The sequence below is a fragment of the Crinia signifera genome, chromosome 5, assembly GCF_055691185.1.
Source record: "Crinia signifera chromosome 5, ASM5569118v1, whole genome shotgun sequence".
Lineage (NCBI taxonomy): Eukaryota > Metazoa > Chordata > Amphibia > Anura > Myobatrachidae > Crinia > Crinia signifera.
Genome location: NC_139221.1, coordinates 256,677,080 through 256,821,258, shown reverse-complemented (window position 1 = coordinate 256,821,258; position 144,179 = coordinate 256,677,080). Strand labels below are relative to the sequence as shown.

General features: G+C 43.8%; 3 protein-coding genes, 1 long non-coding RNA gene and 1 pseudogene across 6 annotated transcripts; 2 read left to right on the top strand and 3 right to left on the bottom strand.

Moving 5' to 3' along the window:
* The first annotated feature begins 3,018 nt into the window (after positions 1-3,018).
* On the top strand, positions 3,019-3,155 carry LOC146006121 (U2 spliceosomal RNA; annotated as a pseudogene).
* A 3,509-nt stretch (positions 3,156-6,664) lies between these two features.
* Positions 6,665-21,092, bottom strand: LOC146079682 (speriolin-like). 2 transcript variants are annotated; one of them, XM_083186350.1, is made up of 4 exons: positions 20,758-21,089; positions 18,372-18,407; positions 7,414-7,556; positions 6,665-7,089 (listed from the first exon to the last, which is right to left on the bottom strand). In XM_083186350.1, the coding sequence occupies exons 1-4, from the start codon at positions 20,936-20,938 to the stop codon at positions 6,772-6,774; spliced, it is 678 nt and encodes a 225-aa protein (XP_083042476.1). In that variant the 5' UTR covers positions 20,939-21,089; the 3' UTR covers positions 6,665-6,771. The 2 variants fall into 2 exon arrangements, with proteins under 2 accessions (XP_083042476.1, XP_083042477.1); XM_083186351.1 differs by lacking the exon at positions 18,372-18,407 and having other exon boundaries at positions 20,758-21,092.
* Positions 21,093-29,082: 7,990 nt separating this feature from the next.
* On the bottom strand, positions 29,083-35,694 carry LOC146081008 (speriolin-like). Its single transcript, XM_083188872.1, has 4 exons — positions 35,399-35,694; positions 32,646-32,678; positions 30,558-30,700; positions 29,083-29,531 (listed from the first exon to the last, which is right to left on the bottom strand). Exons 1-4 carry the CDS (start codon positions 35,562-35,564, stop codon positions 29,217-29,219), a joined length of 657 nt encoding a protein of 218 aa, XP_083044998.1. The 5' UTR covers positions 35,565-35,694; the 3' UTR covers positions 29,083-29,216.
* LOC146081011 (uncharacterized) lies at positions 35,680-74,103 on the top strand. The gene is made up of 4 exons (XR_014475047.1): positions 35,680-35,723; positions 41,693-41,797; positions 72,994-73,211; positions 73,800-74,103. It is a non-coding gene; the product is annotated as an uncharacterized LOC146081011 (long non-coding RNA).
* Positions 64,470-135,936, bottom strand: ARHGAP12 (Rho GTPase activating protein 12). Of its 2 annotated transcripts, XM_083188873.1 has the most exons (17): positions 135,292-135,936; positions 97,468-97,725; positions 91,028-91,168; positions 89,719-89,799; positions 85,914-86,042; positions 83,449-83,523; positions 81,283-81,348; positions 80,716-80,784; positions 78,917-79,018; positions 77,986-78,084; positions 75,477-75,588; positions 73,965-74,084; positions 71,329-71,427; positions 71,080-71,157; positions 67,877-68,011; positions 67,260-67,362; positions 64,470-65,948 (listed from the first exon to the last, which is right to left on the bottom strand). In XM_083188873.1, the coding sequence occupies exons 1-17, from the start codon at positions 135,928-135,930 to the stop codon at positions 65,774-65,776; spliced, it is 2,481 nt and encodes an 826-aa protein (XP_083044999.1). In that variant the 5' UTR covers positions 135,931-135,936; the 3' UTR covers positions 64,470-65,773. The 2 variants fall into 2 exon arrangements, with proteins under 2 accessions (XP_083044999.1, XP_083045000.1); XM_083188874.1 differs by lacking the exon at positions 91,028-91,168.
* Positions 135,937-144,179: the final 8,243 nt, after the last annotated feature.

Genomic DNA, 144,179 nt, shown 5'->3' with positions numbered 1-144,179 from the left:
CACAAATCACAGCCATCATGGTTTTTGTGTATGGATAAATAAAAGGCTGTGCCTGTTATGGCCTCTAGCTGGGGTTGTTCAACTGTGCCTCTAACTAAAGTGTTGGACCCAATTTAAATAACTAAAATGTTTTCCAAGACCTATTTTTATTAATATGAATAAATATAAATGGTATGTCAATAGCAAAGGCTAAAATATGCAAGGATATAGAACCGTTCTTCATTTGTATCCCAAGGACACGTCTTGGTAATTCTCTTAACATGCTCTATTTAATTAACATGACTTGTAAAAAGGTGACAATTCCCCTTTAGGGTTACTGCAAATAAGCATTGCACGTTTAATCCAAAGATTACCTGCATTTGTCCTCTGCTGGAAGGAAGCGGAGGCTGAGATAAGCATAATGGAAGCTAGACTGCCAATTAATTAATAAGGACCAAAGGACACAACAAAAAATATCTGAAGTGTTGAAAAATGATGTGGAAGCAGTTTTATATTTTGAGAAATGTAATACTGGATGAACGGAGCTAAAACTCATTTTCTAGAAGACAGAGAAGAGTCTTCAAATTGTTGCTCATTTGCAAATTAGATTTACATTTAATACAATTAGCTTAATGGAATGAAGTTGCAAAATGACAGTCGTGTCTGAACCTCGCTGCCTAAGGAGCCACCTGCTTTGGAAAGCTCTGTAAAGATCCATTAACATATTTAGTCACTTATTTTGGAAAACAAATTTAGACGCTGGTTGTGAAGAGCAAGATATTATGTGGAAATATTATGGCAATGCCTCAGTACGTATTCTTTAAGGTCTGTTTCCATCTCCAACATGCATGTATAGTAGGAGAGGAGTGTGCCCCAACAGCAGGGATGTAACTGGGTGTGCAAGCTGTACCGTCACAGTTGAGCAATGCCGGCAGCACCGCCACACAACCATAGAACCTGCATCTGGGACGTGGGTAAGTGCACATAGCAGCTCTTACAGGCCGGAGGATGCTAAGTGCAACGGTATAATTCCTGGCGTTGGTGGCTCTGCCTCCCTTCCATGTCATCATGATGTCATGCCCACAGGGGGTGTGGCTGGCACAGTGTGCAGTAAAGTCCTGCTATGGCGCTGCCCAACAGTTTCCACTGCTAATGAGATTTATCTAGCCTAGGTGGAGGACCCGGGGTAAGTGTGTGGTGTGGAAAGGATTTGTTCTTTGTGTTGACCTGGGGGGGGGGGGGGGCAGATAGAGCGGGGCGAAGTAAGGCAGAGCAGGAACTTTGAGCAGAACGTCTAAAAGATCCTACTGTACTGTATATGTTTTTTCACATTTCAGGCCTAGCATGAGAGCACACATCCGCTCGCAACCGCCCGAACGGGAAAGAAATCATTCTATGGTCACCCACCATGAAATGTTTGCAACGATAAGTCGATAAGTCAGCCTGGATGGATTTTTCCAGCATACACTTCCCAACGAATATGGGGTGGTCACTAATGTCATGTGATGTCAGATGCCTGCCCCAAGCAGGTATGGGCACATTTGAATTTGCAGGGGTACATCCAACGTTTCTATGGGCGCGCCCATAAAATGCTGAGCATTCCCCTGCTTCCGCCCCATGACTGCCATCCCGGGCCCAACACCCCAGCGAGTGAGAAACTCCCAAGGGTGTTCGCCCCGGGGGTCTGAATCACCCACTAAGGGAGTTCGTTAGTGTTAGGTTGTGGGGAGGTAAGGTTAGGCTTTGGGGTAACCCCCCCCCCCCCAGTGCCTACTACACCCCCCCCCCCCCCCCCCCCCCCAGGATTAGGTGGAAGGAGATTAGGGTTGGACTGAGGGTTAGGTGGGAGGAGAGTCTGCATACTTACAGTTCTTCTAATCCAATATGGACAACGCCACCTGCAATTTACATATAAATAGATTCAAGAATCACAGCAGGAAATTTCTCTCAAAACACACATGTGAAAGGATTGATACAATCAGCAATAAGCCAGACGTAGAGCATCTGATTGCTGTTCCTATCCGGAACCCATAGGATTAAGTGAAGGGTGAATGAAGACCTTGCGTCTCACCAAGGATAAAGGCAGCACTGGGCAGAATATATATATATATATATATATATATATATATATATGACGTGCTCACACTACATTGAATCGCCCCCAACAACTGGACTGCACCTATGCACAGTTGTTGTTGGATGCCCTAGAGACTGACATTAAAGACTCTGTGCCCAGGAACTGTCTTTCATACCTTTCGTTACTGTATGGACTATTCCCAGGCACCCAGGAAGTCTGGCGCCTTATACACTGTGTTAAGGACGCTTTGTGGTTTGCCCGAACTCATCTCATTCTGCGGAGGGAGAGAATGTCCGTTCAGGACTGCCGCAGGCTGGTTCACAGCCTGCTCAGAAACTGTTCCATTTGGGATAGCCCTGAGGAAGAAGAGGACTAAACCCCCCTTCTTCTGGTCCTTTCCCCTTGTATGAACTGTTTTATAAGACTTTGGGACTGTGGCCCCTCCCCCTCACTTTACAATGTCTGTTGTTTTGTTGATGTCTTTTTTTTATTGTCCTCCCCTTATATGTGTCTGTCTGATAAATAAAGCTTTGGGCTTGTGATTCCCCCTCCCTCACCCCCTACCCTCCACACCCATAGTCTTGTATACTGTTTTGTAATGTTACCGTTAGAATGCATAGTGCATAGTATAGCCTATAGCATAATTTTATGTTGTATGTTGTAATATGTACTATACTGTTTGCATGTGTACTGTGTTTTGGCTGTGCTGCGACACAGTATATATGTTTCAATGTTATCGTCTGTTTTTTGCGTTCTTTATGTACTATAAAGATTTGCATTTTCTTTTTTCACATGTTTTTCTTTATTAAATTTCCATTTACATACATCCCTATTAAAGGGAAAGAAAAAAAAATTACATAATATGGGGGTACAGAAAAAAAAGGGGTACATTCCAGGGGTATACAATACAATATTCATTACACCTCAGTACAGCATTTTCAATCAAAAAACTTTATAACTATATCGCTTCTCGGCCTTTTGGCTAAGATCAAGTGTAGTATATCTGTTCTTATCAGTGGGTGTGGATTGACCCATGGCAGAAGAATAGAAAGGCTGGACTGAATAACTGATCTAATGAGCGGAGGGTGTGGGACCCCTCATGCCTGGGAGCAGGGAAAGGTCTAGCTGAGCACCTTTGCTCTGCCGGGTGGGAGCAGGAAGAGGGAACTAAGTTACTCTTCCTCTGTCCCCCCAATGGTAAGGGAGGGGAGAAACACCGGGCCCAGTCGGTGGCTCTCTTGAAGGGGTTTGTGGCCCCTGAAAGATGAGACAGAGAAAAGCCTGGTCTAGTATCCATTCTCAAGGAGTGGGGAAATGCTGGGACTGAGTGGATTGCTCCCATTCCGGAGGTTCATAGCCTCTGATCGGGAGACAGCAAAAAGCCCAGCTTAGTACCTTAATCTTGGGATACGAGAAACACTGGGAATGAGTAGATTGCTTTTCTAAGGGGGCCTCAACCCCTAAGGGAGTCAGTGGAAAAGCCCGGTGGAGTATCCATTTCCATGCCAGGGGTGGGAAAACACCATACGTAGGAGAAGAGAAATACTTGGTCGGAAGCTGACTGGCCAGCTGCTTAAAGCCCGAGGTGTAGTGTGCCTCCGGGGAAACTCGGAGGTGCCATAAACGTTCACTAGTGATCCTCACACCACAACATTTGGCACGAGCACTGCACACTTCCATTTAAGTAATCATTGCATGTCCTTGCCCTCTGCCTTTTGGCTTGGGCAGGATAATTTTTCACACCCCCACCCTGGCCTTTTGGCTGGGGTATTTTTATTTATTTATTTCTCTTCACCCCTTTTACATTTGTCTGTTTGTTTTTTTTCCACATTTTCCATTTTTTAGTTTGGTCACATTTTTGGGCTATGTGTACGACTGTTATGGACTACCCACTCCCCAAGTACCAAAGCTCTCTCCTTCGGGGGAGAGCTGCGGTCCCCGAGGGAAACCCCGAGCCGCAAGGTGGAGGGAGGCCTACAGAGGGGCTCTCCAAGCTTTGTCAAGGAGAACCCACCCGCCCTAACCCTTCCGGGAATTGAGGGAAGAGGGTAACTGTGAGCTTCAGAGAAGAGGACCCACCGATCTCTATTTTCCCCTCTTGGGCCTTTTGGCCGAGAGGGGTTAGGGGATTAATAGGGCCTTTCCCTTTTGAGAGAGTGTCCATATGTACGTACGCCCCTATGCATGATTTAGGTCACTGCACTGCACTGCACCACCTCCAAGTAAAAAAAACAAAAACAAAAAAACCTGATGTATTGATATAATATATGATTTATGCACCCTAGTCCTCGGTTATGGGAGCTGCAGATAAGTTATTGTGGGAGATCCTGGACCTTTTTTAATAGTATTTGCCAAATAAGTTAAATGTCTCTATTTTATTTGCCATAATAGCACCAGAATAAGAAGTTTTTTTTTGGTCTTTTATATATTACAGCGCAACCTTGTGAGTAGGCTTAGTTTATGTACTACAATGATTAGTCCTGCTGCAGAAGATGGTCTTCTTTATACACTATGTGTTTTATTTTAATCATAATTCATCTTTCCTTTTCTATTTGCCACTAACCCACTGTGATGTCTGTTGCTAGCAGTGCAGTTAGGCACAAGAGAAGAGATTGCACGGAAGGAGTAGCGTCGGGCATTGTGTGAGTCGACAGTGGCGGCTGCTCCAGCAGATCCTTCTAATCTGACAGGCTGCTGCAGCTGGATTGGATATAGAAGGAGTCCTCCTTTTGCTATACCCGACCTGGCTGTAGCAGCTGCCTGTCAGCCCTGAAGGTGCTTCAGGCACAGCCACCACTGTCCCCTTGCTGCTGCTGCTGCTACTATGTAGCATATTAATATATATGGAGCAATTTTGTGTGTGGAATAATGCATATGGGGCAATACTGTGTGTGGCATATTGTATAAGGGGCAATATTGTGGGATGTAATGTGAATAATGAGCTCTACTGTATGATACAACCAACCTGAATAAGGTTGCGCTGGTGTGTGGCATAATTTGAATCCTGTTATCACACCCCTTCCCTCGAGACTGGGCATGGTCTTGTGGGAAGGGGTGTGGACACACAATAGTAATAAGACTGTTTTTTGAGGCATGCGCTGTGCCTACTTCAAATGTTGGGATGAAGCACTGATGCTATTTTTGGCACAGGGCACCAAAATGCAAAAGGTCTAGTAACGGCTCTGAAGCAGCCTCTTATGTTGGTTGAAGGTAAAGTTTTGCAACCAGCAAAATGTTGCCAAGCAACAGGACTGGGCGCTGTTTACGGGTGCGTGTGCGAAGCAGCTACTAAAAGGTTTGAGTAATCCCTTAAGAAGAAGATAAAAAGGAAAAGAAAAGTAGCGCTAGTACACCAATGCACATTCACAATATTTAATAATAAATAAAAACATGTAAAACACTTAGAGTAAGACAACAGGATCCGTTCCTATAATTGCCACCAATACTCCCATATAGCTCCAATAATGTCCAAAGGAGAATCAAACCCACATGGTAGGTACCAATTGATGGTATGAAAGTAGGTAAAGTTTGATAGTTACAAAGCTGCACCTAGTTGCAGGGAAAAGCGGGACATTGCCCCCAGCACTTTTATTTCCCTCTGGATCCGGACCAGCCATCCCCAGCCTCATTTACCACGCACTCCATTTATCCATTACCACTGGACACTTGGTACCTCCACCCATCTTGGAGAGATGTCATGCATTCCGAATGGATTCCTCCTGGTGATTCAATTATGGTAACTATCAAACTTTACCCACTTTCATCATACCATCAATTGGTACCTACCATGTGGGTTTGATTCTCCTTTGGACATTATTGGAGCTATATGGGAGTATTGGTGGCAATTATAGGAACGGATCCTGTTGTCTTACTCTAAGTGTTTTACATGTTTTTATTTATTATTAAATATTGTGAATGTTCATTTTGGTACTAGCGCTACTTTTCTTTTCCTTTTTAAAGTTTTGCAATCACCAAATTACTTTAGACCACAGATCTTACATTTTCATATAGGAAAACGGAGAATGGTGGGAGGTTTAGACACACCCCTGGCAAGTGGATGCTGCCTATCCTCCCATCTTGTTGCTTCCGCCTTCTCCCAACTCTTAAGATTTTGCCTGTACCGCTAACTACTCCTGAAATGTTCTCCCTTTCAGACTCTGCAGCTCTCTCCACCAAAATTCAAAAAGGATTCAAGACCCATTTCTACATAGCATACCAGCTCTAATCATAGCCCACTGCTTTTTACTCCATGCTTGCCATTGTCCCCATCTCTGTCACCCCTGTCTGACTGCCTCTCACCTTTAGAATGTAAGCTCTCACTAGCAAGGTCCTTGTCTCTCATTTGCATTTCCTTCCTTTGCTTGTACTATACTCTACTCCCTATTGCCTACTGCAGCACCGAACCCTTGATTTAGCAATGTTTACAAACCATGTCCTGCAATATCAGTCCCTTTTTCTTGTTTTGTTTATTAATTTTTCGGTCTATGTACCTTGTAGGATGCTGCACACACCCTGTGCCGACATGTAAAGGATAATAATAGTACTGTATAATGTTGCTACAGCATGCTTACATAATTATAAACCCCAAAAAACAAATCAATAACAACATTTTGTTTGGTTTTTAAATGCTTTAGTTTTGCAATGAACCGATGTTAATGGCTATGATGATGACGATGTTTGTCTCTGAGAGATGGGGACAACGCCATGGTCACTGCCTAGTAGATGAGAGGTTTTCCGTCCTCTATGGAAAAATATTGGAGACAGTTGAAAATGATCTCCACATGTTCCACTATATTTTTCGGGGTGCACGCTCTCAGAATTGTAATTATGGTCTCTCTGTTACTGCGACATGCAAGTTCCTTGGTGTCTTCGCTCATTAATCCATACATGTTCACCAGGCGCTCCAATAAGAATGGGTGGACGTGCTTATCATAGCCTATCTTTTTCAGACGACTCATTGTTTCATAATACCGCAGAGTCAGATCAGCTCTTAGTTTTTCATCCACTTGGCCGGTTAAAGGGTCGGTAGTCACCTGTGTGGAAGGGGTAAGGAGAGCAATAACAGCATTGCAACTCATAATGACGTCTGTGTATTCTAAAGCACAGTATAAAACTGGTTACACTTACAAAATATGTCACATTGATTTTAGTTGGAGGTGGTGGTGGTGGTGGTGGGGGGGGGGGAATGTATTGCATTATTCACATTTTGGAAAAAATTATCACACACAAACATCGAAGGCCAGATTTAAGGCCTTCCAAGAAGGAAAATAAAATCATCCACTGGGGATGGGTGCAGACTTCTACAGACTTATACCAGATGCTATTTTTTGTCTTCCTATTTAAAACGCTTCCTTTACCTGGATAATTTTTTCTTCTATGTTGGAAACCAAGAAACCATACGGTTTATACCTCTTCTGGAAAATGCCCGATAGGATCCTGCGAACCAGTTGGAAAGCCATCTCCCCAATTAGTGATTGCCAGCATTGGGTATCCTTTGCATCTGAATGTGATAAAAGATCAAATTATGTAAAGAGTCATCCATTCCCCATCCACCTATCCATCCATCTACCCATCATTTCTCTGAGGAATCACTTCAGTTATAATCACCAACATGTAATAGGACTTCAATTCAAATGAAAGTATATCTAAGGACAGGGGCGTAACTTGTGTAAGGCAGCCCCCGCTGCCGCTTGGGGGAGCGAGCGGCAGCGAGGACTGTGTGGGCGCCAGGAACTGGCACCCGCCCGGCGTGCTGACAGTCTGACTGACAATCATGCTACCACAGTGCCGCCTGCCACTACCCCCACGCTGGCTGAGCACGGGAGGCAGGCGGCCGCAGGCAGTCATGTCAGACAACCAAATCCCTGCCTCACTTCTGGCTCTGCGCGCGGCTGCTGCAGGGAGGCAGAGCGGCACTGAACTGCCGCCGGGTCCCTGCTGCTAGGATTGAAAGCTGCCGGCTGAGCACTCCCTGCTCTGCCGACCCTGCTGCAGTGCTGTCAGCTACTAATACTTGCTGCGCTGCGCTGACAGGCGCAGCGCAGGAGACAGCGGCTCCCCTCATGTTAACAATGAGGGGAGCCGCTGACAGCGCAGCGCAGGAGACAGCGGCTGACAGCGCAGCGCAGGAGATAGCGGCTCCCCTCATGTTAAAAACGGCGCCACCAGTGCTCTCTCCCTGTGTGCTGTAAGCCCACCATCCAGCACCAGGGAACATCAGCCTCACTCCCCCCCCACTTCCTGCACACAGGGACCCAGCTCTCCCCTATGATAGCAGGCTTCCAGGGACTGCAACCTGTGTATGCATACACTCGGCAAATACACCTGCTGCTGCTTGCCCTCAGCCTGAGTGGACACAGGTCAGTCTTCTTACTTTATTTTATTATTTACAAAAACTGTACTTATATAACTTTTTTCATTTTAACATATATATATATATATATACATATATATATATATATATATATATATATATATATATATATGTGTGTGTGTGTAATATATATATATATATATATATATATACTCAATCCAAAAGAAGTCACTCCACGCAGTTTTCATGCAAATAAACAAGCTGTATTCAATGCTCCATAATGCCAAGTACTTTCGGAGCCTTCCGCTCCTTCATCAGGGCTTTGGGCAACAGCGATAACAACACTTCACCAACAGCAATGTGTCCCCAACACCCCCCCACATAAAACAAACTTTTATACTATACCAGCGTCTCCTCGCCCTGCCCGGCATCGATGTCAGCGTTCCGGAAGTCCTGGACCCGAACTTCCGGTCTCCGAATGCGGAAGTCCTGGACACGCAAACTCATGCGTTCCAGCAACTAAATTCCGCGTTCCACCTTACTTCCGGGTCTCTGACACTCCCCGGTTCAGCCAGACTTCTAATACCGCTGCAGCGGACTGTGAGAATGCTGTGTAATATAGCACATCTGTAATACACAAGCAAATGGACATGTGTTAGACATCAATACTAAAACAGAACAATAAATACAAAACTAAGAAGTAAATAAATGAAAAATTAAACATTAAAAATAAAAGTATATGCAAGTGAGATTAATAGCCTGATGACAAATAACCTTTATACTAAACTGTTCCAGTTTATTTTATCATTAAGACCGTTTGGTCTAATTGTTTTGAGACGCAGTATCCACTGTGTCTCTCTTACTAAAAGGGCCCTTGCCCTATCCCCTCCTCTTGGGCTAGCAGGAATGTGATCGATGATAAAATATTTTAAAGATTCTAGAGAATGGCATTTCTCCAGAAAATGCCTGGCGACAGGTTGATCCACCAATTTCCCTTTTAATGTGTTGCCGATTGCCGACCTGTGTGCGGCCATTCTTTCCTTAAATTTCCTTGTGGTCTGTCCCACATAGAACAGACCACAAGGACACACAATAATATAAATTACGAATGAAGAATTGCACGTCAACACAGATCTGATATCATACATTTTCTCATAATGTGGATGTTTGAAAGACTTGCAAGGTATCAAAAATGTACAAGTCGCACAATCTGCACAGCTATAGCAACCTGGGGGTTTATGGTACACATTAGGGAGTTTAGGTGGATTCCTGTCCGTTATATCAGCTTTTACTAATCTATCTCGAAGATTACGGCCACGGGTATACGCCAATAAAGGCCTTTTATTGGCCAAGGCAGGAAGGTCCCTATCCGTTGCCACTATGGGCCAGAGTGCTTTTGTAGCACGTCTGATAATTGGGCTAGTGAGTGTAAATTCATTCACCCAAGGGATTACCTCCTTTTTCTCTTTCTTTTTGGGTTTCAAAAGCTCCTCTCTTTCTATTTTAAGAACCCGTTCCTTCTGCGACAATAGATTATCCATCTCATAACCACGATCCGAAAACTTTTTTACCATTTTATCTAGCTCACTAGGTACCATCTCTGAGTCACTTGTGATGCGGGCCACCCGCATCATTTGTGACAGTGGCAAGCTTTTTTTAAGTGATGGGGGATGATGGCTTGATGCCCTCAATAAGGTATTTCTGTCTGTTGCTTTTGTATATATCCCCGTAGAGATTTTACCATCTTTCACTGACACTAGTACGTCCAGGAAATTGGCCTGTGTCAGGCTATAACTGAATGTGAATTTAATGAACTGACTTGTTGCATTAATGTGATTCATACAATTAATGAAGGACTCCTCCCCCCCCGTCCACACCAGGAACACATCATCAATGTACCGTGTGTACATGGCGATGTGCTCCCTGATGTGGGCGGGTGCAAAGAAGAGATCCTCCTCCACCTCAAACATGTATACGTTCGCGTAAGAGGGCGCCACGGACGACCCCATGGCACACCCTCTCCGCTGAACGTAGAACATGCCATCGAACAAGAAATAATTGCGACACAAAGTAAGTTCTAATAACTTGAGAAACAAGGCATGATCAAACAATACAGGATCCAGGTGTTTTTCTAAAAAATTTTTCATGGCCCTGAGGCCCCCCTCATGCGGAATGGACGTGTATAAACTGGACACGTCCAGACAGCACAGGAGGGCCCCAGGGGGGACCTCAACCAATTCCCTCAATTTTAGCAGGAAAGTGGTTGTGTCTTTCAAAAACGTTTTCTGCAATGGTAACAACGGCTGCAAAATACTGTCCAGTAACTGTGAAGCTGGCTGAAGCAAAGAGTTACAAGCGGAGATAATAGGTCTCCCAGGTGGCTTTTCAGGGTTCTTATGCAGCTTTGGCAGCGTATAAATAACTGGTACCACAGGGTGCTGCACCTGTAAAGCTGTCATGACCTTTTTTGGAATCAACTTCTCTTTGCATGCTGTCTCTAGGATGTTAAATAATTCCTTCTGATACATAGATGTTGGATCACGCATCATCCGAGAATACACCTCAGCATCCGATAGTTGATTAAGAATCTCCGATTTGTAATCCGATTTGTTAAGGACCACAATTGCCCCGCCTTTGTCCGCGGGGCGAATTACAATGGAGCTGTCCTTTTGAAGATCAGATAATGCTCCAAGTTCTTCCTTGGTCATGTTAGGTCGAATTCTGTATGGAGTGGCAAGAAACCTGTCCACAGAGTTGTCCATTAGCCTTATAAAGGTTTTCAAAGAGCCATTTAATGATGGTGGATCAAATTTAGAATGTGAGGCTCTTGAGAGGAAAGGGTCAAAAATCGAGTCAGTCACCATCGATGTTTTATCCTGGAAAAATTCTTTCCGACGTAATTGTCTTGAGAATTTATGCAGTGATGCTTTCCAGTTATATTCATTGTGTGAGTTTGTTGGAATAAAACTTAACCCTTGATTTAAGACCCGAGTCTCTGCTGGTGACAAAACTCTGTTTGATAAATTAAAAATCATATTTTCAGCTTCGTTGAAGCTACCACGGCTGCTTTGCGCACTTCTCTTACTCTGGCCCCCCCGACGGGTGGGAGCGAATCTGTGGGGGCCCCTCTGGCCCCTCTCCCTAAAGGGACCCTCCGAGTAATGGGGTTTTCACTCTCAGAGATCATGAAGTCACTGTCACTGCTTGACCTCTCTTGATCTGTTTTTGCACCCCTCTTTTGCCATGGCCTCCGCTTTCTGAAGCTTGACCGATCAGGACGGGCTCTCTCTCCTCCAGACAACCATAAGTAAACTTTATGGTCCTCGTAATCGGTATCCACTGCCAGTTTCTTACTTTTTTTTAACTTGATCAGTTCTTTTTTATATTGGTCACACTGGACTTCCAGTTTCTGCAGCCATGCCCCACTGCTCTCCTGGTCCAATAAATTTTTGTATTCGGTTTGTAATGCCGCAATCTTCTGTCTGGAGTTTGTCAGCTCTCTGTTCGCTTCCTCTACCACGAGGACCATGAGGTCAAATGCACATTTGTTTAAAATGGCTATCCACCTCCGTACGAACTCGGGGCTACTTCGGCCAATGGTGGGCACATTGCGGACCCTGAAGCCTCGTGGTATCTTCCTCTCTTTATAATAATTTGACAGAGAGACACTATGCAAGAGGTAATCTGTCTCCCTGCGGCGTAACTTTAAGAGCTGATGATATATATCCTCCATATAGTGTCTCTCTGTCAAATTATTATAAAGAGAGGAAGATACCACGAGGCTTCAGGGTCCGCAATGTGCCCACCATTGGCCGAAGTAGCCCCGAGTTCGTACGGAGGTGGATAGCCATTTTAAACAAATGTGCGTTTGACCTCATGGTCCTCGTGGTAGAGGAAGCGAACAGAGAGCTGACAAACTCCAGACAGAAGATTGCGGCATTACAAACCGAATACAAAAATTTATTGGACCAGGAGAGCAGTGGGGCATGGCTGCAGAAACTGGAAGTCCAGTGTGACCAATATAAAAAAGAACTGATCAAGTTAAAAAAAAGTAAGAAACTGGCAGTGGATACCGATTACGAGGACCATAAAGTTTACTTATGGTTGTCTGGAGGAGAGAGAGCCCGTCCTGATCGGTCAAGCTTCAGAAAGCGGAGGCCATGGCAAAAGAGGGGTGCAAAAACAGATCAAGAGAGGTCAAGCAGTGACAGTGACTTCATGATCTCTGAGAGTGAAAACCCCATTACTCGGAGGGTCCCTTTAGGGAGAGGGGCCAGAGGGGCCCCCACAGATTCGCTCCCACCCGTCGGGGGGGCCAGAGTAAGAGAAGTGCGCAAAGCAGCCGTGGTAGCTTCAACGAAGCTGAAAATATGATTTTTAATTTATCAAACAGAGTTTTGTCACCAGCAGAGACTCGGGTCTTAAATCAAGGGTTAAGTTTTATTCCAACAAACTCACACAATGAATATAACTGGAAAGCATCACTGCATAAATTCTCAAGACAATTACGTCGGAAAGAATTTTTCCAGGATAAAACATCGATGGTGACTGACTCGATTTTTGACCCTTTCCTCTCAAGAGCCTCACATTCTAAATTTGATCCACCATCATTAAATGGCTCTTTGAAAACCTTTATAAGGCTAATGGACAACTCTGTGGACAGGTTTCTTGCCACTCCATACAGAATTCGACCTAACATGACCAAGGAAGAACTTGGAGCATTATCTGATCTTCAAAAGGACAGCTCCATTGTAATTCGCCCCGCGGACAAAGGCGGGGCAATTGTGGTCCTTAACAAATCGGATTACAAATCGGAGATTCTTAATCAACTATCGGATGCTGAGGTGTATTCTCGGATGATGCGTGATCCAACATCTATGTATCAGAAGGAATTATTTAACATCCTAGAGACAGCATGCAAAGAGAAGTTGATTCCAAAAAAGGTCATGACAGCTTTACAGGTGCAGCACCCTGTGGTACCAGTTATTTATACGCTGCCAAAGCTGCATAAGAACCCTGAAAAGCCACCTGGGAGACCTATTATCTCCGCTTGTAACTCTTTGCTTCAGCCAGCTTCACAGTTACTGGACAGTATTTTGCAGCCGTTGTTACCATTGCAGAAAACGTTTTTGAAAGACACAACCACTTTCCTGCTAAAATTGAGGGAATTGGTTGAGGTCCCCCCTGGGGCCCTCCTGTGCTGTCTGGACGTGTCCAGTTTATACACGTCCATTCCGCATGAGGGGGGCCTCAGGGCCATGAAAAATTTTTTAGAAAAACACCTGGATCCTGTATTGTTTGATCATGCCTTGTTTCTCAAGTTATTAGAACTTACTTTGTATCGCAATTATTTCTTGTTCGATGGCATGTTCTACGTTCAGCGGAGAGGGTGTGCCATGGGGTCGTCCGTGGCGCCCTCTTACGCGAACGTATACATGTTTGAGGTGGAGGAGGATCTCTTCTTTGCACCCGCCCACATCAGGGAGCACATCGCCATGTACACACGGTACATTGATGATGTGTTCCTGGTGTGGACGGGGGGGGAGGAGTCCTTCATTAATTGTATGAATCACATTAATGCAACAAGTCAGTTCATTAAATTCACATTCAGTTATAGCCTGACACAGGCCAATTTCCTGGACGTACTAGTGTCAGTGAAAGATGGTAAAATCTCTACGGGGATATATACAAAAGCAACAGACAGAAATACCTTATTGAGGGCATCAAGCCATCATCCCCCATCACTTAAAAAAAGCTTGCCACTGTCACAAATGATGCGGGTGGCCCGCATCACAAGTGACTCAGAGATGGTACCTAGTGAGCTAGATAAAATGGTAAAAAAGTTTTCGGATCGTGGTTATGAGATGGATAATCTATTGTCGCAGAAGGAACGGGTTCTTAAAATAGAAAGAGAGGAGCTTTTGAAACCCAAAAAGAAAGAGAAAAAGGAGGTAATCCCTTGGGTGAATGAATTTACACTCACTAGCCCAATTATCAGACGTGCTACAAAAGCACTCTGGCCCATAGTGGCAACGGATAGGGACCTTCCTGCCTTGGCCAATAAAAGGCCTTTATTGGCGTATACCCGTGGCCGTAATCTTCGAGATAGATTAGTAAAAGCTGATATAACGGACAGGAATCCACCTAAACTCCCTAATGTGTACCATAAACCCCCAGGTTGCTATAGCTGTGCAGATTGTGCGACTTGTAAATTTTTGATACCTTGCAAGTCTTTCAAACATCCACATTATGAGAAAATGTATGATATCAGATCTGTGTTGACGTGCAATTCTTCATTCGTAATTTATATTATTGTGTGTCCTTGTGGTCTGTTCTATGTGGGACAGACCACAAGGAAATTTAAGGAAAGAATGGCCGCACACAGGTCGGCAATCGGCAACACATTAAAAGGGAAATTGGTGGATCAACCTGTCGCCAGGCATTTTCTGGAGAAATGCCATTCTCTAGAATCTTTAAAATATTTTATCATCGATCACATTCCTGCTAGCCCAAGAGGAGGGGATAGGGCAAGGGCCCTTTTAGTAAGAGAGACACAGTGGATACTGCGTCTCAAAACAATTAGACCAAACGGTCTTAATGATAAAATAAACTGGAACAGTTTAGTATAAAGGTTATTTGTCATCAGGCTATTAATCTCACTTGCATATACTTTTATTTTTAATGTTTAATTTTTCATTTATTTACTTCTTAGTTTTGTATTTATTGTTCTGTTTTAGTATTGATGTCTAACACATGTCCATTTGCTTGTGTATTACAGATGTGCTATATTACACAGCATTCTCACAGTCCGCTGCAGCGGTATTAGAAGTCTGGCTGAACCGGGGAGTGTCAGAGACCCGGAAGTAAGGTGGAACGCGGAATTTAGTTGCTGGAACGCATGAGTTTGCGTGTCCAGGACTTCCGCATTCGGAGACCGGAAGTTCGGGTCCAGGACTTCCGGAACGCTGACATCGATGCCGGGCAGGGCGAGGAGACGCTGGTATAGTATAAAAGTTTGTTTTATGTGGGGGGGTGTTGGGGACACATTGCTGTTGGTGAAGTGTTGTTATCGCTGTTGCCCAAAGCCCTGATGAAGGAGCGGAAGGCTCCGAAAGTACTTGGCATTATGGAGCATTGAATACAGCTTGTTTATTTGCATGAAAACTGCGTGGAGTGCCTTCTTTTGGATTGAGTGCATGGAAGTTATAAGCGCACCCACCTTGCTGAAAACTACTTCATGGAGTGCCGGCATATTGAAAGCATATATATATATATATATATTTTTAAATATATAAATTATGCAACCTGTTTGTGTGGCATTCAGAGGTGGCTCAAAAATCATAAATGCTTCAATGTCTCAATCTATTTATTTTGCATATTATATATGTGGGTGTACTTGTCCAATGACCACTTGAGGGGTAAGCCTCTGCATATTCACACTAAGGTGCTAAGATGGCACTCTAGAGACTTTGAGTGATGAAAATGAAAAGTGTTCCATTTTCATCACTGGAAGGTCTCCAGAGTGCCATCTTAAAACCTTGTGGATATGTGTATATATATATATAATTATTATTTATGCAGCAGGCACATAAAGCACTGTTTTTTTTTCTCAGTTCCCCTTTTCACCAGTACGGCGGCTGTGCCCATTACTGTATATCGCTCTCCCGCTGGCTGGGGCTCCCCCTTTCAGGAGCGATCTGGGCTGACCAGTGTTCTCTGGTGAGAACCCTGGCAATGTAACTAGATTATACTGCACAATGTATCTAACTAGTCAGGCGATGGTGACGCATGGGGCCGCACATCGCCGTTGCTCAGGGGTATACACACAGAGCAATCCGTGCTTTATTTCTAAGCAAACTACTCATTGCTTAGAAATAGCCCTTGAATTGCTTCTTGAGTATGCCCATTAGACACAGTGTGATCACTGTGATTGTAAATTTAGATTTTACTATCGGCGCCAATGTTTTGATTATTTTCCAGTGCTGATGTGTTTTATTATTTTCCTGTTGGGGCCTATGTGCTTTTCTGGTGGCGTATGTGCGTTATTATTTTTCAATCTGTACCAATATGTGTGTTTTACCTACAATATGGTTAGTGATGTAGTGTTGGGTGTGGAGGGGTCAACTGTCCGATGTGTGGCGTAATGCGTAAGGGGCATTACAGTGTGTGACGTAATGTGTAAGTGGCGTAATTTTGTGTGGTGTAATAGGCATTATGGTGTGTGGCATAATGTATAAGGGGTTTGGGGGGGGGGGGGGGGGGCGCCAGAATCTATTTTTGCAGGGGGGAGCAAAATTTGTAGCTACGCCACTGCTAAGTCACAGGTTCTCAAAGTCGGTCCTCGGGACCCCTCACAGTGCATGTTTTGTAGGTCTCCTTGCAGAACCAAGTGAAATAATTAGCTCCACCTGTGGATCTTTCAAAATGTGTCATTAATGAGTGCACCTGTCAGGTGACCTAGAAAACGTGAACTGTGTGGGGTCCTGAGGACTGAGTTTGAGAACCACTGAATCTAAGTTCTGGTCATGGAAAACTGAACACAGGAGAACTACAGGGAGGCTGATGAGGCATGAAGGGGATAGGATTTATCAGCTCAGTGAAGTGATTTTGGCCCTTATTCTGATCTGTGCGGAAATTCCCGCATTCTTACGGAGCGGTCCGCACGCCACGGCGTTTTGCCGCATGCGGCCATCGTCCGTCGAAACGCCCACGTGTCCTCCGCATTCGGACGGACTCACTCTTTAAGAACAGGGCGTGTTTACGGACGACATACAAAGCATGCGTGTGCGGGAGAAACACTCCGATTCGGCACGGTATTACAGAGTATTAAAGGTATGCTCGGGAATACCGCATCCGAACGGGAGCCAAGCGGTGCTACCGCACGTAAGCGGAGTATTTACGCCAAACAACCCACTATGAAGTATCTTCTGCAATACATCACATGACCCACTTATTCAATTACCTATCCTCATAAAAAACTGCTTATTTGGAACATGTCGAATACACATGTGTATTGCTAGTATTAATATTCTGTCATGTCCATTGTTAGCAGTTTTAAAGTGTCTGACAAGTACAGCATATGTGGGGGACTAGTAAGGTTTCCTTGAAGCAGCAATGGTTTCAATTAAAGCACTGACAAGCGTCCTATTAGTGAGTAATGAGTAAAGGAGTAGATTCTATTGGGTTCAGGTGTTAATGGTTGTAGTCATTAGGCGTACGTTCGCCTAGCGCATGAACGAGTGGTGTCCGCAAAGCAATAGTACACTTGTGGACACCGCACATTTCTGCCCTTTTTGATCGCGTGCATTCGGAGTGGTTTCCGAATGTACGCCCCCCAACATAAGTGTACTCCCCCGTGTCCGCCCATGTTTCCGCCCCGTTTTGCCCACTTTGAAACTACGCCCATGTGTCATTCCGCATGACGCCCATAATACGCCCCTATTTCCCGACAGATAGCGGTGAACAGTTTTGGACGGGATTTGGCCGAACTGGTACCGAGTCAAGGCGTGGCACATGCGCGTAGCGTTCTCCACGCATGCGCAGACGCCATAAAGACGCGATCCGTAAGTACGCGGTAAAGTCCGCGTCAATCAGAATATTTGTCAAAGTGTCTGGTTTTTATCACCGGCCAATCAGCTCCTACGTGTCATTTTTCAAACCAAGCCTGTAACTTCACAGTTAGGAGATGATTGGCCGGTGATAGAAAGCAGACACTTTATCCCTTCACCGAGCTTCATAAATCTACCCCACAGTGAGGTAGATTGAGGTGTAGAACAGATAAAGGGCTGTAGCAGCTGCCTGGATATCAGCATCAAATAAGGAAAAGAAGAGACATAAGTCCAACTGGTGAAAATGGAAGATAATACTATGGAATATGAGTCAAATGGGTATCCCGCATTCATGAGCTGTGGGAGTTGTGTTCACAAACAAGATACGGGAATCCCTCATACTGGTAGTGTCTTAGTTTGAAGTAACAGAAAATTATAGGAATATGTTTCTCACCTTTGCATGATGGTGGCTGCTGAAAGTCTCCACTAGCTTTAATTGATATGCCATAGAATAATGAAAAAAGGAATTAGACTGTTTCATGCAATACTGTACTCTGTTTTCTATATTATAATGCATTTTATTACAGTATTCATCTTTATAGACAGTCTAGTCACATTATTATGACCACCTCCTACATTTGATGATAGCAGCACGTAGCCCATGAAATACGTCACATGTCATGTGCTGGCTTGGTAGGCAGACAAGGTGTGTAATAGGCTGCCTGCACACATATAACTTATTGCTGTCATGGATAATAGGAGCTGTAAAAAGGGATGGTTATCGGCTTTCGGGCCAAGGGTGGCAGTATTTCTTAGCTGTTTGCGCCCAGCTGTGGGGAAGGTGTATTATGACTGGACAAATGGCAACTTTGCGAACAACCAACATGGAAATGACGGAACACCGCGTCCCATTGATGTGAGAGCTCACGCTCACATCAATGGGACACGCTACAGTGGAGCAGCTCTCCGTTAAAATGCACCTGGGGTCTACCTGATGTGGGTTTAAAATGACAGTTCAGCAAAACCTGCCGCGCATAGGGCTTCAAAGCAAACAGACAGTCATTGCACCAATGCTAATGAAGGTGTGTTGGCGGAAAAGGCTTAGACGGTGTTATGGTTAGCATTATTGCTTCACAGCACTGAGGTCATGGGTTCAATTCCCACCGTGGCCCTAACTGTGTATATTTTCCCCATGCTTGCATGGGTTTCCTGCGGGTACTCCACAATACAAATATACTGGCTCACAGCAAAATAAACCATAGAATGTATGCGCGTGTACATGTGGTATGGAACATAGATTGTAAGCTCCACTGGGGCAGGGACTGATTTGAATGTTCAAATATTCTCTGTAAAATATGTGGAATATGTGTGCACTAAATAAAAAACTGTGAACTTGGAATATTTTGCACGGCAACATCAGAATTGGACCTCCGCTGATTGGCGAAGGGTTGCCTTCTCCAATGAGTCACACAAGCTGGTGGTGATAGGGTTATGGTCTGGGGAATATTTTTGTGGCATTCTCTAGGCCTAGGCCCACTCATCCATGTGTAAGGTGCTTTCGTCCAATTTGGTTATGAAGCCTTGCAGTTCACTTACACCCATACATGCTGATTGTCTTCCCTTGGGCGAAGTGGATCTTCAAGCAAGACATTTCACATGGCAAGAAATGTCGGACAGTGGTTGAATGAGCATGACCAAAACTTCCAAGTACTTGATCATCATGTTTTCTCTATGTATATTCTGCCACACACCCTCCAGCAGCTGTGGAAATCACTGCAGTCATCATGGCTCCAAATACCTGTACCAACCTACCACCTCATTGAGGCACTCTGGGCCTGTCTAACTGCTTCCTGAGCTGCACACAGCTTCACACAGTGGTTATCAGCTGGTGGTCATAATGTCAATCAACTGTGTATATCCCCACTTTATAATGACACATTCCCTTAGTCTCTTCATTAAAGCTAATGTTAAATTTATTTTCATTATGTTATACAATGTCCTTATTATTACATAATCTTTGCTATACTGTAATTCCATTTCTGAGATGCTTTCTAAGCAAAGTATTCATCACCCTCTTCTTTTTGTGCTTCTGTGTTCTAACATGTAATATAAAGGGTGGCCAGTATTTAACGTATCACTGATGATCCTATATCGTATTACTACTCAGATACAGACAGTATATTGTTCCCAGTTAAACTCATAAAGTTTCTTATGTTTATGCAAATCTGGGTTCATTATGGCCGTTTCTGGATAACTCGCAAAAGCAAATGAATTCTCTAATGGACAAAACCATGTGCACTGCAGGTGGGGCAGATGTAACATGTGCAGAGACAGTTAGAGTTGGGTGTTATTTTGTTTCTGTGCAGGGTTAATACTGGCTGCTTTATTATTACACTGCAATATAGATATCAGTTTGAAGTACAAACCCCACCCAAATCTATCTCTCTCTGCACATGTTACATCTGCCCCACCTGCAGTGCACATGGTTTTGTTCATTAGTGAGAGAATTTGCTTTTGCGAGTGAACCAGAATCAGGGCCAATATCCACACAATTAGCTTCTCCCCAAAGCCTGCTATGATTGTGTTTAGTGAATAGTAAATGATGTAGAACATTATTTGGGGCCCATTTATTTAATAATATTTGTGGCTAACGGGTGTTTTCGGGGGTTAGCCACAAATATTAAGTATCACCAGAGTATCACTACTTTCAGAGCCCCTGTCCCTGAAATAGGTTAATAGATTCCAACGAAAGGATTGGATATTGCAATGTGATCCTGGGCAGTAAATGCCAACCAGATCGCATTGGATATGCAGTCCAATAATAAATGGGCCCCTCTTACCAGTATCATTGCTGTCAGTTGGACTGTCCGGTTTTCCTTCAGGGGACAAGCTGTGTACAGAGTTTTCGTGTTTCTTTAGAGTGTTTCGAAGGTCTACATTCTCCTGCAGCAGTCCAGCCAATTTTCGGAGCTCTGCGTTCTCTGTCAGCAGACGCAAATTTTTGCCCTTCAAAGCCTCCATGTTTTGATTACGTTTTCTCTCCAACTTGTCACTCCACTGGGAAATGTTGTTGTTTCTTCTGCTGAAACCTAGAAACTGCCACCACTAGCAACCAACTGCCTACAGGTGGCCAGACTTGTGAGTGAACATCCTGTGCTGTGACATAAGAGTGATGTCACAAACAAGCAGAGGATTGATCTATAGTGGAATTCAACCATAACATTATAAATAATTGTTAACACTTAATATTTTTTTTAGAAAAACATCCAGAAAAGTTGTTGACTATTTTTACTTATTAAGAGTTTTTTTAAAATGTATTTAACTATTTTTTTTATACGTTTATTTGGTACTTATGTAATATCTGGACTCCCGTTTTTCTTATGAGACCACGTCCCCTCGCGGGGCTCGCTGCGCTCACCACGCTTCGGGCACGTTGGCTCGCTGCGCTCGCCACACTATATAAAATCAACTCCATGCGTAGTTGGATAGTAGGGGTATGAAAAAATGGGGTGCATTTAACATGGGAGTCCAGATAATACATAAGTACCGTTTATTTAAAAACTCAGGCAATACAATAAAAAAACACTTCAGTAAAGATCTTATAATAAGGTTAGAAACATTAACGACTATTAAAAGCAAATAGTTTATCATTTTTATGCTAATCAGCAATATTAAAATACAATGAAAAGCATGTAGAAACTATATAAACAATAAAGAAAATGTAAAGGAAATGCCCCCCTTGAGACACAATGGTACCTCAGCTTACATCAGTAAACAATTTACAATGCGTTTGATATAAGAGCCCATGTGGGGTTCCGTGCACATTGGATTGTAGTCGGAAATCAGGCATGCTGCACGTCCAACCGGATTCGGACAACCTACCAGCACAAGACATCTGTATGTATCTATATTTATGACTCTGTAACCATGGACCTAATTCAGACCTGATGACTAGGCTGCAAATCTTTGGCACCCCGCCAGATTCTCACTAATGTGTTCACAGCCGTGTTCACAGGGTGATATCCATTGGCAATTACTTGCATCCGATGGATTTCCCCCTGTTCGCAGCCACCGAGTTAGTCTAGACTCACTTGGTGGCTGTGTTGGCAATGGGGAGATGGAGGCCGCTGACCTCCCAATGGCCTGGTGTCACCTGCCTTTTTTTCCGGGGCACGCCAAACGTCGGCCGGCTGTCAGTCACCTAGGGAAGGGGTCACTGGGGGACCCAGCGCATGCACATTGCATTTGATAATCGCTCTGGCAGCAAATTCTTGGCCCTATCTGTTGGGCTGAAATTTCTCGGCCCTACCTGTCGAAGTCGGGTGAAAGGGGCCCTGAATCAGGCACAATATGTGATGTATGTATATATGTGTAACATTGTAGTGGCAGTATGTGAATCAGGGGCGTAACTATAGCACCGCAGCCCCCACCACCACGGGGGGGCGCTGTGCATGTGGGGGCGCCGGGGGCTGCGGTGCTATAGTTACCTACCCCCCAATCCCCCGCAGACTTACGTATCTTGCGGTCCCGGCGGCTCCGTTCTTCTGATGAGGACCACAACAAAATGGCCGCCCCCATATAGCAAACAGTTCTCTGAAACTGTCTGCTGTACGGAGGCGGCCATTTTGTGGTGGTCCTCAGCAAATGAACGGACGGAGCCGCCGGGACCAGCGCGACAGGTAAGATTGCGGGGGAGGGGGTTAGCATAGGCGGCGGGGCGACGAGGCGGCCGGGGGTGCTCGACGGGGCGGCGGCGGGGGGTGGGTATGGGCGCCCCCCCCCCTAACGGCGGGGGGGGCGCCCAAAACGTAGCTACGCCACTGATGTGAATATGTGACAGTGCAGTATGTATATATGTGCATAAGTTTGAATGTGTGTGGTTGTGTATATCTGTATGTTTATGACTATATGTGACCATATGCATAGTGTTTATATATGTGTATAAATGTGTTACAGTATTCATATAAGTGTGTGACAGTATGTATATATATATCTCTGTGGGAATGTTTGTGTGTGACTGTATGTACAGTATGTGAATATGAAACTGTATGTATACGTGTGTAAGTGTATGGCTGTATGTGTGACATTATTTGTATGTGATTCACTGTACATATGTATGTGACTATGGGCCTAATTCAGACCTGATTGCTGGACAACTTTGTTCTCAGATTGGGCAAAAGCATGCTGCACTGCAGTTGGGGCAGATGTAACATATGCAGAGAGAGTTAGATTTGGGTGGGGTGTGTTCAAACTGAAATCTAAATTGCAATTTAAAAATAAAGCAGCCAGTATTTACCCTGCACAGAAACTAAGTACCTTACCTCAATGTTTGCTTGGCAATTTTCAGAATTTTTTTACAAATTCACTTGGCACTCAAAGGGTTAATATGTATTTGATGCACTTGCAGACAGCTTGCCGACACCAAGAGCATTCCATTCAATGGGAGATCCTCCACTGTGCTGATTCCTTAAATCTGAACTAATATTGTATCTAAACCCTGCACACACTACTGTACCCCACCTCCCTAACCTTACACATACTACTGTACCGTTACCTCCTTAGCCGAGAACACACTACTGTACCGTTACCTCCCTAACCCTGCACACACTACTGTACCCTTACCTCCCGGACCCTAACCTTACACATACTACTGTACCATTACCTCCCTAACCCTGCACACACTACTGTACTGTTACCTCCCTAAGGGCGAGATGTACTAAAGGGAAAATGCGGTAAAACCCCCGTTTTACCGCATTTTCCTATGTACTAAAACCCGTTCGCAGCGGTTTCGCAGGGCAGGGTATCGCCACCTTTGGGTGGCGATACCCTATAGAAGCCTATGGGCTTCTTTTCGCCGCCCGCCGCGTCGCCGCAACCCGCCGCCTCGCCGACCCCCCCTTTCCCCCCTCCCTTGGGCTTACCTTCTTGCAGGTCCTCCTGGACCCCGGAAGGTAAGCCCTTCCTCCCCCTAGCAACGCAGCCGGACGTCCTTCCAGCTGCAGGGGGAGGAGGAAGCGCCGGGGACAGCTTGCTTAGCTGTCCCCGGCGTGGATGCTGCAGAAGCCGGCTGGGAGGTGACGGAGACCCCCCGCACACCACAGTACAGGTATCGCGGGGGGCCTCCGTCACCGCATCGCGATGCCAGCCGCATATGTTAGTACATATGCGGCGGCATCGCGGCGGGGGGGGCGCGAAGGGCGGCGATGTATTTTAATACATCCCGCCCTAACCCTGCACACACTACTGTACCCTTACCTCCCTAACCTTACACATACTACTGTACCATTACCTCCCTAACCCTGAACACACTACTGTACCATTACCTCCCTAACCCTGTACTCTTACCTCCCTAAACCTGCACACACTACTGAACCCTTACCTCCCTAACCCTGCACACACTACTGTACCATTACCTCCCTAACCCTGCACACACTACTGTACTGTTACCTCCCTAACCCTGAACACACTACTGTACCATTACCTCCCTAACCCTGCACACACTACTGTACTGTTACCTCCCTAACCCTGCACACACTACTCTACCTTTACCTCCCTAACCTTACACGTACTACTGTACCATTACCTCCCTAACCCTGAACACACTACTGTACTGTTACCTCCCTAACCCTGCACACACTACTCTACCTTTACCTCCCTAACCTTACACGTACTACTGTACCATTACCTCCCTAACCCTGAACACACTACTGTACCCTTACCTCCCTAACCCTGTACTCTTACCTCCCTAAACCTGCACACACTACTCTACCCTCACCTCCCTAACCTTACACGTACTACTGTACCATTACCTCCCTAACCGTGAACACACTACTGAACCCTTACCTCCCTAACCCTGCACACACTACTGAACCCTTACCTCCCTAACCCTGCACACACTACAGTACCGTTACCTCCCTATCCCTGAACTCTGCTCGCCCAGAGGATGCATGGGCACATCTACAATTGCTGGGTGGTCCCCTGCATCCACCTCCTGTCCGCCTGTCAGTGAGGAAGCGCCCCTGCAAACATATAACTTGCCGAAGGCGTTCGCTCCGGGGGTTTGCACATGCGTATATTCGCGAATCGCTCCCATAGTACAGACATGTCAAGAGGATATATTTGCATATATAAGAGTAAATAGGTGAAACAGTTCCTACAGTATGCACACGCTCCACTAGTAAGATGGGACAGAATTTTTAGCAAATGGTGTCTTGCAAGTCCACAATAGAACAGATATGTTATGGTACTTGTGGAGGTGCTCCCCGGAGAGTCAAATAAAATCTAGCACAGGGGAGAAGAAAGTACACTCATCTGTTTGGGGGCACACTTATGATTAGTTAAAACTTTACATTCAGTATATGTAATGCTAAAAGATTGGTATGAATAGGCCAATACACACAAATATCCAGATACAAAATATGTGCAGACAATTAATAAAAAAGATCTTTTTGGGGGAAGAATTCCATCTCGAAGTGTATATGTAAAGCACAGGTGAAGCAAGGTTGCGAAGTGGCCGTTTGATGTACATGCTGCTAGCGTCAGTAACCTGCCCGCTGCCAACAGCGCCATTAGAAGCAGCACCCCTCCGGTTTGCCCAACACTGTGGACCCAGCAGGAAACTCAAATACACTCACAGCACCACTTCCAGGTGTGCTACGGCACACAGCCTGGTACCCCGTAATATCCTTTTCGGGCAACTTAGGTTTGTCTCCACCCTGTGTGGTTTACTATGGTCGATATGCAAACCTGCCTTTCACTATATAGCTTATTCCAGGTGATCTCCTGAAATTGTACCACTCAACTCCTACCATTGCTTAAGGCAAATAGGAGACAGCAGCATACTCATTTGCATCTTTAAAGTGGGTACAGTGATTTACACTACATGGGAGCGCACATTGGGACCGAATCTGCATCGAATGTGGATAAACCATTCAATGCCCACTCGATTTTAATAGTGCATATCTCACCGTGTGTACCCTCTATAAGGGCACTGTCTCTTTTCTGTTGGCACACTAAGGGCCTGATTCAGTACTGCTCACTAAGCAGCGGTTGTTTGCTGCTTAGCAAGCGGCTTAACGCCGCCCAGCCGAATGCCCGCCCCCCCTGCTGTCGAATCCCCTCGGTAACATGCAGGGGGTGTACACGAACACATCCCCTCGCATGCGGCTGAAGGAGAAAGAAATCAGTCAGAGTCCACCAAAGAGGTGGCAGGTGGTGACGTTATGTGACGTCTGCTGCCCACCCCCGGCAGCCCAGGGGAATGTCGAGTGTTTTCATGGGGACCCCCATAAATTCCTGGGTGTTCCCCTGCCCATCCCCATCCCTCCTCTACCTGTGCGAACGAATGTGGGCGACTGTGAAAATCGCCTAAGACTTTTGCACAGTGGCCCTGCACATGCATATAATCGGCCATACGCATGCACAGAGTAGCACCATCGGTCCCCGGCGTGAATACGCCAGGGGCCGATCACTCCTGAATCACCCCCTAATGGCACTCTCATCCCTGTTCCCCAAGGACCTGCACTTTGCACTGACACGAGTGCTAGTCAGAGGGCGACCTTTCTAAGGCTTGGAAAGCAGACACCCTATTATTCTTTCACCCCATTACTGGGAATGACCTAAGTTACCTCGCTCACCTGTATGACAATATACACAACAAGCAGCAGCAGTTCCTCCGGTGACAAAGGTTTGCAGGGGTCTGGTGCAACCCTGGTACATTCCCATATCACCTCACCCAGGTTGTGTCTATTCACTCATAACAAAGACCTGACTTGAGACGCCTGCCTTTATTTGTGAAAGGGGTAGAAATGTGCTTATAATTAATGAGAACACAGACTGCACTTAGGGGGTTATTCTGGTTCATGCGCTCACATGCAAATATGCATGTGAGCGTGATGTTTTTCATTTGCACATGGGCAAGTGCATTTCTGCACATGTGCATGCATCGGGTGTGAGCGGCCACGGCAAACAGAGTGTTTGCAGGGCTCTTGCACCCAACACTGTGGTGGGGGGCATGGGGCAGTGGCGGGTGGTTGCATCCATGGGAACACCCAGCGTTTCATGAGCATTCCCATAAAAATGCTGGGCGTTCCCATGGTGATCACCCAGTGACTTGGGTGCCGGGCCGTACAGCTGACGTCACCTGATGTCAGCTGCCCGCCATTTTCCCCTTAGGAATACACGCGAAACTAAGACACCTCAGAGTGTTTTAGTTTAGCGTGTACCTTCCACACCATTCGATGGTCGTGACCATCGAATGAAGTGGATGTTTCCCCATAGGCTGCGGATGGATGTTTATGCTAAACATCCATTAGCAGCCGTGGGGGGGGGGGGGGGGAATTCTCTCTGCAATCTCTGTACAGAGCGATTTAAATAAACTGGAGGATTAGGCGGGAAAATGGAAGCTGTGGTTTGATATAGAGAAATGTAAGTTCATGCATTTTGGGACCAGAAACAAGTGTGTATTTTATAAATTAAATGAAGAAAATGTAGGGGAATAGTAAATGGGGAAGGATTTGGGGGTACTCATTGACAGCAGACTTAGCTATAGTGCCCAATGTCAAGCAGCAGCAAAGGATAATAAGGTATTAGCATGCATGAAAGGGGTACAGAGGCTAAGGAAGACAGTGTGATGTTGTTAGTGTATAAATCATTGGTGTAGCCTCACCTAGAATACAGTGTTCAGTTTTGGGCCCCATCCCATGAAAAATACATCTTAGAACTCGAAAAGGTTCAGAGAAGGGCAACAAAATTGATTAAGGGTTTAGAGCAGGCATTCCCAACCACGGTCCTCAAGGCACACCAACAGTGCAGGTTTTGTAGATATCCAGGCTTGAGCACAGGTGACTTAATTAGTATCTGAGGGATTCTGATGAAACCATCTGTGCTGAAGCCTGGATATCACTAAAACCTGCACTATTGGTGTGCCTTGAGGACCGTGGTTGGGAATGCCTGGTTTAGAGTCATCCCATTATAAGAAAAGGTTAGCGTGGTTAGGTAGTTTACGTCCATCTAGGTCACTTATAAACATAGGCTGTGCACAGCAGGAGATCAAATACAGGTTGAACTTGATGGATTGGCAGCAGGAGCCCTTGGCAGATGCCTCTATTGCCTCCCAGAGTTACGCATCTGCTCAAGACCCACGTCTTGATATCATAGCCTTCCAGCTCTAATACTCCCTCACTCTTTCATGCTGACTGTTCTCCCCATCTGTCTGCCGATTCCCTTTACAATGGGAGCTATGACAATCAAGGTCCTTTTATGTCATGTGCTTTTCCTTTCCTAACTTATACCATCATCAACTCCCTACGGCTACAGTGCTACCTAACCCTTGGGTTCTACTGCTTACCTGAGTAGTAAGGGGGGGATGCGGTCATTTGGTCTACAGCATGATGGTAGACAGTCATTAGGTTGACACCATTAGGTCGACATGGGAAAATGTCGACATGGGTCTAGGTCAACTGGGAAAAAACCCATGTTGACCTTTTCACTGTCGACCTAGACATTATCGAACTAATGACCTGTCGAACTAACGACCTGTCGAACTAATGACCTTTTGACCTAGGACCATGTCAACCTTTTCCCATGTCGACCTAGACCCATGTCGACCTTTTCCCATGTCGAACTAATGATGTAGACTATCATGCTGTAGACCAAATGAACCCAACCGACGCAAGGGGGATATGCAATTTGGGATTCTGACTGTCTCAACGTCCTGACAGTCGTAATCCCATCCGTCCAACACTAACTCTACAGCTCTAATTCGGAAAGTCAGTGGATCAGCGAAAACGGACGCAGATTGTTAAAAAATGGGCGCATATTCAACAATCCACTGCCGTTTCCAACAAAACAGTTTCGTCTTTAAAAAAAGATGAAACTGACAGCCTTTAATGCTGTTGGAAACGGCAGCATTGCATAGTCGAGTGCCGCAATTTCCCCCAGTGGGAAATATAGGCACAGATTGATTACTGCTCTAAGTCCGCTGATGCAGCAATGTTCTGTATTGTGAATCACTTTTATCCTTGTTTTATACATTCTGTTTATATATCTTGTAAGGCGATTCAGACACCTTGTGGCACCATATAAATAATAATGATAATAATATAATATTGCTACATCATCCTTATGAAGTTATGTGATAATACAAAAAACAAAATACAAATCAATAACATTTTTGGTTTTATAAATGCTTTAATGTTGCAATGAACTTGTGTTATCATAGATGGTATGTTGAGGTTTCTGTGATGATGACAATGTTTGGGCATTGTGTCAGTGGTGGGGACAATGCCAGGTTCACTGTCTAAATGAAGAGAGGTTTTTTATCCTCTATGGACATATAGTAGAAACAGTTGAAAATGATCTCCACATCATCCGCTATATTTTGGGGGATACACTCTCTCAGCATCTTTAGTATGGTCTCTCTGTTACTAAACTCAAATTCCTTGGTGTCTTCGCTCATTAATCCATACTTGTTCACCAGGTGCTCTGTTAGGTTGGGGTGGACGTGCTTATCATAGCCTATCTTTTTCAGACGACTCATTGTTTCATGATACCGCTGAGTCAGATCAGCTCTTAGTTTTTCATTCACTTTGCCGGTTAAAGGGCAGGTAGTCACCTGTGTGGAAGGGGTAAGGAGAGCAATATCAGCATTATAATTAACTATAACATGTCTGTATATTCCAAAGCACAGTAAAAAAAACTGGTTCCACTTACAAAAATATTATGTCACATATTGTTACTGTGCTAAGGGGTTGGGATCGTTTTGTCTACAGCATGTTGGTCGACACTGCTAGGTCGACATGGGGAAAGGTCGACATGGTTCTAGGTCGACATGGGACAAGGTCGACAGGTCATTCGGTCGACACAAGCATTAGGTGAACAGTGTCTAGGTCGACAGTCAAAAGGTCCACATGGGTTTTTCACTGTTTTTTTTTACCTGAATGTTGACACAGTCGACATGGACACAGTTTCAAGAGCACCGCATCCCCTCGCTGTGCTCGGCACACTATTTTATTCTCCCACCACACCCTAGTGGATGGTAGGGCACATGTCAGCTCAAAAAACAGTCAACCTTTTGACTGTTGACCTAGACACTGTCGACATAATGCTTGTGTCGACCTAATGACCCGTCGACCTAAACCCATGTCGATCAAGAACCATGTCAACCTAGAACCATGTCGACCTATCCCAATGTCAACCTAATGGTGTCGACCCAATGCTTGTCGACCAACATGCTGTAGACCAAATGACTGTATCCTGTGCTAAAAGAGGGGGTGATTCTTAGTAGGAGAGGATTCCTTTAATATTGAACATTTAAGGACAGATTTACAGGTATTTCTTTTGAGGACACCTAGAGTTAACCGATATGATCAAAGCTTATCTCTGAAAGCTGAGGGTTGACAGTGCTAAACAATACAAACAAGGGGTTTTACTGTGTCATTTTAAGCAGTTTAATTAAATTTTAATTACATTTTAATGGTTTTGCTCTTTGGAAACATATAAGAGTCTAGTTTTCCTTTGGGCTTAGATGAGCCTCCCTTTGTAGCCTTTTGTATCATCCACTAGGGATGGGTGTCTTACTGCAGACTTCTACCTGACGCTCCTTTTCCCTTTCTGCCAACATTTAAAACTCATACTTTACCTGGAGAATTTTTTCTCCGATGTTGGAAACCAAGAAACCATACTGTTTATACCGCTCCTGGAAAATGGTCACTAGGATCCTGCGCTCCAGTTGGAAAGCTATTTCCCCAAATATTTTTTGCCAGTATTGGATTTCCTTTGCATCTGAAAGATCAAATTAATAAAGAGTCATCCTTTCCACCTATCCATCCATCTATCCATCCATCCATCCATTCATTCATCCAACCAATTAATCATAATTTCTCTGAGAAATCACTTCAGTTACGATCACCAACATGTTGTAGTGTATTGCCAATATATTGCACAGCACTCACATAAGTAGCCGGTCAGGAATAAATTCAGGGTGAAAGAGGAATCTAAGTTCTGTTCATGGAAGACTGCACACAGAAGAGCTATAAGCTTAGCTCACTAAGGGGGAGATTCTCTAAGCTAAAAATGTGGTAAAAACCCCGTTATCGGGGTTTTTACCACATTTTGGGATGCTGTAAGCATCCCCCGCTGGGTTACCAAAATCTGGCGATGCCCCATAGAAGCCAATGGGCTTCTAACGCAAACCCACCGCCGCCCCGCATGGACCCCTGCCGTCCCGCATCGCCCCCTCACCTGTGTCCGGGCAGCACAGAGCTGTGCTGCCCGGACCTGTGACCTCCTCCCTGCACTGATCCTCTTCCGGGTGCAGGGAGGAGGAGAGCCCGGCGCAGCAGCAGCGCCGGGTGTGGGAGGGAGGGGGGAGCCGCCGGGACCTGCTGAGACCCGGCGACTCTCACCGCAAAGGACAGCTCTTTACGCAAGAGCTGTCCATTGCTATAATTATCGCATATGTTAGAACATATGCAATAATTATAAATGCGATGGGTGGCAAAGGGGGGTGGAGATTCTTAGAGAATCTCTAAGCTAAAAATGCGGTAAAAACCCTGTTATCGTAGTTTTTACCGCATTTTGGGATGCTGTAAGCATCCCCCACCGGGTTACCGTGGCGGGGGGCATCGCCAGAAAAATCTGGCGATGCCCCATAGAAGCCAATGGGCTTCTACCGCATCCCACCGCCGCCCCACACGGACCCCCCGCCACCCCGCACGGACCCCCACCGCCCCGCATCGTCCCCTCACCTGTGTCCGGGCAGCACAGAGCTGTGCTGCCCGGACCTGTGACCTCCTCCCTGCACTGATCCTCTTCTGGGTGCAGGGAGGAGGAGAGCCCGGCGCAGCAGCAGCAGCGCCGGGTGTGGGAGGGAGCCGCGGGGACCTGCTGGGACCCGGCGACTCTCACTGCAAAGGACAGCTCTTAACGCAAGAGCTGTCCTTTGCCCTAATTATCGCATATGTTAGAACATATGCGATAATTATAATTGCGAAGAGAGGCGAAGGGGGCGGAGATTCTTAGAGAATCTCCCACTAAGCATTGGTATTTCGTTGCTTAGTGAGCCTTCTAACAACGCCCGCCGGGTGTGTGAATGCCCACCCCCCGCCACCTAGCGATTATCCCTGCCGCTTTGCGAATGGATGTTTAAGGGCCAAAATCATTCGGTGGTCGGTGGCCATCGAATAATTTCTACCCTGCTTGCAAATCTAAATCAGTCTGGTCTTGCGGTGCCCAGGTCCTGTGATGTCAGCTGCACGCCCCCGGCAGGCAGGTACCCGCCTGCATTCGCATGTGGACGCCCATCGGTTTCCTGGGCACACCCAGTGTTTTCATAAGTATGCCCAGGAAACGCAGGGAGTTTGCATGTGAACGCCCCCTGCCCGCCTCCATCCCACCCCCCCCCCCATGTGCGAGCGCCACACCTACTATGCAAGTTGGCAAAGGCGCCTGCACAGAAGCCCTGCACATGCGCATATGACAATATGCGCATGCGCAGGACATACACAATGGTCCCCCGTGTGAACACGCTGGGTACCGCGCCGATTAGACACATGGCCTAAAAGACAGTCTAACTGGGGAAGATAATAGTTTGGAATATGATTCAAATGGGTATCCAGCATCTATGTGGGATACACATATTGTATTCACAAACAGAATAACATAATCCCTCATACTGGTTGTTTCACTGTAAATAAGTAACAGAAACTGATAGAAATATGTTTCTCACCTTTGCATGATGGTGGAAGCTGATCTCTGATGTCTTGAATTCACATCACATAGAATAATGGAAAAATGAATTAGACTGATTCCTGCACTACTCTGCTTCCTGTATTATAATGCACATCACAGTATTCATCTTTATATACCCTCTCTTTATAATTACACACGCTCTTAACATCAGATTCACCTCTTAACAAAAGCGCTTATAAATTTGAACAAAGTTGACTTACGGTGCCCAGACATGGTGCGATGTGTGGTAGGTGCAATTTGGGCCTATACAATGTGTACTATGCGATTTGGACTGTACACACTGTGGGATTTGAACTACATGAGATTTGATAGTATGTATTATATATATAGGGGGAAATTTACTAAGTTGTGAATTCTACTTCACATGTGATGTTGCTATGGGTAACCAATCAGAATGTACTTCTTATTTATTTAGCACCCTCTAGAACAAGGCTGGGTAATTGCGGCCCTCCAGATGTTGATGAACTACACATCCCAGGATGCTTTGCATTAGTTTTGCTATGTGGCCATGCTGAAACTGATGCAAGGCATGCTGGGATGTGTAGTTCATCAACATCTGGAGGGCCGCAATTGCCCAGCCCTGCTCTAGAAGATAGTAGACAGGATCTGATTGGTTGCCCATAGCAACATCACATGTGAAGTAGAATTCACATCTTAGTAAATTTCCCCCATAGTGTATCATACCCTCCAACATGTGAGGGTCAGAAATCGGTGCAAATGGAGAAAAAAATGTATCAGAGAGGAGCGTGGCTATGGGAAAGGGGGCGTGGCCATATATTCAATACCTGTGTGTGCGAGAGTGGAGACTGGAGAATAATCACTTTGCCTGCCCTGCTCCACATCCCCCGCCCAGCGCTGGCCCTCTCCTGCTGTGCTTTATTGAACCTGCTGCCCTGCACAGTGCACACTCCAGACACAGCACGTTCTCCAGAGTCTACCCCGAGCAGGAGGCGGGCCGGCCGTGTCCCCCTTGGTGCACCTTGGGAGTTGTAGTTTTATTTGACAGCTCCCCCTCAAGCTCCCTGGGGAATAGCCGGCAGTCGGAAACTACAGCTCCCAGAGTCCCCGCGGCTGAGACTGAGAGGTGCTGCGGCTGAAGCTTAAAAGTCGTTACAATCGGTACAGGGGAATTTATCCGGTACAGGCCGTTAAAAAAGTTACAGTTGGAGGGTATGGTGTATGGCAGGGGTTCCCAAACTGAGAATTTCAGGGGAAAAAAATATTACATTAAATAAGTTGTGCTTTTATGTCATGCTGGGGTCCAGTTATGTGTTAAGAAACTTTCTTAAGATTCCCTTCTATTTATGCACATATTTTATAATTGGAAGCCAGAAGCACTGATTTTACCTATTACATTGATCGTACATTATTTAAATTGGTTCTGGACCACCAACCGAGGCACCCTCCAAGTACTCCGAGGCACCCCAGTGTGCCAGGTTACACAGTTTGGAAACCAGTGGTATATGGTAAAGTTCGCACTCACATTCCTATGATAGGAAAAGTGAGGTGCTCCATAAAGAGGGTCCAAGCGGGAACTCCAATAACACCAGGTATAGTCGGTATCAAAACAAACGCTGTAGAGGTTGCAAAGATCATCATTTAAGGGTCTTTCTCAACACATGTCCAGTGGTAGATCTGTGCAGCATACTCGTGACTTGCTTGCTGTACATATGTATTGCTGGACCTGTCTTGAGAAAGACCCTTAGGGGTTGAAACGTCAACTTATGTTTCTTTTCCATTAAATCATGGGTCTTCAACCTGTGGCCCTCCAGATGTTGTGAAACTACATGTTCCAACATGCATTGCCACATTTTTTCCTATAAGAGCATGCAAAAAAACCTCAGGGCATGCTGGGACATGCTGTATATGCTAACATATATTTATACTACTAACTAGTACTTCATGGAGCCACTTAGGCAGGCATGTCCAAACTATGGCCCTCCAGCTGCTGTGAAACTACACATCCCAGTATGCCTTGCAATAGCTTTAGCATTCCCTAATAGCAAAACTGTGGCAATGCATTATGGGACTTGTAACAGCTGGAGGGCCATAGTTTGAGTATGCTATGTGGCAAAGATGAACATCACATCACATCACAATATTTTTAAGCCACTAATGATTTTGTTTTGATGGTAGTACTTCGATGGTGGCATTCTGATGTTTTCCACCATCGAATGGTGAACATTTGATGGTGATTAGATGGCCCTGTCCCCCGCCTGGCATGTTGCAGTGCTTCTGCACACGCTTAGCTGTGCTGATGATATTTGCGCATGCACAAATCATATATATATTTTTTTAATCTAATTCTTTCGGTGCGATGGTCAATTAACATTGCATCAAAAGATTAGATGGCGGAAATCCAGCCATCATATGACTGTGGGCTTCTGATGTCCATCCCTATGGCACAGGGAGGCGTTCCACTGGGCCGCCATCATAGTTTTTATCTCTATGCTGATGGCAGCATGCAATCCACAGGTATTGCAGCCAGGGGAGGGGGCTGTATTGAAGCTGCAGGGGGCGGGGCCTAGGATGCTGCAGTCTGCAGGGGAAGGAAAAAATGTTTTCCTTACTTCTGCAGCACAGAGGCCTAGTTACAGTCTGGGCCTGGAGCTGCAGCTCCATCAGCCCCATTGTTAATCTGTCCCTGTCTAATAAATATATATAACTGCAGTGACTAGTCTGGCTCTCTGTTCTATAAATAGAGATATACTTGCTGGATTTGTCTCTTACCATCATCAATGTTGTGTTTTCGGTCAGGTGATAAGTTGCGTGCATAGTTTTCATGTTTCATCAAGGTTTCCTGGAGTTCGACATTCTCCTGCATCAGTCCAACCATTTTCCTCAGCTCGGCGTTCTCTGTCAGCAGATGGAAAGTTTTGCCCTTCAAAGCCTCCATGTTTTAATACTTGTTGTTGCTTGGGCTTTTTCTCCAAATTGTCCCTCCACTGGGAAATATTGCTGCTGCTTCCTCCACTGCGCTGTAGCCTGGAAACTGCCACCAACAGCAACCAACTGCCTGCAGGCGTGCGCATGTGACCATCCTGTGCTGTGTCATGTAAGTTGGGAGCTGAGCACTGGTGGCATCCAGAGTGTCTCCCATCTGCAGATCAGTCCACAGAGCAGCAGGGGATTGAGCTATAGTGGAATTTAATCATCTTGAATAATTGTTAACCATTTCATACTTTTCATAAAAACAACCTGAGATATTAATAACCATTATTTATTATTTATTCAGTCAAGAGAACAAAGTTTTTAGCTATTTTAATTATATATCTATCTATATATCTATCTATATATATCTATATCTATCTATCTATCTAGATAGATAGATATATCGTGGGAGGAGGGTCGCTGGGGTTCCGCGAATCGCGCGGGGGGGTGTTGCGGGGGTCCCGCGAATCGCGGGAGGGGGGGTCACGGGGGTCCCACGAATCACGGGAGAGGGGGGTCACGGGGGTCACGCGAATCGCGAGAGGGGTCGCGGGGGGGGGGGGGTGTGCTGTCAGGGGGGGGGGGGGGGTGCGGGAGTAATTGTGGATGGTAGCTGTGGAGTAATGGTGGATGGTGGGCATGTACTGTAGCCCTGGCTGGGGGAGGTGATGTCAAGGGGGTGGGGTGTGTAGAACGTTATACACATAGAACACTTTTCCCTGGGGGGGGGGGGGGGCGGATTTGTGTATCCTGCTGGGCGGGAACATTAGATACACAGGGGATGAGTGACAGATCTGGCTAAATATATAAGAGATATAGATATATATATTAGAAATGTGCACCGGCCACTTTTCGGGTTTTGGGTTTTGGGTTCTGATTACCTTGAGGTTTTGGGTTCTAATGGGTTTTGCCAAAACACCTCCTAAGTGTTTTGTGTTTGGATTTCTTGGGTTTTGGGTTCTGATTTTTTTGTTAAAAAAGCATAAAAACTGCTAAAATCGCATAATTTTTTATTTGTTTTGCTCCTACGCTATATTAACCTCAATAACATTAATTTCCACTCATTTACAGTCTATTCTGAACAGCTCACACCTTACAATATTGTTTTGAGGGCAAAAGGTTGCACTGAGGTAGCTGGATAACTATGATAAGCCACACAAGTGTGCGGCACAAACACTAGACTGATATGGCACACTTAGCATACCCTCTAGGCTGATACTGCACATCTAGAATTACCCCTGGACTGATATGGCACAGGTAGCATCACCCCTGGACTGATACAGCACATTTAGCATCACCCTTGGACTGATATGGCACACTTAATAGCACCCCTGGACTGATACGGCACACAGCATCACCCCTGGACTGATATGGCACACAGCATCACCCCTGGACTGATACAGCACATTTAGCATCACCCCTGGACTGATATGGCACACTTAGCATCCCCCCTAGTCTGATACGGCACACCTAGCATCACCCCTTGACTGATACGGCACACCTAGCATCTCCCCTGGACTGATATGGTACGCTTAGCATCACCCCTGGACTAATACAGCACACTTGGCAGCACCCCATGAATTATATGGCAGACTTGGCTTACCCCAGGAATTATACGGCACAGATGGTGGCACCCCTGACCTGATACAGCACACATGGAATTATACGGCACAGATGGCGGCACCCCTGGACTGTTACGGCACACATGGCGGCAGGCATGGAATTATACGGCAGACAAATTCCTGCAGTAAAAATAAAAATGTGTATTCTTTTAATTATAAAAAAGAGCAGCACACCTTACTTAGCAACACCCCATGAATTATACAGCACTCTTGGCTCACCCCTGGACTACAGCACATTTAACAGCCCTTGCAGTAAAAAAAAAAAGGTACTTGTTTCCTAGTACGGCCACACCGATTTACATCGGGGTGGTCGTGTCGGAAAAATCGGGTCGATCGCATCGCATGCGATTTGGTCGCATGCGATGCGATCGTCGCGACCGACCGATTTTGGACCCGATTTTTTTTTTGGGAATTAAATGTAAATCGGGTCCCTGGGACCCGATTTTACATTGGATTCAATGTAAAATATTCCCAACCCCCCCAAATGTCACGGCGTACACCCCACCCCATGATAGACGCCAACCCGAAGCGTGGCGAGCGCAGCGAGCCCGCGAGGGGCGGCGGTGCGCGTCCTCCGACCTTTTCATTCCCCTACTATCCACGTCGGCGTGGAGTTGAGAATAGAATAGTGTGGCGAGCGCAGCGAGCCACCGAGCCCGAAGCGTGGCGAGGGGACGCGGATACCTTCACAGGTAAACGCGTCCCTTCGCGGACTTCACAGGTGTCCGCGTCGCCACGGACACCTGTGAAGCCCGCGAGGGGACGCGTATAACTGTGAAGGTATCCGCGTCCCCTCGCGGGGCTCGCTGCGCTCGCCATGCTTCGGGCTCGGTGGCTCGCTGCGCTCGCCACACTATTCTATTCTCAACTCCACGCCGACGTGGATAGTAGGGGAATGAAAAGGTCGGAGGACGCGCACTGCCGCCCCTCGCGGGCTCGCTGCGCTCGCCACGCTTCGGGTTGGCGTCTATCGTGGGGTGACGACGGGGACATCTAAAATGTGAAATGGGTCATATTGGCCCATTTCACATTTTTCACATTTTTTAAGGATTTCAATGTTAAAAAATCTTTTAACATTGAAGCCTATGTAAAAATCGGGGGCATCGCGTCGGGACCTATGTTAATGGTCCCGACCGACGCGATGCCCCCGATATTTTACCTTTCCCGACACGATTTCAATGTTAAAATATTTTTTAACATTGAAGCCTATGGGGAAATCGCGGGCATCGCGTCGGTCGCGTCGGGACCATTGTTAACGGTCCCGACCGACGCGATGCCCCCGATATTTTGTCCTAGCCGGCCAAATGGACCTGATTTCAAAGGAAATCGGGTCCATCTTATGGATCGTGTACCTTAACTAAAGGTACACGATCCATAAGATATGTGGCCGTGCTAGGAAACAAGTACCAAAAAAAAACCACCTTAAATTTATTTTCATTAAAAAAAAGGGCAGCTCCCCTGGTCTGATATGGGACACATGGGGCACCGCTGGAATTATACGGCACACATGCGGGCACCCCAGGACTGATACAGGACACATGGGGGCACCCCTGGACAAATACAGCACACATGTGGGCACCCCTGGATGGATACAGCACACATGTGGGCACCCCTGGACTGATAGTACTGGTAGCCAGTGGAAACAGCAGATTGGAATTAAATACTGCAATAAATACTGGTAGCCAGTGGCAACAGACTGGAATTATATACTGCGATAAATACTGGTAGCCAGTGGCAACAGCAGACTAGAATTATATACTGCAATAAATAAAATATTGGTAGCCACTGCCAGTGGCAACAGCAAACTGGAATTATATACTGTGATAGGTACTGGTAGCCAAGGGCAACAGCACACTGGAATTATATACTGCAATAGGTACTGGTAGGCACTAGCCAGTGGCAACAGCAGAGAGCAGACTGTAGCAGACACTAGGCAGTGCAGGGCAGGCAGTGGCACTAGCAGCACCAGTGGACTATCACACTGTGACTGACTATACAGGAGCAGACTCAGCAGAGGCAGGCCCCAGCACAAAGGAGAGACAGAACACAGCACCAGTCATCCTTGCAATGGTGATGTCTTGATCACTGAGCAGAGACACAGTACACAGCAGCACAGGCCCCAGCAGAGACCACACACAGCAGCAGCACACCCTTCCCTACCCTTCTCCGAGATTGGAGTGAAGATGGCGGCGCGTGGTTGCGGAATTTAAGGGTTCCATGATCTCGTGAGAATCCGACGCCGGGCGATGACGTTTTGCCCGTGCGCCCGGATTCCAGTCAGGCGGGAAGCGCCGAGCACTGCTCATATCCGGGCCCGGATTGATGAAGTCCGTGCTGGCTCTGATCTGGGGAATCCGAGCCCGCACATCTCTAATATATATATAGATATCTATCTATCTGTCTGTCTGTCTGTCTGTCTGTCTGTCTATCTATCTATATATATCAGCAAATCTATCTAGTGGCACTCCCAGGACTTTTGTACAGCACCCTTTATCTTGTCATGTTTCATTTGTTTACATAAATTTCATCAGGACAATCTAAAGCTGTGTAACATGTTGCAATTTCGACTATATAGTCAAAATCGATAGTAAGTTGGTGCAAAGCGCACTGTGTTTTGGCACATCCGATCACATATGGGTCCCGATGCACTGCCCCGCAGCATCGGAATCAAAAGTAGAAATAAACTGTGCAGAACAGTATTTTTCTACAATATCGGAACGAGGGCCATGCTGCTAACCTCATTTCCATTCATACACCCTCCCGCCCTCTACGGTCGGCTGACGACTGTCGTCTCTCCTCCACCCTGATCACTGCTTCCCATGCTAGAGTACAGGACTTTGCCCGTGCTGCACCCCTTCAGTGGAACGCACTCCCTTGCTCCATTAGACTCTCCCCGACCTTGCAAAGCTTCAAACGGGCACTGAAAACTCACCTATTCATCAAAGCGTACCCTTCCACTGCATAAACCAGCTGGTTCTCCGACCCCTTGCCTGTTTATATCCTGCTATCTAACCACCACCCACTCGCTTGCACCTCTTGTAATCTGTCTGTCTCCCCTTCCTACTAGATTGTAAGCTCCTCCGAACTGGGCCTTCTTCCCTCCTGTTGTCAAAGCCCACTTCTCTTCACATTTCACTCACAGCTCTCCTATACGCCAACACTCAGTGACCATTTTTGTTCGCATACTCGTCTCCATCATTGGCATCAAGCCTCTAGTTGTATGTTGATTGAGTCCTCACTACTTACATTTAAGCTGTAATGTGCATTGAACTGTGGCGCTCTTTATTTGTACTGTATTTTTGTTATTTATTCAATGTTATGCCAAGCTTTGTCTCCCTCTATTGTTCCTTTGTACGGCGCTGCGAAACACTTGTGGCGCCTTATAAATAAAATTATAATAATAATAATAATAATAATGGTTCCTGCCCCCAACTCCCCCCCCCCCCCCCCCAAGTCCCTTGTCCCATGTGTACACACTATAACAATACAAACATTATATTTTACAGGATATTTGTACAATGTAATAAAATTAAATAAACCTGACATAAATAGACATTCATTTATTTTTTTCACTTTTGTTACTATTAGCGCCCTCATGCTCTCCAGTCAGCTAGTTATGTTGGTACTTGTAGTGCCTCAGGTTGACTATCATTGGAGTAACAGGGCAGGATGTTCTAACATACGCCGCCCAACATCACCCCCCCTCGCCAGGTACCACATTCTTAATAATCACAGATGCTCTAACACTGGGGTAGCCAACCCTAGTCCTCGAGAGCTACCAAGAGTGCATGTTTTGCAGGTCTCCTCACAGAATCACAAGTGAGCTAATTAGCTCCATCTGTGTATCTTTTAAAATGTGTCAGTGATTAATTAGTGCAGCTGTGCAGCAGCTAGGTTGTCTGGAAAATGTGAACTGTTGGTAGCTCTCGAGGGCTAGGGTTGGTCTAACATATGCGATTATTAACGCAAGGGCATCTCTTCAGATAAGAGCTGTCCTTTGCGATGCGGCTCCAGGGCTATACAGGGAGGGATCCGTGACGGATCCTTCACACAGCACTGCGGTAAGAAGCCCATAGGCTCCTATAAGGAATCACCAGCAAAAGCTGGCAATTCCCTCCTCAGCACTGACCCGGCAAAGGGGCAATAGAACATATGGAAATGCAATTAAAATCCTTGATAATGGGGTTTTTACCGCATCTCTGTTTAGAGCATCCCACCCACAATATTTATGTAAGTGCATAAGAGAAACAATAGTCTATTTCTAGCAAGTGTGTGTGTGTGTGTGCGCACGCTCGGGGGGATGAGCTATTGTCGCGTAATGAATTATTGATAATCTCTTTATCATCCGAAAGCAGGTACTGTAGTGGCTTATGTAAGGGACGCATTTGCTTGGCTTTAAAGGTGCGGTTTGGCCTAACAAAACTCCCAGCTCCATCCTGTTACCTGATTACTATCCTGTTCTGTTAGACAGGTCTCCGATCATTCCTGGCTGTAGGAGGAAACAGTCGCAGACTTACATCAGGACAAACATCCTTCCTGAGCCCAAGCACCATTGTTAGCAGAGGTGAATGTCACGGTAAGTAAAGGTTGGACTATTATTCCATGTCTACCACGCGCAACAAAATGCCTTATCTGCAGAACCGCTTCCTGACCTGCACTTCATCCACCCTGGATGTATTAAGCAATTTCCTGTTGTTTTTTTTTTTTTCTTTCTGTTTCTAATTTTACATTTTGTACGAGTAGTGACTGCTGGAGAACTGGGTCGCATTCCTACAATGTTTATCTGTTAAAGTTTGTAGTTTTATCTCATCACTAATTTCACATTCCAAGATATGGCCTTTGCTATGACCATGATGCTAGCCAGCTTTATAAAGTGAATGGAGGTGCTCATGTCAGCACCTTCTCCTAACACCATGTATAGGTTAGTGAAGCGTTGCGGCACAGGCAGGGCTGCAGCACTGTACCCAACAATGCTAATATAATTTGCATGTTTTGCTTAGATCGTTGTATTGCTACAAGTGGTGTAAGAGGTCTGTACTCTGTTCGCTTTGCACAGCATTATTTCCATTTCATAAACACTTATACATGAGTGGAATTGAGTTTAATGGGTATCATTTACTTATTCTATACGGCGGCGGAACTCCCAAAGGCAAAGGAGGAATCAGCCTCCGGGCTCCAAGCCCTGAAGGGGCACCTGCATGTACAGCAGCACTTATACTACTCACACTGTGCTGCAGCAAGCAATGGTGCACCTGCCATTTCTGCTGTACTGTGGGCTGTGACGCATCTTCATATTCCATATTCAATATTCCCATATATATGTGCAGATCGATGTTTTTCACTATTCCTATGGACTATTATTGTTGTTCTTTAACCTGCCTTTGGGCAGCTATGACTGCATTCTGCAGAATAGAAGCTTGCCCCAGACATTCAGGCCAGATTTAGCGTTTCAGTTGTTCAAGAGGCTCCAGCTGTTCTTCCCCTGCCTAGCACAGTATGTGCCTTATTTCCCACTAATTGCTTTTATGGTTACTGCACAAGTACAGCAGAAATTCTTATGTATCCATAGCAATAGCAACACAGATGCATTTATACCACCTTGTGATAAAATGGACAGATATGGCTAAGTACAGTGTGGTGCGTATTTACCTACAGTAAGGTGCCCCTTGTGTACTTACCTCATTTCCTTCTTTCTACACAAAGAGCATTCCCACAGGGGAAATGCAGGTGGCCACTGGCATCACACAGAGGTGTACAGCAATGATTCCCCTGGATGGAGGTGGACTGCTATTGAATCTCCCATGAACAACGTGACCCTAACCACACACATCTGCCATACACTGTTAATAATACAATTTACTACACTCATAGAAATAGGACACTGAAGTTACTCAAGATTACCTGACCACTGGGCATGATCATGATACAATTATATAACACTCTATGCAGGCATTCACATACCCAAAGTGACCCAGCTGGTAAACATGGTGATGAACCAATTACATTTGTCTTGATGTACTACAATATTGAAAACCTAGGACCAATGGCAAATTTTACCTAATGTAACTTTACCTCCTAAATTTTAAACCACACTTCCTGTGAAAGTAACCAGTGTGTTTCTACACTGTGTTTCTTCCCTGGCAGACGCATTGGCTTCCCATTGTGCAAGAGCTACCGCTAATCATACACTGAAGAGGTAGTCCCAAGGGGTGTTTTCTACCGCTGAACCTGCCAGTCTGGACCTTGATTAGCTGAGATAGTGATTCTAATAGGAAGCCATCCCCTGCCTTTCCTTCAGCTCTACATGGCTTCTAGGGGCTGCAGCTGATGCAGACTTTAGAAGTCATTGTTTGTGCACATGAACCAGTTGCAGCGCCTGCCAGGTCTGTTGCGCATGAGCAGTTCCTGGGTGGCGTTGCAAGTTTAACAGTACGAACCTCACCTCAACAAGACTGCAGACAGCCCCCCTCATGGAATGAGGTAGGAGGCACCACTGCCTGCATTCATATACTGGGACTCTGTGACCGCTAGCAATCATGTAGTTTTTTGACACATTGTTTATCTCTTCACATGGAATACAGATGTGTCCAGCTACATTACTGTATGGCATGCCACGCTCATTCACATCACTGCCATGTCCCATTGAACTGAATAGTAGATAAGAGCATGCACACGCCCACTCCTATTCACTTCAATGGCATAGCGGGAGTGGGAATAGGAGGCGGAGATGGGGGCAAGGGCAGGCCACTTGTGTTATTAAGCCCTGTTCTCTTATGGTAAAATGCAGTGATTTGTTAATATTTACATAGGGTGTGTGGCTAAACTACAGCAATTAGCATAGTACTTCTTCATTAGGCCACTCCTCACCAACCACAGTATTTATCTCCCCAGTATCTATCTACTTCAATAGGAAGTAGGCAGAAGGGGTGCCCATCCCTGCAGGGTCTACCGCATACTTGCCTACTTTTGAAAACTAGTTTCAGGGAGATTTTAGCTGCTAGTACAATGTGCCACGCCGCTGAGAGGGCGGACCATGCTCCGCCCAGAGGGCGTGTCTAACTCCTCCTATGGGCGTAACACATTTTTCTGCCTCTTGCTGTCTTTCCTAAGATGAGAGAAGACGAGAGAGAGAATGCATGTGTAAGAGACAGAGAGGGGTGAGAGAGACACAAAGGTGGGAGAGAAAGAGAGGGAATGTGCGTTAGAGGGAGAGTGTGAGGGATGAAAAGAGAGAGTCTGTGAGTGAGAAACAGACAGACAGGGAGAGAGTGTGAGGAAGAAAGGAGAGAGAGTGTGAGTGTGTGAAAGGGAGGGAGAGAGGGCGTAATGTACTAATCCTGAAAAGTGATAAAATGGAGAGTGATAAACAACCAACCAATTAGTTCCTACCTGTCATCTTTCAAACACAGTCTGTAACATGGCAGTTACGAGCTTATTGGTTGGTAGTTTATCACTCTCCATTTTATCACTTTTCAGTATTAGTACATCTCGGCCAGAGTGAGAGAAAGAGAGAGGGGTGAGCGTGAGAGAGAAAGAGAGAGGGGTGAGAGTGAGAGGGGGGGTCAGTGTGAGAGAGGGAGAGAAGAGAGAGCTTTAGGGCTGTTTCACACAGTACGGTTCCTGCCGCACGGTGAAATCCCGTACGGTCAGGGAGCCGCGCCGCACTCAGAATTTTATAATGGCAGGGATGGCCACAGCCCGGCAGCCGTCCCTTCCAGTGGGGGGATCCGGCTGCAGCCGTGCGGCCGGGCCGTGGCCGTCCCGTGTGAATGGACACAATAGTGTCCATTCACAACTGCTGAGTGCGGCACGGCTCCCTGGCCGTACGGGATTTCACCGTGCGGCAGGAACCGTACTGTGTGAAACAGCCTTTAGTGCAGGAGAGCAGCATTCATATCCATATTACTCTCTCTGTCAAAAATGGGAGTGCTCATGAGGAGGGAAGGTGCCCAATATCCTGCAGCTGTGTCTTGGTTCCCGATGTGAGTCCCGCCCCCCTCAAAGGTGGCATGCAGGTCGATATGGGAGGTGGTATGGGGATTGGCTGTTTATATTGATGTCTATAAGTGCACACTGCAGCTCCTCATAAAATCAGCTTGTGGATTCCAGGAGGCTCCCTCCCGACTCTAGTCTGTGACGGTGACGTGGGCAGCGGCTCCTCTGTGTCACGCCCATGACCAGTCACTAGCTCTAACAGTGTTGGTGACAGAGCGGGAATCACACTAAACGTGCGCTCCGTGACCTACAATCACTGTTAAACAATAGCACTGCAGCACATGGAGCCAGACTGGAGACAGCCTCTTTTGGGACAGGAACCCAGCCGCAGGCAACTCCATTCCCTCTGGCAGTTCAGCCCCCGTGCACCATAATATTACATTACACCCCCACCATATTAGCACACACACTACTTTATTACACTACACCTATGGTATTTGCTAAATCCAAGTGGGCTAAAGGACCTTTCATGCCCAGGGGGAGGAGCAAGGCCAGGGGCTGTGCAGCTCCACCATCCACGCTACCACTGGTTAACTTTAGTAACCAGGTGGAGAGAGAAGACACTGCGCCGAAGCGTGGCGAGCGAAGAGAGTCCATAAGGGTCCGTTTGTGTCCCTTCCCCGGACCTTACTCCTCCCCCTCTCCTCCCCTGTCAGGTCCTTTTTCCCACTTGGATTTAGACCTAACCCTGCACCTGCCCCATAATACAGCCAGTAAATGCACCATTAAATTACATTACAGTCCCGCACCCCATATTTCATCCAATACATACACCATTATATTACATTATGTGCACATCAGCCACCCCATATTACAGCCAGTACACACACTTCACGTACATTACACAGAGCCCCCTTTCCCCCATTACTTACTCACTTGGCAGTGTTGCTGCTCCAGGGAGACACCTGGCAGTGTGGTGGAGGAGGCAGCTGACCGGAGGCAGATTAACACGAAGAGCTGGCCTGATGCACGGACTGAGCCTGCTGCTGCTGTGTGTGTGGTGGGCGGGGCCAGGCTCCGGGAAGCAGAGGCTCAGAGCTGCCAGCTCTGGTCTCTGCTCCTCCTGATCAGTCACACAGACAGAGTGACTTGCTTCCTCTCAGCGCCGCACAGCAGCTCGGCCACAGCGAACCACAACCCTGCGGTGGCCGGCTGCAATGTTCTCTCTGCAGGCCCCGCCCACCACCATTGCGCCGTCCAGATTTTAATAGAGGTGTCCCGGAAACCGGGAGGAAAGAGGGGGTTTGCGGGGGAGCGGGAGGCTCCTGTGAAAGTCGGGAGTCTCCCGCTGAATGCGGGAGGGTAGGCAAGCACTCTACCGGGAAAATCGGGTGCCTCCAACTTCTCCAGTTCTAGGAGATTTAGGTAAGTATAAATTAACGTTTATCACCCTATCATTATCAAGTTTTACTATGATTTATCCTGCAAGAAACCCTCTTGTTGATGCCTCCATATAAGCCTATAATTCATTGACTTTTCTGTATGAAACTACACAAAAATAAGTGCATGATTTGCTGTACAGTTTTTCACCTTTGTAAATGACACTGATTTTGTATTAGTGTAAGGACAGGACTGTGTTCCACTGGCTGGTACTTCAGCAGATGAGGCACTCAGCTTTTGTTAGACAGTGCCACCTAGTGGAGAGGGTGAAGGAAAACAGGCTGTGGTATCAACTCTATATTATCAGGGAGGTTATTTTAGTTTGTATGCTGACTCTAAAGGTGCGTACACACTATACCAGTGGTAGCCAACTCCAGTCCTTGAGAGCTACTAACAGTTCACATTTTCCAGGCAACCTAGCTGCTGCAAAGGTGTAATCATTACTTGCTCACACATTTTAAATGATCCACAGGTGGAGCCAGGGGCTGGCTGGCAACTTTTAGCCTGGGGGGCAAGTCCAGAGCACCGGCCCATAAGTAACAGCGTATCGTTAAATGGAGGTTTTTCGTATATGTATTAATAAAAAAAAAAACAATAATAGGACACCACAGGCTGCTCCCCTGTATAATATCAGGAGCCCCACAGGATGCTCTCCCTGGCTAGTTATGCCAGAACCAGTAGCATTACTAGCCACTTTGGTACCCTGTGCCAGAAAGGAAATTGGTGCTTGCCCCACCACTACACTAAAAATAGGAGAGTGCGCGCCGAAGGCGCGCGGCAAAATGTAGGAGCGATACTTCATGGGGAAGAGGCGTGGCCCTATAAAAGTACTAATAACATCGTAATGCCCATAACACATTATACCACACACAGTAATGCCCATTATGTATTATGCCACACAGCGTAATGCCCCTTACACAATATTCTGCACACCATTATGCCCATATGATATTACGACACACATTATGCTCCACGCAATGCCCCGAGTACACCTGCATATGACTACATAATGGCCCAGGGTTACCGACAGTAGTAGCGCTGTATATATATATATATATCGCACACAGTTACCGACAGTAGCAGCGCAACTTATATTTTACATAACGTCCACATCAGTTGCCGACAGTAGTAGTATCACAACTAATACATACTGCCCACACCAGTTGCTGACAGTAGTAGCGCTGCTTATACGTAACACCCACACCAGTTGCCGACAATAGTAGCGTTGCCTATACATAACAACCGCACCAGTTTCTGACAGTAGTAGTGCTGCTTATACGTAACACCCACACCGACACCAGACGCAACAGCAGTAGTGCTGCCTATACATATGCCCCCACCAGTTGCCGACACTAGTAACGCTGCCTGTACATATGTCCACACCAGTTGCCGACACTAGTAACGCTGCCTGTACATATGTCCACACCAGTTGCCGACACTAGTAGCGCTGCTTGTACAAATGCCCACACCAGTTGCCGACACTAGTAGCGCTGATTATACATATGCCCACACCAGTTGCCGACACTAGTAGCGCTGATTATACATATGCCACACCAGTTGCCGACGCTAGTAGCGCTGCATGTACATATGCCCACACGAGTTCCCAACACTAGTAGCGCTGCTTGTACACATGCCCACACCAGTTGCCGACACTAGTAGCGCTGGTTATACATATGCCCACACCAGTGGCAGACACTAGTAACGCTGCCTGTACATATGTCCACACCAGTTGCCGACACTAGTAGTGCTGCTTGTACACATGCCCACACCAGTTGCCGACACTAGTAGCGCTGATTATACAAATGCCCACAGCAGTTGCGAACACTAGTAGTGCTGCTTGTACACATGCCCACACCAGTTGCCGACACTAGTAGCGCTGATTATACATATGCCCACAGCAGTTGCCGACACTAGTAGCGCTGCTTGTACATATGTCCACACCAGTTGCCGACACTAGTAGCGCTGATTATACATATGCTCACACCAGTTGCCGACACTAGTAACGCGCCTGTACATATGTCCACACCAGTTGCCGACACTAGTAGCGCTGCTTGTACATATGCCCACACCAGTTGCCGACACTAGTAGCGCTGCTTGTACACATGCCCACACCATTTGCCGACACTAGTATCGCTGCTTGTACATATGCCCACACCACTTGCCAACACTAGTAGCGCTGCTTGTACACATGCCCACACCAGTTAAAGTACACTCACATTTTACTTAACTGGTTCAGGGCACTTCAGGCTGGCAGCTCATCATCTCCTTCACAGTGGTGTAGCTCCGCCCCCTCCGGCCGTTAGCCCGCCCCTTTTTCGATCCCTACAGGGACGCTGAGCAGGAGCAGGGAGGGATCCTCTGTGCTGTCCACGCTGCTGCCTGTAATGCAGTGTGATACAGGCGCAGCAGCTGCTGGCAGCCACAGAGGTCTGAGCTCCTCAGAGTCCACAGCCACTCTCTGTAGCGGCCTCCTGCACTAGACGTCCTAGACGTCCTCAGTGCAGGAGGCGGCGGCCATGTTTCCGAAGACCAGTCGGAGACTGGTTAGCCGTGGCTGCAGCAGCAGCCTCAGAAACAGACAGGCGGCCCGCACACAATAGATTGAGCGGCCCGGGGGGCACATGGCACCCTGCCCCCCGGCCCAGCCCGCCCCTGGGTGGAGCTAATTACTTCACTTGTGATTGTATGAGGAGATCTGAAAAACATGCACTGTTGGTAGCTCTCGAAGACTGGAGTTGGCTATCCCAGCTCTATACAATATTGTTAACTATTTTGCCCTTGCACTGCCTATGCTCCTGGACCAGCCATATAGGGGGTTAATCAATCCCGAATCCGACTGTCGGAATGTTCCTGACAGTCAGATTCATGGCCTTTGTTTGACCCGTTCCGACTGTCGGTATTCAATGTATTCAATTGCAAGTCTGATTTTTCTTACAGTCATACATTTTAGGAAAAATGCCTGGGATTTGCTCTGGGACCCCAGTGACACCATTCTCTGGGGACTAATTAAGCAAGTGAAAGTTTCCAGCTAGCTCAATTAGACAGTAGTTACTCACCTTGTCTTTTTTATCCTGGGTTGGGAGGCCAGGTCCTCTGCAGTAGGGTCAGTATGTGAGGTGTCTGTGAGATTCTTGATATGTAGAACTGTGCATGAATTGTGATAGTGGTTTGACTTCTGGGCGGAACTACCATTGGTGCAGCAGGTGCTGTGCATCGGGGGGCCTCTGAGGACTAAGGGGCCCACTGCTGTCCCTACCACACTCTTTCTGCCACCCACTGTTTTCCCCTGTTACACTCTGCCTCACCCTGTTACCCACTGCCAAGTTTCATATTGTGAACTGGGTTGGTGTAGAGGAGGGGGCCCAAGTTATATTTCTGCACGTGGGCTCACCACCCACAGGTTCTGGGAATATACTGTATATGGATGACCAATGGTCACCAGGCACTACAGTTATTGCACTGCAGATCATTGGCATCTAAACCAAGTTCAGTAAGCATTTCTGTTTCTTATAGTTCATAAATGTCCCTAATATATGCATCTAGACTTTTTCAGATTATGTGGCAATAATTGAAATTTTTATTTTTATTTTCTATCTTGTTTCAATTACTGTATGAAGATACACTATATGGGCAGAAGTATTCAGACACCTGACTATTACAACAATAGGGACTGTGACATCTTGGGTGAAATGTAATAGGATGAGAGATGCAGAAAGTGAGAGATTTGGTAAGAAATCTCCAGGGTTTTTTTAAAGCGGCAATCATTTACACTTCAAAATCAAACTGGTTTTGCAGTGTAAAAAATTGCCACTTAAAAAAAACCCTGGAGATTTCTTACCAAATCTCTCACTTTCTGATTCTCTCATCCTATTAAATTTCCCCCTTATTCTATTACATATAATTTAATATGGAGTCAGTCCCCCTTGTGCACCTAGTAATATGGAGTCAGTCCCCCTTCTGGAACGCTTTCTGTGGGAGTTTAAGCCCAAGGCCCCCATTTATCATTGATCGCATTTACAATGCGATCTGGGCGGAATATTACGGCCCCGGATCGCATTGTAAAATGCGATAATTTCGCCCAAATGTATCATCTGCATGGCGCAGGGACAGGGCTCCGAAAAGGAGCCCGTCCCTGCGAAGCCCTGACCCAGAAGCTGGGGGGTCTGCACATGCGCGGTTACGCGCTGACCCCCCCGCGACCCCGCTGACCGCACTGCCGCTCGGGCAGTGCGATATGTAGCCATAGGCTACAACGGGCTATCGCCACATTAGAATTGCGATAGCCCAGGGCTGCGATGCCGGGCTGCTCGATGTTGATACTTCGGCCAGCTTCGCATCCCCCATAGAAACCTATGGGGGATGCGGCCGGCGGCACTGCAGGGGGGGATCGCAGCAGGGATCGGAGATTCCTGCTGCGGTCCCCTGTGATACATTTACGTGATACTTAATATTTGCGGTTAACCCCCGAAAACGTGTGTTTTTGGGGATTTAGCCGTAAATATTGCTTGATAAATGGGCCCCCAAATCATTCTGTAGAGCATTTATGAAGTCATTCACTGATGTAAGCTGGGAAGGCCAGATCATCCCATAGGTGCTCATTGGGGTTGAAGTCAGAGCACTGTGTGTGCTAGTTCTTCCACACTGAACCTATCAAACCATGTTTTATAGTCTTTGGGGCACAGACATTTTGGAATAAAACATGTCTTTCCCCATACTGTTACCACAAAGTTGGAAGCATAGCATTGTTTAAAATGCCTTGGTATGCTGAAGCATTAAGATTGCCCCTCACTGGAGATAAGGAACCTAACCCAAACCTGATAAAATCAGCCTCATACCTTTATCCCTCCTCCACCAAACTTCACAGTTGGCATAATGTAGTCAGGCAGGTAACTTTCTCCCAGCATCTGCAAACCCAGCCATGCCCATCTGACTGCCAGATAAGTGTGATTGTCACCCCACAGAACATGTTTCCACTGCTCCACAGTCCAGTGTTAGTGTGCTCCATCCAATTAACGCTTGCTTTGGACTTGGTGATGTGAGGCTTTTATGCAGGTGCTCGCCCATGGAAACCCATTCCATTAAGCTCCCATCACATAGTTTTTGTGCTTACACGAATGTCAGCGGACTTTGTGAACTCTTCAACTATGGAATGAACAGAACGCTGGTGGCTTTTACATACCATGCACCTTAGCAGTAGTTGACCCTGCTCTGTGATTGGTCTTCCACTTCATGGCTGAGTTGCTCTTGTTCCTAAATGCTTCTACTTTCTAATAATATCACAAATTGCAGCTGACCCTGGAATATCCAGAAGGAACAGTCTCATTGCAAAGGTAGCATCCTATCACTGTATCACTCTTGAAGTCTAGAACTTTCTCAACAGTTTTGATATTCAGTATTAAAAAAAACACTTTTGCAGAAAGAAATTTAGACATTTTGGCAGAGATCAAAATACAAATTCCTGATTTCAGTAGATAAAGGTAACTAGCAGTGATGTAAGCAGGGTGATCCAGGATGTATGTATGCAGCCAGGATGAGTCGCTAAATAGAAATGTAGCAACAGCAACCATACTATCAACAAAGCATTTTTAGTGGGGTAGTTCTGTGGGCAGGAAGGCATTACTAGTGGGGGGGGGGGGGGGGGGGGGGGACCTGGTTTCCAGTACAGTTTGTATGTGTGTAACGGACCTTAACTTGTGGTTATTCAGTATCTGCTTACTGCTGAAGACCAGAGTTTTTTATTATTTTCTATGTATATTGGCATGGACGTGCGGTGAGGTAAATGGCTCAAGACTCCCTGGCAAGTACCAGAGCCAAATATGCACACAATATATGAGCCATGGGGTACATGCCGGCATTATACACATGTGTAGCAGTGAGTACTGCTGGAGATTCACTGAGTTTTGATAAGAGATGTGCAGAAGAGGTAGCCAGGTGAGGCACTGCCTCACCTGCCATAAACTTTTTACTCCAGAGTTTTGACTATAAAAATGATTACAATAATAAAAATAAGAATTTTTTTTATCAATTATTTGTATTTTTTACATACTTTATCAATTCAAAACGCCTGCATATGCGCTAGTATGACAGGAAAGGCTGTGCCTCACCCCACCGCGCGCCACTGTATATTGGCCCATAAAAGATTGCCCAATTTTTGAGTAGTTTTTTTTTAGTACATCCCTACATATAAATACTTACATATTAAAACCACTTAACTACAGTTGTGGTATCGAACAGATGTTTTGACAACAGTAAAGGTGCACGCACACTGGGCGTTTTTGCCCATGAACAATGTGCTAAAAATCGCTGGCCGATAAATCGCTCAGTGCATGCACATTGAGCGATTTTCATCCGGCCCAACGATTTTCACGGAGGGTAACCCACTTTCCATCGTAGGAGACTATGGAAAATGGATCACTTGTCCTGTAATACAGGGCAAAACACTGTAATGTAGGATTATAGTGATGTAAAAAGGAAAAAGTCATGCAAAAAGACACTTGGCGCTACCGAGTCATGCCGTGGCAAGGTGCGACTAGATGGACTATCTAATGCGAAAGGAGGCTAGATGTATGTGGACACATCTGTACCATTGTTTGTTAAGAAAATATCCATTAACTGTTCAACAGAATAAGTTGTATTTATGTCCTGTTTGTTGTTCTTTGTTGCTATTTATACTCGTGTCCCAGTAAAAGCTTTGGTAAGTGGTGTCTAATGCTGTGTACACACGGGGGCGATAGGGGCTATAATCGCTGAGAATATGGTCGCAGGCGACAATATTGCCAGTGATTGGAGTGCGCACCAGCGATAAATCGTCGGGTGCGCGCTCCCGTTTTCTGCCCTTGCTCCTGCGACCAGCTAATTACCTATGCGGCTCCCCCAGCAGAGGTTCCTTATCATCAGCGACCATCTCTGGTCGCTGATGAAAAGGAGACACTGAGCAATATATTGCTAGCAATATATCTCCCCCCGTGTGTACGCACCTTAACAGTGTAGTAACTCAGGGTGCCTAGTGCTGTGTACACATGGGGGCAATAGGGGCTGAAATCGCTGGGAATATGGTCGCTGAGCGACCATATTGCCATTGATTGGAGTGTGCACCAGCGATAAATCGCTGGGTGCGGGCTTCCGTTTTCAGCCCCTGAATGGTCCCTGGTCGGAGGAGCATGCTCCTCCGACCAGCGACATCCCCTGCCTCTTCACCCAGCAGTGTTTAAATTTTCATCTGTGACCATCTCTGGTCGCAGATGAAAACGGGACACGGGGCAATCTGATTGCTGAGCAATATATTGCTAGCAATATATTGCCAGCGATCATATTGCCCCGTGTGTACGCACCTTAGGGCAGGATCACTTTTATATACACGCCTGTCTTCAGTATGCCAGATACATATTTAGATCTCATTCTACATTAAATACAGATGAAACAAAACAAATGCAATCTCCTTTAAATGTTCTGCTTTTTCCATTCATCTGTTGATCTGATACCAAGCGCTCTCCAAGCTGAAGCTGTGGCGTTTGAAAGATTTCTACTTGGAATAGAATTCCGTTAATCTAGGAAAGAAGTGTGGGAGGAAATCATGGCGTGAAATGGATGCTAAATTCAATGCTTCCTGAATGATATTGCTCCTCCGTGACCCGTAATCTCAGCCCAAATCAGAAGGATTGCCTTTGAAAATGTATAGATGTTAGAACCTTAATATGAACGCTGAGTTATAAACATCCATTTAATTAGGGCTACAAATGGTGCCCTTAATTGGATCTCTAGGAGCCCTCGGAGAAAACAGAGTCGGAGAAAGAAAATTAAGGTCATTCGTAATTTTATCAAATGAAAAAAAAAAAAAAAAAGTACCTCCCCCCCCCCCCCCCAACAACTCAGCAGCTTGTTGTCAGACGTAATTATTGTTTACTGATAATCAGCATTTTTCTGTGCCAGCGATCATGGCAGAATGACGAAGTAAGAGAAGTGAGAACCCTGCAGCTTTCAGCTGTCTGCTACAATAATTACACAATGTCACAACACCTCTGGGAGTCTACATCCATGAATCCAGCGTAATTTCTCTCATTGGTTCAGGGGCGTGCAGATTCCCAGTCTCCAACCAATCTCTCACATCAATTCTTGGGCACAAAGTGTGAAAGGCCACACAAAAGAATCACCTCGCTTTGCTTTCACAAAATATTGTACCTGGTGGATTAATTGGGGTTAAAGCAAGCTTCAGCTTCAGACGGAGGGAAAGGAGCAGACCTACTTAATCTTATATATAAGCAGGAGAGATAACAGAGCATGAGGAGAGAATAGTAATTTGCTCAAGTGGAGTTACTATGGAGATTAATCAACAGACAGACACTGGGTACTGTGGGCAAGCTAGTTTGCATTCACACTCCAATGGGAAAGTCTGTAAATTAGAGTCCGGTTTATTTATTTATTTGCTTCTAAGAGAATCAGTCTAACCTAATTCTTACTTTCAACTGCCAAAAACGAAAGGGGGAAAAAAAGAGAAGAAAAAAAAAAAAATCAATAGACTACTTAAATCTTAAATCTATAGCCTGGAGGAAGTTTGCATTTAATGTTTTTGAGAAGAAGACACATTTGATTAGAGCTTAGATGTTAAGCAAACTTGCACTTTGCCTATACTTTATTCTCAGCCGCTAAAAGAAAATTACAGCCAGAAGGACATTTGCATGTACAGTAAGTGATGTAGCACAATGCAACGTTTGGAAATACATGTATTTCCATGCCTTAATGATGCATGTTGTATGTATAGCAATCATACATCTGTCATTGGCAGCGGTTATAACATGCAAGGGCCTAACTACCATAGGCACAAGGGGTGCAACTGCTATGGGGCCCACAGCTGAAGGGGGCCCATCTTTACATCAATTTATCACCATCAGTTGCTAAATAGGGGGCCCTTACAAACTCTTGCTATGGGGCCTATTAATATCTAGTTATATGTCCCAGATAACATGGTTTGTATGGCTGTTTCTTAGGGTATCGCATCCAGGTCACAGGTAATGTCATACATACACATGTGTCCTCGTAGATCTAGCCTCAATACACCAAACAGCGGCAGATAGCCGGCACAAAAGCACCAACCGCTCCCGTGCAGCTCTGCTAGTGTCAGATACCCTTGTGCCGAAATCTTAGGGCCTTATTCAGACCCTCTTGCTAGACACTTGCTGCCTAGTGAGCGGGTAAGCGCCATCCCAACGAACACCCCCTGAATCCCCTCGGCAGTATGCGAGGGGATGTGTTTGCTAACACATGCCCTCGCACGTGGCCGCTAGCAGGAGAAATCATTTGATGGTCGCTCACCATCGAATGATTTCTTCTGCCATCGGTAATAAAAGTCAGTCTAAACTGACTTATTACAGCCGCTGATTGCGGAAGACGGGGCAGGCACTCTGCCCGCCCTGAGCTGGGAATGCCACACCTTCGTTTCCATGGGGACACGCCCATAAAACACAGGACGTTCCCCTGATGCCTTCCCCCTACCCATGCGAACACCTCAGTCAGTGTGATACTCGTGAAGGCGTTCAACCAGGGGGTCTGCACATGCGCATATACGCAGACCACCCACTATTGGAACAAGGGCCCCTTCTGTGTGGGTCTGAATTAGGCCCTTAGTTGCAATGCAGATTGACTAGGACTCACCAGGAGACTCTGCTGATTAATATGATATTTGTAGATCTGCGTGCAACTGTATAAGTACTGTAGCACAACAGAACGTGGCATGGGAAAAAACCACGGGTGCTGCATCATAGCACTTTCTATGCAGGTTCAGGGACTTTGCAGCCTAATGTCAAGGGTTCTCATTTGCTTAAAAGTACTAATCAACTACTTCATCTCTGCTACAGTCACGTCTAACAGCCACAAGCTGGCAAGCTGTGTGAGAATCTTCTGGCATTTTGCTGAAAATGCATCTAATACCGTGTTCTCACTGCCAGTGAGAAATACACGGCTTTTACCTGACCCCCGTTCTCACTGCAACGCAAATTCACGGGTGAAGTTCTACCCGGTAATTTGCCTTTTAACACGGGTTTTTATGCAGGGAGAACGGGTCAACCCGTGTCTGCATACCCGGATCTCAAACACGGGAAAAAAAGAAGGGTTTTACCCATGTATGAGATCCGGGTATGCGATCCGTTCACACTGCAAAAAAACCTGTCTTAAAAGGCAAATTTCCGGGTCGACATGCTAGACCATGGGAATTTGCCTGCAGTGAGAACGGGGTATTAGTTGCAACGCAGTGCTACTAGGACAAACAAGTTCTGTTCTGCTCTGTATAGACTCAGTTACATACATACAAGTGTCATTTATCAAATTAATCAGCACAGTCTCCTCGTGCATCCTAGTCACATTGATTCTAGTCAGATTAATTTTCAGGAGGATAAAAAAAAAAAAACACCTAATGTTAGCAGAAGTTCACGGGACCTAGCACTGGCATATTGAGGCTAGATCACAGGTTCTCAGTACCCCAAGCAGTGCATGTTTTGCAGGTCTCCTCACAGAACAAAGTGAAATATATGTCTCCACCTATGGATCTTCTAAAATGTGTCAGTCAGTGATGAGTGCCCCTGTCGGGTGACCTGGAAAACATGAACTGTGTGGGTCCTGAGGACAGAGTTTGAGAACCACTGGGCTAGATGTATGAAAACACATCTCTCTTTGCTAAATAATACTGAAACACAATTTAAATATCATATTAAAGATTACACCATATGCTAGTAAATTTATTTCCATCATTTCTAAAAAATTTGTATTCAAACAGAGCAGTCTTTAAAATGCACCGCAGACAGATTGGTGTGGTAAGTCTGTTGTGTATTTAATGAGGAGTTACTTCTTTTTTGGATTTAAAAATTCCGTAGTATGGGAGCAAATTACAATGGACCATTTTGCTCCCAAATCCAGTGAAATGGCCCTTTAGACAAATTGGTAATTGATATATCACCAAATGTATCTGTCATTGCTTTTAACCATTTTCTGGCATTTGGTAGCAAATGGTTAATTGTGATTTGCATTTCTATTTTACCAGATTTTCGTTCCACCCAGCCAAATGGGACAGATAATCATAAGGTTTTTTCCCAGCTATATTCTTGTAAACCATCACTTTGTCCTTTTAAAAGTACTCATGTAATTGGCGCTCTCTCAGGAAGCGTATGATTTATAATTTAAGGTGCGTACCCACGGTAAGATATAGTGCAAAATCTAGCACACTATCTAGCTAGTTTCGAATAGCATGCTAGATAGTGCACTATATCTTACAGTGTGTACACACTATCCGACGTGCGATGCGCGCTCCCGCCGGTCGTCTGGCAGGGAGCTGCTCGGGTGAGCATGCAACTCAATCTGGCTAGAAAGCATAAGATAGTATAGTGCAGTACAGCTGTGATGTCATATCGTATATGATATCTTATGCACAATGTATGTTATTTTAAGCACAAATCTTATGCTTTTGACCACTGGGACTTTCCTGGGAAATCGTATACAATATCATACGGAACATAAATCGTACCGTGGGTACGCACCTTTAGCACACAATTCTGCCTTATTTTTCAAGAAATTATCAATAATCTTGTGCTCAAATTGGAGGAGAACCTGCAATCTGTGGGGACTGTGGGCCTTATACAGATTTGTATGCTAATCCATTGCGACTACGCAGCGGCGTAACGATGATTTGGGCGCCCCCCACCGATAATAAAGCACGCCCCGCCCCCCTCCACCACCCCGGCCGCCCATTCCCCCCCATATTTACCTGTATTCGCTGCGCTGGCCCCGGCTCCCCTCCTGGCTTCATTCTGATGCTAAACACGGACCATCACAAAATGGCCGCCCCCATACAGCAGACAGTTTCATAGAACAGTCTGCTATATGGGGGCGGACATTTTATGATAGCCCGTTGAAATAGCATCAGAATGAAGCCATTGGAGCCGGGACCACCGCAGCGAACATAGGTAAAGCTGCGGGGGATGGGGCATTATAATACCACCGCAGCCCCCCGGCGCCGGCACTTACCCAGCGCCTCCCCGCGACCTGTGGTGCTGTAGTTACGCCACTGCGAATACGGCCTTGTATGTAGAAGATCTTCAAATGTTACAAAGGGCCTAATTTATTTATTTATTAACAGTTTCTTATATAGAGCAGCATATTTTGTTGCGCTTTGCAATAGGAGACAACAGCGATACAACAAACAGGGTATTTACAGACAGTCAAAAGGTCATTCAGATTTGTACATACACCTGTTGGTTTAAAGTACAAATCTGATGGTAATGTGGCGGCACAGGCACAAGGCCCATTCTGTGCACATGCAGAATACATCTTGTGATAACTGCTCGCAGCCTCTTGTCATCTCTAGAATGATTGACATGCTGCGGCATTTGGAGAGCAGCTCCTAGCACCATTCTACAAATAAGGAGGGGGGAGTCTCCCCAGTTTTGAATGCATCACATTTTTAGATTAATGTACAGAGGGGGAAAGAAAATAAAGAGAAGAAAAAAAAAAAGCACCTGATCACCGGCGTAATGTGACCCTAGCCACCGGCCACTTACCGCAGGCATGTCCAGTCTATGGCCCTCCAGCTGTTGTGAAACTACAAGTCCCATCATGCCTTGCCACACTTTTGCTATTAGGGAATGCTAAAACTATGGCGAAGCATGCTGGGATGTGTCGTTTCACAATAGCTGGAGGGCCACAGTTTGGACATGCCTGACTTACAGCATGGAGCAAGCCTTCCTCCCAACAAAACTCTATATGACAGCCATTTTGCTCCTGTACTGAAGCAGGCTAAGGCTGGACAGTTTTATAACTCAGATGCTGGCAGCAGGCCACATGCTTTGCCTATACGAAATCAATCATAGGCGATTCTGTAACTGAGCTGCCATTTTCAGTGCCACATATGTGATGAATTAACGCTATCTGGAGTTATGCCCTGAGCTGCCCTGTCAGATTCTTTGTTTTATGAATGGGGAGATAGCGTGGACACATATATATATTTCTCAGAAACAGCATTGCTTGCAGAGGGCTTTTTTTAAATTAAACTTTCTATCATTAAGTCAAACACAATACCACTAGGGTCAGGGATTCTACTGCTATATACAATGAGAAAAGTAAATGGAGTAATGGTATTGCTGGGAAAATCAGGGTCATGTGATAGGAGTAGTTTTATATATGTAGGTATAGACCCTTACAAGGGTAATTCCAGTGCCAATGATACATATCAGAATGACTTGGACAAACATTGGTGTATGATATTTTCCATGCTGGGAAATCATAACTGGGAGGACTATCCAGCCAAAAGGGGCCAACTATCTGAAAGATCGCATTATTTCTATAGTGGTCCCCACTGTGTGCAGGGGTGAGGTTATGTGCCTCAAAATAAACTATAATAATGTATCCTACTTCTGTGTGTACTAAAGTATTATGTTGGTTGGAGCTGCTCGATGCATCTCATGGGGGTGTGGATTGTTAGGTCTATACCAACTAGGTCGACAAGCATTGGGTCGACACCACTAGGTTGACAGTCAGCAAGGTCGACAGGACATTTGGTCGACACAGGCATTAGGTTTTCACTGTTTTTTTACCCGAATGTCAACACAGTCGCCATGGACACAGTTTGAAGTGCACCTCATCCCCTTGCTTCGCCCACAATGCTTCGGGCACTATGTTATTCTCCCACCACACCCTAGTGCAGGGCTGGGCAACACCGGCCCTCCAGATGTTGATGAACTACACATCCCAGCATGCCTTGCATCAGTTTCAGTATGGCCACATAGCAAAACTAACGCAAAGCATCCTGGGATGTGTAGTTCATTAACATCTGGAGGGCCGGGGTTGCCCAGCCCTGCCCTAGTGGATGGTAGGGCATGAAATACCGCCTGTTGGCACAAAAAACAGTGAAAAACCCCATGTCGACCTAGCTGCCTGTCGACCTAGTTGGTGTAGGCCTAAGGACCGTCTCCCCTCATGGGCTTACCGGGATACATGTGCTCACTTGCACATAGGACATGCTGAGAGAGAGCAGGTGAAGAATGCATTCATGGCAAGAACACCTGTGCTTCTATTTTATTGTAGTAGAAAAATAGCGCAGGAGACTATACCAAATATATATATATTTTTTTAATTTCAATATCATTTCCTGATGCAATTAACATCATGAACAATCTAGTAATGGTGCGCATATGCAGTGTATGAGTTTGGTGTGTGCTGCAGGCTACAAGGCCGACTTACAATAAGTCCTTTGTCGCCACCAATGCAGTCTAGCAGCCTCTTCCCTTGCTGCAAACAAAACCAATCGCTAGGCCACCATAATAGAGTCCAAAATAAAATGGGAACTATGGCTCATTATTTTTGTTGTCCCTGAAGCTGCGTAGAAGATGGTGGTCATCCTGACCCCTTAATAACAGATACCAAAGTTCTCTCCCATTTCAACCCTGTGGAATTATAGAGGCCAAAGATTCCAAGAACTGACCACAATGGAGTCTATTCATGTGTAGAGCATGGAGAGCAGTTACTTGACATTTGTCAGTTTCCTGTACACGATCAGCCCAGCAAACCAATGGAAATGAGAATAGTAGTTGTTACAGTTCACAAAGAACTCATTTAAACAATTTAGATGGCCGATCTTATATGGAATGAACAGAAGTCACAATTATTTTATTACACAGTGATAAATATGTTGACCGTGAATGAAAATTGAGCACCATCACATTTTTATTAAGGGTCTGGAATAGTTAGACATAACAAGGGAGATAATGTACTGTATACACCCCAATAATCTGTAATTAAAACCTGAAGGTGAAACTAAAGTGTAAGTTTTATAGACGAGTTTTGTAAAGTGGTGCATTTCTCAGCACAGCGCTCACACATCAGTCTGACAGGCCTAGTAAGCTCCTACAATGGTTAAACAGCGGTGCGACCCGGCAATATGATGATATATCCACCGCTGTACACAAACCGTGGTACTTCATTGTAACATATTGGTACATGCTTCATGTAACACCATCCGTGGCATCATCCCACTGGACATGCAAGGAATGAAACCTTGCCCAATATATCATATAGTGTCCAATATATCGTATAGCGTACACCCAGCTTTAACCTATTCAATGCTCCCATTAGCGACATCATTGATGGGTGTCGGATCGGTTTTGTTGGAAAACGGGCGCGGATTGAGGAATGTCCTTTCCGACAATTTGCGGACAATCCAACACTCGGTACATTGAATACCCGCTGTCGGTGTACTGTCAGATCAGATGATAAACGGCTGGGGTTCTGACTGTCGGAATCCCACATTGAATACCCCCCTTACTCTGTATGATCAGCAGTGCAGAATTCCCTGCACCCACCCAGCATCGAACTGTGGAAATTGAGAGTGATTAGGGAAGGGCTCCCACTGTTTATGGCTGAGATGGGACAACCCATCCCGGATTATTATAGAGATTCTAGTAATAAAGCTTCTTTAATGTGTTTGCAGGAGTAGTGAAATGTGCTATTAGTTATTAATACAGCAACACTCTGCCATAGGGAATAAATGGGATACGGTCACTAGGTCTACAAGCATTAGGTCTACAAGCAATACGCGAGTGCAGCGAGCCATGTGAGGGTACGTGGTGCTACGTTTTGGTGTTCATGGTGACTCTGTCGACATTCGGGGCAAAAAAAAAACATGAGAAACCCTATGTCGACCTTTTGACTGTTGATATTGCCCATGTCGACCTTATGACCCTGTCAACATAACCCCATGTCAACCTTCAGTCATGTCGACCTAGTTGCTGTCTATCCAATGATCCATACCCGAATAAATACAGTGAGAAAAAAGCACATAAATACAATTGTTAAAGCCATGTAGTCAGTAATAGAGGTCAGAGGCCTGCACAAGTCACAGTTATACAGACGGGTCCAGCAACAGTTCGCTGCATATAGTATACATTTACCTCAGCCGCCAGCCTGATTGTGGTGAATGCATATCCCGAGTGGGTGTACATACACAACCTACTATGCCATGACTTGTCACAGCCTCAATGTAAATGGACACATCTGTATGAAAGCCTACCATAATCATCTGAACTGTAGATGTCTCCTTTTTTCAGTATAAAGTTACAATCCAAAATGATTTTAATTCCTTGTCATAGAGTAGAGAAAAACACGGAATTATTTATCCAAAGTTTCTGCCAAATACCAAACTAAACCCTAATGTACATTTTAAGTACCAAAAACTTGGATTCTGCTGGTAAAATCCAACACACCAATGTATCGACAGAACACACATATGGCTCTGGATAAAAATATTCAGCTAAATATATTTTATTTTTCTTGCTTTCTTCTGTGCTTTACAGCAAGGTGTTTGTATTATTTTTATCACAGTTATTTATAAAGCACACTCATATTCCCAAGCACAGCATTTCCATCATCCACATCAGTTCCTGTCCCAGAGGAGCTTAAAAACTAAATTCCCTTCCACAATGATATACACACACCATGATTAATTTTTTTGGTCAGAAGCCAAATTAAGATAACCCCGCCCATAAGGTGCATACACACGGTGCAATTTTGGCTATGCTATACAATAGATTATCCACTTTCTAGTCAAAATTGTTCTGCCTACACAGACTATTTTTCCTTGCAATACAAACCCTGCAGTGACACGCATCGGCAACACAAGCTGTATACACTCGGTGCGATAGATATGTTTTCTGCCAATATGAAGCATATCGGACCGCGTGTATGCCCCACTAGAGTACTCAGAGAAAACCAGCACATCAATAGGGAGAACCTATAGGGTTAAATTTAATAAGACTGGAGTTTTATTGAAGATGCGAGGTTGCCCTCAGAAACCAGATTTTATCTATTATCTTCTAGAAGGCACGAAATCAGTGGTTCCAAACTTGTTTGAGTCATGGCACCCTATAGTATAATCAGACCTTTTTCATGGCACCCCTATGCCACAAGATTCTTTAGAAATTACGTTTCTAGGTCCTCTTTATGTGGTGAGGAACAGGATTCGCTTGTTTGCCCCCATATTTTATGATTGGAAGTCACCAGCACTGGTTTTGCCTATTCCATTCACCATAAATATTTTGAATCAGTCTTGGACCACCAACTCAGGGCACCCCTACAAGTCCACTTTGGCACCCCAATGTCCCACGGCACACACTTTAGGAACCTCTGCACTAAATAAATAAGTAGAATCTGATTGGTTACTATGGACAACATCCCATCTTTAATAAATCTTAGTAAATCTAAAATCTCTAGATAGTGCCTTGGCCAGGATTTTAACTCATGAGCTCAGCTGTGCTATCTCAGTGCTATCTCACATGAACGGTACTAGGCAAATATATTTATGTATGTCCTTGGATAGCGCACAGAGTTGAGTCATTAGATATAATATAGCCAAAATATATAGGACCAAGAATCCAATGGTAACATCGCTCCCAACATGACCCATTCCAGGAGGGACAAAATGCTCTTCACCTGGACTTCCAGTCAGTGGCTGTTGCAGAGATGGGACTGCACCACTGTGAAAAATTCAAATAAGGGAGCCTCACCTGCCCATGATTCCCAGACTGCGGTGTTTGGGGTGGCAGTTAGTGGGGCCTCTCTATCTGAATTTTGGAAACAGAGCACCTTGTCCCTCCTGGAATAGGTCATGTTGGGAGGTATGAAACAACAAATAAACTCTGACAGAACAACCTTGGCAAAAGGCATAGAAGCTAGAAAGTCAAAGGAAATGTCTTCAGTAAACACAAACGTTAGGGTGGATAATAAGTGAATGGCCACAAACACTGTAACAGCCCGCCCAGCTAGTTTTGGAAATATTTTAGATAAACTCTGTTTATATCACAAACAAAATAATGTACAAAACATAAGAGAGTCACACAGCATTTCTTGTAACAAAATCTTCCAGATTCACTTTTATTTTACAAATTGGTTTACATTGTTAAATGTAATAGAAATACTCCAAATTCACAGGTCATTATTTTGATCTTTAAAGCGTTACCAATTTATAACTGGGCTCTTCCGCCCGCCCCAACAGGCACAATGAAATATAGAACTTTTTTTGTGGCATCTTGTTTTTAATCTCTAAAATATACTGTACATATTAAATAACCCACTGGCTCAAAGCCTTTTAAATATTTCCAGTACCTTTGCTTAAAACGTCTACCTGCAAATAAAATAGTTTCCATCTAAAAGTGCATACAGTTAGTTCCGACAGGCGTTGTCGTCTCGCAGGATCAAGCAAAGAGCTGCCTGGATTGTATTAGAAAGTGTGAAATGGGAAAAGAGAAAATAAGACTATACAGCTTTCATTATTTACAATGAGCCAAATGGTATGCAGCTATCTGGCTTCTATTTACATCAATGTATCATTATTATTAATACCGCAGAATCAGCACGGCCATCACGTACAGTATCACTTCTCGGTATATGTCCAGGCTTCGGGCTAGGACACAGATAGCAATGCAATAGAATACTTGACTTTTTACACACACACTCAAATGTCAGTCAAACACGTTGATAAATAGTCCAATGCGGGATTTCAGTGGTTTGCCCAGAATAAAAATAACACTATTACTATTGTGCAGTTCTGCAAGGCCATGACAGAAGCAAACATTTACCAGTGAATAAAGCTTGAGAAATGATGCATTACCTCTATGCAGAACTGGGCAATGTTAGCAATAGTTGCTGTGGACTTATTTACTGCATATCTGGTACAACACAAAATGTCACTGTCAGCTTCAAAAGACACATACGAGATGCAATTTCACTAAGAATGAACTTCAAATGTTTCACCACCAAGTACCAAGATCAGCTTCAAACACTTCAGAACAAGCAACAGTGATTAAAGGTTCATATCTGCGGCATGAAAATAGTAGTTTTATTTTCCAGTCAATCCAGTGTCTGTGTTAGACTTGTGTGGGAAACAAGCAACTGAATGCAATACTCAAGAAAAAGAGTCAAGAATGAAAAGTCACTGCCAAGTGGAAAAAAAAAAAAGTTGTGTAGGTCAAATTGTTCAATCTTCAGTGGCTCTCGCTGTCTTCTCCGAAGTGCAAAAATGAACTCAAGCAGTTTGGTCCAAAACCGATAAAAAAAATAAAAAGTAAAAAACAAAAAAAAAAATATCATTAATGTGAATATTATTTGTGTCCTTCAGGATGAGATGAATATTCCAAGAACAGCGAGATCAGCGGCCAAATATCGTACTATATTCCAGCAGAATGAGCTCCACGATTTGATTCTGGTATACTGTGTGAATGGCAATATTACCAGTCTCTTGTTCCGGTTTTAGCAAAGTTGGACCGAAAACAATTGCTAAACTTTGAAAAGTCATTCTGTTCTTTTCTCCAGTTTCCACAACACTGAGAAAAGAAAACAGAATAAAGGTTAGGTCTATTTGCTACAAGCCTACATTTGTGCTATGAAATAATTTAAAGTCGACAGGTCAAAAATAAAAAAAAGTGTAACATCATTTTTTTTTTATATTAAGGACCAGTCAACCTTCATTGGTGGCAGCCCTTTTATGCTATGAAATAATATTCCAGAGAATAAAGGTTCTCAATTCACCAAACAAAAACTTAGATCACCAAGGCGTGAGGCATAAAAGTAACTACAGAGGGAAAAAGGAATAGGAACTAGTGGCCTCTCCAAGGAAAATGTGACTAGGAACTAGCAGCCTCCCCAAAGAGAATGTGACTAGGAACTAGCGGCCTCCCCAAGGAGGACACGACTAAGAAATGGCAACCTCACCAAGGAGGACACGACTAAGAACTTGTGACCACACCAAGGAGGACACGACTAAGAACTGGTGACCTCACCAAGGAGGACACGACTAAGAACTGGTGACATCTCGGAGGGTGATTGGTCTAGAACTAGTACAAAGTTTTCCTCCTGTCTCGGTGATGTAACCAATTTCTTCATGGACTTTTTAAAATCAAGTCTCAAAGCACAAAAATACTTGCCTTCACAATGTGTCTATATACTAATAGTTTTCCTGTGATAGGTAGGCAGAGATATTTCATCATCTACGCCATGTACATGTAGTAACATAAAAGAGCAAGTCCTGGAGTATTTGGTGGCATTTCAATTAGCGGTTAGTTTGGCTTCAATGTGCCACTCTAATATAGCACGGGCAGCAGCACTGCTACTTCTTGCTCAAACCCCATAGAACTATTTATCTAACATCTTAATGTCATACATGGGTGCAGCCAAACATTGCAGGATGGGGAAGCTTTGCAAAAGCTCTGTAGTTTAATTAAAGGCTAGGTTTCTTTTCAAATTATGGGGGGTATTCAATCTGTGCCGCTATTTCTGCCGGCGGAAATAGCTGCAGTAGCCTATTCAATGCTGCTGTTTCCGACAGCATTGAAAACATTGTCTGAAATAGCCGCTAATTGTCGAATGTGTGGCCGATTCCGACAATTTAGGAGCATTGAATATTGAGTGACAAGTCAGAATGGGTCAAAAACGGCCATAAATCAAACGGTCGTGAACGTCCAGTCGGATTCGGGATTGAATACCTCCCTATTTTCTCTATTACATCAGAATGGTGAGATAAAACCACGTTCATGAGACATCCTTTGCTTCCAGGTTAATAATACGATAAAGCCACTAATAAGAATCAAATAATTTTAGTGTCAAGTCTATTAATGTAGTCAGCACTTTATACTCACTGTTTCAGATGCTTGAAGAGCGCCTGCATTGTGTCTTGGTTCGGTTTTGGCAACTGCTTAATTAGCTCTTTGACGGCTTGAACACGAAGCTTGGGCTCTTGTTCTGAATAAAAAGGGGGAAAAAAATGGTTCGTTGACATCCTACACTCAGTCCTGCAGTGACCTCTAGTGGCCACATCCAGATGATTCTAGGACATTTGTATGAAAACAGATGATAGAAGATAAAGAGGAGTCTGATGCTGGGTACACACTGGCTGCTGTCATCTGTCCACTTGAACTGTCAACATTTTGGGCACCTTGGCAGCCACGTACCCCAAATATGTCTGTACACGGCATCCTGCAGCAGAGCTGATGGCCGATATATCTGCAGACACCATGTACACTTGCTGCATTGGCCACCGGTGACTGATGCCATAACTGAGCGAGCACGTGTAAATGCTTGTCTAGTCTTACTGATCATCCACAGATCGGCGGACTGGCTGAGCGACTGATGTACAGCCTAGTGTGTACCCAGCTTAAGAAGAGAGGGAAATAAGGATTTTGAACTTGCTCTGTGATTCACCAATCAGCATCCAGAAGGTGAATAAAGCATCATGGGTAGTGAGCATCTTACTTACTGATCGCGTTCACAAAATCATCAAAGTGGTTATATGTAAACAGAGGTTCTGGCAGTTCTCGGAAGAACATCTTTAGTGCCCCGGTGATCACATGTATATCTTCCCACTTAGCATCATTCAAGTCCAGTTTCTCATCTGAAAAAAGCACAGATAAATACATTGATAACAAATGCATATTACTAAGCAATTAAAGAACCAGCAAACTGGAAAGGCAAGCGATTTTATAACCATCCATAATATCTGTAAGAGGCTTATAAGTAATGAAGATCGCGAATATGCATCTGCGCATTAATAGTATATAGACACTGTCCAAATCTTCTTCTCCCATGTTACATTGATTTCCACCCAACTGAATACCCCCCATAGTGTGGAGACACTGCATGTTACTTGATTTACCATCATCTATAAACTTCCAGCAATTACATAAAACCCCAGAGAGAGATGCGTCTATTGCATTCATCCGATAGAACTTTCTATACACAGATGAATATTTAGCGCTGCAGCATAACACTCACTGCTATTTCTAGTCTTGTTTGGTGTTTTCATTAATAATGCCCTATGATAAAAACAATTCACTTAAACCAGAAGTTTAATTCTAAATTGAATTATTGTTTAAAATATTTACTTTGTGTTGTTTTTGCACGCACTAATAAATACAAATGATACCCACTTATAATCTGCTAGCTGACTAAATAACCAGATTTTAGACTAGTAACAAGCCTATTCTCTTGCACACACCTAGCTACAGTATGAATGTTATTTCTGCAATGATATATACAGAAAGTATACATTCATTCAATAGGCCAATTCAATGAGATTTTGCGAAGAGATACAATACTGCACAATTCCGTGACACTAGCTTTTCAATTACAAAATGTTTGTTGCAGGTGATTAGTGTGAGGTAACATAACCCTGTGGCCAGTATTCAATGCTCCCGATTCACCATATTTTCGGCGAATCGGGCGGTTTTCACTCCTTGGGGTGAATTTTTACACTGAAAATATGATTCACCCCATTCAATGTTTACTGTTCGCCAAAAGCGAACAGTGAATGCCGGCGAGTTCTTCGTTTCATGCTCGCTGCAATTCACTGGTGTATTTCAATGGGGTTTTCACTGGGATTCGCCGAGAGTGTATTCAATCCTAGGATGGCAAATTGCTTTCTCCATGATTTTTGCCATGATTCACCATTTTGCATTCAACATCTTTTTAAGGTGAACTGGAAGGTGATCTTTTTTAAAAATATATTTTTTTGGTGTCAAAAAATCAGATTTTTTTTCTGTGAAGGGGCATGCTATTTTTATCCATGTGCACATTAATATATATTACATTTTTATTTTTTTAACATTTTTTTTACACTTTCACCAGCAGGGGGCCGGGGACCAGGAGCCGGGAGCCGCTCATTAGATATTCATATATTCACTTCACTCTGGTCCCGGCTTTGTACGTGCAGGACCAGAGGAGCAGCTCCCTAACCCTGTCCCGTGCCAGTATTCCCGGGGGCAGCATCTGCTGCCTGTGCCCCGGGAGCCCTCCCCCTCAAATTATGGGGCAGGCAGGGAGGCTTCCATCTCCCTGCCTGCCTCTGTCCCCCGGCTCCCTGCATTCGCCGCAGGGGTTAAAATTCGCCAGCAGGGGCAGCGAGCCCCTGCTGCATTGAATAGGGTGACAGGGAGGGCTGGCAGCGAATGCAGCAGCCCTCCTGAACCCTGCAAATGTGCAGCAAATCCTAAACAGGATTCGCTGCACATGGAGAATACAAACATTGAATACTCCCCTGAATCTCTACAATTGTGAGCAATATGATGGCAGGGTAGTACAGACTGTACTTATTTTGGTGGTAAAATTATTTTCTTTCTTTTTAAAAGTGGAAAAACAATACCTAAAAGAAGTATTTCCCAGCCAATTAAAGCCTCTAATGAATTGGGGTATACTAAACTTTACAGATGTATACACGCTCATTGTGGCTGCAATATGGCCACTAGGGCCCGTTTGGTGTAACAAATTGCACCCATGAAATGATGTGTCGGTTAATGTATTTTCAATGAGTCGCAGGTGTGACTTCAACACACGAGCGGGTACTTGTGTATTATCACGGCTCCCATCTCATCCCATCTCATTGCATACCATAAGGCTTAAGATGGTATGCAATGAGATGAGATGTGCTGCGATGGGACCCGATCTTATACAATTTAAAATTGTATACCATTGTATATGGCATACAATGAGATGAGATTTTAAATTGTATAAGCACACTAATGGGTGCTTTCAAAGTCAATTGGCCCCCCTATAAGATTTTTAATTGTATAAGCACCCTAATGGGTGCTTACAATGTTAAATGCACCCCCACCATCAACGCCAACCCGAAGCGTGGCGGCAGTACGCGTCCTCTAACCTTTTCATACCCCCACTATCCATGTCGGCGTGGAGTTGATTTTATATAGTGTGGCGAGCGCAGCGAGCCACCGAGCCCGAAGCGTGGCGAGCGCAGCGAGCCCTGCGAGGGGACGCGTAATACATGTAAAGTATTACGCTGCGCTCGCCACGCTTCGGGCTCGATGGCTCGCTACACTATATAAAATCAACTCCACGCCGACATGGATAGTGGGGGTATGAAAAGGTCGGAGGACGCGTACCGCTGCGCTCGCCACGCTTCGGGTTGGCGTTGATAGTGGGGGTGCATTTAACAGTGTAAGCACCCATTACGGTGCTTATACAATTAAAAATCTTATAGGGGGGCCAATTGACCTTGAAAACACCCATTAGTGTGCTTATACAATTTAAAATCTCATCTCATCGTATGCCATTGTATGCTATATACAATGGTATACAATTTTAAATTGTATAAGATCCCAGAAGATGGAAATCGTGGGAGCCGTGATAATACACAAGTACCCACGAGCGTAGCGGCAGATGCGCCTTACAGTAAATCACGCATATGACACCTACGACATGGCTGCACCTGTATGCAAGGTCATTTTGATATAACTTTGAGCCACATAGAAAATAACTCCCAGTTGCAAGTTCCAATTTCATGTCTCACTCATGTTAAGTATAAGTCTAACTGTATACCATAAAGTTGCAGCTGATGGTGATCTGCATTGTTCGTGGCTAAATGAATTCAGCTGAAAGACTATTTTAAATGTAAGGAACAAATAAAGAAATAAATCTGGAAATGAGCACAAATGCTTGTATAAAATTTACCATGTGTCACAGCAAATCTGAGCTTCTGTATCACAGCAAGGTTTCCACTGACTCTGTATAGACCATCGATGTCCAACCCTATAAAGGTTACAAAGGATTGAGGTTATGCAAAGGTAATAATTTGTTACACTTTAAACTTTCCCTATAAACATACTATACAACGTGGATTTATTATTGTCAAATGTAAAGGTAATTTGTGATTTAATAATTAATTAAAGGGGCGTTATTCCAAAAGTGAATGTTCCATACCATGTTCCTCAATATGGTCGATGCACATCTTTACAAATGTTGGCACTGTAGTGTTCTCTCTCTGACAAAGACTGGCCAAACTGGAGCCAAACACGGGGTCTGCAACCAAAATCACAAAAGAATGGAAGTCATCCAACACAAAACAACTTTTTGGGCAATTTTGAATAATGATCTTCATTAATAAATACAAAAAATGTAACACATATATTTACAATACCATTAAAGCATTAAAATAAAAGATTTCAAAACACAAAACCGAATACAAAATCTTATTTGTATATTACACTTAAGGTGAGTACACACGGGTGCAATTTCATGTAAAATCGCTGGGAATATGGTCGCTGAGCGACCATATTGCCAGTGATTTGGAGTGCAAATGCGCGCTCCCGTGTGCACTGCCTAATGGTCGCAGGAGCATGCTCCTGCGACCAGCGGCTTTTCCAGGCGATCGCTGTGCCGGGAGGTCAGCGCCGGGGAGATCAGCGTTGATCTCCCCAGCCCCGTGCCGCTGCTCCCTCCCTCCTCCAATCAAAGTGACAGCAGCAGCGTCTGCTGCTGCTGCGCTCCCCCTCCGCCCCGTAGCAGTGTCTCCTTTTCATGATTGCTGGGGATATATTGCTAGCAATATATCCCCAGCAATCATATTACCCCATGTGTACACAGCATTAGAAGTAATCTCTGTCATTTGATCTCCTGGAAGCTCTACCTATACATTGTGAAGGAAGATCCACATTTGACTAAATCCTACATCTATAGAATAGCCTATAATGTGGTAATATAATCTCCCATATACTGTCTTGTACACTGCTTGGAACATTTTATCATCTCAAACCAATGTGCACTGCACTACAGTGAGGTAACCCAAAATAAACTTCAGCTCCCAGCACCCCTTGATGCCAGAAGCTGTAGTTTATGTTGCGTTTGAATCAGTGGTGCCAGTAAAGGTGCCCATACATGGTACAATTATTGTATGCATTATGGACTAGATCGCATTGCATGCGATGCGATCTAGTTCAAAAAGTATGCTTACGGTACATACTTTTTGAGCTGTGTGCATAACGTGTGTCACACTACTATAGTGTGATGGGCACTACTACTACAATAATTGAATTAGGGTGGTATTGTGTGGCAATACCCCCACAACTCCAAGCCCTTTTATGGCGGGCAAGTCTTCCTTCCCCCTTTCAAATATGGGGGCGGTCCCTTACTTTGCCAGGGGGCTCTCAGCCTTCGATAAACCTGTGATTTTGGAGTAGGGCTATTCCATATTAATAGGTAATAATAAAAAATATCCCATCCGTGATAAGAACACAAACTTCCTCTTGTTAAGTTTGAACAAAAACAGATTGGTTGAAACAAATAATCCCCCGTTTGTGATTATGGAAGAGCCCAGTACATCGTTATACAAAATTATACACACAAATTAAGATCACAGTTTCGTACATTCCTTTATTCTTCTCTAAATCAAGCAAATTACATTTTTATACATCTGTGGTATCACTTTTTCATCCAAGCTTGGTATCATCCACCAACACAGCTAGCTTGCCTTCTGACAGGTAACTTAACTACTAATGTATGTTATATATTAATAGTTACTGACATAAACTGGGAGGTCTCTGACATCGTTAATGTGCAGTTGCTCTGTTTTCTGCAATTTCCCTGCAGTGTAGGACTTACACCTGAGGCCATGATGTGAGCCACAAATAACTCACAGGAGCTTGCTATACCCACACATTAGAACACCACAGAATACAAGAAGCCGCATCAGTCTTGAGATACAATAGCTGCGAGGATGTAGCAAAGGAAAGAGTCTGGATTTCTCCTGTATAACGCCAATAACTAGAACACTGCAACATATCCTATTGCCATAGACCCCCGGGCAGGTAAGTGTTAATTACGGTCATACATGTCATATTTCACCTATGTGACTGCTGCAACCACATATCACTACCCAGCACTTACTATCTAGCATTCAAATGGTGATACGGTCACTAGGTGGACAAGGGGAAGGTCAGCCTGCATTGGGTCGACCACTAAAGGTTGACATGTCTGAAGGTTGACATGGGGTTAGGTCCACAGGGTCATTAGGTCGATACAAACATTAGGTCGATATGGGCTAGGTCAACAGTCAAAAGGTCAAGATGGGGCTTTTCACTTTTTTTTTAAGCCGACATGTGCCGACAGGCGGTATTTCATGCCCTACCATCCACTAGGGCATGGTGGGAGAATAAACTAGCGATCGTAGCAAGACACGCGAGGGGACGTGGCGCACTTTTTTAGAGCACGTCGACCTAATGATTGTGTCGACCTAATGACCTTGTTGACCGTCAGACATGTCGACCTTGATGTATGTCATCCTTCAGTAGTCGACCCAATCCATTTAGACCTTCCTCTTGTCGACCCCATGACCCATACAAATAATGTTAGTACCTACACTCAACCCTTCTGAAGATCTCGCCTCTAACTTTCAGGTCACTATGAAGCTCAGGCATTTTTCTTACAGGCAGAAATAATTCGAGAATTCACGAGTCAGTCAACAAGAACTCACCCGCTCCTGCTACAATATGTCTATGTTCATGGCAAATATTTAGTAACTGCAACAGAAGCTAGAACGAGGCCTTGGGTGCACACATTACCTTTAATATAACCCTTCTCACGGACCGCTTGCATCGTCGGACGCCGGGTAAGGAACTTCTTCAATTTTGTTTTGGTCTTTTTTTGCTCTGAATTATCGATGCTGGGTGTTTGTTTAATAGCTATAAATACAGAATGAGAATGTGGTTAAACAGCTAGATTATAGTTTACAGAATACAACTTCTGGATGTGAGAGGACTCCAACATGCAACAATTAGGATATAAATATACCAGGTAGAGTTTTCTCACAACCCCTGGCACATAGCATTCATATTGCCGAACTTTGCCCAAAAGTGTGAGTCAAGAGTAATAATATATATCACAACCAGAATACAAGGAATCATCATTGCCGCCACATTTTAAAATCTATGTATAAGACTCTTGACCAGTACTTAACAGATTTTTTTATAATGGATTGCTAAAACTGTAGCAGGGCATGCTGGGACGTGTAGCTCCACAGCTGCTGGAGGGCCATAAGTTTGAAACCACTGTTTTAGGGTATATTGAGGTTGCGGAACTTAAAAATGAAAGTTTTTTCAAATTGGCTCTAGTTCTTGAATTTAAGGATATCCTAATGCCCCTTTCGGACTGCGCTTTTTACCCGTTATTTTGCAATTTTTTTACCATTTTAAAACGGTAATTTGTGCAGTCTGAAAGGTGCAGAGTGAATTTACCGATTCTATTGAACTGGTATTTCTAAACGGTAATAAAAGCAGGGTCCTACCCGCTTCAGACCCGTTTTTTTTCATCCACTGTTTTCTATGGGTTAAAACGGGTTCAGTGTTGTGAAGGAACAAAAACCTGCATTGAAATACCATTTAAAGATATGCGGTGTGAAAGGGGTTTTAGCTGGCAGACCCGTTTTTAGAAACATTTTAAAATACCTGGTCAAAGCCAGTTTTGCGTTCTGAAAGCAGCATAAGTCGATCGAGAGCTTAGGGGTATATGTACTAAGCTTGAGGGCCTCATGTATCATGCTTAAAAAATTATAAACAACCAGCTCCTACCTGTCATTTTTTCAAACCTAGCCTTTAACATGGCAGTAAGGGGCTGTTTATCACTCTCCATTTTATCACTTTTTGAAGCTTGATACATCTGGCCCTTAGAGAGAAAGATCAAGTGGATGGAGACAAACTACCAACCAACTAATCCTACTTGATCTCTTTCAACTTTCTCATTCTACAAGGTTTTTAGTTTATAGACCACTTAGAAATAATGCATGCACATGGGAAGCTATCGGAACATTCTAGAAGGTGAGACAGGACTATTTTAGAATGTTCTCCCTCTGTATATAAGTGATTGGTCACTGTAAATTGAATGGTTTGTGTGTTTTATTGTTTCTCGTGTATGTATCTCAAAAATTAGAGTCAATCGAGCAAAACTGATGTCATTCCGTAGTTACCCCAAAATTGCTGTTATATATGATTGGCAATAAAAAGGTTGATCTTAGTATAAGATTTTTATGGACCAAAATGCCCCGTATAAGTATACTCAACAAGCAATTGAAAACTTACAACGACTCTTTTTGGAATCATGGTCCTTCTCTTTGTCATGTTTATCTTTCCCTTGTTTTTCTACTGGGGAGTCCGGCACATTGTCGTCACTGCCCTCATCAGCCTCCGCAATCTACACAGAAATAGAAATATTACTTTCAGCAAGAACATAAATCAAAAATATATTTTACAAGTAGAATGGAAATCAAACCCCATTTATACATAGGCCTATTTTCCCTACTGTCCTTGTACTGCTCAATAACCCTATCTTCACCTAAAAACTCTGGCAGTGATTCAATTTGGAGCAGGGTTTAGCCAAGTTAAAAACCTCACAAGCCCAATTTTGGACAACAGTGAGTATGCCCACTCTGGTTTCCCAGGGATCCAATTTTAAAAAAAGTGGTTGCTAGGTTTTTTCTGCAATTAAAACTCTGCAGTTTGATAAAAGAAAAAAAAAAAGATACACTGGGAGGTGCCAGGGGGTTGTGGAAGATTTAGTTCTCCTGTAGAGAACAAAACAATCTAAAATAGAAGGTGCGCAATTTACACTCAAAGTTCAGCTAAGCAAGCGTGCACAAAGTAATAATCCCATATGATTACTCCCTAAGCACATAGTGCTACGTACCAGTGCCATCGGCTCTGATAACCAGGAGTGTCTCTATATTATCTACATTCTCCACAGTTTCTTAAATACATGAGCCGCTTCTTGTACTCTATATTGGATTGCAGCGTTTCTTAGCTTTTTATATGTATTTCTTATTGTTTTGTACTATGCACCATGGTTAATTTTGTATATAGTATGTGTATATCGGTGTCCATGGTTAACATAATCTCCGTCAGATGCCGGTACTGGACGTGTCAGTGAGCTACCAGATGGAGGCAGGACCGGTCTGCGTTTAGCGTCCTCATTTTCCACGGCAATCTGATGATGTCACAAGCCAGTGCCACGGGAGTCGTTGGGTTGATTGGCACCAATTTGCACCGGTGAGCAGCCCTATTTGTCTGTTTTGCACTGTAATGTATCCTGATGACGGAGTGTAAATAAAACCCCAAAATGTTGAACATACATCCTGCGTGACTGTTTATTTTTGGGAGAGCGGCCTTCTACAAGTATTATTATTATAATTTTATTTATAAAAGGCGCCACAAGTGTTTTGCAGCGCCGTACAAAGGAACAGTACAGGGAGACAAAACTTGGCATAACATAGAATAAATAACAAAAATACAGTACAAAAAAAGAGTGCCACAGTTCAATACACATTACAGCTTGAATATAAGTAGTGAGGACTCAATCAACATACAACTAGAGGCCAATGATGGAGATGAGTATGCGGACAAAGATGGTCACTGAGTGTTGGAGTATAGGAGAGCTGTGAGTGAAATGTGAAGAGAAGTGGGCTTTGACAACAGGAGGGAAGAGGGCCCTGCTTGGACAATCTTACAATCTAGTAGGAAGGGGAGACAGACACATTACAAGAGGTGCAAGCAAGTGGGTGGTGGTTAGATAGCAGGATGTAAACAGGCAAGGGGACGGAGAACCAGCTAGTTTATGCAGTGGAAGGGTACGCTTTGATGAATAGGTGAGTTTTCAGTGCCTGTTTGAAGCTTTGCAAGGTCGGGGAGAGTGTATGCTGCATATAGACACTGCCTAGAGTACCCAGGAATGCACCCAGAGTATTTGCCATTCGGGAGTGCTACCCTTCCATGGACATAGATATCTAAAAATAAATATGTATTTATTTTTACACACCCGCCTAAAGCTCCCCTTGAAGAAGTCCACATTGGATGAAACGTGTCAGAACCCTCTACAATCCTATGTAGCATTTGGACTAGTACTCCCTCTCTTTTGCTGCTTTTTACCCCTATTTGGGAAGGACTAAACAACATTTCAAGCTAAGTACATTTCCTTTTCTCGGGACCAAAAAAACTCTCCGTGGGTCAGATTATACCCTGCAAAAAATAATTTCTATCGCCTTATGCATTTTATCTTTTAATTTTTTAGTTGTTTCCCATTTTTCACTTGTTAACCACCCCCCCCCCTCTCGTTTTTTTTCTGCAATTTTTTATACTTGCATACAAATATATATATTTTTTATATATGTAATAATTTAATAATTCCTTGTGCTTTGCTTAGGATAAGGAGTTCACATGTGGGAGACTTGTCCCCACAGACCCTTAAAGAAAGTTGCGTGTCTACATTAGCCAAATTTGGTACACATAGCATATTTATGCATTATTATATTAGTGTATTAACATAAAACAGCACTATCAGGCGCCTGTTTTCATATATATATATATATATATATATATATATATATATATATATATATATATATATATATATATATATATATATATATATATATATATATATATATATATATATATATATATATATATACATACACACACACACACACACACATATATATATACACACACACATATACATATATATACACATACATACATACATACATACACACACACACACAGAAACAAAACACACAATGCTAGAAGGGTATCATACCGGAATGCCGATAGTGTTGCATAGCGCCGAGTACCATTCTTTGATCATACTATCATTTTCACATTGTATTAGAAGTTCCGTTCCGGATGGGATTTTTAGCTGTAGAAAGATAAAAGTTATTATTCACAAAAAAAATTATACTGGTTTTAGATAAGTATTTTAGAATTGGCATATACACAATCTATTTTCAATAATTAGGCCTCCTATGAAATGTTAATGATTATTTTAGAAGCACTACCAGAATATAAAATATTCCTGACAAAGGGCGTTATTCAGTAAGGATCTCAAACGCAAAAATCTTTCTCTAATAGGCAAAACCATGCTGCACTGCAAGTGGGGCAGATGCAACATGTTCGATTTGTGTGTGTATGTGTGTGTGTGTGTGTGTGTGTGGGGGGGGGGGGTTGAATCTGAAATCTAAACTGCAGTGTAAAAATTAAGCAGCCAGTACTTACACTGCACAGAAACAAAATGACTCGCCCAACTCTACCTCGCTCTGCACAATCTGCACATGCATTTTCAGCATTGTTTTGCCCATTAGAAAAAGATTTTGCTTTTGAGATTCTTAATAACCCCCATAATCCATTATCAAAAGATAGTGAAAATTTAATTTATATACTTTTTCTTTTCTCTACATCAAAACTGCACATGAAGACCTTTAAGGGCTTTTCACCCCGTGGGTGACTAGATCACTTAGAAATGGAGCACTGATCGCTCCGCGTGTATGGCACCGGGAGATGGCGGGTGTGGTCCTTCGCGTCACCATCACCCTTAGGTAAAGACCGCTCTGTCTTTCATGCTAAATCGTGGGGCTTTGCCTTTAAAATATAAGCAAAGCCCTGCTCTGCACAGATCGCTCAGCACACATCGCGAATGTACAGTGATTGTGCTTAAGCACGTCGCCCCTGTGTGTACAGGGCTTAAGTGTTACCTCTATAACATTCTTCTTGCTGGATTTGTCCTTCGCAGCCCATTCCACAGAGGCTCCTCTAAGATCAACGGTGAACTCTGGTTTGGACTGGTTACTCCCAAACTTCTAGAAAAAAATAGGAGTCACCATGTAGTTTAGTTATAATAACTCCTATGTTCATGCAAGTTACGATGAACAAAGCTCATAATTAGAAAGACCTGCATAAATGAAAAAGAAACAGCTCACTGATCCTATATAATACAGCTGGAATTATTGTGTTAATTACCTACCTTCACCGACCACATACGAGGATAATACTGACAAATCTGTCCTCAAATTACCAGCTCAGTTAAATCTTTACACAGTTCATAAATTACACAATATGTTTTATGGTTGTATTTACAGAAAGGTTGGCTGTCACTTTCCGATTGATGCCAAGAGCTGGGGGTTTCTCGGGTTATCTGGCTGTAACTGCAGTAAGCAGTGTATAGCAACAAGGAGGAGACAGATGTAAGCGCCGGTGAACAGAGCCTGACCTACATATTCAGCCTGCTGGGATGGGAGGTGTGAAGTGGATGGAAGATTACTGTATGTCCTGTCCAAGCATTGGACATTGATGTATTCAATTGTTCATTTTATTTCTCACTATCGGACTCTCACACCCCAAAGCATGTAATAAGTGCGTGGCAACTTCAGGACACGTGACAATAAAGTTGTTGAATCTTAGAGGAAATTGTATTCTCAGTAGTGAATAGATGATCAACATTTTTCCAGATAAGCACTTGCAATGGTAAATTCAGGTCACTGCTTCACAAGCAAGGACACCACATACACATACTGTAAATAGCTGAAAAACACAGGACTGGAACTTATAAAGATGATGTTGACCGCTCGGTGTGCAACACAGAAATGCAGGTATTCTGCACTTAGGTAAGTAAGATCAGGTGTGGACTGCATTCATTGGCTTTCCATGTCTGAGCAGCACTTACAGTATCATTGCACTGAAGTCTTGTGGAGTTTGCATTAACTGCAGTTCTGCATGCTGGTCACCTTAGCCAAGGCCTGTGTGTCAGATCCTGTGTGTCTGATAATGGCCACTGTAATGGATTAAATCCCTGCCAACAGAATGTGGTCACCAGGTCCACAAGCATTAGGCCAACCACTACAGGCAGACAGTCATTAGGTTGACACATAGAATGGGTGGATGTGCATAAGGTTGACACAAGCATTAGGTCGACATAGAAAAGGTTGTGATTAGTTTTAATGTTTTTTTTTTAAAGGTGGTTTCTCATACTTTACTATCCAAGTGGGCATAGAGTGAGACTATAATAGTGTGCCAGGCACAAGCATGGCGAGTGAGCAAAGCAAGCCATGCGAGGGGACGTCGTACACTTATACCTTGTCCATGTCGACTTAAGTCGACAGACAAAAAACCCATGAAAACTCGTGTCGATGATTATTCATGTCGACCTACGTTCTATGACCCATACCCCTGCCAACAATGTGAAAACTAAGACAAAAATTGGCAAATAAAGGTCTTGCCGTCTGTCTCAAGTTACCAGTGCTAGGGACGGGGACAATTGGTCAGAGGGGTTAAGGAGAAAACTACAAACAATAGAAAGTGATAAATCAGAATGTCCTTGAAGCAGTAACTAAAGATGGTCCTGAATTAGGAGAACTGATTCATTTACAAAGCGGAAATTGAATGAAATGATAATTTGGCATGCACTGGTCTCTCAATAATGAAATACTGGTAGTTATTTTCTTTCCTACAATCAATAAGCACCAGAAGAAAAGGATATGAAATATGATTCCATTACCCAGCTAGCTCCAGTGCTTTGAAACAAAATGGAAGAGCTTTGTAGGACAGCCCACGATGATGTCCAGTTCTTCCTAAAATAAAAAGAGGCCAATTAATGTAATCTCTATGCTGATAACCAACCAATCAAAGCATCCGAACAAGAAAATCAAGGTCATTTCATTGTGACACATTGGTTAGGAAATGCCGCTCGTCAAAGATACATCCAACTAGAACAAATACATTCAAAATGTTGTGTATTTTCCTTTTGTGTTTTGTAAAATGAGTCACATAGACATTTGCAGCATGGGAAAGGAATATATAGTGCTGACAGCATATGTGGTCAGACCAAGGTTACCAGATTATCAGTTATGCTTGTATTCAGCTCTCCATTTGTGCCCTGGTCACTAGCAGGCGATCGGACAGACTAGGAATTGCAGCAGGATGGCCTGTTTTTGTCTTCGAATAATATCTCGGCCAGTGCCTTAGACACTACTGAGTCCAAAGGCTGCTGGGTAACAGTGCTGGGCTGACCACGCACATAAACCATGGTTCATAGCAATACAAAGAAGAGTTAAAAAAAAAATACTTGCCTAACTTTTTTCCCGTTTTCTGTGATTTTGGTCACATTTAGCACACCATACTTTTCTTGATCCTGCAAAAACAAACAATTTAATTTAACATAACTGTAACCTGGAACTATGGCACAAATGTAGAGTGTCCTACACTTAAAGGTTTAAGTAATGAACACAAAAACTTTGTTGTTCTGTAGGGAGTTGCCATGCTTATTTATCCTTTTGTATGGCGCAACAAGGGGTTTACACAGAGCCTTACCCAATACATTTACAGAAACAGTAGACCTAAGATATATAGTTCAGCGCTGCTGATGAGCACAGGAAGATGGGAGCTCTAGGAAGGTCTCAGACCAGAGTGGTTTCTGCCATGTCCACCTGTGTACTATATCCTGATTCAGAACATTCCGAAAGCATTCCACTCTTGCATTGATTACTATAAAATTTACTACTTACTGTGCCGCTGGTCTACCCACTTTTCCCTTTTAGTCCTAATCTCTGATGCCCGCGTCCTTATTCTCTCACCAAACCACCTCAGGTGCTGCCCTCTGACTGTAGCTCTACTCGATGTTTGTCCCATGCAGAATGAAGTATTACACTATTCTCCTGTCTGTGTCTCCATCCCCATTCCCACACACCACCATCTCCACTCTACCAATGACTGTGCCTTCTCCTCCTCTATGGTCACCTCCTCGCACACCCAGCTCCTGGTTTCCTGTTGCTCTGTTCCAATCCTCTGGAATGACCAGCCATGTTCTAAAAGACCTTCTTCCAATTTCACAGCCTTGGAATGGGTCCTCAAAACTCATCTCTTAAAGCGTACCGTTCCTTGTCCTAAACCGCCAGATGCCTCAATCCTTAACTTTGCTCCCCTCTCCCTTCTAGTGTTCACCCGCATCCCATCTACAATGTAGGCTCCTGGAAGCAGAACACAATCTCCTATGATCTCTGCAGATTTGTGAAACCTGCAAATTATGATATTTGTATTGCTGTATTGTTTGATTTCCCTTCTGGCACCTTACACATTTTTTTTAATGGCTATAATTTGTACTAACAGGGCAATTTGTGTATTAAGGATTTTGATGCGAATAGAATGTCATAAGGATCTTCAAGAAATGGCAAGAGTCATTAGGCATCTCAAACTAAAGAATTCCTTATTACTCACAGCTAGTCCATCATTCAAGGAACAGCAATATACAACTCCTTACGCGACATACCAAAATGTTTTTATTTATTTTATTATTATGTTTTTACATCTGAACCTCATAATGCCCTGACAATTAACTAAAGTAGTGTTTCTGTCCTGGTTCCTTTTGCATTCATTCTGCTTTCGGCTAGCCTCAAAACATGATTCATGTGCAGTACACCATTAACATATTTGCCAATGACTGATTAATAGGATATGTGTAGGGCAGTGGTTCCAAAACTGTGGGGTAGATGTATGAAACAGTGATAAGGGAGGATAAGTGAGGTAGTGGAGGAGTGGTCCATGGCAACCAATCAGCACTAAAGTAAAATCTATAATTTGCATAATATAAAACATTATACAGAGCAGCTGATTGGTTGCCATGGGCCACTTCTCCTTTGGCTCGCTTCTCCTCTCTTATCACTGAGTCAAACATCTACCCCTGTGTGATGTGGCTTCCTGGGGTGCCTTGGGATCCTTGCAGGGGTGCCTCGGGATCCTTGCAGGGGTGCCTCGGTTTGGAGGTCCAGGACTTATTTAAATTACGTTAACTGTAATATACAAAATCAGTGCTTGTGGCTGTCAATTATAAAATATGTGGACAAAACAAAAGCAAACCTTGTCCCTCACCACGGGCCAGATTCTCTAAGCTTCAAAAGTGATAAAATGGAGAGTGATAAACAGCCAGCCAATCAGCTCCTACCTGCCATGTCACAGACTGTGTTTGAAAAATGTCAGGCAGGAGCTGATTGGCTGGCTGTTTATCACTCTCCATTTTATCACTTTTGAAGCTTAGAGAATCTGGTCCTATATAATTAAACCTAAAGATGACTTATGAACACAATATAATATTTTGTTCTTAATTTCTCAATAAGAAACTTTTGGCCTCAGGTATGCTGTGGATACAATTCTGATACTAGAAGGTTCCATGATTCAAGAAAGTGAATCACTGGTGTAGTGTGTAATGCATGCAACACAACCACAGAGCCTCACTGACCGTTGACTGGTGTTTCGGAGAGGATGGGGAGGTCTCGATATCAGGGACACTTGGCTTGGATGTAGCAGATGATTCCTGCAAAGGTAAAAGCAGATGGAAAACATTTAAAGCAGATTTTATATTTAATAGAAACACAATATGTACAATTCTGTTCATCAGATTCCCCAAGTGCAATTAGAGGAGGCTGATCCCTGCTCACACCTCCAATAGGCTTTCGGCAGATCAGGCTGCAAGCCATACCCCGCAAAGCCACCGGAGGTTGTCCTGGGAGCACTCATTGGGAATTAAATAGTCCCCTTAATTTAAGACACAGAAAGAACAGAGACATACAGTAGGTCAATTCAGAAAATGAAAATGGCTATACTGCAGATACACAATTATGGTATCCTTTATAAATCAACCTGTCATCCACAAAGTCCTTCAGATTTATTTATATAAATGTAAATAGTTTGCTTCAAATTTGTATCCGTTAACCATGTATAATATGGATCCCCAAGGACTTCCCACCCATAGTCACTGTGCGGAGCACAACATAATTTTAGTGTTTAGGGAGAAAAGGAAGAGTACAAAAATAACTACAGTTTTCAGACTAGGGACCAAATATGTAATAGGGTGTGAGAATCAGACCGTGAGAGATTTTGGGCGAGTTTTCCCTTTTTTTTTTAAAGCAGCAATCCATCACATGGCAAAAATCAACCTGGTTTTGCCATGTAAATGATTGTTGCTTTAAAAGTATGGGAAAATTATCACAAAAGCTCTCACTTTCTGATTCTCACACCCTATTACATTAAGCCCTAGGGGGTTTCATTTTGCTGCAATGCAAGTAGAATACCTAGAAGAGAGCACACCGACGGTTTTTAACTCAAACTAGAACATTAGCGGTGCTCCTCACAGTGCCCATAGAAGGAAATGCCCTATAGTCATGTCAGAGTGAGTGACAAACAGCAATTTAAGTTGTTTCATTTGCCAAGAGGACTTTCTGTATAACAAGTTTGTGCATAAACACAAAACTGGAACAAAAAAATAATTTTGAAACCACATTTGCCGTTAGTGATGTTAAAGAAAACAGACAAATAAAATCCGTGTTATATATTAGCCAAATCAGGGCCAGACGCTAAAAAAAACACATAAAACAATACAAAAAAACCCAGGAAAAGCATAAGCTGATACATTTGTTTCATTTATTGGTTTTATTTTTGTAGGGACAGACCTTACAATTGTAGTGTGTAAACCATACTTTTTCATTAATTAAAAGTCTAAAATTAGGTCAACAAAACAGAAAGAAAAGTGCAAAAAACCACCTAAAAACAGTAATGATCTATGGTTAGGGCTCCCATGGCGAAACAAACCATGTCATATGTCATAGGCTTAGTCTAGGGAAATCCTCAATCCGGGGTCACCATGGTATCCAGATGGCTCACAGACCATTTTCTAGATAGACAATCAATAGGTCGACACCAAAAAGTCAACATGGCAATGGTTGGCACATGAGAAGGTTGACATGATTTTGTTCTATTTTTGTATTTTCCATGCTTTACCATCTGTGTGGACTCCGATTGGGAACAATAAAGCTTCCGGAGCACAGCAGTAGTGGAGCGAGGCACCTGGCCCATAGCATGGCAAGGGTATGTACTACACTAATTGTGTGTCCACGTGCGGAGGTGTTGACATTGACATCGGAAAAACACAAGCCGATCTTTCCCTGTGTCGACATTTCCCATGTCGACCTTTTGCAACTGTCAAACTTGTGTATGTTGACCTTTTGGTGTTGACCTATTAGACATTGTTTGTGAGCTAATCCACACCCGGTTACCAAAGTTCAGTGGCAAAAATTATCTGAGAAAAATTGGACATACGGGAGCCATAACGAAGATGGATTCCAGTGCAGAGAAATATAATGTACATATATTTCTGCGTAACTGTTCTAAAGTAACATCTACTCCATTGGGAACTGAGAGAGAGCATTCACTATTAAAACCATCCCAGAATGTGAGTGTTCTGCACGCTTTTCTTTCTGTCTGTACACAGCAGGCATATTCACAGCTCTGAAGAATTTTCGGAATTTGGACGTGTGTTGGCAAGCAAGCACAAACCGGGGTCAGCATACTAACTTTTTCTGAGTAAGGAGGAGGAGCCATAAAACCTGGCATAGGCATGTAATACACTGAGGAGTTACGCTTTTGCTTGATATGCAACTGTAAAATACAAAATGTACCTGTTAATGTCATCGCCGTCTGCAGTCACAATGCTAGGACTACAAATGGCAGGATTATTTTCCTGCGTGACGAAATGGCTTCATCTGCTAGCAGATTTGGTAGATAAGATGCAAAATGTCATGTGACAAAACTGAACACGTATAACTGGAATTACGGATTGAGGCCTTGATGTTTCAGTGTCTGACAGAAGCAAACTGTCAGTAAGTCACAGGTGCGCTGTGACACTATGACAAGATGACTTGACGGTACCTTGTCGCTGGTCTCCAATAGATACGTGCTGTGCCGCCACTTTGTTAAAACGATTGGTTCCTGGAACTTTCTGTCAAGACTCCGGCTTTTAGTGATCTCTCTCTGATGAGGGGGTAATAAGGAATTATACTAAAAATAAAAAAATAAAAAAAAGTTTGATTACTAAGAAGGTAGTTTCATCATTTTACTTTAGGGCAAGCTAGACAGGGACGGTACGTGTGCAAGCAAATTGACTATGCAGCACTAAAAATAAACGGCAAAGCGACAGGATTCTGCTCCTGAGTGCAACTGCAAATGTTAGTGGGTATAGGGCAAGGTCGCCATGGCTACCACTTTTTTCAGATCTGGCGACTAGATTTTCCAGTGGTGGGAGGAATCTTCAGAAGGTCCGGGGGTAATAGCGGTCCCAGTAATCTCAGCATCACTGGCAGTTTCAGGTCCCAGCAATCCCGTGCTCAGACATACCAAGTGGAGAATCAGAGCAGCAGCCATAAATCAGGGAAGACCTGTTGCTTCTGGCTGAATCCTCCTTAACCACTTCACTAACTAATTTCACCCCGAAAACAACCAGAAATTGATTTTTTTTCTTTTAAGAAAGTTTAAAATGTATTTAAAAAGATATACATACATATTTTTTAATGTGGTTTTCCCAGTTACTCATGTGTAGTGAACGGCCGCCTCAGTTTCTTCATTGCTGGACAGTTGTCTTACACGGTCGGATGCATGATTGCATGATTGTAAGCTGCCTCTGTGTCGGTTGTTACTACCCAGTTTGTGTTATCATTGTTGCTTCCAATTATAAAGAACAATGGAATATGCTGCGCGATGTAAGAAACTGTAAATAAATAAACTAAAATAATGATGGATTCCTTCAGAACAGCGCAAGGAGCAGTTATCCAATTTCTTCGTGCAGAAGAGGAGCATGCTGATGGGTCAAGCAAACACTCATTCTTGCCAACTTATGATTCTTTGGGCAGTATTCAATGAAGCTGATTTGCCGCTTTTCACGGCGATTGTGTCCTAATTTCGTGCTCCCTGGCAAATTTTTTGACTGAAAAAGTCATTTGCCCTATTCAACACTCAAAACTTGACGACTGCGAACAGTGAATGACGGGCAATTCGCCGTCTGTTAGTCGCTGCAATTCGCTGGGTTTTTCACTGTGAGTGTATTCAATGTTAGGATGGCGAATTGCTTTCAGCATGATTTTCACTGTGCTTCACCGTGTAGCAATCGCCATCTTTTTAGGGTGAACTGGAATGTTATCTTTTAAAATATAGGGTGTTTTTTTTTTGTGTAAAAAAAATTAATAAAATCAGTAATTTTTTTCGGTGAAGGGACATGCTATTGTTATTCATGCGAGTGCTGCACATGAATATATATTTAATTTGTAATTTTTTATTTATTTTTTACATATAACAGCCAGTAGGGGGCCTAGAGCCGCTCATTACTTATTCATATATTCATTACATATGCATGAGTGGGAGCTCCCTACCCGCGTCCCCTGCCAGCTCTCCCAGGGGGCAGCTTGTGCTGCCTGTGTCCCAGGGAGCCCTCCTTCCCCCCACACATTCTGGTGCAGGCAGGGAGACTTCCATCTCCCTGCCTGTCGCCGACCCCGGCTCCCTGCAGGTCAAAATTTGCAGTCAGGGGCAGCGAGCCCCTGCGGTGTTGAATAGGGCAACAGGGAGGGCTGGCAGCGAATGCTCCAGCCCTCCAGGATGCAGAGAATCCTAAACCGGATTCGCTGCACATGCCAAAAATAGTCATTGAATACTGCCCTTTGACATATGCTTGGGAACCCACACTACACAAAGTTTCCCATAACCAAGCTTGTTTTGAACTTTCCGATACACAGTTCCCTTGCTTATCGGCAATGCTACAGCAATTTCACGTGTGGAGATCCAATGATTGACGAATGAGATCCTCCACAGTGGAAATCTTCACAGGGTTGGTGACAACGTGTGCCTGCCCGGCAAGTCCTTTGTGCTTTTGCCTCCTGCCTCATAACGCTGACACCACTGGAATATGGTGCACTGTGCGGGACACTACACTCCATACACCGCCTTCATCCGGTCATAAAACTCTGAAGCGTGCTTGCCCTGTGTGCGAAGAAATTGGATAACAGCTATTTGCGCTGATCTGGAGGAATCCATCATGCATCCAACCGTGCAAAACAACTTTCCAGGAATAAAGGAAAGCTGTTCACTACACATGCACAACTGGGAAAAACCGCCACCTATCGGCAAACACATTAACCCACTGCGATTACATACAACGCCACTACAGCAAAGGTCTCCAACAGCTGGAGGACCCTGAATTTGACACAGCTTAGAGTTAATTTATTTGTTTGCTTTCTATAGATCAAACTGACTTTTCTTGGAACCCATTTGTCTGGTTCAAAAATTCAAAAAGATGTTCCCCACAAAACAAAAACAAATATTGCAGCGTCTGTTTCTCTGCAGGAGGTGGAGTGAGAGGATGAAGTAAGGGCTTAAGGGACAGATTCACTCAGTTGTTAGTGAATTAATAGTGTCCTTCCCTCTTGTCACTATGGGCCTTACAAACCACATTCAATTATTTTTGATGTTGAGTAGGGAGCGTCTTTTAACAGATTACATTAAGTGGGAGTGAGATTGTCACATTTCGATTGACACAACTACTTTTTGCATCATCTTTTTGCAATTGCTGTATAGATATTGGGCATCCAATTGCCGGCATTAATAGGTCAAACGGCAAAAATTGACTAATATAGCCCGAAAGTACAGACTATCCAATTATAGCCTGTTACTATAATGTGGTAAAGGTTTTCGTGTGATAACAAATAGGATTCAATAAGTTCTTGTACACATGCGTTATCGCATGCACACTGATCTCCTGCTGCTGCTTAGCGCTAATTATGCTTCAGGTGCCTGAGGCATCCAAAAAAAAAATCACGGATTATTTGGATAGCCCAAGATGAATCCATTAACTGCAGTTATTTATCACAGATAATTGGAACCAGCCATTATCCAACATCAGATCTCCCAACTATAAGATCAGTAAAATGGGATGATGGGTATGGCTGCACCACGATAGAGGACAGAACATATTTTGGGGTGTCTAGCACTTACCAAGTGCCAGGCTGCCCTATACTTCCCTCCAAACACCTATTTAGTGGCTGTTATGCATAGCACAGAGGGGTACCGTTCGGGGGCAGAAGCAAAGCCGCTATTTTATGCATATCAATCAATGTTTTTACATTGTGCATCCATGAGCCACACTGTGTACTCATGGTACAGTAAGTGATTCACTTGTGCAGTCGCAGCAAGATTTTAGTACAAAGTAAGTAACAGGAAATCGGCCTTTGGGGTGGTAACGGGATGTGGTCATTAGAACGTGTCATGACCGTTCAGACTTTTCTGGGAGATCATACATTAGTAGCAGCGATCAATCTTGCTACCGGAAAAGGCCTGTGCATCCCAGGAGATGACCACAGCCTGCATGTCCATAGAGGCACTTAGGCTCTGCCTGAAGACCCAATGCACCACAATGTTAGCAATGTTTCTGTAATAATGTGGTGCCATACCTAAATGATGCGATCACGGTGGTCGTTCCTTTGCACAGGTTAGCTTCTGCCCAGATTAGCATATAATTGCAATTACATACAGCTAATCATTGCAACAGAAGTATGAAGAACAACCGCGCATGAATGACCCTCATGGGTGGGAAAGTTAAATATCCTGCTCAATTGGGGTCATTCATGTGCGGTTGTTCTTGTGTGTGAAAGTGTGAAAAATAAAGCTCATATACTGTAGGTTGTATTACCTTTGGCAATTCCCATTCAGAGCGTGAGCCATCCGCAGTGTAGTAATATGGTCTGCCTTGCTCGTCCACGTGTTTCATCCACTGTGAACGGTTACACAAATTAAAAACAGGCACAGGTGTGAAATTACATTTCCCAGAATAGATGCCTCCTGCCTACACTGTGGGCAGGCAGACATTTTGGAGGATGAACAAATATTGGCCACCACATGTAATGTCCCTAGTTCCTAGAGAACAGCGATGCTGCAATCTCAATAAAATACTCAACACAATGGCAGGTTGTGGCTGCATCCAGGAGATAGACTCGCATGAAGAGTCATGGACAAAGAGCTTATGGCACCAAATGAGAGATATTAGAAGTAACAGAGAAACTGCCACTAATAGTGGTGCAATGCTGTACATCTTACATGGTACTACATGGAGTAAGACATAAGCAGCACTGGCTAACCCTACACCACATAGAAAACGCAACCATTATGCATTCCCCTTCAGTATTAACTTAGAACCTTTAATTAGAAGCAGTAGACAGAACTTATTCCGTAAACAAAACACTGAATCCAGCAAATTAATGTTTCAACATACGCAGATAAAATACAATAATCTGACACATTCATTATTCCATTTAATTCCTGAAGTAGGTTTCTAGTTGTAAAAGATTTCCTTTATGCAAAACAGTGCTACTGCACGGTATGGTCATAGGGTCGACTACATTAAGGTAGACAGTCATTAGATAGACCACTATCGGTCAACAAGTCATAGGTTGACACATTAAAAAGGTTGACATGGTTTAGGCAGACAGGTTGGAAAAGGTCGAAGTGAGTTTTTGCATTTTTGTGACTGTCGCCATATGTCGACATGGACACCATATAAGTGTATCGCTTTCCTCACCACGCTTCAGGTACGGCATGTGTTGACCTTTTGACCATGTTGGCATAAGGTATGGCAATCTTTTCATGTGCAGACCTATGGTATGGCGATCTTTTCATGTGCCAGCCTATTGACTGTCGACTGCATTCCTACTGCATTAGGTAATAAACAAAACCAAAACCAGACCTGATTGATCACTGTGAACAAACTCAACTAAGTCTATGGACAAGCTCTAGGCAAATGTAATTATGTTATTATGGCGTTCTAACATTTCACATAGTAAATGCTCTGTTTCTTTTGAAGTTGATACATCTGGCGTAGAAGAATACAAAATGGCCACTCAGGAAGCGGAGATGTACCACATAGCAAGACGTTTTTTGCACACAGGGCTTTCGTACAGGCAACAGTCGCATAACATAGGAGTGTAGGAAAGAATCAGAAGTACCTTCTCACTGGTTTGATCATTGATAAAGAATGTATGGCCATGCTGATCCAATTCTTCTGACCACCCCTTGGGAGGAGAACCATACAGACTATCTGACTGGCTGTCACAAGTGTTGTGAAAATTTTCTTCTGCTGAAAGTTGCTAGAAAGAGTTGGAAAAATTTGAGCGAATGCAGAAAGGTGATCCGTAGCAATATGGAAATGAGAAACATCGCTTGAGTTCCAGTAAGTAACGTGAAAGATCACTGAGAAATGGGTCTATCATTCTGCATAATAATATGTACTAGTCTATCAGCCACAGTTGTGTTGCCAGCAGGCTGAATTATAGTAGTGCCAACTTGTAATCATTTAATAAAGAAATGGGAGTTTCTTCATTGGCTTTTTGGTACTTGTTTCCTAGCACGGCGCCTGTCGGGTCCCATTGCATACCTTAACTTAAGGTATGCGATGGGTCCCGACCGACCCGATTTTAGGGCTTTAAAGAGGTTTTTAGTACACTTTAAAAAATCGGTCGCATCGCATGCCATTATAATGGCATGCGATGAGACGCGACCGACCCGATTTTACATTGGACCCAATGTAAAAATGGTCCCTGAGACCCGATTTTACATTGGACCCAATGATAAATGCCCCCCAGACCCAATTTTTAATTGTAAACCCACCCTCATGGTTAATTATTTGAAATGCGCCCCCCCCCCCATTGTTAACGCAACGCAACGATCAACGTGAACCCGAAGCGTGGCGAGTGCAGCGAGCCCGCGAGGGGCGGTGGTACGCATCCTCCGACCTTTTCATACCCGCACTATCCACGTCAGCGTGGAGTTGATTTTATATAGTGTGGCGAGCGCAGCGCGCCCGAAGCGTGGCGAGCGCACCGAGCCCGAAGCCTGGCGAGCACAGCAAGCCCCGCGAGGGGAGGTGTAATACGTCTGAAGTAATGTGCGTGCGCTATCCACGCTTCGGGCTTGGTGGCTCGCCACACTATTTAAAATCGACTCCTTGCCGACGAGGATAGTGGGGGTATGAAAAGGTCGGAGGACGCGTACCGCTGCGCTCGCCACGCTTCGGGTTGACGTTGATCGTGGCGTTAACAATGGGGGGCCATTTCACATAGTAATTACCAATCAGGGTGAGTATACAATGAAAAATGGGGTCTGGGGAGCATTTAACATTGGGGCCAATGTAAAATCGGGTCTCAGGGACCATTTAACATTGGTTCCAATGTAAAAATCGGGTCGGTCGACCTGATTTCATACAATTAAAATCGGTGGCGCCCTGCTAGGAAACAAGTACCTGCTTTTTTTTTTTTTTAAGTGATTTTTCCCTTTACTTACTGTAAACAATGCAAGAGCAATCAAGATGAAGTTCAGATTAAAGACATTCAGCAAATTGCTTTTTGAAAAAGTTTCAATATATAACATTATGGCTGAAGTACAGCATCTCCATGAAACACAAAGGGTCGAATAAGTGCCCAACTTCAAATAAATGACGGATTGGCTTGTACGTGTGTTTCTGCAACTTTCATTATCCCCAGCTTTGTGCTTTCCATATATTTATATAATAAATGTCGAGCTGTTCCAAAATATGGTGCTGTACCCAGCTATCACAGAGCACAATCCACAGGCAATTAAAATAATTAGAAAAATAAACTGTGCCTATAAAAAAAAACATGTCAAAAGAACAGATATATCACATATCTGAGCAAAATAATTAGTAAAAGTTGCAGGAAGGTATGTACAAGCCAACACACATTAAAGTCATCAGGAAACAATATAAAGCTCTTAGCAAGATGTCTAGTCAGTCAGACAGATCAACTGTCTGCCAAGCTGTGTTATAATAAATCAATCAAAGCTAGGGAGAGGGATCATGGCTTAGGAGAGCTTTAGTTGCTTGATAGTGAGCAATCTGTGTGTTTACCAGTCATTTTGGATCACCTTGTTTTGTTATGGGCAGAATTACATAAAATGTTCTCAAATTGTGCAAGGAAAACGTTCCACATGGAGTAGCAGCCCCCACAGAGTACAGCGAGGCAAGCAATTAATTGCTGTAACATGAGGGAGGGCATTGTTGATGTGTGTAGTGAGGCATGCTGGGATGCTAATTACATTTGGGGAAGTTACAACAAGAAAAAGAAAAAAAATGTCATTCATTTTAGGGTAATAAATCACTTCCAGTTAATTGTATCAAATCCCACTATACTGCTATGTTGCATTAGTCACAGTGTGACTAATCGGACTGCAAACCAAGTAAAGCGGGCTGTACGTAGGGTTTGAAAATAAATATTATATTTCTGTTTAAAGTTGTTAATGTGTTTTTTTTAAAAAAAAGCTATGAAATGCAATTTATTTCTACCATAAGGAAACAAACTAAACAATGATTTGAAAATAATGGTCTTGGTAACTGTTGATGTGGATCTAATAGGATTTAGAAAAAATAAAGAAGAAGATTTAAAAGCCAATCTTAAGGGGCCCATACATCATGCAAGTGCCAGGAAAATTCCTTGTTTTGCCAATGACAAATCCAACATGTTAGAAATCCTCGACTAGCTGATTTATCCCAAAAAATGATCAGAACTGGAGAGTCAGGGATTTCGAACATGTAGGATTTTGCCAAGCCACCTGAAAAATGGGCGACCATCAGAGCCCACCAGTCTGTGATTGGAGTTGGCAGAACGGAAAGTCGCCACTTAGATGTATGGCCCATGAAAGATGCAGACAGATTACACACACAAACGCATTTCTCCAACAAAAGATAGGTTGTATAAGCTAGGACTAGTAAATACGCTGTGGAATACAATTGCAGGTGGTATGCTAACGAACATCCGCGCTATGCTGGTCTGCCCACATATTATGGTACCCTCAACATTCCTACCGTTTCTGCGCAAGTCTATGATGAGCATGAAAAATGTACATATGTTGCTGGCTGTGATGTGCCAGTCTGGAACAGCACATTGGGGGTTATTTTGGTTCACTCTTTCTGACAAATTCCTTCTTAGATGGACAAAACCATGTGCACTGCAGGGGGGCAGATGTAAAATGTGCAGAGATTTTAGATTTGGGTGAGTTGTTTCTGTGCAGGGTAAATACGGACGGCTTTATTTTTACACTGCAATATAGATCTCACTTTGAAGTAAAACCCCACCCAAATCTAATTCTAAGTGAGATCTATATAGCAGTGTAAAAATAAAGCAGTCCATATTTTCCCTGCACAGAAACAAAATAACTCACCCAAATCTAAAACTCTGCACATTTTACATCTGCCCCCCTGCAGTGCACATGGTTTTGTCCATCTAAGAAGGAATTTGTCAGAAAGAGTGAACCAAAATAACCCCCATTGTGTTGTGCCCATCACGTTCAAGTAAATCACCACCTATATCTCAAATATCTGCATTCTCAGATGGTGTAATGGTTAGCATTACTGCCTCACAGCACTGAGGTCATGGGTTCGATTCCCAACATGGCTGTAACTGTGCGGAGTTTGTATATTCTCCCCATGTTTTCTAAAAAGGCAAATTGTATTGTCTCGAACAGCGGTTCTCAAACTGTGGGCCCTGTTCCTAAAGTGGGTCCCGACCTTCTCAGCATGGGGTCGAGACTCCATGTTGCGAAAGATCAGGCTGATGACTTTTCTAATCTCAGTCATTGATTCAAGGAGTCTGAATAATCTGTTGAATGGTTATTTTAGACTCCTCCCATCATTTTGTGCTTCCACAATGCTGCCATGCATGTGCTGTCTGCTGACTACATACGGATTGTAAGCTTGCGAGCAGGGCCCTCCTACCTCCATGTCAGTTTGTATCTACCCAGTTTGTTTAATCACTGTTGTCTCCAATTATAAAGCGCAACGGAATATGCTGCGCTATATAACAAACTGTAAATTAATTAAAAAAAAAAAAACTTGCTGGCGTCCAGTAATTATTTGTACTGTCTGATGGGGTCCCAGAGCAAAATTAGTTTGAGGACCCCTGGTCTAGGTCTAGAAGAGAGTGTCAAAAGAAAGTGGTTTCATCATATTAATGTTTAAAAGGTTTAGTCCAGGAATGAAAAATATTTTTAAAAACTTACTTTGTTTAGTTATCATTTCACATTAAACAACTGAATCTACCAGAACTGTACATGTGACTCCTATACATCTAAAAATGGCTTAATTACCTTCTACGCAATAGTACAGTAATTAAATGGTAGAAGTGAAACACCGAAGGATCCCCTTTTTGTTAATCTAAACCACTTAAGATAAAAAAAAAAAAAAAAAAAAAAAAAAAAATTCAAAGCACTTGATGGTCTTCCCTTTAGTGCAATCTTCATTGTCCTAACCTAGAATGGATCCATTAACATTACATGAAACCTAAAATCCTGTCCAAAAAGTGGTCCCTGCACTGCGGTGCTTGTGCCATATTGTGTAAAAGCCGTAGGAGGAGGAGTCTGAAGTAAAACTAAGCCCACTGTTGGCTTTTATGATCAGCTGCTGCATCCCAAGATGAAGGATCATATCACCATCTGGCAGACCTCATTCATCGGAGTAAGCTGTCAGGTCAATTGCTAGCTATTGCTTGATCAGGCCAACGACTGTATAGGTGTGTATGAAGCGCTAACCACTAAATATGGCTTCTAATTCTCCTGCAGTGCTGCTCCTTATGTGGGATTTAATATTTCAGGTGCTTAACTACCCATACCCATAGGCGAACATACGTATGATGTGGTTTCTAAGCTTACTGTGAGCAGGGTCAGCTGAGAACACACTACTCGGCTGATTGGGAGCATTTAACCAGATCAGCTGAGTGATCGTAATGGTGCTTAACCGTAAGGTTGCTCATACCTACTGCCAGAATTACACAGCCAGTAAATCTGTGTTTGAAGACAAAGACACAGGCTTAAAAAATGGGGTCTACACTCCCCCGAATGTGAAACATTCCATGATACCCCCCAAAGCACTGAATCCTGTCAAGCAGTCTGCAACGCATAGGTCCTAAAAACATTGGTCAATTGTAACAGAGTTAAAGATTTGCATGCATGGCTGAATCACCCCAGAGCTCCTACTGCATATCACCAAAGTTTGTGTACTATCTCAGACACTGAATGTGAATGCCAAGCAAGCATGTCCTTGCACATATTTAGTGCCAGTTACAGGTTATTTCCCCAGTAGTGCCAGTTACAGATGTAGCCAGTAGGTTTCTTTAGCAAAAAATAAAAGTACATTTTGGAGACTATGGTTTTCGGAATAATTTGGATAACAGATATTTGGATAAGGGATACTCAACCTGTTCTAATAATCATACTACTGTAATTTACTCTCCCAAGAAGTTCATAAGGAACCACCTCGTGCATGTCTTAAATGCTGCAAGTTGTACTCTTCTAGAGTGGTTCCCAAACAGTGTGCCATGGCACCATGGGGTGCTGTGAGGCACTTGCAGGGGTGCCTTGGGTTGATAGTCCAGGACCAATTCAAATTATTTATGGTCAATGTAATACACAAATCCAGTGCTGGGGGCTGCCGAGATGTGCAGGTCCTGATTTACACGGATCTCAAACTTATTGGCTGTCACATGTTTTTCCTCCAAAGCATGTGACAGCTGGATAGCCAATAAGATTCCATTTTCAGAACCAGGTAAATCCGGATATGCACATCTCTACAGTGCTAATCATAAAATATGTGTACAAAAAGAAGCAAATCCTGTCCCTCACCACATAAGCATAAACAAAATTTACTTAATTTAATATTTATTTTCTAAATTTCTCAATAAAATAAACTTTTGGCCTAGGTGTGTTGTAAAAAAAAAAAAAAATTCTGAAACTCTAGGAGATGGGATTCAAAAAAGTTTGTAAACCACTGCTCTACTAGGAGATGCTACTGAATAAAAGATCTTACACTTTACTCAGAGCCAGAGATCCAGAAGAGAACTACAGGCCTGACAAAATGGCTATTAGCTTCCGTGACATTTACTGATCATTATCAATATATGGGGGAAAACTCCAGTTTAACATATATTTAGGTTGACCAAGCAATGTAGAATTTGGGAGCCAGTAGTCCTCAAGTCTAGCAGTCTTGGATCCGGGGATTTGTGCTGCCCTAACATACTTGTACCATGTACTTACTGGAAAGTAATAATATCAATCCTGTGAAACATTATACCAATGTCCGTATATAATCAGAAAAGTTATTTTATTTGTATTTATTTTTACACAATAACATTTCTTTTAATTTATATAACAAATGTGAGCGACGCTGGCATTTTTAGCAGATATTTGGAACATCTCTCACAGATGTGGGCACTCAAAGGGTTAATTATGAAACCCAAGTAGTATAACAGCCCAGATCGCCTACTTTAGAATGAAAATATTAGGTCAGGCAGCAGCCTGATGTCCTGTATGAAGTCACACTACCATTAGTCATGGAAGTCTCCTGTGCAGCTAAAATAGGTTTATTTTTATATATGCCACCTACCTCATGATCTGCCTGAGTAAATGACTCCCCCCTACTTGTCTCTCTTGTGCAGCGTGGAGGTTTCCAAGTTCGTTCTTGTGTCGTTTTATTATAATAATAGAAACGTCCAGTGTTATCTTTGTGGGTTTCCCATTCCCCTGTGATTTGGACTGGAGGAGTCTGAGGCTGTGGGGGAAGATTGGACTGAGAAATCTTCAGTTCTTGTAGATTTGCGTATACAGGAGAGTCAGATCTTGCAGGTGCAGGAGAGACAGAAAACTGGAGAATAGAAAGGAGAAAGCAAAGTTACCAATTACTGGAGGAGGATAAGGAAGAGATGTAACCATCACACCCGTCACCATCACCCCCACACAACAAGCAGAACCGCTTTTCAATCAGGTGCATTTTCAACAATATGATTCATGTGGATGTATTGTCTATGACCATAATACATACTCTGAAATAAGGAGGCAAGAAGGTTCCATGATGCCTGAGTGCAGACATTCATGGGTAGAACAAAGAGAAAACAAACATAGAATGTAATGTTTAGACAATGATCTCTTAGGGATGGTATCCTCCACTTACACATACCCAATGTAGTGTTCATTCGAGAACCCTGCAACTTTCAAAACCCTTGCAGTTCCGCTTACCTGCCTGGGGTGTCGCTCTCTGGTGTAGGGCTTCTAGTACAATGTGGTCTGTATTTCAGCATTGATATACAGACCAGACCTGTGCTAGAAGCACCACAGCAGAGTGTAACACCACAGGCATGGAAGAGGAACAGCAAGGGTTTTGAGAGATGCAAGGTGCTAAATTAAATACTACAATGTGGCTTCTTCAGAACATATATATACAAATGTGTTACAAGTTAGTAACCAATGAGATTTTTACTTTCATGTCTTACACGGTCCTTTAAAATTGTATGATTCGCTGTTCGGAGTTATAGTAAAACACACCTACTATAGTGCTGATTGGTGTCTGCCGTCAAGCAAACAGCGGCACTTATCCAGCTATATTGAAGTTATTTTGGCAAAACCGAAATATAGAAATTATGCTCATTTTATCATATGCAGTATAAACCACAAAGTAACCTGAATACATGCCAATGACAGGAAACGTTATTAAGAGAAATTAGGATTTTCTGTGAAAATTAATCTAAAAGAACATCAATATCTTGTTATTTGAGAAAAAAATTGAAAAGGACTCAAAATAAATAGGTAAGACTACAGATCTAACCGGACTCACCCGACATACACCCCTAAACAGGATGTTTGCTGGTTTATAAAAGGCTTTTCTACGTCCATTAGAACAGTTATAGTCAGTATACAGTAGTTCCATAATTACAATACACTTTAGAACGAGACTGAGCAAATGCGAGGTTTCATTATTTCCCACTGAGGAGCATGGTTGAAACTTAAGGGCTCTGCCCACCCAGAAATTATACACATTTTTATTTTTTTAAATAAAAGCACAAAATTACAGATAAAATCAAGTGATGTTTAAGAAACAACATTTTTATCTATCTCCATTACCATACACTAGAGGTCCCCATAGAGCTCATATGACAATGCATTGCACGTAAAATACTACAACCTAACAGAGCCTGATGTGTGTTATTGCAGGAAGTGAAGGACTGTGCAAGTCCTATGGGTAGGTTTTGTCAATGGTTTGTGGCTTGCTGCACTAATGTGTTACTGTAAATGTATAAGTAGAATGTCTCTGTACAGAATAATGTGCATCAGTACACATGTGCATTTGTGACCTCATTTCCCTGTGAGTGTATTACTTTGAAGATAGGTCAGTGCAGTACAGAGCAAGTTGCTTTTTCTCCCTCAGTATTTAGGTTTCTGTACAGATCATTGTGTTACTGATCCTGTAGCGAGTGTCATGTTATGTGACTGGCTGACATCTAATCACATGATTAGTGCAGCCGTGTATTCGCAGATTAATGCAATTGGCTTTGGGAGGCATTTTATCCAGTGTTTATCCTGTTAGGTATGTGTGCTCTAAATCCATGCAGTGGTGGCCCTTTGCCGATTGGGTTACTTATGTCACAATAAGACTTCACTGTCAAAACAGCACACAAAAGACAGAGTTCTTACAACAAATAGCACCCTCCTCCTATGCTGTTACTTAGGCTGCACAGGGGGGGGGGGGGGTTTAGGGTTAGGCACCAGCAGGATGGAGGGAGGGAATGATTACATATACATACTTATTAACTATTAAAACTGGTAAAAACCTATTTACCAGTTCACAGCAGTTGCTTACAGACAGAAGACAGGAGTTTTTGGGGGAAATATGCAATGAGGGAAGCAAATCAATCCAATTCCAAGAGAGACTTTGTCCAATAAGAAGGTCGACATTCAGAATGTCAACATAGACTTTAGGTTGACAACAAATATGTCAAATTGGTTAAAATATTGACATAATTTTTTGCTTGTTTTCAAAGTGAGGCTGGGAACTAGGATGAGCCGCCAACCTATCTGATGATTGCCAATTGCATAAGCCAGTGGTTCCCAAACCTTTTTGCATCACGGCACACTAGATTATCAGAATATTTGTCAAGGCAACCCTAGGTGCAAAGTTTGCTACCGAGAATTTCAGAAAACAATATTAAATTAAATAAGTTGTGCTTATATGTCATCCTTAGGTCCAGTTATGTGGTGAGGGACAGAATTCACTTCTGTTTATCCACATATTTAAAAACTGGAAGCCACCAGCACTGATTTTGCCTATTACATTGACCATAAATAATTTGAATCAGTTCAGGACCACCCAACTGAGGCACCACTGCAAGTGCTCCGAGGCACCCCAGGGAGCCTAGGCACACAGGGGTAGATTTATTAATGGTCGATCAGGGGAATATGCGTTATCCCTGTGCCTTGTGGCAGGGGATAGCACTTCCCCTGATCTATGACACCTGCCGAGCGGGTGTCTATCGTGCGGCGGTGTGGGGCAGGAGGCATAGCGCAGCTACGATATTTCATACCATACCTGCGAAAGACTATAGAGACAGGAGTTAAAAAAAAAAAAAAAAATCAAAAGCCAACATGAACTCAATCAGTATGTTGACACTCAAAAATGTCAACATGTTTATGACATTTAACATATTGAAACAAGAATGTCGACCTCTAGTTTGCCTATTTTTAGGGTAAGGTCAGAGGTTCCCAAACGCGGTCCTCAAGGCACCCCAACGGTTCAGGTTTTAGATATATCCATGGCTCAGCACAGATGGTTAAATCAGACTGACTGAGTTACTAATTAAGTCACCTGTGGCCAAGCATGGATATACTTAATACCTGGACAGTTGGGGTGCCTTGAGAACCGCGTTTGGTAACCTCTGGGTTAGGTTAAAAAAAAGCAAATAAACGGTCAACATTCTGAATGTCTATTCATAAATACCACATCCAGAGCGACATCCACCCTTAAAAATAGAATTTAGCTTTATTACCTAAATTTCAAACTATGTTGCAGCATACTTGTAACTGGAATAAGCAAACAATTTCAGGAAACGACTATGGGCCATTTAAGAGAGTGAACGTTTGCCATAAAAAGACAGTTTAAAGTTAGTGTATGGCATTTCTCGGAAAACCCCGCTCCAGTAGAAATGTGGAACAGATGTTACAAGGCATGCAAGCAGACATCTGCAGTTACAGTGATAAGTCTGTTGAGGCTGAAGGTATGAATGCAAGGTTTGCCTTGTGAAAGAAGAAGGCTTACATTTTTACCACTCACAAAGTTTGCTTAAGGGTCCTTACCCACAAGAGTCAATTCATGTTTTTTTACTAGTGTTTCCTAATGCTACCAATAGACAAGTTACTGGGGATGGTGCCAATGATCAGAAAGCCCACTGCAGTCAGGAACATTTGTGTTTTAGCATCATCTGTACACTCAATTCCTTGCATACAAACACTCTGACCCAAAATAAATGATGATCATGAAACGTCAAAAGCATAACGCCAATGGGTAGCCGGCCGTAAGAGAAACAACCTTTTCCACAAGCCCGAGTATCAAAATTCTAGTTTTTACATGTAGAAAAAGGTTTAGAGGACACTGGTTAGAGAAAAACTGAGAATTTACCTGAATTGCCTGTGTGCGCTATATAAGAAGCGGTTGATAAATAAATACACTGAAGAGTATATAAATTAAAATAATAAATCTAAATGTGGAATTTGCACATTTCTATTTGTTGGCCTGCAGGCCTTTGCCATCATACTGTACCCTGCAGGCTTTGGTATAGTCTAGATTCTCTGTTTCAGTTTTAAAATACATTTTCATGCTGATAAGTAACCGGTATCTGAGAACTTTCCGGATTAATCTAATCAAAACAGCATAAAAAAAACCTACCTAGATCCTACCTACTGATTTTTTTTTAAGTGATAAAGCAATATATATTTATATAACATATGGTCACAGGCAGTTTTGGAGAAAGACCTTGAGCTGAGCCGCAGAAAGCAGAACGAGTGGAATGTTATTAGAATGTTAAGTAACTAGACCGTGCTGCCTAAATGATCAACAAATAAATCCACTTGTTGGTTATTACAGCTGAGATGGCAGGAAGCAACTTGCAGCTTTGTGCTGAGAAAGCAGCGGACAGTAAACTGGAACCTTGCCATTAATTATAACAAACGCGTCCCCTCCTACAGGGTTCAAATATAATTCTGGATCAGCAATTAGAGGATCAGCGCGAAACGGAGAGAGTTTTAGAACATTCTCAATGGTCTGTGTGCTCAAAACTTGTCTGCTGGACACTGGGAGGGGAGAGGAATTGTTTGCACCCAACAGTTGTGAGGTTTTAGTCACAGTACAGTGTATTTGCTTTTCTTTTTTTTTACAAATTCAGAATTAGCATCTGGGATGGTTCTGTCATACGTACATACTTGTCCAATTGCTCAGCAGATCATAAATGCCTGATTACTCCCAGAAGGAAAGGAGAGCCAGAACTTTTGAAAGGCTGTTTATTGAAAACTTAGAGGAATGAACACTGATAGCCAAGCAGCTTTCATTAACACTGGGAAATGTTTAAAGTGTGCTGGATTTTAAATAATATGGAAATACTAACTGGCTAAGTGGACAAGTGTGACCGTGATGTGGAAGTGGAAAGGCGGCAATGTCAAAGCAGTATAAAAACAATGAGAATACTGATCAAAAATGAAGCAGATATTTATATAGACGTACGTGAGGGTACTATAGGAGTGTGCAGTTCATTACATCGACACGCACAAGGTCCACACATGAAATATTCTACATTACTTTTTTATTTTTTTTGTGTCAATTAGATTTTACCACATGGTACCATGGTACTAGTGTACCACTTTACTCGCCATGCTTTGAGATCGGACACTTTACCAACCACGTGGAATACGACTAGGAACAGTAAAGTTTGAAAAAGGTAAAATAATGGAAGAACTGTCGACTTATTCACGTGTCCTTATTCACCTTTGACCATGTCAACCATATGGTGTCAACCATATGGTGTCAACCTATACATTCTCTACTGCAATACCAAGATAGGGTAAATTTACCATTTCCCTACATTAAAGGAGCAGGCAATTTAAACCAGGTGCCGGATGATGGCACGGCAGTCAGGATCCAGACGGTCAGTATACAGACATCGGAATCGCTGTCGATCGACGGGCTATACTCCCTCATGGGGGTCCTTGATCCCCATGAGGGAGAATAGAACCTGTGGCGAGCACGCAAGGGGTTCCTTTGCACTCGCCCCGCCCTGAGTACCGGTAGTCAGGATTCCAATGTCGAGCCATCATACCACACCCCTTATACCTGCAAACATTGGTGTGTTATTTAACGTTCGGGATACAGCTGGAGAAACATTAGGAAATTAAAAAGGTTTATACAACTGGTTACACAGCACAAACGTGTTACATGGTTAATGGGAATGAATCTCTAGAAAGTGCTGAATAATATCTGAGCTGATCTGGAATAGTGATTTAGCAAAGTTTGGGCTCTGGCACTCGCAGTAATTACCGTAGTCAGCTTTTCTTTGTTGGCCTAATTGTGGTATTGGATAATGTATTATTTAATATTAAAATGTTGCATTTTTAGGGGCTAAAACACATTTCAAAAATAGAAGATTTTTGCTATTCACTATTTAATGTTAGTCACATGTGTCCAGTAGCTTGTGGGACACAAAATCGATTTAGAGCGATTATTATAAATTTAAAGACATTTATAATGAAATCATGTTGGTGGTATATTTATTTAAACTGGTTTGAAGCTATTTGTAGCTAAAACCCATCTATTTGGGCATGACAAGCGCAATAATTAATGGGTTCCGGAAACAAAAGAGTTGCTCTGGTGGGGGCACATTCATTATTGTGGCTCCCAAAACAACTGAATTCCCCCTTTCGGCAGATTTTTGCCTTCCATTTTCATCTTTTTTAAACAGGAAGAAAAACCAGCTAACAGCAAGCTGCCACCTTTAGTCACTGTAGGTAAGAAACCCTGGGTTATACACATGACACACACCTTTAATACCAGTGATTGACTTGGGGGTTTAGGGTTTGCTTGGTCACAATTACAAAGCAAGAACCAATAGAATTAGCTAGGCCATACTTGATTATTGAATGTTTTCTCCCTATATACTGTACATCTTAAAACACCGGAGCCGGTTTAATTCTCAGAGCTGTGAATAGCACTGGGAGGGAGTAGTGGATTTCTCCTCGCACCCAGAAATTTCGACAAAACTAGGGTGGCAATGCTGTTTTGTGCCCTAGCAAACAGTCGGAAAATGTCGGTACTCACGGCTAAACACCAGCGAGTACCGGTGTTCTCTGACTTATGCTCAGTACACACGGTTCAATGAGGTCTATTTTTCTATTTGATTTTACTTACACAGGTTTAGTATCCCTTATCCGAAATGCTCGGGACCATGAGCATTTTTTCATATTTTTTTTTCATACTTACCTGGTCCCCCGACGTCCACGGCGACTTTCGGAATCTTCTTCAGTGCACTCTCTGGTCCCAGGGGTGCACTGCGCGACTGAGTGGGTGTGCCTGTGATGTCACCAGCGCGGCCAGACAATGCATCCTTGGGACTGGTGATGCTGCTGAAGAGGATTCCGATGGGGTGGGAAAAATATTCTGAATATCCACGGTTTTGGAATATACGGATAAGGGAGACTCGACCTGTATAAGCAAAATCAAATACATTCGATTTTGATTTTGATTCCATCCCGATGCCGCGGCATCAAAAATCGAATAGTAAAATAGACTGTGCAGGCAAGAATATATAGTACAAGTCTGCAGAGTTAAAATTCATCGGGTTTGCCATGAGATCCCGATCAAATCGGGATTGAATAGCGATCGAATAGCAAGGCAATCGCACCATGTGTACACCCCTTTAGCAGGGTGCTGATCAGAATAGATTCAGGAGCTCTCTCCCGGCACTATTCACAGCGCCAACAATTGAATCAACCCTGTAAACTAGCCTTTGTACTGATTGCATACAGTAAACACTGCACTTTAACTGACCGAGCTAAATTTAGATTTCAAAATATGTTGCATACAAAATAGTGTTGTGAAACTGACTAATCACATGTAAATCTGCCATTGTGGGTACAGAGCGGTGTGCTAATAGTATTTCACTGAAGTGACAGTAAATCAAAACAAAAGGAAGCAAATATCATGAAACCAGTTGTAGTACGGATGATCTCTGGTTCATATATACCAGCATTTACCCCCTTCAGTCTCCATGCATACCAATAATTCTATCATTAATTAGGTAGATGATAATTCTATCATCTACCATCATGGAAATGCTCATCTCTACAGAAACTATCACACAAGTGGCAAAGTCACAATCTCCCTCAGTATCAGCGCCATCTCTTGGAAGGCACTGTGCCAATGGGCATTCCAAGGATCACAATGGCTACAGGTTGTCCTATACTGTATGCCCACTTTAAATGGAGGACACATACAAATCTGTCCATGTACATCTAGTCTTCTTTTGTGTTATTCACCTTTTCTAGTGTTCGACTAGGTAGCTCCGGGCACCTTTTTACAATAATTTCTATTCAAATTGTATTCAGAATACAGAAGGAATAGGGTGCACAAACAGCTTCTGTTAATTAAAAGGATGTCTGGCGTGCTTGTATTCTGTGTTTGACTGCAGTTGTATCAACATATAAAATGCTATTGTACAGTGTTTTCCTGGAAAACAGCAACATTTAATTTCTTATGCAGATAAAGCAGCAGTCACACACAAAACACGCTGCATATTTTAATCAGCAGAAGCTGTGTTATGGAAATATTCACACTTAAATTTTAATGGAAAAAGTTGCATGTGAAGACGCCTGACGCTCCAGAGTGATACGGTGCTCAAGCGAGATGTATAACGTCACTTGTATCGCTTGTACGATAGTTGTTTGTAGAATGTAGATAAAAAGGTCACAAGACTGAATATAAAAGGCACCTTGACCTAAAAATCAATCCTGGATAGTAGAATCACAGCAAAACATAACACCAGCAAAAGCAATGAAATATTTTTGTATGTGGCTACGGTTGAACCTCAAAAATTCTTCCCAACTGCAAAATAAAACGATTTGTCAGTAACACTCATATCTAGTGATCACTTCTGTGTATTGCAATTGCTTCTGTAAAAAATTGGTAATTGTGTAGTTTCACGGCAGCAGCTGGCCACCCGCTCCTTCCGGGTCCGCTCATCACGCTTCAGGTTCGGTGGTTCGCTACACTTTATAAAATCCACCCAAAGAGAAGTGTTAAGGTCCATACACACTGGGCGATTTTGCTCAGGGTGTATGCTGACTTATGATGGAGAAACAAATAGCTGGGCTGAAAAATCGCTTTGTCTTTACACACTGAGCGATTTTTGCCCTTTTAGCCATTTTCTTGTGGGTAGATAGCGGGACGCTATGGAAAGCCGTCCACTCTATTGCTCATCTGGGCTCATCGGTCATCGCTGCCCCGTACACTTAACAATAGAATTAACGATACCGTTCAGTAATGTCACTGGAACATGCAGTCACTGAATATATTGTCAGATTTGACTGCATGTTAAGACGACAGGGGAAAATGGTTAATGATGAATGGGAGTGTGCATTATTCGATATAGTTCGTACATACTGAGCGATATGCACTATAACATTGTGTACCCAGCTTAACAGCCAAGTTTGAAAGATATCCATGACGGTACTGAGGAACTAATTAAGTCGTCTGTCGCCAAACATGGATATACTTAAAGGCTAGAGACTCCTTGAAGATAAGAGTTTGGTAACCACTGGGATAAGCTATAACATTGGAAGGAATGGTGGTCCGCAGGTGAAGGCTCGGGAGCCCCAGACTGTATGTTAGAGAATGGACTAGTGAAACATGGCCAAGTGTAATTACATTTTACAGGAAACAAGTGATAATTACCTTCACATAGGATAGTTTTCCTTTGCTTAGTGACATGGCACCTTCAATTTCAATAACAGCTCAGCAACATTAGTACATGGCAGGAACAAGACTGCTGGTGTTCTGGTTTGTTGTCCAAGAACAATGCACCTTTAATCTTTTAGCAAACTCGTCTTTGTTTTCACTGTGTGAGTTTAAAAGTTCAAGAAACAATAGCTGGAATGGAGGTGTAACGCGGTGCAGTCACCGGGAGCGGCACCCAAACGCAGAAGCCTGGCACTACTGCCTTGCACACATATTTACTTGCACATTGTACAGTTCAACGGAGTGTATGCACTCTTCCAAAACATAAATAGGATTAAACAACTCTAAAGGGAGAGCTTCAGCAAATATTTGAGAGAGATAAAGTAGACAGGTAACCACCAATGGGCCTCTGATTGTTCTAGCACAGTCTGCAAACTTACAGAAGCAGGTTGGTTGGCACTTTATCTTTCTCTTGTCCCACGATCATATCTTCCTGTATATTTTATATAGTGATGCCCCCAAAAGTCGCGTTGCACTGAAATCTGTAACCTGTGATTGCGCAGAACGACCACAGGAAGTTAAACTTTGGCGCCATGTTTTGTGCATATGGGGAACCCAGGAACGGTAAGGAGACACCTGCGTTTTTGCTGCCATTGCCTGTTACCACCCCGAAAAGCTCAAGGACTGTAAATAACTTTGCAAATAAAGCTTCAGTGAAAACAAACCTAGAACATTAATCTCTGCTGAAAGAATTACGGTAGTAAATTTAAGTTGAAGGCTATTTTTCAATAAGTATCCAGGAAAAGCGGAAAGTCGTGAAAATCTAATTTTCTCATCAAAGCACGTACAGGTAATACATTTTTTGCAATCCAAAGTGTTTCAAATGAAATTTGCCAAAAGGAAACTGCTGAATGGCCTTCTGCTCCAAATGATTTGATCTGCTGACTTGCAAATATATTTTTGTGCAGTAGGAAGTTACAATTTCAGTCAGCAAAATTATTTTGTCCCCACAGATATTCTTACACCGAGAACAAAGCTGCGACAGACAAAGCCCATGGGCTTACAAGTACATTTATAGTGGCTCACACTAGAACTGGTGGTGCACGAATGCATGGTTTCTCTCCATGCAGGGTTCTCTCCTGGGGGTGTGGTATATTAGCCCGACAGTTGGGATTCCGACAGTCGTTAGTCAGACGTTGGAATCCCGACTGCACAGCGTGGGGAGCGCAGGTGGCTGGTAAAGTCGACCTTTACATCTGTTGAACATCACCATGTCGACTTTTTGTCAATGTCGACCTTGGGCATGTAGACTTTTTTGTGTTGATCTATTGACCTAGACATTGTCAAGCTACCATCCGTATACCGCAGAGAAGGATGCCTGCCTTCAGGGCAATTGTCTTCAGAACAAATGGAGATTTTAATGCAACATCACAGGGAGAATGATACATTATTTCATACATGAACTAGCATAATGGTGGAATTCTATCAGTAAATAGGCAAGTGTAGAATGGTGATGGCTAGAGGACTGGATCAGAGCATCTCCGCAATGGCAGGTCTTATAGGGCGTTCCTAGTATGCAGTGGTCGGAACCTACCAAACTTGGTCCAAGGAAGGACAACAGATGACAGGAACGTGGGGTCCCAAAGCTCAATGATGCGTGTGGGGAGCAATGGCTGGTCAGGTGCCACAGAAGTGCTACTGTAGCACAAATTGCTGAATGAGTTAACACTGGCTGTAATAGACAGGTGTCCCAACAACACTTGATAATGCACTGTGCAATATAATAAAGACATGAGCTCACCGAGTACACAACAGGTAAAAATAACATTGTTCTATCTGCTAAACTGAACGCCCAGAGTCCATTTATTTTTCTTGCAGCGGGAAACAAAGGACCACAGTATGAATATCCCAGAAGGATTACCAGAAAGGAACGGCAAGACATGCCATGTCAGAACCAAAAGGTATAGATACTGTACATAGCCAAAATGGCAAACAAGAGGTGCATCAGAAACTAAACAGGAAACAATGACAATAAAGATACAGTATGGATAACCAGAAATGCTGGGGCACAGGTTGAGTCTATCGCCCTAGCAACAGAATTGTGCTCCGTGAAGGTACAAATAGACTGGCCAAATTAGACCTAGACTGGCTTGTGTAATCAATGGTCATGTGAATAGTTTCCGGAGCCGAATGCATGCTCCTAAATAGGACTGACCACTAAGGGAAAGATAGAAGTTGTTGTGAGGGAATAGAAGAGTCAAGGGAATAAAAGGACATATGGAGAAAGCAGCACTAAGGGACTAAGGGCCTTATTCTAGTTCACTCTGACAAAATCCTTCTTAGATAGACAAAACCATGAGCACTGCAGGGGGGCAGATGTAAAATGTGCAGAGAGACAAGGGCGTAACTACCATAGGTGCAAGGGGTGCAGCTGCTATGGGGCCCAGAGCTGAAGAGGGCCCATCTTTGCTGTCTAACTAATATGTTTTACATGCATTTATCACCATCAGTTGCTAAATAGGGGGCCCTTACAAACTTTTGCTATGGGGCCTAGGAATATCTAGTTACGCCTCTGCAGAGAGAATTTGGGTGAGTTATTTTATTTCTGTGCAGGGTAAATACTGGCTGCTTTATTTTTACACTGCGGTTTAGATCTCACTTTGAAGTAAAACCCCACCCAAATCTAATTCTCTCGGTACAAGTTACATCTGCCCCACCTGCAGTGCACATGGTTTTGTCCATCTAAGAAGGATTTTGTCAGAAAGAGTGAACTAGAATAAGGCCCTAAGTCTGACCTGATCACAGGACAAATTTGTTCTCAAAATGGACAAAACCATGCTGCACTGCAGGTGGGGCAGATGTAACATGTGCAGGGATTTACATTTGGGTGAGTCCTTTTGTTTCTGTGAAGGGTAAATACTGGCTGCTTGTTTCTTAAGGCCCCCATACACTACGCAATTTGGCCCCAATTTCACCCGATTCTGGAGGATTGGACCGAGAAATCGGGTGAAATTGGCCAAATTGCGTAGGGTATGACATCTGATCTGATGCGCGGTCCCGTGCGCATCGGATCAGATCCAGATGTCGGACGGTGTCTGCACATAAGATTAATCATGTGCAGCCGTCTGGGGGGGGGGGGGGGGGGGGGAGGGGGAGCATCAGGAGCAGGCTGGGAGTGGGTACCTGTCCGGGGAGCGGCACAAGGTGTAGCGGCAGGCAGCGGATGGTTGTGGGTACCTGTCTCCCAGACTCCTGACTCCCAGAGTGGGTACCTGTCCGGGGAGCAGGAGGAGCAGGGACTGGTCCGGGGAGAGGCACAAGGTGTAGCGGCAGGCAGGGATCGGGGACCGCGGCGCAGATGCTGAGCAGAGACCGGGGGCGCGGTGAGCGGCCGCCCGGTCTTTTGAATAGGATGGTTTCTATTCTCCCGCTCGCCGTGGGGACCGCAGAGCGGCGGGAGAATAGAAACCATCCTATTCAAAAGACAGGGCGGCCGCTGATTGGCTGAGTTCCCAGCCAATCAGCGGCCGCTCAGTCTTTTGAATAGGATTTCCTTCTATTCTCCTGCCACGCCCCCGGTCTCTGCTCAGCATCTGCGCCGCGGTCCCCGCTCCCTGCCTGCTGCTACACCTTGTGCCGCTCCCCGGACCAGTCCCTGCTCCCCGGACAGATACCCACTCTGGGAGACAGGTACCCACAACCATCCGCTGCCTGCCGCGACACCTTGTGCCGCTCCCCGGACCAGTCCCTGCTCCTAGCGCTTCCCGGACAGGTACCCACTGCCAGCCTGCTCCTGATGCCTCCCCCCCCAGATTTTTAACTGAGATAAATCGCATCCTATTTATCACATGTAAAAAATAGCACATCAAGTGCCAAAACTTATCAAGCTCCCCCGGGGAGCTGCCCGGGAAGCTCAGGGGAAAATCGGGGCTGACTTGTCCTTAGGACAAGTCGCCGTAGTGTATGGGGGCCTTTACACTGCAATTTATACTTCAGTTTGATCACACCCCACCCAAATCTAACTCTCTGCTCATGTTGCATCTGCCCCACCTGCAGTGCACATGGTTTTGCCCATTTTGTCAAATTTGTCCAGTGATCAAGCTTAAATTATGCCCTAACTCACGTTAGCCCAAAAAATGACTTTGAAATGTTGACCATGATTCAGTTTGTCAATTTTTTTGGTATGTTCCCTCTTCTGTCCATTTCAGAGATTATAAAATCTCAAAACCATGCGTTCGATGGTTGACTGTATAATTAACATTTACTGCATCAATCTGATTATTTCAAGTGCACTATACTTATTACATAGTATACTAATGGTAATTGCACTTCATAGCGCTCTAAAGGCCCATACACACTGGGCGATTTTGAGCAGAACGCAGCCCGGTTTTGTCGTTTGAGCTGTTTTCAGCTCAAAAGCCGCAAAGTGGCCCTTATTCTGGTTTACTCGCAAAGACAGAGCCGGTCCTAGGCTTAGGCATACTAGGCAATTGCCTAGGGCTTCGGCCTATGCCTAGGAGCGGCACTGCAGCCTCCTTTAACATTGGTGATCAGTGGTGACTGCGGCATACGATGGTCAGCACCACCATCGCCCCCGATAAAGTGGATATTGTCCGCCAGCGCATTCTAAAACTTACCTCCCCACCCGCCCAATGCACTGCGCTGCCCGGAATGACCAGCGGCGCGGCTCCTCTTTCATGCATATGTAATGAGCGGCTGGTATCACTCCACTCATTACATCATGCTGCGACCAGGGACATGTATAATGCGCATTGTGCTGGGGAAGGAGGATGCTCCGCCCACCAGCACCGCGTAGAGCTGTGAAGCAGCAGGGGGTGCATTGCGATATTTTGGCAGGCATTCAGACTTCAGCAACAGCGCACCCCCCACTCCAGCCTGCATCTCCTGCTTTTAGTTTCAGGAATGTGAGCACCGGAACTGCAGCCTGAATACCAGGTATATTACATTTTCATGGTTATTGTGTGTCCTCCCTCCAGGCCACTAGTGCCTCACTCCACTCTTGCCACTCCTCCTAGTGACAGCTAGCAGGTCTCACAATCCCTGCTGGCCTCGGTGATGCGAGTGTGCACCTCCTCCTTGTCACAGGTGCAGAAACTTTTCACCTGCTCTCTCACCCTGCTCCCTTGCCATCTCAAGTCACCCCCGCTGCGGCTTTATGGTTGCCTACTTTTGGAGAGCCACCCAAAATGTCATACCCTGCTACTGCCACCTCTTCCCTTTCTCAGTCTGCTGCATCTCCCTCTCCCACCTTTTCCCTGCAGTCCCCTCACTATCATCTACTGCTTGCTGTTTCTGCAGCCCCTCTCCCCCCCCCCCCAAGTGAATCATGCTCCTACCCCTGCCACTTCACCCTCCATGGCTTTTTCTTTCCTTTTGCTCTTGGTCCTTTCCGTTCCCTCTTCTTACTCCCTTAGGTCTATCTGGCCATGTTCTTTTCCCATGCTCTGCCCTCCTTGGATGGCCCTTGGTCTCTCCTGTGCAACCTCCCATTTCTGCTATGGCTTTTCTTCCTAGTGCCTCCAGGTTGCATTTAAGATCATAGTTGTGCCCTTCCTCCTCTTTCCCTCTGCCGTCTCCTTCTATTCCTTCTCTCCCATCTCCTGCTACTGCTCCTCTTTCCCTCTCCTGTCTGTCAAGGTTAGCTCATTTAAACAGAGGTTGAATTGTTGGAGGTTGAATTGTTTGCTTGTCCTGCTTCTCACCTTCTGCATCTTACTGCCACCCTCTGCCTCCCCAACCACTGACACCCCCTGTTGCACTGGTCACCCACTCCTTTCGGACACCCTCTTCTTTCTCCCCTGTCAACTACATGCTCTCTTGCCCACTGTAATGTGAATAAGGGGCATGACTATGTGATGTAATGTGTATAAGGTAAACGGTCATGTGATATTATGATAATAGGGCAGTACTACTTGCATAATTTGAATTGGGGGGTATTGTTGTATGGCCGAGCCCCTTCCTAGAAAAAAAAAATCATTTTTTACGGTACTCGCTGTAGGTGTGCATTTTTGCTATTTAAAAAAGGGGGTTTAGTGGGGGGCAATGATCTTTCATTGGCACATGATTGCTATGGGTGATGGGTGTTGCTAGCTGCTGTGATCTGTGCTACTGGATGCTGTGGGTCAGAGGTGAAACTAGCGTAGTTCTAGGGGGCACCAGACAAAATTTTGCCTAGGGCATCAAATAGGTTAGGGCCGGCTCCGTGCAAAGGCAAATGCCTTCTCAAATGGATAAAACCATGTGCACTGCAGGGAGGCAGATGTACCACATGCAGAGATTTAGATTTGGGTGTTATATTGTTTATGTGCAGGCAAATACCGACTGCTTTATTTTTACACTGCAATTTAGATCCCACTTTGAAGTAAAGCCCCACCCAAATCTAATTCTCTCTGCAGAAGTTACATCTGCCCCACCTGCAGTGCACACAGTTTTGTACATTTTAGGAGGAAGTTGCAAGAATAAGGGCCAGTAAGTGCTGATGCATGCTCCTGCACCACTGCCTGCGGCAGCCACTCATCTGCTGGTATTATCAGCATATAAGCGATGGGGTAGACTGCTTTCCATAGCGTCCTGCACGGAGCGATTTTCAGCCCAGTGATTTGCCCGTCATCATTGACCATACACGCTGGCCCAAAATCGCCCAGCGTGCATGGACCTTAACTGTGCAGTGTTAATCTATGTGTATAAAATGTACTTCCCTTGTGGCTATAAGCTGTGGTTCCACAGACTCTCCTGTCAAAGAGAGCAGATGGCAGCATGTAAATGAACACTGAACATGACCCTATAGTAGACCCAGAACACACCATCTGCCACAGTAACCCTGCACCAAGTCTAAGCACAGGGGAAGACATTGCACTGCTCAGCCAGTCTGACTTTTATATGCCACAGTCCCCAGGATATTCACCGATCTGTACAGAATGTCCACGACTACTAGCAGTAAAGCTCTAACATCCTCCGCCGAGATCTACCCACCCTGGATTACTTGATCTATTACGAAACATTACTTTCCGGCTGCCAAAGTTTGGCTCCACGATTGTTCTCGCTCTCTCTCTTCTGGCAGAACGATCCTCACGCCTTCACTAAACACGCTGCTAGGAGCTTAAAACACTATGTGATTTCTAGAATCTACAAGATTGCTATAAAAAAAAAGGAAAAACTGGTACTTTGCTCTATTTTTTAGAAAGGGTATTCTTCATATGCGATCCCACATTAATCATGTAATTAGTATTCCATAGTTACAGCTTACTCATTAATATTTGGTTTCTAGTAGCCGTCTTAACACTAGAATCACGGTCAACACCACAGGCTGGATTCGTCAGGACTTGTCCGATAACCGCATTCCCCCCTCCTCCCTACAGAGTCAGACAGTGTTATTGATGCCAAGCTATTACTAGAATATAGAAATTACAGAGATAGTGGGTGAAATATAACAGCCTGTGACTTGCGGGCAAAGACTGGCGAGTCTGCCTGATTTTTTAAAGTGGCAAACGCTTGGTTTTAACAATGATTTTCAAAGAATGTTTTAAAACATTCTTCTTGGTTCTTGTTGTAACGCAGCTAATGTGTAAGCCACCCTCGCCCCAAAACATGCACCCTAACCAAGGGCATTAGTAGATTTCCTTTAGCTTTTATCGACTTTTACACGCTAACCAGTACAATAGTTACCCTATATACTAAATCTATACTCTATAGCAGGGATGGAGAACCTTGGGACCCTGCTGTAGTTGAACTACACATCCCAGCATGCCCTGCAACAGTTTTGCTTTTTGGCGATGCTGGGATGTGTAGTTCAACAACCGCTGGAGTGCCAAGCATCTCCACCACTGCTCTTAATCATTAACCCAACAATTTTGCCCCATTATAAGCACCATATTTAAACGGTCATATTAAATATCAATTGCATCCTTTATTTTTAGCCCTTCTCTGAAAGGGTCCAAAGTGATAAGTCTTGAAAAGTGATTAGGCAGAGAGTGATAAAGTACCAGCCAATCCGCTCCTGTAATTTTTCAAACACAAGCAAGCAAGTATTATGGTAGTTTGCAGCGAATTGGCTGATACTTTATCACTCTCCAACTTACTGCTTTTCAAGACTTGCTACATATGGCCCTGAAGCTCCTGCACAGGAGAAACCCATAGAGAAGTTACTGCTGGCAGGGCCGTCTGTCCACGTTATTAGGCCCTGGCCCATCACAGCAAAACGCAGCAATTCACATTGGCAATTCTGCAGGGAGTGGGCAAAATGTGATTTGCTTCATTTAGCTGTGTCCCCTCGCTACGGAGCCGACATTCCATCTATTATCCCCCCTCTCCACTGCAGGAGTTCTGACTATTCTGACAAAAGTCGTGACTTTCCTGCAACACTCGGCAGAGTTGTAAAGTATATCTCACTCATCTCTGCACATTCACATATAGGGGTAGATTTATTAAAACACAAGCGATAGATAAAGTACTAACCAATTAGCTTCTAAATGAAAAGTGACACTAGCGGATTTGTTGTTACTTTAATAATACAGGTGTAAGCGGACTGATCTGCCTGCCCAGGGCAGCCTCATTTTCCCTAAAGGGGACTACACACGGGGAGATGCTGAAGCGGCGTTCTGAGCTATGCTAGATGGCTCAGCAAGATCGCTCAAGCACACAACGCTGGGAACACTGGCTCTGACCCCAGCAACCCCTGTAATTAACTACATTTATCCTGCATGCAGCGCGATCGATATGACCCCTACACACAGAGCAATGCAGGGGCATTTTCTAAGAAAGTTGGTGAGATCGCTTAGAAATACCCCTACATCGCGCCATGTGTAGGTCCTATTACACATTCAGGGGCAGATGTATTAAATTTGGCAAAGTGATAAAGTAGAAGCTGATAAAACATTGGGCAATCAGCTGCTGTCATTTTTCATACCAATTGGTTGGTACGTTATCACCTTCCGCTTTAGTACTTCTGGAGGTTTAATACAGGTTATCCCTTATCCGGATATCCCCAAGACCGTAGTTTTTCCGAATTTTTTTTTGTTTTGTCCCCCCCCCCTCACACCCCCTTTTTTTTTATACTTACCTCATCCCCCAGTGTCCACGTCGGCCATCGGATTCCTCTTGACGTCACCGTCGCACCCTCACAATGGGACCGGGATGCTGCTGAAGAGGAATCCGATGGCTGCCGTGGACGTCGGGGGGAGGGGAGGTTATATATATATATATATATATATATATATATATATATATATATATATATATATATATATATATTCCAGAATAATCACTTATCAAAAGTGCTCTTGGTGCCTGGAACAAAATGAATAAAATATTTAAATCTAGAATATACATTTGTAGGTCATACTTACCTAATTTGCTGTAGCATGGTGGGGCCATAGTGGGTATGATCAGAGGGAACATAAGCAACTGTCTTGAATTTGTCATCAAGATCATAGAATTCCATTGCATTAGGCAAAAAGCTTCTTTTCTGCCTTGATGGAGGATAGGGAATGGAGGTGCTGTTCTAGCACATACAAATTTTTTGCAGTTGAAAAAACAAAAAGAAAAAAACAACAAAAAGACACAAACACAGGACCCATCACGTAATGTAATAGGTTTCCCTGTTGAGCTACCATATTATTACTGCACACTGTATGCAGTTCATTTAAATATAATTCACTTTCTTGCAAATAGGGTGAGAATCCATCAGCATTGATGGGGTTAAAAGCTAGCCTCATTCCTAGCTAGAGCCTTATTGGATTCCAGGGATCTGAATTAGTGTAACATGTAGGGACATGTTTTACTATATTGCAAAGGACAGATTATGTTGACTGAATTACGAATACAAGAGTGATTGAATTAAGTTCTATAAACGTAAAACCAAGGCAATAGGTGTAGTAAATGTGATTTATAAAATAAGCACTTGACTATACCGAACCACCAGAGAATTGCATACAGTTTGAGTATCCCTTATCCGGATATCCGTTATCCAAATTATTCTGAAAACCATTGTTTCCGGAATTTCCTTTTTTTTTTTGCCAAAAGCACTACTGGGGACATCTGTAACTGGCACTACTGGGGATAAGATATGTAACTGGCACTAAATATGTACAAGTAAATAATTGCTTAGAATTCAAATACAGTGCCTGAGATTGTACACAATTTTTGTGAACAAATAATAATGATATTTGTGTGTATTTCATGTGTTATGGTGTGTATATACGGTGAGATCCATTTGCTATTCCACTAAAGATTCGAAAGTTATGCAAGCTTTGCTATCTCTGTACTAATTTCATACAATTCATGCTATCGACATTAGATTTGCACTATATAGTCATTGCAGGCCTGTCTATCTGGGTTTCGATTTGTGCTGTCACGGGAGCACGCATTGGGATCGCAAGGTAAAAAATCTGTGCAATCTGCATACGATCCCAATGCGAATTTGACTATATAGTCAAACTCTCATGCTGATTGTACCCGTGTGTACACAGCATTAGATGTGTTGGCATTTGTGTATTATCAGGGCACCCACTAAGCAAATAGCTTAAGGTGCGTACACACAGGGGCGATTTTGTCCAAAATCACGGGAAATATGGTCGCTGAGCGACCATATTGCCCGCAATGGGAATGTGCACCGGCGATATATCGCCGGGTGCGCGGTCCCGTTTTTGCCACTGTGGTGATCGCTGGTCGCAGGAACATGCTCCTGCGACCAGCTGATTACCACTGCCGGGCTCCCCCCGGCAGTTTCTTTTTCATCAGCGACCATCTCTGGTCGCTGATGAACAGGAGAAACTGAGCAATATATTGCTCAGCCATATATTGCTCAGCAATATATGGCTGAGCAATATATCTCCCCCGTGTGTACGGGGCTTTAGTGCCCTATTCTGCGTAGTGAGATCGCATAGCATGCAATTTTGCGTGCAATGCGATGGTACTAGTTAATTTTCACTGCACTGCATCGTACGCAAATCGCATGCAATTTTATCACGTGCGGTGTGACTTCGCACACCCCCACTATACACGTCGATGCGATTTCGCACACCCCCACTATCCAAGTCAACCCAAAGCGTGGAAAGCGCAGACCTTTGCATACCCCACTCTCCACGTCGGCGTGGAGTTGATTCTATAAAGTGTGGTGAGCGCAGCGAGCCACCGAGCCCAAAGCGTGGCGAGCCCCACGAGGGGACGCAGATTACTTTACATGTATTCCGAGTCCCCTCACGGGGCTCACTGCGCTCCCCACACTTTATAAAATCAACTCCGTGCCGACGTGGATATTGGAGGTATGAAAAGCTCGCCACGATTCAGGGTGACGTGGATAGTGGGGGTGTGCTAAATCACATTGCATCGCATGCGATTTCGCCAGGGGTGCCGTGAAATTTAACAAGTACCATCGCATGCGATGCGATCTCTACGCCGGCGTACGTAGGCAAATTGGGCGCCCTGATAATACACAAGTACCGATGCGTTTATACAACATAAAAACTAGAACAGAACGAAAAGGCGACAAAACAAAAGGAACGGGCCAACACAAAAACAGAAGGCTTCAGCTGGAATCTTAACTACTTGCAATTAATCAAAACACGACGACAGTCATCCTCCTTATAATCCCCTCTTTTTCACAATTGAAGCAATAGTCAACTACTTAAGAGGATAAAAGACTAAATAACAATCTTAGCAAATAGGTCACTGCATTGTGCTATAATAATGCAAGTGTTTATCCAGAGGAAGGATGGTGGAAGAAAATACATAATCGGGCAGCATGAGCACATTGGGGCAGTACTACAGCAAAATCAGAGCTGGCTGCAATGAAATGAATACGGACGTGGATCCTATTGTATTAAGTCACTGGCATTTGTGTAACCACATTGTGCCCTTACTTATCTGCCTTCTGTAGAGGAAAATAATAAGCAAGCCTGTGGCAGTAAGCACATGAATCTTACTGGCTGCTGTCACAAAAGATAGCATAGGGTCCAGCAAGCGGACCACAACAGGGAAACACATACCCGCCGATAAGCTCAATACAACAGACCATGGGAATCGTATAGCGCTGTCCCTCCCCTCTTTACCCAGTTGGCTTTACTATAGATCAGCTCTAGGTAACAGGTTTGCCAGGTATTACAGCACCCATCGTATTTACTACAATTCCTGCAAAGAACCTTTCAAACAAAACATAATTGCCCATTTTTACTTACAGGGCTGATAGCCTTCACCTATAATAATGGTCAAGCCATGAGGCAGAAGTAACCTTTAAGTGTGTGTGTGTGTGTGTGTGTGTGTGTGTGTGTGTGTGTGTGTGTGTGTGTGTGTGTGTGTGTGTTTTATGCCCAGTGTACATGCACATTTTCTGAATAGAACAAAAAAAACAATGTACAACGGGTGCAGAAAATTACTGCGTATAATGATGGGATCTGCTTGTAATTAATGTTGATTAGAGGAATTAGCTACTCACAAGAATGTCCTGTATTTTTACACTACACATAAAAGCCCCAAATCATTTTACATAACCACATAGACCAAAAAAGGGCACAAACTAAATCCAAACACAATTAAAAGACTACCAAGTGTATGTTACACCATAAACATTTATTTACATTTTGCTGTGGAAGTGTGGACACAAGCCATTCTGCAGCAAGAAATACTTTATTCTACACTTTTAATTACACTTGAGCAATGTTTAATTTATTAAAGGTGCAGTGACCTGAAGCAGTACAATAGAAAACAGTACATAGAAGTACATTTTATACCCCTTTCACACCAGCCTAATTTCCCGGGTTGGCCGGGATTTCAACCCTGCCTAGGGTTGTTCCCGGGTTCAACCTGGGGACCTGGCCGCTGTGAAAGGGCTGGGGGTACACACCCACGTTGCCGGTCCTTGGTGTGCCGTCAGGCCGGGGATCCACACAGGTGGGCACAAATGACAGGAGGCGGATGAAGATGACACAAGTCTCCGGTGCCCTCACTGCCGCCAAATAGCTGCTTTATCTGCGCCCGCCACCTGTGTGGATCGCGAGCCTGCACCAAGGATCAGCAACCGGGGTGAGTACTCACCGCCATAAAGCCGCGTGCCTGCCTCCTGACAGCCTCCTCCCGCCTCCTTCACACATCAGAAAATGCAGGGACTTTTCTGTTGTGAAAGAGGCCAACCTGTGAATGGCCCGGCGTGATCCCTGGGCCATATTTCCGGGTGGGTCCCTGCATTTTCTGGTGTGAAAGGGGTATTTGGTTCCCGATTCCACTGACCAGCAAGCATACCTGGAGAACACACTGTGGGGGTTATTCTAGTTCATTCTTTCTGACAAAATCCTTCTTAGATGGACAAAACCATGTGCACTGCGGGTGGGGCAGATGTAACATGTGCAGAGAGAATTAGATTTGGGTGGGGTTTTTCTTCAAAGTGAGATCTATATTGCAGTGTAAAATCATGCAGTCAGTATTTTCCCTGCACAGAAACAAAATAACTCACCCAAATCTAATTCTCTCTGCACATGTTACATCTGCCCCCCTGCAGTGCACATGGTTTTGTCCATCTAAGAAGGATTTTGTCAGAAAGAATGAACTAGAATAACCCCCTGTGTGACCTGTTTCTGATTAAGGCTACCAGTTTTTGCATCGAAGGCATAGAGGTCTGTATTTGTGCTTAATGGTACAGTATATAAAGAGCAAACAATTAAGGGGGGGAAATGTAGTACAGGTTGAGTATCCCTTATCCAAAATGCTCAGAACCAGAAGAATTTTGGATAACAGATTCTGTATTTTGGAATATTTTTATATTTGAATGAGATATCTTGAGGTATCTTGCATTTATGTTGTAACATGAAATACACACAAATTTTATTCGTGCATGAAAAAAAGGTTTTAAAAAAATGAAACAAAGTTTGTGTACAAAATGAGAAACAGAATTTGAATGCCAAGCAATCATGTCCTTGCACATATATAGTGCCAGTTACATGCTATTTCCCCACTAGTGCCAGTTACAGATGTAGTCAGTAGGTTTTTATCAAAAAATAAAAAGTACATTTTGAAGACTATGGTTTTCGGAATAATTTGGATAAGGGATAATCAACCTGTATGTTTAACATACAGGGAGTACAAGGAGACAGAAGTTATGGGCAATGTGGTGACTAAAGTTGAAGAAGCAAGAAGCTAATGGTGTGTACATACGGTCGACGGCCATGCTATTCGACCCCTATGCAATTGGATCGCATCGGGATCGAATCGCACGGCAAGCCATGAGACATGTATGCAATTTCGACTATATAGCACAAATGTGTACTATAAGGGCAGTATTCAATGTAAAATATCGCCGTGTGCAGCGAATCCAGTTTAGGATTCGCTGCACACTCGCTGTGTTCCGGAGGGCTGGCTGCCACTCGCTCTCCCTGTATTCAATGTCGGAGGGGCGAGTTGCCCCTTGCGGCGAATCTTAACCCCTGCAGCGGACGAGCGTCCACAGCAGGGAGATTGAAGTCTCCCTGCCTGCCCCAGAACTTTTGTGGAGGGGAGGAGGGCCCCAGAGCCAGCAGGGGACCAGGTATAGTCACTGCTCCCGATCATGCATATGTAATGATCGGGTGCAGTGAATATATGAATATCTAATGAGCGGCTCGGCTCCCTGCTCTGTGTAAAAAATATTTTTATATATATATATCCGGCACTCCAACGTCCCCCAAGGGGATGGCTTGCTCCGGTGCCTTCCTAGATGTGCTAATCAGCACAGAATATAACCCAGGACAAACGAGGCGGCACTCGAAGACTTGTGAAAAGATCAAATGCGTGTATTCAAAGACATCAAAATTAAAACAAAAAAACTTCACAGAATAAAATTCCTGATTTTTTTACACCAAAATGAAAACAAAAAAAAAACTTTTATTTTAATAGTTCACATTCCACTTCTCCATGAAAAGATGGAGAATTGCTACACGAAGAGACACGGCGAAAATCACTTAGAAAGACGGCGAGAAGTGCACGTTGAATAGGGTTGTTCGCTTTTTGAGACCAAAATTCTCCGTCCAACGCGAGAAAAGCACAAACTCGCCATAAAACACGGCAAATTTTTCTCATTGAATACTGCCCTAAGTGTCAATGCAGCCCTGTCTATCTGGCTTCCATGTGTGCTGTGTGGGAGCACGCATCGGGATCGTAAGGTTAAAAAAAAATTGCAAGGTTAAAAAAATGAGATCTCGATGCGATTTTGTCAAAATTGTATGCTGAATTCTACCATGTGTTCTAGAGCAGCGGTTCTCGAACCGTCTGTCACGACTCCATGTTGCTGATGACTCTGATCTCTCAGCCAGTGAAGTCTGAAAAGCAGACTTCTTTGATCACTGCCATATATCACTTTCAGATCGCTAAGCCAGGTTAGATCTGGGATTTTGATCCAGGGTCTGACCTAGCTCCAACCCTTTCACACTATAAATGGGTTGGCCATTATGCACAGGGCGACCCAGGTTATTCAGTTTGGTGCTTTCACATCGCATCTCAACTTGGGTCGATCCAGTATAATACCCCTTTCAGATCACACTTATAACCTGGGTTATTGGTAGGTTGCTGCTTGGTCAAGGTACAGTGTAAAAGCACCAAACCTAATAACCTGGCTTGACCACCCCAGCAATTTGGCCGGATTATAAGAAGGGTTAAGAGTTAAAGTTTAGTGTTAAAAGTTTTGGACCCGGGATCAAGGTTTTGGGTCCAACCCGGCATTACACTGTGAAAGTGGTGTTAGAGTTCCAAGGAGTCACCAGGCAGCGCTGCTGAAGGAGTCACCAGGCAGCGCTGCTGAGGGCAGACAGCTTGCAACAAGGGGCTTCTGAGCTGTAGGAAACATTACAGACATAAAATTTGTCCCATATCAACAGAATGTTGGAACAAAATGTTTCATTGAATACTATGCTTACTACATGTTGTGGCATCCCTTCTATAGTACTACAAATATCTATAGTGTTCATTTTTGCGCCTTTCAAAACCTGTGCAGTTTCTGTTCCCTGGCTGGGGTGTTGCTCTCTGCTGTGGTCTGATCTGAATACCAGTGCTGAAATACAGACCACACTGTGCAAGAAGCACCACAGCAGAGTGTGATATCCCAGACAGGGAAGAGGTACTGCAAGCTAATGGACAGTACAATTATAACCACATTGCGTTTCTGTAATATCTTCATATTTGAATGATCTTCCAAATGTAGGTGTTCTAAATGATGGGGGTGTGAGCTAGCTGACCAGTCTTTCTAAGTGGCGAACTTCAATGGTTTGCTGGATTATGTGGTTAAGTAGCTTTAAGCCTGGGATAAATTAGAGAAGCTGTCTGTAAAAGGAATATCCATATTCCCAACACCTCATGCAGCCAATCCGATTCACTGAACTTTCCAGGCACTGTTACCGACACAATCTATAGTATAGTACAGAGAAATATGTTAAGTTACATTCAAAAAGATTTTTGCAGGGTGGGAGTCGAGTCTGTAAGATCCATTTGATTACTGTCCAATACAGCAGCTGCTACTGTGAAAAGCATCGGTCTCAGCACCTCTGCTATACAGTATGTCGGCACATGAACCTATAGAAGGCAGAATGCCAAGATCCACAATTACATACATGCTTCAGGGAGTAGTTTACAATTATGCTTTAAAGTTCAAATATAATTTCAGATAGAATGCAGAAACATAGCTCCTACATTAAAGCTGTAAGTAGGTGAATGCCCCCTCACTTCTCTGCCATTTATTCTCTGTACAGTCACACTGCAAGGACTGATTACTGAATCCAGCCCTCAGCATGTCTCCATCTGTTCAAGGGCGTGCGGAGGTGCAGATCTCGTAATGAGCTCCAGTGATCATGCTGCATTCAGAGACAGGGGCCAGACTCAGCATGGAGACAGGATAAGCCTCCGCTCCATCAGCCAGTGAGTTGCTACTGTTACCCCTCCGCTCCATCAGTCAGTGAGGTGCTACGGGTACCCCTCCGCTCCATCAGTCAGTGAGGTGCTACGGGTACCCCTCCGCTCCATCAGTCAGTGAGGTGCTACGGGTACCCCTCCGCTCCATCAGTCAGTGAGGTGCTACAGTAACCTCTCCGCTCCATCAGTCAGTGAGGTGCTACGGGTACCCCTCCGCTCCATCAGTCAGTGAGGTGCTACAGTAACCCCTCCGCTCCATCAGTCAGTGAGGTGCTATGGGTACCCCTCCGCTCCATCAGTCAGTGAGGTGCTACAGTAACCCCTCCGCTCCATCAGTCAGTGAGGTGCTACGTTTACCCCTCCGCTCCATCAGTCAGTGAGGTGCTACGGTTAGGTTACCCCTCCGCTCCATCAGTCAGTAAGGTGCTACGGTTACCCCTCAAGCTCCATCAGTCAGTGAGGTGCTACGGTTACCCCTCTTCATATCACTAATACCAATAATATTTGGAGACTGTGAAAAGGCGCATCAAGAATGGATTTTAAGTGCACATTTTAATTAAACCCATATTTAGAACAGGTTTCAGTAGGAGAAGCTAAAATCTAATAAAGCCTATGTAGGTCAGGACTGCTCAGCTAACAGACCACAGCGTGACTATCTATGGTCCCCGGCCTCATTAACAATGTAGCATTTAGGGAAGCATATTGTGAACAAGTGACAGCAGCAGAGTGGAATGTGCTACGTTTCCCATCCCGGGCTCGCCCCAATGTTACTCGCACTCCTACTTCACACTTATTTTATGACTGCTCTATATTCCAATCAGATTCTTTTCACCAAAACCAGAATCTTTCTTTAGATAGTACAATGTTACTTGCACAGTCCTGCCTTCTATTTTGTAGAAAAGCCAGAACTGAAAATATAAAACATCAGAGGAAATATAAAACCATTGCTTTGAAGTCATCTGATAACGCCCACTTACCTTATTTGTTGTTGCGTACAAGGCCCGTAGGTTTCTGCCCGATGACCTACTGCTCTATATACCTATCACGGCAGTGCTACCAAACTACTGAGCTCTGATTTTTTGGGTGGGTGGAATTTCAAGAAGGGTATGGGTCATTGGGTTGACAAACCAAAGGTCGACAACTGATAGTCAACATGGCTTAGGTCGACACAAGCAATAGGATGTCAATGGCTAGGCCGACAGTCAAAAGGTCAACACAGGGATTTCACACAAAAAATGGCAATACCCATGTCGACCTTTTGCCTGTTGACCTAGCTATTGTCAACTAATACTTGTGTCGACCGTCAGTGGTTGACCCAATGAATGTCGACCTTTGGTGTGTTGACTCAATGACCGTAAACCTTCAAGAACATTACAGAGACACGGCTCCTGTTTGTTGACTGTACCAGAGCTGGCAAAATGCATAGATGCAGCTACGTAGAAGTGTGTTCTATTTTTCTCCTCAGTAAGACGCAGACTCGGGCTTACTGTCTGAAGAGACTCTCTCAGGGACTGTATGTTCTAGTGACAAAAACAGAAAGCAGTCTGGAAAAGGAGCTTATTAAACTGTTCATTTAGCACAGCTGATTCACTACGAACAATGAGCATTATTGAATGATAACAAGTATGGGGGTTGCTCCCGTAGAGAAGGCTGGCACTAGCTGTACAGTGCTTGACTCATGCCAACATCGTACAAGCTATATTGGGGATGACATTTTAACCCTTTGCCCCTAGTCAAATGTCACAGATTAAAAACACTTTTATCTACGAGGGCCCAGCCCATCATTTTAGCCAAGCAAACTCTCAGATTACTGACATTTCACAGGAGCTTTGCAAGTCCAGGTAAGCTATGTACAATAGTGTTCACTGGGACAGCAGCCAAGCGCACAGCTACTAGGGTCAAGGGAATAAGCAGAAATGCTAATTCTATATTATGGAAGATTTAACGCTATATCAAGCTAGAGTTTATGTGCATGTTTTATTTGTATCCATAAGAAAGAAAGCATTCAAACAGATTAAAAACTGCTGCTTGTATTATTTGTGATCGTCTACATCCGACATGTCCAACCTGCAGCCCTCCATCTGTTGTCAAACTACACATCCCAGCATGCCTTGCCATAGTCCTGCTATATGGGAATGCTAAAACTATGGCAAGGCCTGCTGGGATGTGTAGTTTCACAACAGCTGGAGGGCTGCAGGTTTGACATACCTAGTCTACATCAATAGGGTTTGACTTATCTGAAAGGATAAAAGTTAGGTCCCGATTCGGAGTTGGGAAGTAAAGCAAGAAGAGCAACTTTTCACCTGGACAATCTATTATTTTTGAATGCAGGACAAATACTGGCTGCTTTTTACATGTAGTCCACAAATGCTGGACAGCTATATTGCTACACTGCAATTTAGATTGGAGTTTGGACAGGTCCCTTTCACATCCAACTCTCTCTACATACTTTTGGGGGGTATTCAATCAAGGATTCCGAACATCCCTACAGTCGGAATCTCGTCCGTTTTCGTCGGATACGACACTAACTCCACAGTTGGAATTCAATATTCCAACTGTAGAGTGTTGAAAAGTCCGGGTTGTCGGAAAATGGCGGTGAATTCGACAATCCACGGACGTTCCTGACAAACAACTTTTTGTCTGGAAAAAAAATAAATAAAAATCGGCAAACATTGAATACCCCCCTTATATCTAAATATCTATAGTGCAGCATGGTTTGTCCACAACAGTTTAGCAGAAGAGAATCATGAGGAACCATTATTTGATGGGGCCTATAGGATAAAGGGTTCCTAAATAATGATAATAATAATAACTTTATTCAATGTTTGAAAGGGCCTGAATTGAAGAGACCGTGGTTGACAAAACTTGTTGGATCTATAACTAGTTTGTAACAATGGCTAGATCAACAGTCAAAAGGTTGATATGGGTCTTTCACTTTTTTGTCCCAAATGTCGACATTGACTCCGTATCGGTGCAACGTGTCCCCTCACATGGTTGAAAATACTTTTTAGATCTATAACTAGTTTGTAACATGCGCTATAAATTTGAGATCAGTTACCAAAGTACAGAAGTAAGAACCTGGCAGCAGAGAGAGTCCCAAAATAAACAGAGTGATTCACCATTAGGCTCTATAGGGGTTAAAGGTCACATTTACCAACTACTGACACTTCCAGGTGCACACATGCAGGTACTGTAACACACATGACTCCAGGATAATTCAGAGGATCGGGTAGAAAAAAAAACTGCACACTGAGATCAGAGCCCATTTATCAAGAATTACGTGCAATGGAATCTTGTTGTGAGATCAGCTCCCATAATTGCATTGTATTACCTGTATTTGATTCTTAAGGCCCCCATACACTATGCAATTCACCTGGGAACTTTTCCTGTGACTCCAGTGATCAATCGCAGGAAGAAAAAAAAAAAAAAGAGCCCAAATTGCAGGGTATAGGCTTCGGCACAAGGGGAAGTTAAGGTGCCCACATACACTAGAACGATTTATCGTCTGATAACATCGGACGATATATTACACAGGAAGAAAATTATTTTCCCCATGCTCACAGCGCTGAGTGAGCCAGAACTCAGTCAGCGCTACTAAGACCGTGGGGAGAAGGAGGCCGCTGATGATGTCAGTGACCCTCCCTCCCAATGGCCAGGGGACATCCAGAAATCACCTGCATAAGGCCCCCAAACGCCCTCAGGATGTCAATCACCCTAAAAGCAGAGTGACCGCTAGCCTTCAGGCGGAAGGCTTATGCATGCGCAGTCATTCACAAATTTGCTGCATGGAGTGAATCGGGCCCTTAGACTTGGCCATTTCCTTTCACACATGCCAGTGAATATGTGAAAGGGGTATAACTAGGTCTTTTTGAACAGTCGACACATTAAATGGTCAACATGGGTCATTTTTTGGTGTCAATTTCTACGTCCAAGAACATGGACACTCAAATTAGTGTAACTCTTCGCTCGCCATGCTCCAGGCCAGGTGCCTCATTCCACTGCGCTCGGCACCCTTTTCCAGAACTACAATTGAAAGCGGTAAAGTATGGAAAAAAAAAATGTGAAAAACTCATAGCAAGTTTTTCACGTGTTCTGTCTTTTGCTTGTGTCAACCTACTGTCCATATTGTGGAAACTGGATCCCCTCACAGTGTATGACCACAGTAACTGCTGTGTTACAGGCCAAAATAAAATGTCTAACAAGCATTTTACCTGCTAGTGTATGCCCAGTGAGAAACGTTCTACACTCTTGCTATGCGTTAATATGTAACCGGTGAGGGAGTGCCTCCACACACCTGCAAATGTAAATAGTCAGGTGTGGCTGGATTCTCTGCCGTAACTAGAAAAGTTATTGTACAGTACAACACAGCTTAACAGCGCTATAAAAGGAAATATTACAATGCTCCTCAGGCCACTTTCACTAGAACCAGGTCGGTCAGGAAGACCACATGAACAGAACTCTGTACTTCAGCACCAAAGCATGATCACTAGGTGTTCAGAACATTTCACTACAATGAGGGTTATGTAGGCTTATCATTCTGTCCCTTTTAACAGGGACAATCATGAATTACATAGGTTCCATGGCTGACTAAAATCAGGAGGAATGCAGGTTTTCATTTAGCCAGCCACAGAACCTGTGTATTTCATGAGTGTCCTGGTATAGAAAAGGATAGTAATAATAATAATAATAATAATAATAATAATAATAATAATAATAATATTTATAAAGCACTTTTCTCCCAATAGGACTCAAAGTGCTTTACCATTGTCTTTACAGCTCAAAATACAAAACAAGCTTAACAGTGGATGTCAGTGAAATGCTTGAGTAAATAAGTACGTCTGTAGTCTATTTTTAAAGTATTCTACAGTGGGGGGCTTCTCGCACTGTGTGAGGAAGAGAGTTCCATAGAGTTGGAGCAACAAAGTTGAAAGCCTGACCCCTAGATGAATTCAGGGAAATTCTGGGTACTGTTCGTAGTCCTTCAACGGATCGTAGTAATCGCAGGTACCTTGGGCCCTGGTCATGTAGGGCCTTGAAAGTGAGTAAGAAAATCTTGAAAATGATTTGCCATTTTACAGGTAGCCATTAATGGCAGGGCCGGCCTTAGGCATAGGCAAACTAGGCAATTGCCTAGGGCATTTGGAATGCCTAGGGGCATCAGCAGCTTCTGCTGATTAAAATGATATGCAGCATGCCTATATTCTGTGTGTGAGTGAGGCTGTATTTGCATATGAAATAGTGTATTCATGGAAATCACTGTAACATAGCATTCCGTATGCAGGTACAGCCACAGTCGCACATAAAATATAGGCATGCCGCATATCATTTTAATCATCAGAAGCGCCTTGTGTGTGCTGGTCACAACAATGCAAATAAGACGAATTTTCAGCAAAAAATGCACCCAACGTTAGCAGAACTGGCCAGGAGCAGCATGGCCTATTGAGACAAGATGTATGAGGAAACATCTGTATCCAAGCAGAGGCAGAGGTCACAGTGTTAGCGGCTGTGCGAGTGCTGTCTGCGCGTGGGTTGGTTGTGCAATAGTGTTCGCATAAGTGTAAGGGGCATTATGTGTGTCATGTATAAATGCATTAATAATGTGCGACATATGTGTAACAGGCATTATGTGTGTCATGTGTATAAGGGCATTAATAATGTGCAACATATGTGTAAGGGGCATTATGTGTGTCATTATGTGTATTAAGGGCATTAATAAAGGTTGGCATAATGTGTAAGGGGTATTATGGTTATAAGGACATTAATAAGGGGCATTACTGTGTGGTATTATCAGGGGTGCCGAGAGAAAGGGGTAGGGGGTACAAATTACCCAGGCCAAAGTCTGATGGGAGGGCCCAGTGGGGGCCCCGGCCCCTTCCCCTTAATCAGCTCTTCTGCTCTGCCCAGCACACACTGCTTTGTGCTGAGTTGCAGTGTGGCCATGGAGGTGGTTAAAATACACTATTTTCTCAGGATTTTTTTCTAAGGGTATAATGTGAATAATGTGAGGAGTAATGTATATAACTAGGTAAAGTGGTACTACAGTGCGATGTAACGTGAATAAAGGACACCATCGCATGATATAATGTGAATAAAGATGCACTACTGTGTGGCATAATTTGAACTGGGGGTAAAATTGTGTGGCCATGCCCCTTCCCAGCAAGAACACACCCCTGTTTGGGCTGCACACCAAATGTGTGCACTGTTTCTATTTAAAATATTGCGGGTAGGAGCACCAAAATGATGACTTCTATGATGAGGGTTGATGGTGCTGGGAAAGGGGAGCAGAGTCAGAGGCGGAACTAGTGGTGGTGCTAGGGGGCACCAGCCAAAATCTTGCCTAGGGCATCATTTAGGCTAGGGCCGGCTCTGATTAATGGCGTAGAGAATGGGAGTTAAGTGGCAGGAGCGGGGCTGGTTAGTTAATAGTCTGGCTGCTATATTGTGTACCAGCTGCAAGCTGGGAGACCCAGGTAGAGAGCATTGCAGTAGTCTAGTCGTAATGATATAAATGCATGTATGACTTTAGGCAGGTCTTCTGAGGGAATTAAGTGCTTGATTCTGTACGGTAAGCCAAGTTATGTAGATGGCCAAGGGTAAAGGAACCTATGTGTTTTGCCTCTAAATTTAAAGCAGCAATTAGTTACAAGGCTGTAATTGCTTTATACCAAAAATGTGAATTTAAATTTTGAGGTGAACACGCAGAAAACATGCAGGTTCCTGAAACACCTACAAAGAAGGATTATAGATTACTTTGCAGCTGGATTCTGGTTAACTCGCTAAGCAGAGTAAATTCACTGCTTAGCGAGCCAACTAACGACGCCCGATGGCGAGCAAATGTCCGCCCCCAGCCACCGCACGTACATTTCCGGGGCATTGCATGTGTTGCATAAACATACATTCACAAGGGTGCATATAGGGGTGAAGTCATTAGATGGTTGCCGACCATCGAATGATTTTTTCCCATGTTCGCAAATATAAGTCAGTCTTGTCTGACCGATATATGCACTGTCCGGTCTGAGAATGGGGCGGGTGGCTGATATCAGCTGCCCTCCTGTGTACACTTGGGGGCGCTCAACTTTCTCCTATGTGTACGCAGCATTTACTTGGGTACACCTAGGAAACATCCCCATGCGAGCACCCCCTGTTTGCCTCCCCTGTGCGAACTACTCAGCAAAGGCAGAGCGCAAACATCGGTCCCCGATGCGAATACGCCGGGGACCGAACAGATCAGAATGAAGCCCAGGGTATAGATTAAATCATTTATGCAAGATGACTCGACATCCAAGATAATGCAGCTGCTCAGTTCTCCAGGCACCAGTGACATCTGAGGAACCTTAATGGTAAGTGCTCAATACGTGTAAGTGAAAGTCACACACAAGGGTAAGATGAATGATTGAACTGGATGAGAGCAACACAGAAGAGTTATGCACTGCAGCCAGTGGCTTGGATAAATTCCTAACCCATTAATGTGTGTTAGTTGTTTCTTCCTTTTGGCAAAGACATCACAAAAAGCTTTAAGCATTGAGTAAGCCTTGACAAAAAGCACATTAAATATTTACACATTTTAAATCTGTCTTAATGCTGTGAAAATAAAAAGCGCATTTATATTCATCAGAAGGAAAGGAGAGGGGAGGAGAGGAGAGCACACGGGGGGCAGTAGGGGAAATTTATTAACAGTTTCTTATATAGCGCACACATATTCCGCAGCGCTTTACAGAGAATAGTTGAACATTCACATCAGTCCCTGCCCCAGTGGAGCTATATTGCCTATCACATGTACACGCACACACAGACATTCTAGGGTTAATTTGTTGGGAGCCAAGTAACCTACCAGTATATTTTTGGATTGTGGGAGGAAACCGGAGTACCCGGAGGAAACCCACGCAAGCACGGGGAGAATATACAAACTCCGCACAGTTAGAGCCATGGTGGGGATCGAACCCATGACCTCAGTGCTGTGATTCAGTAATGCTAACCATTACAACATCTGTACAGAAATAAGAGGGGACGCTGTTGAAGGGAGAAGTATAAAGCTGAGAGACCAGTGGTCTCTGTTATGCATTTTATATTACGCAAACAAGGAACTTGCAGGAAATGGTCAGATGTGCAGAATATAAATTTGGTGTAGAACATATGGACACAGCTTCATTGGACATTGCTAGTTCCTATGCTATTTTTAGAAAATGGATACATTTCGCTGTATTCTCAGTGGTACTTGTCTGACTTCTCAGGTACATGTCATATACTGATATTTGGTGGTTACTTTACTAGAAAATCTACACAGAAACTCATTTAGGGCCTAATCCTGGTTGGTTTGCAGAAGCAAACTCCTTCTTTAATGGACAAAAAAACCCTGTTGCACTGCAGGTGGGGCAGATGTAACATGTGCACAGAGTTACATTTGTGTGAGTTATTTTTTTTCTGTGCAGGGTAAATACTGGCTGCTCCATTTTCACAATGCAATATAGATATCAGAGCTGCATTATTTGCAACTGCTGACACCATCCAGTCCACCAGTGACCTTGTCCATCCTTCACCCACGTCCCTCCAATCATCTGGATCCACCTTTGGGATATCTGCATTGTTCCTAAATCCAGCCAAGGAGGAAGATTCATCCAAGTGGGAAAACCTGAGCCCTTGAAATTACAGGGCAAACCAAGGACTACTGCGTCACCTGATATTGGACACAATTCCTACATGGATGGTAATATCATTTCTTTGTCAGCCCTCATCTATTGGAAATTTCCATGAAAAATAACGCCAAAATATCCCTGTGATATAACTTTAATTGTGCACATGCATAACGATTCACCTTTACCAGCCATTTTAAGGTTTTATTTTCATTTTTATTGTAATAAATTTGTATAATTTTTTGAGAACCGTCTTGATCGTTCATTGGTACAGCCAGCGCCGGAACATTCCTTTTATACTTTCAATATAGATATCATTTTGCAGTACAGGTGGAGCCCCTCTCATCCAGCCTGCCAGCTAACCATGGCGCGGTTTCTGGCAGAGCTGGCAGGGCGGTTCACTCGCTTGCATGTCACTATGTACTGTACCTCGGTGCAGGCTTCTGGGGTCACAGGGCAAGCTTCGGGGGTTGGAAGGCGATGTGTGCAGCAGAGCTGAATGAATGGGGTGCGCGCTGCAGGACCTGGTGGATGGCGATAGGATCTCTGAGAGCGGCTCCATCCAACACCCCAAGCCTGCCCATCCAACACCCCACCCAAATCTAACTCTCTCTGCAAATGTTAAATGGCCAAGTAACCGCACACAATCTTTGTATTCTCAGACCTCCATGCTCAATAGCAAATCTAGGCATACCACTAATAGACACTGGAGCAGCGGAGTGACAAATCACGCGTCACCACTTGGCAGTCTAAGACAAATCTGGGTTTTAGCAGATGCAAGAAGAACGCTTCCAGCCAAAGCATGTGCTGCCAACTAACTCTGGGTACACTATTAAAATATTTATATGCCAGCCCCACTGACACAGTGGCCGGTTAGTGAAGCTTAACACACTTACCAATCAGACGCTCGATATGTCGGATCAGACATCACAACTTGGAGGGCATTTAAATTAGTCCACACAGTAGTGATGTCAGTGTCAGCAGCCAAATACACAAAAATATATCTTTCAGATATACACCAGACAACCAGCTAATGATAACTTGTTCGGCACTCAAATGAACAACATTTCTCAAATGTGTAACCAAATTAGTGCAGCAAAAATAAAGATATGTGACTGTTTTTTGTTGTTTGGCCCGTGCGCCTTAATTCCAGTGATGGGAAAACCCAGACAATTGAAGTTACTGGTGTGGTTCCACCAGTTTGGGTAAGCACCTCTTCTGTATTCACATGATCATGCCCCAGTGCACAAAGCAAGGGCCTTCAGCAGAGACCTGACCTCAATCCTACAGTCACCTTTTTTTATGAATTGGAACACTACGTGTGTGTGTGTGTGTGGTGTGTGTTTGTTTGTGTGGTGTGTGTTTGTTTGTGTGGTGTGTGTTTGTTTGTGTGGTGTGTGTTTGTTTGTTTGTTTGTGTGGTGTGTGTTTGTTTGTTTGTTTGTTTGTGTGGTGTGTGTTTGTACTTCCCGGGTACAACTTCAATATTTAGTTCAAACAGTGAATGTAACAGAAAACCGCCAGTATCAATTGAGTTGTTTTATTGTAAAAATCTAGAATGGTCATGAATGTTAATTGTCAATTTACTGGTGTACTTGCAAAACACCACAAGAACAGTATTGATGTAAAAAGCCAGATTTCATTTAAAAACCATTAAAGCTGTTTAAGCCACAGCATACACAGGAATGTGGTCGTGATGGGGTGTGTGCACATTGTGTTCACTAAACAAGGCTTTATATAAATATATTTTTTTAGTATTACAAAACAATAGCATACCACCCAACTCCCCCCCACAAAAAAAATGTAGTACAAAAAAAAAAAAAAGAAGGATTGTGGCTCTTAGCAACAAGCAGCTCTGCAATACTGACATGAGTCAGCTGGGAGAAGATGAATTTACTTTATATCTAGGACACAGAAGCAGCACTAAAAACAAACCTATTCTACAGAAATACAAATGTAAAACCTAAAGAGAAGGGGGGGGACACTTCATGTAAAGGGACAAAATACAGCGGTCACACACACAGTCTGGTCCAAGAGCCAAGTGACAGGATAATGATCTGATACGGTGAAGTCCTCCTGGAATAATTACCATATCAACAATTAGAATGCAGACACCATTGTGTCGACAAGTGTGAAGTGTGCATTGTACACGCACTGCCGTTACAACTGTAATCATGATTATTTACAAATGTGCTGCCAGCGCACATAACATCCTTCAATTTCACACTTGATGACAGAAAGATGTCAGGGTTCACAATCTGCATTTCAACATTGGTATTTTCCACAAGAAGTGTGAATCCCCTAATTTGATATTACATGTAAGTAGCCCCGGAGGACAAGGCCAAGCTGCTTGGCCTAGATTACTTCTGACACAACTGTGGCCTAAAGGCAATGAGAAGACGACCAAGCACAACGAATGAATACTTTCAGCTGGAAAAGATCATGGCAACAATAATGTAACCACAGAGTGAGGTCAGGGGTTGCTGGCGCAGTATTCTCTGCAGCAAAGACCAAAAAAAAAAAAAAAGACTCCCAAAGAAGTTATACCAACAGCAATTTATATGTGCTATTTCTACAGCCCTGCCATAAAATTACAATGGACCCCAGTATTACTATGGCTGTTCGCACTATGCTGCCACTGATAATCAAGTTAGTCAAGGCAGCATATTTTGTGGCATTTCTCCCCCCCCCCCCCCCCCCCAATTAAATGATCTAGAACAATTTTCATAAACCTGGTCTCCTGGACCCGAAACAAGTCATGTTTTCCAGGTCACTAGGCAAGTGCACTGTGTATCACCAGTGGTCACATTTTAAGAAATCTGCAGGTGAGCTGGAAAACATGAACTGTGTGGGGTCCGGAGTACCAAGTTTGAGAATATGTGATCTAGAACCATCCCCATCAATGGCACCATTAAACATTATAAAAGATATACCTGTAACTGTTCTGTAGAACTGCTGCTTAGCTCATCTCCAGATTCCGAATCTGCTAGAAGTTTTTCTGAGTTTTCCCCAGCTGAATCCGAGTGGTCATTTAAAAAGCTAGTCTTTTCTATTTCCATTAGTTCCGGAACAGGAAAGTGCATGGCTGAGGGGCTCCTGCTAGTGGCCTTTGGTGAATGCAAATCAGTACCCAACTTGCCGTTGTTATGTACAAGATCTAGAGTCAGTCCTCTTGTCTGTCCCGGGCTACTGCTGGGTCCAAAGTTCTGATTGGCATCTCGAATTGTAGTGGTTTTCCCAAAACTAGAAAGCTCTGGAGATTTATTTACATTCTCTGTGGACCTCTGCAGCCCTTGCATAACCTTCAGAGGACTGTTGGGTAGAATGCCCTGCTTGACAGGTGGCATCAATGCTTTTCTACCAACTTCTTTTACGTACTGAGCTGGAACATACAGTGGTTTGGAGTTTTCGTCCTTTTTCACCTGCCACCAGTCTTCATTTGACTTTTTCATCAAAATATACTTCTCCCCCTGCTTAATAACAATCTTCTTGTTCTTATACTCATATTCATAATCGTATTCCACCTCAATAAACAGTGGTCCAGGTGTCGGCCTAGCACTTTTGTCAGCCATGGTCAGTTACGTCAGTCACCTTTTTAGAAGAACGGTGAGCATTATGTCAGTTTGTGCTGAAAATTCTATGGAGAAAAACAAAAGAAAAGGCCATAAAATATCTCCCAAATAGAAAACAGCATCATTGTGATCAATGAACATTTTTTAACAGTTAGGGAAGCTGGCAAGATAAGAGTAGGATGGTTTCCCAGCTGGCAATGGGCTATTGGAAATGGTTATTTTAGACTATGGGGGGGGGGGGGGGGGACCAGTGACCTCCTGCTCCCTAGCCCCACCAATCCAGGTGCAGTGATGAGGCGGAGACTTCCCTGCGGCAGCAGCAGCGAGGTAAGAGAGGAGGGGCGCCACCGCCAGGTGTGTCACAAAGGACAGCTCTTAACGCAAGAGCTGTCCTTTGCAATAATTATCGCATATGTTAGTGCATATGCGATAATTATCTATTCTGTAACCGGTGATGTGTGGCGGAGAGGGGCTGCAGATGTTACAGTGAATTTCTCATGTTTTGTGCTTATGGCCTGGAACAAGAGTACGGAAAATGGAAACACCCAGATTGGGGTACAAAAATATATTTTGTGATAGGTTACAACTGGGATAGATTACAGCAGGTATGCAGAAAGCGATAAACAAGCTTCCCAAGTATAACTTTGGCTAGTGGCTGCACTTGGCAACATTAAGAAGAAACCGATTTAAGAAAACAAAGATATTTCTGATCTCTCTTCCCCCACTGCCCAGTCTCTGCAGCAAGGGAGGGGGGTCGTGGGACCCGAGCCCCTCCAGCAGACCCGGGACCTGGTAAAAAGTACCCCCCCTCACGGCACTGAATACTACACAATAAACAAACTCCCTTAAGTGGATCCTTAACGCCTTGAGCAGTGGGTTTTGCTGGGGCAGGACAAAGTTAGCAGGGCAGGTTTGCGCACCACCATCCTCCCCAAGCAGCAACGGGGAGGATGGTGGTGCGCAGTGGTTCAACGCAGGAGGCACCAATGGCGCACCCTTTAATTACAGTGGCATGCAGGGAAATTTCCAAAGAGAGCGCCCTCCTGCAGCGCAGCTCAGTCAATGAAATTTCTGGGCAAACCACAAAGGGGTTAGAGGCCTATAAGAGTCCATTGAATGAAAAACATTTTCACTTTACAAAACTTTAGAAAATTAAGTTTCACCACTGTCTGACGGACGGGTCTTAAGACTAGTGTTGAATATCTACTAAGTTACAGCCAATGTGCTAAAGGTATTGCAATGTACATGCTCATAATGGAGATAAAATCATTTTCACTGGGTAGGTCGACACAAGCAAAAGACATGGTGGACACTGAAAAGGTAGATAATGAGTTTTTCATGTTTTTTTGTTGAGACAGACTTGATTCAAGTGGATATAGAGTGAGAATAAAAGTGTGACGAGCGCAGCAAGGCATCGTGCCCGAAGCATGGCGAGCGCAGCACACTCATACACCAAAACATAAAAATCGTGTCGAACTTTTGCTTTTGTTGACCTTTGTCAATGCTGACCTTGAGTATGTCGACCATTTAAAGGTGTCGACTTACCCACTGTCAACCTTGAGTCAATCTATCAATTATAACATAACCAAGGACAATAACTTTAGAAAATGCACACACACAAAAAAAAAAATGTTTAACTAGTAACAAAAGAATAAAAATCTTTAAATAGCTGGGACAATGAGAAAGATCAAACGTTCTAAAGAGCAGACAAATACCAACATTGCCCAAACAAACCATCAGCTTCTACCTGTCACCTTATAGAATGAACTACATAAATTATAGATAGAAGCTGATTGGTTACCATGAGCAGCTAATTGTCCACTCTTTACAACGCGTTATAATTTCACCCAAATCTGAAATGTCAACTCGAGAAAACATTTTTTTCAGTCAAGTATAGGAACCTGGACTTTTACAAATTGCATTGCAAGGCAAAAATGGACATAATGACTGACTGATTCTTTCACATTCCTAACATTCTAACGAGCTCAGCAGGGTAAGTGCTGGAAAAAAAAATATATTAAACTGTCAGTTCCTCAACCTCAACTTCCATCCAGTGTCAGAATAGTGAAAAACTATTAGCCAAGAAGTGTGCGAATGCAACAAATATATGTAACAACATTTTTCATATATATAGGAAAGATGAATATTCTGGCAAAATAACTTTTTTAAGCAGATCAATTTGTGACCATCAGCAGCAAACATAGACAGAACCTATACACATAAATGAATCTATTTAAAAATGTGCAAAATGGAATGTTTTATAAACACTAAATTCAGGATTTATGGGTTATCCTTGGTTTACAATTACGGGGGGAAATGCAGAATTGACAGCTCTGGGTGTGACACCTGGAGCTTAACGCAAGGGAGTAAACACTGTGGACTATTGCTGAATCAGCTTTTCAGCGAGGGCAGGGATAGAAAGTCAGCTTACAACACTTGCGGGTGCTTGACCACAAGTGCAAAATGCACATAAAGGTGCCCATACACGTTACAATTATTGTATACAATATCACATCTCGGTCTGCGATGAGATGAGATCTAGAACAAAAAGTTTGTGCAGCACATACTTTTTGTACTAGATCTCATTGCAAAACCAAGAAGCGAGGAGATGCGATATTGGATACAATAATTGTAACGTGTATGGGCACCTTTACAGAAGACCATCAAAAGCCATATCTAATTGGCTGGATGCATCTGATATTTTTACTATTATTAGTAAGGCTTCTGTGACCTACTTTTATTAATTTTGTTTTTGCGCTGTATAAGAAATTGTTAGTTAATAAATAAATAAATAAATAAATAAAGGAGAGCTAATGAACTTAATGTACTGTAGTAGTTTTGTTTTGTGTTTGTATATGTCTATTCTACATGGTAAATGCAACTTAAGCTGTGGTTCCACGGGCCGATCCCGCGCACGCATGGGAGGAAAGGATGTTATGGAAAGCCATTCCACCTGCCCATACACACTGGATACTCAAATGCCTCAAGATTGCCCAGTGTTTATATGGCCTTAAGTTATCATGGGTCTACTTTGGCAGTAGCAAGTGTTTTCATTTGGGATCTCTTGCTGTACCTTTTGATTATAAACAAAGTTCAAAAATAAATAAAAAGCAAATTGGAGAAGCCTAGACAACAAAGTATTATATAGTGTGTGTTTGCAGCTTTTCACAGATGTGTTTGTTTGGGTGCTGAGCAGTACTCTACAGCCACAAATGCAATAAGCAGGTACCAGGAAAAGGAAGCATACAGTATCTGTGGTTTCCAGCTGAAGGATACCCTCATTTACATATCCTTGTGCCAGTGCAGCAATGTTTTAACCATAAGCATTTCATTTAATGTTTTAGGTTTACAATGCAATAATAAGAAAAATAAAAAGTTATGCCCTTTTCAATTATTTTGATAATGCAATACTTTTTTGCACAAGAAAGTAAATGAATCTTTACAATTAACGATATTGTTATTTTTTACATTTATCGCTGTATGTTGTAGAGCTCAGCCACACTAATGCCAATTTCATGTAACTGGCCTCACTGCGCATGCAGTTCTGAGGTCCACCGGTACAAGGAATAGGTACTGGTATTTAATCCAATCATATGAAACTGTTACCAAGTACTTTGGGTCAGCGCCCTCCTAGAATAAGAATGGTCCTCCCAAGGCTTAGGCCTCTTGCTCACTACAGGTTTTTCTTTGTTTGGAACTTGCTAAAATCTCTAAGTTTCCAGTCCCAGAAGAAGAGAACTGTCCATCTAGTATTTGGCCATGCTTGACATTATGGATGGTGATGTTCTGCGGGAACATACCTCTGAAAATGAGATTATCTGAGGGTTGCCCACTTATCGCAAATAGACCAAACTGCTGTATGCCATACATTTAGGAGCATGGATGAATCTATAGATGGCATGGTGTTATAGAAGACTATAGCCTCTTACAGTGCCCATACACACGGGGCGATTTTAGGACGATTTCTAAATGATCTGACTAGATTGTTTAGAAATGAAGCATGGATCGCTCAGTGTGCATACCCCCGGGTGACAGCAATGCATGGTCCCACGTGTGTCCCTATTGCCAGACTAGGTTTTGACTGTATACAGTCAAAATCTAGTCACATCGCCAGCGTTCTCACCAGAGAACCTTGCTCAGCACACATCACTGGTGCATCAGCGATGTGTGCTGAGCGATCTATGCTAAGCACATCGCTCAGCATGGGGCTTCCGTCACACCATGTGTACGGGGCTTAAGTCTGTCCCAAAGAGCCACCCTGCCCGCACCCCCCTATGGTACATGCGTCATACAATACATGCACAGACTGATTCCCGAGTCTTAATCCCTGAAGTCCCTTTGCAAAATTCTTCATGAATACACAATGTGATGCGTCCCATCACTCGGTATGGGGTGAAAAACATGCTTTATTGTTTCAATTCTCGTATTAAGAGTGGAAGGAGGATTTGGAAATGCTTCTGCACTAGGCAGGTTTTTCGAAAATTATTAATTATGGGGATCCCCAATTTTGTTTGCTGTGTTAAATTACAGTTAGAACACAATGGGGGTGCCAAGACAATAGGTCAATACAGAAAAAAGAAAAACAAAAGGATTGTCTTTTTGTTTGCACACTAAAGAGAAAGAATTACAAATAAAATGTAACTTTTAATAATGTATAGATTAAAACCGTTTTTACTCTACACATTATTAAAGAGTACATTTTATTTGTAATTCTTTCTCTTCTTAGTGCGCCAACAAAAAGACAATCCTTTTGTTTTTTCAATTCTCACATGAAAGGCTACATAAATCATACCATAGTTTTCCTTTAGCCATCTTCTCAAAGCCCACATACATGAAGCTCCTGGGTTTTGACCACATGGAATAGCCCTCGTTCGATCCAACCCTTTTGCTCAGATTGGAAATGAAACTATTCTAGACAGGAGTACACCATTTTTATCAGATCTAATTTTTGTTTGTTTGTTTTTAATAGACTTGACATTGCTCCATATATATTAAGTCTTTTTAAATCCTGCTATATCCAATTTCTAATTTATGCTTTCAATAAAGAAGTTCTTAGCTTTGAATTGACTGCTCTTTGATCTTCATGATGAAGCTCTCAATGGAAAATACCAACTATCAATGTAGAGGTGGTTACATGCTTTCCATGTTAGCATTAATTTCCTCTGCCTAGATTTCCTCTCAGATTTCCTCTGGCAAGTTAAATGGCTTCTGAGGAAACGGAAACTAGAGCACCAATATTTGCCATGCAGAATTTAGAGAATTATCTCCTTTTGAGAAGAGACTGCTGTAGAACACTGCCAATAAGACACTGCATATAATATTGGCATTATACAAAGGATAATGATAACTGTGGAGCCTCCCAGACAGGTATATTTATTTTTAAATCTATTTAAACACTAATTGTATACAAGAGAATTCCAAATCAATTATGGTGCTCTGTAGACAAGGGTTGCATCATGGTTTATTTAGGTGTATTTTAGTAATAGGTCAGAATGTTGATGTTCGTATTCATAATTAAGCCTTCACTTTTCTTATATGGTGTGGTTACTTGTGGTAGAAGGACATAAAAACAGAAACTATACAGGTACCAAAAATAATTACAAACTAAAAATAGCAAGGGGGGGGGGGGTACGTTTTATAGCTACTATAGTGTAGTGAATATGGTGCAAACTGAATAAAATAAGAGCCTTGTAAATGTGTAACAGACACATTAACATGGCATGACTCATATGCATAGCAAATATTGGTAGGGCGCTGCCCTATGAAATCTCCCCATCTCTTTTCATCAGGTAAGCAGCACGTGGCGGGAATCTACAGCTCCATTCTATAGTGACAGGAGCAACTTGCCATTTTAGCATTTTCCAAACCAGAGTTCCCGCCAAAACCAAACTAGGCACAAACTCTGCTGACACCATTTTGGCAGTGCACCCAGAACCTTGACTGGGTTAAAGGTGCCCATACACGTTACAATTATTGTATACAATATTGTATACAATATCGCATCTCATCCGATCTCGGTTTTGCGATGACATCAGATGAGATGAGATCTAGTACAAAAAGTATGTAATTTATGCATCTTAACCAGATTTAAGTTCCCCATACACGGTACGATAGCACCATGCAATGCGATGCGCGCTCCCACAGGCATCGCATAGTACAAAAAGTATGTGCTGCACATACTTTTTGTACTGCCCGCGGATCGCATTGCCTCACATGCACATTGCATGCAAAACGCATGCCATGCGATTTAGCCCATAATGCATGCGATTCTCGCAGCGTATATGGGCACCTTCATTTGAGTGTGACAAGCACGACATAATTGATGCTAGCCATAGGAAAACAACTGAATATCTCCTAGTGACCATTATTCACAAGTGCTTAAAAGCAATTGCAACATGGTTACAGCCGTCATTGGTTTGTGAAAGCCAACATGTTGGACAATCAGGTTTAATGATTCTGGTCACTTTTAAGTCTCAATTTTAAATTGGCAAATGCCATACAAGTGATTGCTGATGAATGGGCCATCAACTGTATGTTGTCACCCTAGACATCCTCTATCAGCCATCCAGATATACTTCTCAGAGGAGAGAAGCCGCAGCTTATCCCCCTTGAGCCAACTGGGACCTTCCCATGTGGCAGAATCGCAGGAGGTCCTTTTGCATGTGATGTCGCATGCGATCCCATTCCCCCTTGTCGGAAGTCTGTCCGAGTTAGAGGACAGATTTGGAGGCAGTTCTAATCTCCGACTCCAATCCGATGCACATGGGACTGCGCATCAGATCAGATGTTTAACAACTGATTTGGCCATTTTTCACCCGATTTCTTGGCCTCATCCGTCAGAATCGGGAGAAAAGTGGTCATATTGGACAAGTGTATGGACAGTCTTGCACACAAAATGTTTGATCTTTTGCTATCGAAGCAAAGTTTAGCCTCTGTAGGTTTGCCTAAACATGGGGGAAAACATATTTATTGATATAATAGAGTACTCTTAGATTATGAACTTTTCTTCAGTGTAAGAAATACCTTTTACTCAAATATTTATGTGTTGCTAAGAGGAAGCTGTCATTTTTCTGCATCAGCCCATGACGAACATACCTCTGTGCCTGCTTACACACAAAACAAAGCCACTGCTTGCAGTCTCCAGACCAGAGGCTCAGACTGAGACTTATAGGGCCTACACACGTGACGATGGTGCTGAGCGATCGGTCAGGGCCAGTGTTCTCCAGCGAGAACACTGGCCCTGATAGGCGATCTGACTAGATTTATCCTGCTTGCAGCATCTTAATTAGCCCAGTGTGGGCCACGCATCGCTATGGCCCTACACATGGAATGAGTGATCTGACTAGAATGAGTGATCTAGTCAAATCGCTTGGGGGCTGAAATCGCATCCATTTGCTGATGGAATGATATCCCAACTGCTACAAGCCTGACAGACAGGGAGAATAAAATATTTGGCGAACGCAGCGAGCCACTGTGCCGGCAGCGTGGCGAGCCCCCCGCTGTCTGAGTCCCTGCAGTTGGGATTCCGACATCTGGCTAATGACTATCGGAATCACAACTGTCGGTGTGTTATACCACACCCATAGCTGTCAGCTTTGGTGCTTCTAGTATAGTCTGCTGTGTAACACCACAGCAGAAAGCGACACTCCAGGAGGGAAGGAGGAAATGCACAGGTATTAAAAGACAATGCAGGGTGCTAGAATGTACACTGATATTACACATTAACGATCAAGAAAATAAAAAATTAAAATCCAAATATGTATAATAAGAGTGATCACAATTCCACTTTGTGGAAGGATAAGTGGCAACTGATAAATCAAAAGAAGGAGATACTCCTATTTCTATAGTGTTATGAGACACTCACCACAACATTCCAGACTATGACAAGCCTGCCCAATAAATCATCACACTGCAATTCATCTACCAACTGAAATGCGTTCTGCATGACAAAGGCATGAGCCAGCCACTTGCAGTGGAAAGGCCGCAGAGACAGAAAAGCTTGCATTAAACCACAGCAACTACAAGCTCCTATCAGAGATCAGTGGGTTAATTATCGGCGACCATGAAAAGAAGTGCACTCCCAAGCAACTGAACCAAACACTAATGATCATTACACCTCCCTCTCACCACATGTTACTGCTTACAGCCCCATGTGCCTGTATATACAATGCTTCTCGGCATAGCATTCCAGATTACAAAAGTACCTCGGGTAAGGAATGCTATTGATTTCTCTTTGTAATGTAGCCCCA

Excerpts from the sequence above, each read along its gene's own strand:
- LOC146079682 (XM_083186350.1), bottom strand. The coding sequence starts at position 20,938 with ATGGAGGCTTTGAAGGGCAAAAATTTGCGTCTGCTGACAGAGAACGCA. Across the intron at positions 18,408-20,757 it reads AACTGACAGCAATGATACTG|CTAGTGGAGACTTTCAGCAG; the intron begins GTAAGAGGGGCC and ends TATCAATTAAAG. Across the intron at positions 7,557-18,371 it reads GCAGCCACCATCATGCAAAG|ATGCAAAGGATACCCAATGC; the intron begins GTGAGAAACATA and ends TATCACATTCAG.
- LOC146081008 (XM_083188872.1), bottom strand. The coding sequence starts at position 35,564 with ATGGAGGCTTTGAAGGGCAAAACTTTCCATCTGCTGACAGAGAACGCC. Across the intron at positions 32,679-35,398 it reads AAAACACAACATTGATGATG|ACATCAGAGATCAGCTTCCA; the intron begins GTAAGAGACAAA and ends TGTGAATTCAAG. Across the intron at positions 30,701-32,645 it reads GCTTCCACCATCATGCAAAG|ATGCAAAGGAAATCCAATAC; the intron begins GTGAGAAACATA and ends TTGATCTTTCAG.
- ARHGAP12 (XM_083188873.1), bottom strand. The coding sequence starts at position 135,930 with ATGGCTGACAAAAGTGCTAGGCCGACACCTGGACCACTGTTTATTGAG. Across the intron at positions 83,524-85,913 it reads TATTGGAGACCAGCGACAAG|GAATCATCTGCTACATCCAA; the intron begins GTACCGTCAAGT and ends TTACCTTTGCAG. Across the intron at positions 78,085-78,916 it reads GCAAGAAGAATGTTATAGAG|CTAAAAATCCCATCCGGAAC; the intron begins GTAACACTTAAG and ends ATCTTTCTACAG.